At 38.0% G+C, this 144,179-nt stretch overlaps 2 protein-coding genes across 2 annotated transcripts in view; one reads left to right on the top strand and one right to left on the bottom strand.

Annotated features, from left to right (window-relative positions):
• Nucleotides 1–27,523, bottom strand: part of LOC136841647 (uncharacterized) — a 61,940-nt gene extending 34,417 nt beyond the window's left edge. Inside the window, exons 1-4 of the mRNA XM_067108778.1 lie at nt 27,375–27,523; nt 24,201–24,401; nt 9,553–9,762; nt 6,560–6,666 (exon numbers count right to left, since the gene is read on the bottom strand). Coding sequence (XP_066964879.1) covers nt 6,560–6,666; nt 9,553–9,762; nt 24,201–24,401; nt 27,375–27,522 — 666 coding nt within the window. The 5' untranslated portion in view covers nt 27,523. The remainder of the gene's footprint in view (nt 1–6,559; nt 6,667–9,552; nt 9,763–24,200; nt 24,402–27,374) is intronic.
• A 23,884-nt stretch (nt 27,524–51,407) lies between these two features.
• Nucleotides 51,408–111,490, top strand: LOC136838906 (BOS complex subunit NCLN). Its single transcript, XM_067104598.1, has 9 exons — nt 51,408–51,740; nt 63,302–63,492; nt 63,929–64,073; nt 72,542–72,636; nt 76,097–76,180; nt 82,523–82,675; nt 101,628–101,792; nt 102,122–102,265; nt 111,173–111,490. Exons 1-9 carry the CDS (start codon nt 51,572–51,574, stop codon nt 111,473–111,475), a joined length of 1,449 nt encoding a protein of 482 aa, XP_066960699.1. The 5' UTR covers nt 51,408–51,571; the 3' UTR covers nt 111,476–111,490.
• The last annotated feature ends 32,689 nt before the right edge of the window (nt 111,491–144,179 follow it).

Below are 144,179 nucleotides of genomic sequence, written 5' to 3'. Positions count from 1 at the left end.
TATGCGATTAACAACAACGCCTCTTCCCATTGAGTTAATTATGAGTACAGTTACCAGCACCATCTCTATTGTATAGAATAAATATTTGTGTACAGTGGCTTGTGAAGTTACTAATAGTTTCTCCCTGCAATTCTTTCCTAACAAAGAACCCAGAGTAATTATTACTACTTCCATTAATATCAAGAAGACTGCAGGTTCACGGCAGCAAAACAGAATGCACTTTCAACAATAAACCTATTCACGTTTTGTCAATAAAGTCCAGTGATATTCAGTCATAGGAGCACACAAAGCCCAATCAATAGAGCAAACTGTACATAAAAAAGGAGAGGAAGGGAAAGGAAACGGCTCTCATGAATTACATATCGGCATCGACCCTTCCATATGGACACGAGCTCCAAAACATTTTGTTCAACAGAACTGTACGTGACAAATGTGGTGCTTAAAAGAAGTGAGGTTTTTACTGCTTTTTTTTTTTTTTTTTTTTTTTTTTTTGGGCATTAACAAAGGTTTGGGGCTTCTTACCCCGAGAAGTCAGTGTGCAGATTAGCTTTTTATAATGAACTGGAATTCGTGAGCAGAATGACTCGATCAACACAGCACGTGGACGACGTTCAGAACGCTTTTGGTCATTCACCATCGAGATTTATTATTGCTTTCGTTGGCTTCGCGACCAAAATATAGCAAGTTCTAGTATTCGTTGAACGGCTTACATTAGTAATGTGAACAGAAAATATGATAAGTGTACGTCTCTTTGAAAGAATTTTTATGTTTAAAACTTTATAGGAATGAATAAAAATCCTAGTGATAATGCATATGTAAATACAGGGTACACATAAATATTGGTCTTGCAATAAGTGGATATGTCTTTCAAAAAACGCATGGGACTAGAGGTAGATGTGTGTGTGTGTATGTATGTATGTATAATTATATATATACGTAAGTATACATACATACACACACACACACACACACACACACACACACACATATATATATATATATATATATATATATATATATATATATATATATATATATATATATATATATATATATATATGAGATATATAACGGACGATTTATAAGTATCTACGTAAAATATATTTGCATTCATATATATATATATATATATATATATATATATATATATATATATATATACATGTGTGTGTGGACGTGTGTGTGTGGACGTGTGTGTGTGTGTGCGTGTGTGTGCTATAGTGCGACTCGCCAGTTGTCTAAAATGACTGAATAAGGCGAAGAGTTCCAAAGGAATAAGTGATGGGGGAATAATTATTCTTTTGTATGAGTCTTATTAATAGAAGTGGCTGCTAGAATTATGTTTGCATAGCATTACTTAGTAAAACTGGGAAGGTGTATGGTGTGAATTTTGATTGGGAAAGTAATGCAGATAACAAAATGATTAACAAGGAAACAGTAACGCCACTATAGATGAAGTGTGAAGATGAAGCATTTATTACAAAAAAAAAAGTTCTGTGAGAAATTTAAGAGAAAAGTTAGAGGCTGCTTAGGGTGCACATGGACCCAGAAAAAGCTCATGATAAAGTAATAAATTGGAGAGTACTAACGGGTTATGGTGTAGAGAGCCATTTGTTGGGAGAAGTGACGTGTTTGAAGATGAGAGAGTGACTGGTTTTCTACAAAAGTCGGTCTGAGTAAAGGATGTGTTATGTCGCCACTACTGTTTATTATTTTTTTGGATAGAGTGATAAGGGAAACCAGGGGAAAGCTACGAGATGCAAATGCAAGGTTGTGGAGTAAGAAAATGGTTCTCGAATGGTGGATCAACTTTCTGGTGTTTGCAGATGGCGCTTTATTCATTGGAGATACTCAGGAAAAACTGCAGATCTTAATGAGTGTGCTGAGCTGGAAGGGATTTGTTAGAGGAAGAGAATGACAATAGCTGAGTAAAAGCAAAGTTATGAGGGTAAATGGAGTTCGGAAAAATGACGCAATGATTTTCAATATCAGTGATGGAAAATTGAACCAGATTCATTTATATTGGGAGGCGACAGAAGAGGAGAGTTTCAGAACAGGTGAAGTGAGGAAAACAGTAGATATGTGACAAGACCTGGATGAAAACAGTGTCGATGGGAGGTCAAATTTAGAAAGTATAAATGGATTGTTGATCCAGTTCACCTTTATGAAAGTGAAGAGTAGCTGTTGAATGCAAAAAAAAAAGGGGGGGGGGAAGTTTATAGCTGTTGAAATGAATATTTCACATAGTATATGTAGGGTAAAAGGGATTGAAAGAATGATAAAGGTTAGTGCCAGTGAAAAGATAGATCAGTATGGTTCATGGTGATGTGGCCATGTGAAGAAAATAGATTACGATAGGCTATTGAAGAGAGCGCGTTATTACAAAGTATTGGGAGGAAGGTATAATATATATATATATATATATATATATATATATATATATATATATATATATAGATATATATATATATATATATATATATATATATATATATATATATATATATATATATATATATATATTGCTCTTGTAACGACTTTTTGATATAACTTCGCTATTTCATCACTAAATCAAGAATGATAATTGCCAAACCTCTTCACACGCCTGAAAACAATCCCGGTGAGAAGTGACTCTTCGCAAGGGGAAACATAACGATTTTTAGCTTAATTTTCCTAAAAACGGCTACATCAGTCATGAGAATTGCAGTCATTTTCTGTTCAGTCCATTATTCATTCTTCTTTTTTCAGCGGATAATTTTAGCGCAGTCATATGGCGTCGTGAAAGCACACTTCGAAAATGTCGTCCTTGGGAAATTGTAATAGCCCTCCGCAACCACCAAAGTTCCTAGTGATTTAATCTAGCCAAGGATTCGCTTCATTTCGTTCATTTGGAATATGAAAAGTCATAAGCCTCGCTATAGTGATTATAGCATCTTTATACATGTGTGTGTGTATATATATATATATATATATATATATATATATATATATATATATAAAATACATACATACATACACACACATACATATATATATATACACAGTATATACAGTAGATATATATATATATATATATATATATATATATATATATATATATATATATATATATATATATATATATATATATCTTCTTCTTCTTCTTCTTCTTCTTCTTCTTCTTCTTCTTTTAACGTGCTTTTTTTCCCATTTTTGTATGGGGTAAGCACGATGCCTTCTTTTGAAGGACTTTTGATTTGGCTTTGGGGTAGACCTGTAGTCTCGATCGGCTGCCCTGCCTGACACCGCTTAGACCCCGGTAGCGTATGTTTCATGTATCATACCCGACCCAACGCCCTTTCTTCCCAGCAGCGAGAAGTTGTTGCGCGGGTAGGGCGAGAGTTCGAAACGTGTGAGATGTTTGTTATGTTTTTAGAAGGTGTTGTAATGGCTTTGTTTTGTGTGTGTATTTAGTCTGTAACACCCATTTGCTTTTTAAGCAAACCTATCCGTTGATTACATATATAATCCCGGGATGTCTACACGGATAGCAAAGTGTCTGCCTCTCTGATCAGTCGGCTGCGGATTTGAACCCACGCCACAGACCTCTACGAAGTCCGAAGCTGCTGCTGTAACCGACTGAGCCATCGAGGCTCCTATATGTGTGTGTGTGTATATATATATATATATATATATATATATATATATATATATATATATATATATATATGTATGTATGTCTGTATGTATATATAATATATATACTGCGTTTGTGTATGTGCAGGTGAACTAGGGGGAGAAAATTAAACACGGGATTAAAACCTGACCGGTTTCATCTTTTGTTTAAGATATCCCCCAGAAGACTGATTAACAGGGGTACAATTTTACATTTTATATGCTAGGGTGACGGTTAAAAATACATTAGCCCCTGACAGTTGAAGGAACAGATTTCGCCGAATTTCGATTTGATTCAACGGGAAATATTACTCCCAAGATTTTGATATGGGCTATGGGATAGGCCTATGTATCTTCAGTTTGAAGCAATTTGCGCATGGAAATGTTTTAAAAGCAGGACGTTAACATGAATATTATTCCACGCAACGTAATATGATTTAAGTATGTTGACGTCACACTTATTACTTTCTTTGGTAGATTTAAAATCGGGACATCGAAAAAATTCACTAAGGAAATGGGAAATGGCTGTGGCCTACCTTTTTTGAATTTTGTTATTTATGGTTGTAATTCCGTGCATACAGAAAACCTACCAATATTTCTGCTTCTGTACATCCTTATCCCGGCGAAGCAATAATGTATAGAAATCAGTTTTCACATCCATGATTTTAAGACCATTACTTGTATGTAGCCCCGAATATATTTATGAATAAATAGATGTAATTAGTAATACGGACAAAGAACTTAAAATATCCTGAAATTGCAAAAGACAACGCAGTCAGAGCGGCTAAAAAGACTTTTTAATGACAAGAACAAAAACACATAGCGTAAAAAAATCTGCTTTTATGAACAAATAGTAATAATTTTCAAGATAACTCTTATCTGCTTAAGGACATGATTTAGTGTACCATTAAGAATAATAATGCAAAGACGAAAATACTTATAAATGACTCTCTCGACAATACCAAAGCATATGTAAATCAAACCCTTTGGCAGCTTTTATATTGGCCAAACAAAAAATAAAATCATCGCTGGAAAGGGGAATAGAAGAGCACAAAAGAAGTTCAAGACATGCCCGGGATGTCAGGTTAATTCTCGTTCGTGTTAGTGAAGCCACTCACGCAATAACTGGACAAGCGTTTAATAACTGGTTTGCTCTGGTAGGCTGGGAAAAAAACTGAAAACATTTTTGTAAACGACAGCTTTTCTGCAAGAAACTGGTATAAACTTTAGCCTGCATAAACCTGATCCGTGAATCTGCAAAATATTCAACCGATTTTAGGGAATGCAATTTGAGTGGGCTTGACAGCAAAGGTGTGAGGTCACCACCAGCGGGTAAAAACAAGAATCATTACTGTAGCGCAGACCTTGGTCACAAAAGAGGCCGCTGGGCCCCCACCCCCCTTCTCTTGTCAGGTGCTGATATTTTTCTGCAACTGCCTGAGTCCACCAAAAATATAATGTAAATTTCTGCCCCCGTGTAACAGTGCTTGGAAGCTGTGGTACATTAACTCTTAAGTAACTCCTATGTTTAATTGTCATAGCGAACATAATATGAGGTTTTGCAGCAAAATAAATATAATGTACAATAAATAGATATGAAAATAAACATAATCAATATAACTGTACAGCAATCCGTTTTTAATGTTCGAAACTGAAGTCTTGTTATCAGGATATAAGTGAAAATTAAAATATGTTTCACTGAATCTTCTGCTTCTGAAATTAAACTTAGCGTTCTTATAGTCAGTTCAGTAAATAGCCCTGAAAATATGAAACGGATAATTTCTAAAACTCTTTTATATCTGACAATTATATTTGTGTATACGGCTAATGACCAGAGTATCTGTAAAAATATGTGGATATACTGTGTCTTATTGTTAAAAAATACGTTTAAGTCCAACAACAAAACAACGTTGATAAATTTTCGCTTTACAATTAAAAAAACAGGAGACATTAATATTGGTGGAGGAAGAGCAAGACTAAAAATAAAAAAAAGACACGAAATCGCTGAGCTCTTAAATTCTGCCAAAAAAAGATTGAACAGTAAAGACCAATTTCTCGGTAGGAATGAAAAGTCAAGTTGCCATAAAAAATGGCCAGCATGCACGCTACCTCCCTCACAATTTTATCTCTCTCACACAATCCATTCGTCAGTGTTGTGACGCCAGTAAATTCGAAGAATTGTGAACTCTCTCTCTCTCTCTGTCTCTCTCTCTCTCTCTCTCTCTCTCTGTCTCTCTCTCTCTCTCTCTCTCTCTCTCTCTCTCTCTCTCTCTCTCTCGTTGATATATTGACAATCAATTTTTACCTCTCCCTCTTTTCCGTCGGCTGTGACGCCACAAATATTTTGACTCTCTCTCTCTCTCTCTCTCGTTGATATTATGACAAGTAAATATTTACATCTCTTACATGGTTGTGACGCCATCAGTAAATTCACTCACTCTCTCTCCTCTCTCTCTCTCTCTTTCTCTCTCTCTCTCTCTCTCTCTCTCTCTCTCTCTCTCTCTCTCTCTCTCTCTCTCTCTCTCTCTCGTTAGTATTATGACAAGTAAATATTTACATCTCTTACGTGGTTGTGACGCCATCAGTAAATTCACTCACTCTCTCTCTCTCTCTCTCTCTCTCTCTCTTTCTCTCTCTCTCTCTCTCTCTCTCTCTCTCTCTCTCTCTCTCTCTCTCGCGTTGGTATTATGACAAGTAAATATTTACATCTCTTACGTGGTTGTGACGCCATCAGTAAATTCACTCTCTGTCTGTCTGTCTTGTGAACACGAATTTCGTGTTCAGTGAAGCATTCAACCCAAGGCTGTAACTCATACCTTCGAAATTATTCCTGACACGTGCACCAATACAGTTAAGAAAGTCTATTTTATTCTCTCTATAGCAACGAACAGCCAGGACAACTCACGTCCACCGAAACGCCGCCCATCTTTCCCGAAGGCGTGATCCTGTAGACGTCCGAAAAGTTGAAACCCATCCTGGCAATGTCTGAGCAGTCCCTGGGCGGGTCACATGCTGCGAGAAATTCGCACATTAATTAATAATCATCACTGCTGTTATCCAAGATATACAATCATTCACATGATTATTATTATATTATTATTATTATTATTATTATTATTATTATTATTATTATTATTATTATTTCGAGCTAGCAAAAATTATTATTATCATAATTATGAAGTGTGAAAAAATTATGAGATTTTTCATAACGTAAAGATTATAATTTCCTTCTACGGTTATACATTTGCAAAATGTGCAGAAATTCATATCATTATTATTGTTGCTAATAAAAATGTACAGACATTACTGTTATTATTACAATATAATCATCATTATTCAAATGGGCAAATAAACCATCTAACCGAAAAAAAGAGAAGCAGGGATATATCGGCTAACAAGAATATATATATATATATATATATATATATATATATATATATATATATATATATATATATATATATATATATATATATATATATATAGGCATAATCTCTCTTGACTGAAACCATATAAATCACACAAACTCAAACCGTTGAAAGATGAGAAAATGGCTTTTTCAAAAGCAATAATGAATCAGACAAAGCCGAGCAACTGAAAGCAGAGAAAAGGTTTCACTAAAAGAAATATAAATCAGACCAATAATCGAAAGGTGAGGAAAAGATGTACTGTACTGGGGTAGGCATAATATAAAGCATAATAATCAGAGCTTATTCCATAAATGACTCTGTTGGTTTTATTTTTTTCTCCATTTGTTCTTTAAAATTGGTAATTGCTTTCATAAATGATCATCGTGTGGCATTCAGAAAATGCTTCATGTTTCACTCAGTGTGCTTTTCCTGAATTACTAGATTCAGCCTCGCGCAGTGAAAAAATATATAAAAAACATTATGCATAAATATAATAGACAGAGAGAGAGATAAATTCATATATATATATATATATATATATATATATATATATATATATATGTAAATACATATATATATATATATATATATATATATATATATTTATATATATATGTATATATATATATATATATATATATATATATATATATATATACATATATATATATATATATGATCTATCATAAACTGTGATAACATTTGATATAAATCAAAGATGTATAACATAATATTAAAGTATAGCAAGTAAGCTACTATTTTGAATGATACAAAAGAACCTGATGTGAAGATAATAGCCGTAGAAAGATGGATTTGATTTTATCAGTAAAGAAAACTAAACTCCTTCAACAGGAATCAGAAAACGTTTGTATATATTTATTTCGTTGTCAAAACCACTCTGCCTTCATGATTTCAAATAAAAACATTAAACATCCAAAATGACACGAATACTTATCTAATGTCGGATGTGGAATAAAATAAAAATCAGATGAAAAATCGAAAATGACATAAAAAATTATTTAATCCCGATGCGGAATAAAATAAAATAAATATATATAAAAATCCAAAATGACACAAATACTTATCTAATACCGATGTGGAATAAAATAAAAAGACAGATTAAAAATCCAAAACGCCACATAAACTTATCAAATGCCTATGTGGAATAAAATTTTTAAAAATATATAAAAATCCAAAATGACACAAGTACTTATCTAATGTCGGATGTGGAATAAAATAAAAAAAAAAACAGATAAAAAATACAAAATTACATAAATATTTATCTAATATCGATGTGGAATGAAATAAAAAAAAATATTAAAAATCCAAAATGACACAAATAGTTATCTATTTTCGATGTGGAATAAAAATAAAAAAAAATATATAAAAAATCCAAAATGACACAAGTGGATGTGGATTAAAATAAAAAAAGGTACAAAATCCAAAATTACACCAAGTATTATCTAATATCTAAGTGGAATATAATAAAAAAGGTAAAAAATTTCAAATAAAACAAATTATCTAATGTTGATACCAAATAAAAGCAATAAGGTAAAAAATCGACAATAAAACAAATAATCATCCAATTTTGATGTGGATTAAAACAAAATATTAAAAATCTAAAGTGAAACAAAAAAAAATATCGAATGTCGATGTGGAATAAATTAAGTACGGGAAAAAATTAAAAATGACACAAATAATTGTTTAATGTCGATGTGGAATAAAATAAAAAATGCAAAAAACCAAACTGACACAAATAATTATCTACTGTTGATGTGGTAAAATAAAAAAAATAAAAAATACAAAATGACACAAATAATGTTGATGTGGAATAAAATAAAAAGGTAGAAACCCAAAATGACACAAATAATTATCTATAGAAACCCAAAATGACACAAATAATTATCTAATGTTGAGGTGGAATAAAATGAAAAGGTAAAAAATCCAAAATGACACAAATAATGTCGAGTGCAATAAAATAAAAAAAAGGTAAAATATCGAATATGGTATCTGATGTTAATGTAGAGTAAAAATCCAAAATGACACAAATAATTATCTGATGGTGACGTGGAATAAAGTCACAAAAAGGTCAAAGAAACCCAAATCGAGAAAAGGACCAAGGGAATGGCAATGTCAGTGTGAAATGAAACAAAGGTAAAAAACCCAAACAGACAAGGAATCACCCAGTGTCGATGTGAAATGAAATAAAAAAGCTAAAAATGACCCTAACCCCAAAGAACCCATGCAGTGGCTACGTGAAGGAAAATGAACAAGCAAGAAATTCGGAAAACAAAAGGAGTTACGTGATGGATAAGCTGCTTTTTCAGGATCTGAATTTTATCTTACAACGGCTCTAGACGAAAAAAACAAGGCAAAACTAAAAAATGAAACAGAGCATGTAATTGTCTAACGCCGATGGAAGATACAGTCCGATTTAGAATGACTGCTCACCATACCATCATAAACGTAAAAGAAGAGGAGACATTACCATCGTCGCACTGATCCTGGATGTCTGTCCACGAGCCACCGATGCACTGGGTGAAACGGCCGGGCGCGCCAGAGAGCCAAGCATAATTGGGGTTACAGACGTAATATTTGACGTAAAGAGGCTTGTCACTGTAGGTCAGTCTCCGGGCGTTTGGTGGGTCAGCGAACGCGGTGTAGTTACATTCATCGTCGGCGGCAGCAGGAGTCTGGGCTGAGATGAAACAGGCATTTGAGAGAGTTTTTGAGGTTTCCTACGCATCTTTAGGCACATTTTATTATTTATAAAAGTTTTGTAACGGTTTTTGTGGGTAACTTTCATTTTTCATTGCCTATGTGGATGAAATATTGATGCCAGTGCAAAACAACACATATATAAGCAGCAGAAATTTAAAGAGTTACAGAGCTCTAATATATTATATATATATATATATATATATATATATATATATATATATATATATATATATATATATATATATATATATATATATGTGTGTGTGTGTGTGTGTGTGTGTGTGTGTGTATATATATATATATATATATATATATATATATATATATATAATATGCATATGATTTTGGATACATAAAATCACCTCCTAAACTGATGACTCCATACTTCCTCCAAGCATACACACGAATAACATCCGTTTAAGAGAAACAATAATTGATACCCAAATACACAGCCCACGAACACAGAAGCAAAAGAACACCTGCGCAATGAAGCGTTTCGGCTCAATTTTTCAAATGAAAGGTAAAAAAATGTTCCTCGAGTTCGCAGAAGTGTTTCTTCCGTGTAAAGACTTGGGATGGAATGGAATATGGAATTTAGGCCAAAGGCTGAGCTCACGGACCTATGAGGTCATTCAGTGCTGAAACGGAAATTGAGTAGAAAGGTTTGAAAGGTGTAACAGGAGGGAAACTTCGCAGTTGCACATGAAACAATTGTTAGGAGAGGGTGGAAAGTAAGATGGAAGAAAGAGAATAGGAATGAGTACAGTGAGGGGATTGGAAGGGGTTGCAGCTAGGGGTCGAAGGGACGCGGCAAAGAACCTTAAATAATGCCTACAGTGCACCGTGTGAGGAGCACTAACGGCGCTACCACCCTACGAGGGTGTTCAGACTTGGTTCAACTGACTGAACAAGCGACAGAAGTAGAGAGTGCTTCATCCTCTACATGACTATTAATAAATATATATATATATATATATATATATATATATGTGTGTGTGTGTGTGTGTGTGTGTGTGTGTGTGTGTGTGTGTGTGTGTGTGTGTGTGAGGAATAATGCGTAAATATAATTTACTACGTCTTTACCTTCCTTTATATTAAAATACTTTTTCAAATAAGAAATTTTCTAAGAGGTATTCAGTATTTGGTAAGAATATTATGAAATATAATGGAGAATCTAAGAACTTTAATAAACAGTAGCTTCAGTTGAGGACACAAACCTAATTCAGATGACAATTTATAACAATTTCAATTTCAAAAAAGGAAATCAGGTGTTGGCAGCCAGAAAAGGTATCATAATTATTATTGAAATACTTGTTCTTTGAACTGCAAAAAGTAAAAAAAAAAAAAAAAAGAGCAAGAAATCATAAACACATATTCAAATAAAAATGCGAAGCATAGTTGAGAATACGCGCGTTTTTATGCTTCTTTTATCATAATTATTCATTGATTGTTCTCCTTACCTTTTTATCTCTCTCCTGCCACAAGCTCACGCATTCTATGTATGTATGTATGTATGTATGTATGTATGTATGTATGTATGTATGTATGTATGTATGTCTATAAATTATATGTATACATATATACATATATAATATACACATATAAATAAATATATACATACATATATACACTATACATATGTATGTATGTACATACATTATATATATATATATATATATATATATATATATATATATATATATATATATATATATATATATACCATATATATCGTGAAATATTTTCTGTTAAAACAGAAATTCGATCAAATATAAAAAGAGCCCATACAAAATATATATATATATATATATATATATATATATATATATATATATATATATATATATTAATAGAATAGCAAGATTCGCTAGCAAATTGCTTCCTTTTTTTCTTTTTTGTTGTTTTCATTTACTGTCGGGCGATCCTGATATTTTCACGGTCAGAATATAAGATTAAAACGGATTGTAGGCCACTCCTTTAAGTACTAGGTAATTCCTTTCCGAGGCAAAAAGTGATCTGTCTGGTTGTCCTTTTCAGGCAAAAAAAAAAACCCTGCGGGCATCTGCCCCATAGGAGGAGATAAAAGCGGAAACCAGACCGAGGTGCGGCCTCACACGAGCACTGGAAGAGAGGGAGTGAAGTCCCCAAACACCGCCATGCCCTGGCCCATCGATGCCCTTAGCTACTAACCACGTGGCCTTTCAAAGTATACTTCTCCTCTGCGCATCGGCCCCAAACACGTGCTCCCTTGGATGCTGGCCGGACTAATGATCAACTCCATTTGCTTGGAGTTTCGAGAAGTCCCCATCGCCTTGCCCTTTTACTGAAGCCCTTGCATCTCACCATGTGGAAGAAACCTCGCCCTCGGAAATCGCAAGTCATCCACGGACTGCTTTCTGCGCTGGAACCAAATCTGCCTTACAGTAAAGTGCTCTGGAAGACCTCCATTCAGTCACGCTTTTGGCTCGTAACATTTACTTAATATGAGTGCCAGTAATCACCGAATCTCTTGTCCAATGTCCAAAGCTCCCAGAGTGTCAAAGAGTGCTAAGCTGTAAATTCATCGAAGCCCTTGGCACCCTAGTGCAGCTTCAAATTCATTATCTTTGTCTATTTTCATTACTGGCGTATAATGTGCATATCTCTCATTTCAGAGGGACTATTTCTCGTGGAAGCTTTGACTGTGTCTGGAATCCCCAGTTTCATCCATCCTGTAGGAATCCCCTTCAGGATCACAACTAATGCATTCCTTCTCTGCATACAATGTCATTATGTAAATACACTCAACTAAGTTTGTCCACGTGTTTAGCGTACATTCCCTTCAGTAGAAGAGCCTTATACCATATGAAATTCCCCTTTTGTTTCCTTTTTTTGTTTTCCTGGACCCACAAGTCAATGCTGGGCTAAAGTCACACTGAAATTGTTGCTACCTGTCTCAGAGAATATTTCAAACTAAATCGCCAGGAAAAACATAAAAATATATAATATGTATGTATATTATACTGTACATGGGAAACTCACCATCCACTTCCATTCATGCCTGATTCTCTTTTTAAAAAGTGAACTGTTGGTGAGGGAGAACTAAATTCAGAATCAGTGTTGGAAACTAAATTTTCCAAGGAGTTATGCCCCTGTACATCGAATTACATTACCTCCAGATAAACAAGTGAAAAAACGAACTACATGAAGCGTCTATACACAATGTATATGAACTTTTTCTTTAGCTTTCCATGGCAAGTGTATGAAGGTATGATTCATGTGTTTTCTTAAAGATAATAATTGTTACTGATCAGGACAGCGAGAGCAGTAAAAACGACTCACACATAAGAACAAAACAAAAAGGAAAAAGAAAAAATCATGTGAGGATTCCGAGAAGTCCAGTTGTCACATTCGCTCTCACAAGCTGAACGCAACCACACATCGGCTTCAATATCACCTTTTTTTTCGGGGGGCGGGGATGAGGGGAATGGAATGGAACGGAATACAGAGTTTAGACACTAGCCAAGCGCTGGGATCTATAAGGTCATTCAGCGCTGGAAGGAAAATTGAGAGTAGGTAGGTTTGAATGGTGTAACAGGAGGAAAACCTCAAAGCAGTTGCACCATGAAACAATTGTTAAAAGAGGGTGGAAAGTAAGAAGGAAGGAAGATAATAGGAATGGAGGTACCGTAAAAGGAATGAAAGGGGTCGCAGCAAGGGACCGAAGGGACACTGCAAAGAGCCTTTAGTAATGCCTAAAGTGCAGCCCGTGAGGTGCACAGACGGCACTACAGCCTACGGAGAGGCAGAACCCGTACGTCCGCAACAGTCCTCCAACTCTAATTCTTACACAACCAAGCCCATTGGTTTGCTCAGCGGGAAAGCCCCAGTTGACATAACGGCGATAAAAACATGCCTGAGTAACTGTGAATTTACACACATATACAAATGATAGGCCACAGCGCCAACGAACAATGAAAAAAATGGACATCTAGAGCAGCGGCTAATGGAAAATATTGATTGATGATAAAGGTCGTCCGGCCTTTTTAGACGTAAAAAAAGTAACACTGTTAATAATATATTCTTCCATCTGAGTCTCGGTCACAAATAAAAGTAAAAAAATTAATACATGAATCTGTTACGTAGAAAATATATATACATTTATAGTGTCAAAATTATATCTAATAGCGACAAATAATGGCGAGTCAGAAACAATTAACACGCGATACAAGAAGTTCTAAATGAAAAGCGTCAAAAAAACTTGAAAAAGAAGAAGAAGAAGAAGAAGAAGAAGAAGAAGAAGAAGAAGAAGAAGAAGAAGAAGAAGAATTCGCTATGTCCAGTCGAAAATGAGACAATCACAAAAGACCATCATTTAAGGAAGGCAAAACCGATTTGGCAAGAACTTTAGAACAAAGAAATTAACTATAAAGAATTAGTATTTCCACCAAAATCAATTTCACCCCAAAAGGTCTGTGATTTGTTTAGAATTTCGTAATTTTGGCAATTTTTGGAACGTTCTGTGTTTGGTTTTCGCAAGTCTGAATATGAAACACTCGATGGGCCAGAGTTCAATTCCCGCGGGCCGCTGATGAAGAGTTAGAGGAATTTATTTCTGGTGATAGAAATTCATTTCTCGCTATAATGTGGTTCGGATTCCACAATAACTGTAGGTCCCGTTGCTTTAAGTAACCAATGTGGTTCTTAGCCACGTAAAATAAGTCTAATCCTTCGGGCCAATTCCCTAGGGAGAGCTGTTAATCAGCTCAGTGGTCTGGTAAAACTAAGGTATGCTTAACTTTTCGCTATAATGTGGTTCGGATTCCACAATAAGCTGTAGGTCCCGTTGCTAAGTAACCAACTGGTTCTTAGCCACGTCAAATAAGTCTAATCCTTTGGGCCAGCCCTAGGAGAGCTATTAATCAGCTCAGTGATCTGGTAAAACTAAGGTATACTTATTATATACACGGCAGTACCTCGTTGGGGAAGTCGGTAGAGTTGTGGGCTAGCACTCGCTAGGCCCGAGTTCGAGTCTCCGGCCGGCTAATGAAGAATTAGAGGAATTTATTTCTGGTGATAGAAATTCATTTCCCGCTAGGTCCAGTTGCTAGGTAACGAATAGGTTCTTAGCCACGTGAAATAAAGGTGCATACACACTGCGCTGATGTTTCGTGTTAACACGCCATATGACGTGTTAACACGTGTTAGCAAAAAATCTGGAACAGGCGTTCTGATAATGAAGTTCACACTGGTCTGATATGTCGCGTAACACGTCAGCTGACGTGTTACGCGACATAACATGCATCAACACGCATCAGATCAAATTCAAAACTCCCAGATATTCGTCAGAAGGAAATCTGCGTCAGATAGGTGTAGGCGCATATTATTGTATAGTGTTTTGATATTATTTAATAGTGTTTCAGTTATTCTATAGTGTTTCGATATTATTTTATAGTGTTTTGATATTATTCTATGTTTTGAAATTATTCTATAGTGTTTCTATATTATTCTATGTTTTGAAATTATTCTATAGTGTTTCTATATTGTCATCCTAAAGTACATAACAAAACGATCTTCCTGTGACAGTAACTGGGGAAATAGGTGATGAACCTCGCCAAAACTATCCCTTTCGGCGTTTATCACATTTGTTCGAGTTTTTTTCCAGAAGTAGCAAGCGCTATAGCTGCTTTTACTAACTGCTCCCTCTTTGTTCATCGAGTTCATTTAACATATTTTCATTCATTTCCAATTTTTACAACACAAAATTGGAGGATAAGAAAGAAAACGTGCTCACTCACAAAATCAAATCTTACTGACGTAACATGCATCAGAACTAAATAAAAGCATAGTTGTGTTATATGATGCAATCTGTTGCTGTGTGTTGACACGTCACATGGCGTGTTAACACGAAACATCAGCGCAGTGTGTATGCACCTTAATTAGTCTAATCCTTCGGGCCAGCCCTAGCCCTAGGAGAGCTGTTAATCAGCTCAGTGGTCTGGTAAAACTAAGGTATACTTTTTTATATATATACACGGCAATTTTCTTGATTATACGATCGGAGCTATTCAGAGTTTTAAAAAAGTCAGCCTGCCATCAAAACAAATATAAAGACAATGCTATAAAAACTGATACGTAATATAAAAAGAGCAGCCCATTTTACAAAGGAGAAGACATTAACAACGAAATAAATTGCTGACAATCACCCACCTGTCAGGATCTTAAGATTTACTGCGACAATTTTCTATTTTAGCTCAATCAATAGCTTCGCCTTTGCACATTAGTGTGACGCACATAATAAAAAAAATAAAAAAAAAAAAAGGTATCACATGAGTACGAAGGATGGGAGTAGTGCTGTTACTGGCAGAAAACGGAATACTAGATTCTTCTTTTTCGGCGCTAATCTTTAGAATAGGAATTCGACATAAGCTCGGGGCACACACACGCGTCATTTAATTCTAAAATAAATGACACTTTTCGTGTCGCTTTCATGGATTCTAATCCAGCATAAGAAATAAAAACAAAAATAAATAAAATAAAATGTGAATACGGAACACTAAAAATGTTATCACGAAGAAAGATACCCAACAAACAAACAGGTGACATTTCCGAAATCATGTGGTCTACTGGAAGGAACATATCCGCCAGATAATCATCGAGAGAGAGAGAGAGAGAGAGAGAGAGAGAGAGAGAGAGAGAGAGAGAGAGAGAGCGTCATCTACAGAACAGTAACGAGGCTTCAACAGTAAAGCTGACTGGTAATTATTCACGCTAGAAGAACGCGTCTAAAGGACTAGCGAATCGCCAAGACCTCACCAATGCACGTAGAAGTGGGCTGCTCACAATATTAAATAGCCTTTATGATAACGGTAATGATATTCGGGACAAAAGTGGAACTTTATATATTACAACCTTATCTTTTACATTACTCTGATAAAAATGCTGCATAAAACGCAGAACGAACCAAATTACCTCGTTGCTTGGATCGATTTAGATATAGGAAACAGCAAAAAGGATAAAGTGGTATACCAGTTTATATCTTCAAACTGAATTACTTTAATATCCAGCAAGATACATAACAACTTATAAATAAATAAATATAAATATATATATATATATACAAAATGCGCCGAAGTTTCTTCGGCGCATTCGAGTTTTCTGTATAGTGTATAGAGCTGTATGAAACTCTCAGCCACGGCCCATGGAATTCAGCCGCCACCCATGAAACTTTCATACACGGCCCGGTGATGGCCTGTGTTGTTGGGTGCCAGACGCGCGATCATGGCTAACTTTAACCTTAAAATAAAAACTACTGAGGCTAGAGGGCTGCAATTTGGCATGTTTGGTGACTGGAGGGTGGATGATCAACATTCCAATTTGCAGCCCTCTAGCCTCAGTAGTTTTTAAGATCTGAGGGCGGGCAGAAAAAGTGCGAACGGACAGACAAATAGCCATCTCGATAGTTTTCTTTTACAGAAAACCAAAAACATAGACAGGAAAGCTTTGGAAACCTGTGGAATCAGCCAATTAATGTTGAAGCAACTGCACCGTATATCATTTCGAGAATCCACAAATGTCAATTGCTATATCATGTACATCTAATAATGCTCCATCGACCAAGAAGAAATATCGTGAGGGCAGAGTACAAACGACATTTGACCCTTCTGCTCAAGGGCTGTAGAGATAAAAGGGTAGCGATCCGCGCATACATGAATATTTTCTGAGCAAAAAAAAAAAAAAAAAAAAAAAATAAGTCATGAAGCTCGATTGTGACACTGCCAATTGACAGGTGGAGTTTCTGAGTCCTGTATGGCACGATACATCGTCCCTCGATTATTCATAATTCTTTAGTGGGGTCATACATACTCAGGTGCTTCCAGTGCCACGACTATTATTGTAATTGTTTAAATAAATGGAAACTTACTTTTGACACGGCGGTAAATTTTAAGACAACTGCATTTATAAATTTAAGCTAATTCTGGTATTTCTCTCATATAATGTCATATTTAACAGAGGACATTCTTTCCCCTAGTATTCTATGACCTCTGAGAGAAGCAAATAATGACTGGCTGTTATAACTATGAATTCCGACTTTTCGTTGCCTAAAAACGGTAGAGGATGATTAATTGCAAGTCTCTGTGCCATAAAAGTACCGGGACTAATTTTCAAAGGAGTGAGTACAGATAAATCTAAACTGAAGCGACGCATGACAAGGTTCCAGAATCGAGTTCCGTTTGCACAAAGGCTGAGACAGACCCACATTGATTATGCTCATTATGAGACCCAGAAACGGTAGAATTCCTTAACTTGCAAATTAAAACCCCAAAGCCACAAGAGATAGAACAGCGAAAGGGGGAGTGTATAATAACTTTCAGAACGTCTGATATAAAAATTGAAGATCTGTCGAGAGAGAGGAGCACAAAAAACGAGCAATCGATTCCTTCACATATGAAAATGACCTATAATATTCAAGGAGTTTATGCTTTCTATTTGACGACCGTCAATAAATCCAATTCATGATCGTGTTCATGGCCAGGATCACGACTGCTCAAAATACTGGATGAGAAGACGACAGCAGGACAACAAGCACGACAGGAATAAAGGTCATCAGAATGTACTAGCAAACGTTTAACAATCTTCACATGTCTTCACTTGAGATGTTTTGTGCCTTTCAGATTATTCCCGTTACAGAAACGCAAAATAATATTCTTCCATAATTTTTTTTATGAATTAAATTCTCTTATCCTGTAACCTGATCAACTGCATCTCTACTGTATAAAGAATACTCAGTCTGCCAATACTACCAATTGATAACAACTTGTATCCTATGACCATCTTGGCCGTCATTTACTCTTTTTATGCCCTAATACAAACATTCACTATTTTCTCTATCTTTGTTACTCTGTCTACTGGTCCCCAAGATTTGAAAAATCTCAATTTTTTCTAAAGAAGATCACAAAAAGAACCTTGGAGGAATGCCTTGTCAGTAAATGCACTGCCGACACTATTCAAACATTTCTAGTACACGCATCCACAGCCTTTAAACGTGCCTCAGTGTCTGTATTGTTTGTTTGCCCAGCTACTAGAATTATGTTTACTCTGATAGTGACTATAACATAGTGGAGATGATTATGTCTGATATGCAAGGAAAGGTTTTTTCTTTTAGTCATTGGTGGTTTCATTCTCCAAGTCGATGGAAGTGACATCTATACAACGCTTATAAGAAAGGAAGGTCTCATTGCGTTCCTTTTATGACCTCCCATGAGAAAATGTACAAAAATTATACCCAAAGGTGACCCCACGGTCACACCATCTGTTGGCTCCCGGAGAAAACCTTCAGGAGCTTCGTGAGCGCAGCATATCAATCATTCTTTCAATAGTTCTCCAGAGATATCGATGGCCTATTTGTTATGTTTTTATCTCATTGTGAGTCAGACTAATTTTTTCATTCATGTTAAAAGTGATTTCACCTTTCTTTTTCTCCCCTGTACCATCCTTTGTCTCTTGAACGCCCTTGCTATCCCTTCTCGTCTTAACCTCTGCATTATACCTTTCCTTTTGCCTTCCCCTATACTGTCTCTTGTTATTTTGCCACCCGCACCAAAACGAGGTCCTCTCACCTTGTACTTCTATTATTTCCTTCATCTTCTATCCATTGCATACAGTTACTCCTTATTTTACATCAAAATATACATATATATATATATAAGTAAATATATATATATATATATATATATATATATATATATATATATATATATATATATATATGTGTGTGTGTGTGTGTGTGTGTGTGTGTGTGTGTGTGTGTGTGTGTGTGTGTGTGTTCCCAAGCATCCCAGCCACCAAATGCTTAATTTAAAGCTGGAAAATAAAACAGTGCATTTTGGCACTACCTGGCAAGGAAGGGCGAAAGGAATATTGCCCCTCCCTTAATCCTTTATCACACTCTGTATAGCCCTTTAACTTTCTCTTCTCGAACAGTGACATTGCGGAACCTTTGTTTACAGACATGAGGGTGTGAGGAAATTAAGTCTGGCAGGAGGCAGAATAGAGCCGGCGATGCAGATTAAGAGAAAGGACATCTAGCATGAACACCTGGACCTCGAGTCATAAATGATGCACGCGCATAGGGAAACGTCACCAACCCCATCTGCCTGTGGATGACCTCCTAACCCCTGACCAAAGTCATATAAGGTCCTCACCGAAGGAACAGGAGTGAGAGAATAGCTGGACACGAGCAAGACACATCTCCCCCTTCCATTCCCGTCACCTTCAGAGAGCCATGCCCTACCACGTGGTCCTATCTTGTTGCGACCCCTAGTATTCTTACCAGTAAACCCCTTAGCCCTCCTCTGCCGCCATTACCCTCGCTGAAGCCACCTTTCTACAAGGCAAAGTGATCTGTTGCAAAGGTTCTTCCAGTCAGTCACACTTTTAATTCCCATACTAAACTTCCTATTTCCATTTCTAAGTGCCAGTATTTCCATATCAACCTTGCCTTGTTAGGGCAGTGTTACGTAAATGCCTATGTTTAAATAATTACATAAAATCGAGTGTTCAAGGCTTCTTTGGCACCCTCTGTGCTCGCTTTGTCCTATGCATATTTTATTTCTGTGATCGCTTTGTCCTATGCATATTTTACTGTGCCCCTACTGGCTTTTAATTCGTAAATCTCACCGTTTACAGAGCGTTTGTTAGCCGTGGAAATCTCTCTTGACTGTGCCTTGTATCGGCATCGTCACACCGACGGATATACCTTCAAGTTTTCCCAATTATAATTAACCTCTCAGGCCTTGCCTGCCTGATTAGTCCATTTCATCTTCTGATACTTCATTTCATGCAATACACGTAATCATAAACTTACCCTAACGTGTTTACTTACAACTCCCTTGTAAGTAGAGTCCTCAGCTCAGATAAATTCCCCCTTTTCCTTTTTTTTATGATTTCGTGAATCAACAGCAGTCAGATTTTATACAAAAATTGAGGTAAGTAACGCAATCATTCATTTAGTCTATAACTGGCTCATGATAAGCATTTCCCCAGGTTAAATCGTAAATATATAATATATATATATATATATATATATATATATATATATATATATATATATATATATATATACACACATACACACCTACATACAATAACTTTCAGATAGCTGTTTTCTTTTATAAAGGACGAGTTCCAACGAAATCATCACTCGCTACACAAACAAGTAAGAAATCCGCCCAAGTTTCTTTGGCACAATCGAGTTTTCCGTACAGCCGCTACAGCGTATAATCAAGACCACCGAAAACAGATCTACCTTTCGGTGGTATGGATATAATGCTGTATGAGCCGCGGCCCATCAAACTTTAACCACGGCCCGGTGGTGGCCTATCCTATGTCGTTGCCAGAATCGCGATTATGGCTAACTTGAACCTTAAATAAAATTTTAAAAAACCACTGAGGCTAGAGGGCTGGAATTTGGTATGTTTGATGATTGGTGGGGGAATGATCAGCATACCTATTTGCAGCCCTTTAGCCTCAGTAGTTTTTAAGATCTGAGGGCGGACAGAAAAAGTGCGGACAGGAAAAAGTGAGGACAGAATGAAGTGCGGACGGACAAACAAAACCGGCACAATAGTTCTCTTTTACCGAAAGCTTACCCGCACATAAAATTTGATTGAGAAAATTTGAATTTGCATTAGTAGTAATACGCGTACATACGCATGCACTTATAATATATATATGACATCGAATGCGTTGTCTTTATTTTCTTTGCCCAGATGCAGACGGGGAAATATGTCGGAGCCTCTCAGAGGTTGCTAACAGTCCGCATTGACTGCCACAGAGGCATCGGCTATCGCACTGGGATCTAGTTATCTAGTCCAGAATTTTCAAATATTCGAGAGCATGCGAAAAAATGCAAAATACATGTTGGTTATAATCATTTTGAAATTCTGTAGAGGGCTCGTACTCCTCCGCAGTTGGCAATCCTCGAGTCTCTGTATAATACAGGTAGTCCCGAAGTTTAACAATCAAACTGCCTCCAACGGTCCAACCCGTTTTCTTAGCGTGAGTTTACTCTGGACTTGAACGTTTCTCCGCGACTCTCGTCCTCTTTCCTAACTTAGTAGGATGATAATACCTTTCCCCTGGCATTTTAAAGTGAATATTTCATAATTTTTTTGTAGAATACCATTTTTAGTCAGTCTTGAAAAATGTTTTAATGCATGTGTATATTTTTACAGCATTGATAATGAGGCTAGGACCTTGAAACGTTAGTAATAAAGCCATGAAAATATAAGAGATGTCTTCATATAAGTTCCTTGCTACATTATATCACATTTTAGTTGCACTACCACCCAACTTTCTATATATATAATATATATATATATATATATATATATATATATATATATATATATATATATATATATGTATATATGTATATATATATATATATAAAACATATATGTAAATAAAATTTAACCTATAATATATATATATATATATATATATATATATATATATATATATATATCTATGAAATATTTATTAGAACAAATTCATAATAAAGGAGTCATAAAGCATCAAAGGAGAGAGTTAATGCCATATATTTCCGGAACAACTGTCTCCCCCTCTAGGCGAACCTGACACCAGGAGATGGTGCTCTTCGCAATACTGTACATAGCTTTAGCTTTCTACCTTTTGGCATTTTTATGGGCTCCTTTTATTATATGTATATACATTATATATAAATATAGTATGTATATTGTGACTTTCAAATAGCTGTTTTCTTTTACAGAGAACGAATTCCGAGGAACTCGAAATATCACTAGCTGCACAAAAGAGTACGCTCATATATGTTACACGAAAATCTGTGCAAATTTGAACATATAGTTCAGTAAATAATTATCAACGTATGCAACCGATGTAGTAACACGTGTAAATGCACATACGCACACATACATATATATACACGAATATGTCACATACACCGTGACATTTTTTTTATTCACAAATGTTAAGCCACATCTTCTTCTTCTTCTTTTTCTTTTAACGTGCTTTTATTCCCATTTTTGTATGGGGTAAGCACGATGCCTTCTTTTGAAGGACTTTTTGATTTGGCTTTGGGGTAGACCTGTGGTCTCGATCGGCTGCCACATATACCGCCTAATATCCAGTTCACTATACCTCCGAAATAACTTACATGCAAGGGACTTATAATTGATAAATGCTTCGTCTGCAGTGGAATTTGAACCACTGCCTGGGTTATGAACAACGGTGCACAGTGACTTTTGACCATTGTACAACGTTGTTCCTTAACTAGGCAACGGTTCGAATCTCACTGGTGACAATACACTTAGCAATTATAATTCCGTTTGGTCAAAGATATTCCCTAAGTATAGTGACTTGGATATTTAGGTATTTTCAGCTTAATATTTGCGATTTACATATATATGTATCTCATTTATATATACAGTATATATATAATATATACTGTATATATAATATATATACTGTATATATATAATATATATAGTGTATATATATCATTAGGTGTAGGGAGAAGGATCAGCCCTTTATTCCTTTTCAAAGTACTTTAATACTGCTGCGACGTTTCAAGACGTAAAAGTCCCTTTTCAATCTATATAAAAAGAAGACAAAAGTTAAAGTAATAAACTCGGACTAAAAATTAAGTTAAAAAATATATACAAATAATATAAATGACAAGTATAAAGGATAGGGAGGAGTGATTACCGTAAGGTGCTGAAGGCACAGACCGAGTGACATTTCGGGCCGGGTTCAGCTTCGACTTAAACTCACGAGAGATACACAGGTGTTGGGGAAGACTGGATGTTTAACTGTGGAACTAGTTGTTTAATGAAGAGTGATTCTAAGATGGCTAAACATTGTTCGTTAGGAGTTTGGCCTATAATTTTAAAATCTTTGTAATTTATGTCAGGTCTACATGTTCCACAGTTAAACACCCAGTCTTCCTCAACACCTCTGTATCTCTCCTGAGTTTCAGTAGAAGCTGAACCCGGCCCGAATTGTCACTCGGTCTGTGCCTTCAGCACCTTATGGTAATCACTCCTCCATATCCTTTGTACTGTCTTGTCATTTATATTATTTGTATATATTTTTTTAACTTAATCTGTATTCCGAGTTTGTTATTTTAACTTTCGTCTTCTTTTTTTATAGATTGAAAATGGGACTTCTACGTCTGGAAACGTCTCAGCAGTAATAAAGTACTTTGAAAAGGGATAAAGGGCTGATCCTTCTCCCTAGACCTAATGATGTCTACCGGGTGATAGAACCCCTTTCAATCCTCACTATAATATATATATATATATATATATATATATATATATATATATATATATATATATAAACAAGGCTGCAGGCAACTTAACCTCAAAAGAGCTACAAGATGATACAACTTACCAGCGCACACTTGGGTGTCATTGATGTATCCTACCCCCTCGATGCAATTGGACTCGTGAATGCGCTGATTTCCAGGGAACCTATTGGTAGGATCCACACACCACCAAATCTCCTTACTGTTTTCCAGAAGTAGTCTCGAGTACGTAGTGTTTTCGCTGCTGCGGTCTCTGCAGGCACATTCCGCTTGCCAGGGACAGGCTCCTGTTTGGCCATTTTGCCCGGTGAACAAGGAGGGGAAACATGTTATCGAGTTATTTAGCCAGGAGACGTTTAATTTACATTTATTCTAGGCAACAAAGATAGGGGAAATCAATTCATTGTAATAATAATTACGTTTTTTTATATAAACAATAAAGAATAAATGTTTATTTAATAAATGTCTACCGTGAGAAGTGTTCTGCGTTACATTACTTTTTTCTGGCAACTATGAAAAATATAAATAAACAATAAAGTAGTTATAATAAAACAAATTATTTACTTATGGACTGGTTCCTTTTCACACTATTGTAGGTGAACAATGGAAAAAAAAGAAAATTTTTTATCTAATTATTTTTACTCAATATCGGCGTTATTCATAATATTTCCTGGTGACTAATAAAATTAATTATGGACTTTCATCAAAAACAAAGACAAAATTAATCTTAATCCATTTATTGCCTGTTATACCAATGCAAGTACCAATTTGAACTGACAGCCTTCATAATCTCAGTCTTCCTTTTTAGCAAATTGTATCTGTATCCTTTATCTGTATATGGCTATATATATATCTGTATATGGCTATATCTCTCTATATGGCTATATATATCTCTATATGGCTATATATATCTGTATATGGCTATATATATCTGTATATGGCTACATAGTCTCACGCTTAACAAATGACGCATTCTATTATTATTTACGTTTGAGCATAACTGTTCGATATTTAATCTACGTGTAGTTTTTGCTTTTGTGTTGTATTACATCTACTTGTTATATTTGTATACGAACAAGAAATCGTTTCGAATCAAATTATGGAAAGCATTTATGCTTATCAAGTAATAGATGAAAAGACAGACGGATATGAAAGGAAAACTGAATTGAAATCATACTTTCTATGCAGGTCTTCATACACCAAGCACGTTAAACAGACATATTTATAGAGGGACAGAGGGATCGATGGACTGATCTGTTTTCAGGCTACTAGATGAAATAACAATTAATTTTCGTTACATTACCGTATGCTTTTCTATGCATCTATGTATTTACAAAGGTGGATATATATATATATATATATATATATATATATATATATATATATATATATATATATATATATATGTGTATATACATACATACATACATCCATATATATATATATATATATACACACGTGTGTATATGTGTGTATATATATATTATATATTTTAGAGGGAGAGAGAATTTAGGTGAGCTGTTGAATGCAAACATCATAATTACAGATCGCTTCGCAAATAGATAAATGGGTAAGAACCGAAAAAAAAATATAGATTTAGGTTTCATTTTGTCTGTCTATTTCACCATATACCAATCACTTTACGTACCTAGATAAATAAATAATTAGTACGTAATAAATGATATTGGATAGACAAATGCTTTACCTAAACACGGACAAAAAATATTTATATCTAGATTTTTCTCTGTCAATATACTTATACATATTATAACGTTTTTACAGATTAGTAGATAGATCATTGAACATATAATAATGAACTGAGAAGTAATTAAAACTCATAGATATACTGTCGATACCAACGATAGTAATATCCATATTTCAATACAACATTAGCTTTCACAAAATGGAATAAAATCACAACCTACTGATTACAGAAACTCATATAAAATTTCTCGACATACGCGGATGCTGAAAGCACTGAAATATTCGCGAGGAAAAACCAAGTGTTCTGAAATTCGTGGTGGGTCCCAGCACTTATCACAAAGTACAGTATTTAGCCGATTTTCTTGTTTACGAAACTGAATTGAATATAGAATTTAGGTCAAAGGCCAAGCAGTGGGGCCTATGAGGTCAATCAGCGCTGAAACGAAAATTGACAGTAAAAGGTTTGAAAGGTGTGACAGGAGGAAAACATCGCAGTTGCAAATGAATCAATTGTTAGGAGAGGGTGAAAAGTAAGATGGAAGGAAGAGAATATGAAAGGAGGTACAGTAAAAGGAACGAAAGGGGCCGAAGGCACGCTGCAAAGAACCTCAAGTAATGCCTATAATGCGCCCCCGCTACGGGGGTGTTTACGAAAGGAATGTGGTTTATATGTACGGGAGGTGTATTAAATATACTTCGCAATTCCATAGGTATTTATCCGTATACTGAGCAATTTAACCTACTTGTCTTTCTTACAATTTCAGGATTGCAAAAATCCTAATGAATAATATATCTGTTATTTTTAATATTGCTGGGTTATGGCATTCGTCTTCAGGGTATCCTCCCCTGGCATATTATTAAACAGTGAAAAAATATCTAACGCACGTTTTATGCAAGTTATTTTTTTCTCCGGATGTTTGATGCTTTCACCCAACATTAAAAACGACAAAAACTGCTTCAGAAAAGAGGTAAGGGGACGAAAAACTCTATTTCTGTCTTTTACTGGCATTCTTGCCCTTTACAAGTTATTCCTTAATTTGTGTTTGTCACGGTATCGATGGCCATTGTTACTGCGCCTCAAGATAATTCTTCCTTTTAAAATGGTACCTAAAAATCATCGACTGGGGTCACTTGTTTAGACTGGCGATTATTCTTAGACAGATTCCCCGAAGGACCGTTTCACCGACACAGACAGACTGGGTTTTGGGCAGGAAACATTTTCAGAAGGTATTACGTGATGAGATGTAATTGACTTCATGTATGATATTATTCCAGATTAGCAGCTCAGAATTACATTCGCCTCTCCTTCGAATAATAATAATAATAAAAAAAACGGATACGGAGGCGCAAAGGTGAGATTTGAAAAACCAAGGGACTTTATTGATAAACTGACGTTCATTTTCTGGAGACGGTCTTCTCACTTTCGCTTTAGAGTGATTCCGCTGCACTATATTCATTTCTTAGGCAACCGCTTATTACGAGAGACAAATAATCTTTCTATCGCCACGCGTGTCAGTTCCAAAATATTTCCAGCTGCTTAGCTCGACTGAACTTACCTATTAGCAGGAGAAGCGCAAGTGACGTCGGGAACAACGCCATGATCTGACGGAGATATGCAGTGCGGTCCCACTGCAGACCTGACTCCAACTCTCTGCGTACGCGGTGGTGGTAATGGCCTGGTTCGACCGTTCGACCCTTCTTCATTAAGTGCTGGTTAAGCTCCGCCCTCATGCGCCCCGAAGATTGCGTTACTGTCAGGGTCCCACTCTACCGAAGGCGCTCTGAGAATCCCAGTCACATACGGAACAATAAAGACATTCTGAGATTCTTTTTCGAATCCATGTCTTTTCATTTTTCTTAGCATTATAAACATCATTTAACCACGTTTCAGCAACCTCTACTGAACTAAGAGACTTTTTACAGTTCAACCCCCTAATTAGCAGTGTTTTATAATCGACACACTGGAAATTTATAAATCCACATTCTTAGACATTAACATTACATCCAAGATCAGCGTTATTGTCGTGTCGTTCATTCATATTAAAGGAGTGCTGATAGCAACCAAACAATTAGTGATATAACCTTGAAACTAAAATCACCCAAAAACAGAAAATGAAATCAAATCCAAGTAAAGCATATGAACACAACTTGTGCTCTGTCGACAATTCGCTGATTGCACAAGGTTAAAACTATCGTTGACATGGTTACGGAAAATGCACTTGGAAAATCAGGAAGAGCTGTTTCTCAAATATGCTGATCGCGTGAGGATACACCACTAGACGAGTACTGGAATAAAATGTAAATTCTGTAGTTAAATCTTAGTTATCCAAACATTTTTTACGTTACTTCAGCTAGTGGTGTCACGTAAATGCAAGAAAATAAGAAAATATATCTGTATATATATAAATATATACAAACATTAAGCTACAAATGTCGGTTAATTTCCAATTCATTCTACCTCGCAAATAATACCGAAGGGAAATTATAACTGATAAGTGGTTCGCTTACCAATTATAGTTCCCCATCGGTATTATTTGCGATAGAGCCAATCAGATATTAAACGACATTTGTAGCTTAATGTTTATATATATATATATATATATATATATATATATATATATATATATATATATATATATATATATATATATAATATATATATATATATAATATATATATATATATATTCTTTTCTCATTTTCTTCTTGCATTTGCGTGTCACCACTGGCTGAAGTAACTGATAAAATTTTCGGATAACTAAGATTTAATTACAGTATTTAGATTCTATTCTTCCAGTACTCGTGTAGTGACGTTATGGACGTTTAATGGCAACACTGGCAGTTATGCCAGTTTACAACAGGGGAGTAAATGTAACTGTTGGAACTGCAAAACCTGCGTACTGTAAGGCCTCATCTTTAAAGGCCAATAATTATTCTCTTACAAGGTCAACGCAACGAAGGTCCCAGTGCAATATCTTGTGGAACATCACATTACAGGCGAAGGGTTACTAAAACAGCGTCAACAGGAGTGTTCACCAAACAAAACAGTTATTTAGAAAACTGTAAAGACCAAGAGCTTTGTTTAAAACACCCAAGCTAAAGCTTGAAGAGATTTTCATGTTAGTTTAGTCAAAGATAATTTTAACAAGTAAAAATTGAGCCGAAGTTTCTTCGGCACAATCTAGTTTTCTGTACAGCCGCTACAGGGTATAATCCAGGCCACCGAAAACAGAGATATCTTTCGGTGGTTTCAGTGCTGCGGCCCACGAAACTTTAACCGCAACCAGGTGGTGGCCTGTCCTATATCGTTGCCAGAAGCACGATTATAGCTAACTTTAACCTTGAATAAAATAAAAACTACTGAGACTAGAGGGCTGCAATTTGGTATGTTTGATGATTGGAGGGTAGGTGATTTACATATCAATTTGCAGCCCTCTAGCCTCAGTAGTTTTTAAGATCTAAGGGTGAACAGAAAAAATGCGGACAGAATAAAGTGCGGACGGACAGACAAAGCCAGCACAATAGTTTTCTTTTACAGAAAACTAAAAATCAATCTGGATACGTTTAGACCCATATCCATTTTCAGAATGTCTCAGACAAACATGTTATTTCTAAAAGATTATCTCAAATATCTGTTTGCTATACATCTACTTAAAATCTGTCGAAAAAATCTGTTTTTTAGATAATTAGACAGTGCCATTTCATCGAATAAGATGAATAAAATGACACAGAAACCATCCGTACATGATATGAAAATTTTGCTTATCGAGTGTTTGAACAGTTTCTTCAGACAAAGATAGATATCACTGGAAGGTCGAGATAAGCCTGCATTCCTGAAATCTACAGTCATATTACCCTAAAGTAAAAGCGACACAACTTAAGTTTCACTAATCCCGAAATTTAGAGAGACGAGGAAACTACCCTCAGTCTATTGAAGAAAAACGGTTGGGACCTTTCTACCGTATATCTTTGGGCTGCCTAGAAATTTCCAGTATCATTAGACTGTCAAATAAATTGGCTGGGAAATTGCTCTGGATGACCAGGAATATGAATAAATCCCGCATACTAACTAGACTATTTTGCAGATTGTGGAATGAGGGAACAAGGCCTGATTATTAGGAACTGGAAATCATATCTTATATACAGAAGAAAAATGATCTGACTGATTGTGGTACAGCCACAAAATCACTGAACTTTCGTCGGTTGTAATGAAAAATTGAAAATATTCAGTGTGCTTATTCTCATAGGCTGGAAAAGAAATTGGTAAAAAACTTAAGGGCTGGATAAGGTGGTTATCCTAAAGGCAAGAGTTGCACAAAGGCAGGTATTTGTGTTAAGACATATTCTGCAGAAAGTGTGGAGTGTGATCCCTTTCTGATGGCTTTGTTGATTGAGAGAACACATTTGACACCAATATTGTGGAAGGCCTTGTTTCGCTATGCATTCCTATCAAATATGTAAAACTACTTAAAATATCCAAAAACAAAATAGATGCAAAGTTCATGTTGAGGGGGGGGGGGTGTCTTGTCGAGTGAATTTCCAGTAAATAGTAGGGTGCTACAAGGGAATCTTATTTTACCCCTGATGGTTGCCCCTCTCATAGATTTTATAATGAACAATATCAGTCAGAGACTGAAGATAAAGTTCAGATTGGAGTAACGACAGAAACTCGACAGACTTATAATATGCGAGAAACCACAAGATTTTTAAATGCAAAAGGCTAAAAAAATGTATATTAGACAATGGACAGGCTAAATAAGAATTATAAATCAAATAGACCGAAAATGAATAAGAAAGTGAGAGCATATGTAAGTCTAATTCGAGGACATGAATCTCCGTATGACAACAAAAACTACAAAAGATTTTGCTGATTTATGAATGAAGATTTAAAAAGAATGTTTGGGGTCACGTGGCAGGACAGAGTTAGAAATGATACCACGAGTGCCGTAAATTACGAAGATTCCAAACTAAGGAATATGGAGGCAGCTTGGACATGTCCTATGAACAATCCCTGGAAGAAGAGTACGTGATAATGTCGGCTGGGGTCCTCTGGCTCTGGGCACCAGAAGAGTGAGAAGACCCAGGCCTACTTGGAAGAGACAGAGATTTGTACGAAGGGGGGCCAAAAATGAGGGGAGATGTGTGGAAAATAAAAAGACAAAATACCTGAGTGGCGGAATTTCTGCAAGGCTGATATGATGACTTATTAACGAAGAAATTAATGAAACAGAAAGATGAAGCACCTCCGGTTATTCCTGAAACTTCTCTTTCGCACAAAGGAACACAGACACACTGTGAAGCAGATGGGGAAAGATTACTGAAGAAGTCGCTGTCGGGTGAGATGACGGTATCAAAGCCATTAAAAAAAAAATTAAACTAGTGCCTAAGACTAATAATGGAATATATTTTGTACTAATTCTTCACACTTAAGCAACATCTCTGTCATATACGATAAGAAGCAATCTTAAAGGTGAAATCTTATATTTTCCGCTTCCATCTTAGATGAGCGTGAATTTTTTAAGCATGGAATATATAAGCCTTATAAAAGCGTTTTTGCATAGTATGATTCACAAGAAATTCAACTCCATATTCTTTTTTCACATATAAATCGTCATGATGGATTTCACGTTTATGTCTGTCAAATATTATCATCATTTAATCCTTGAATTATTGTTTTTTAGTTTTCTGTGAAAAAAAGCTATTGTGCCGGCTTTGTCTCTCCGTCCGCACTTTTTTCTGTCCGCACTTTTTCTGTCCGCCCTCAAATCTTGAAAACTACTGAGGCTAGAGGGCTGCAAATTGGTATGATGATCATCCACCCTCAAATCATCAAACTGTAAATTGCAGTCCTCTAGCCTCCGTAGTTTTGATTTTATTTAAGGTTAAAGTTACCCATTATCGTGCTCCTGGCAACTATGTAGGATGGGCCATCACATGGCCGTGGTTAAAGTTCCATGGGCCGCGGCCTCATACAGCATTATACCGAAACCACCAAAAAATACATCTATTTTCGGTGGCCTTGATTATACTCTGTAGCGGGTGTACGTTTCTTCGGAGCATTTTTACTTGTTATTTGTTGTGAAGACCTTTAATTTTAGCATAGTCTTACCTCTTACGAACAATGTCCGTAACGCTGTCTCGTTTTCTTTTCCAATAGTCATACATTGACAAAGAATGGAACTATGAAGAACTAACAAGACTTTTCAAGTAATATATTGACAAAGTAAATAACCTATTATTTTATCATTAAAGAGCCTATTTGTATTAATCATCACTATGAGGGCATTATAAATACTTTTGATTTTGATAATGGGAATAAAAAAAATGACACAATAGAGCAAAAAAAGAAAATTAGTCATAAGAAATTTATGAAATTGTGAAGTAGCCTATGTTACAGTATTTATCTCCATTAATTTATTTGTTTTTCTTTTTTATTTCATTTAATTTTTGGACATTAATCTTGATAAGAAAAAACAATTCATTTTTTGGGCTAACAACATATTGAAACAGCCAAGTGTTCAGAGGTTAGAAGAGCAAAGAAAGATAAAATCGGCACAATGACACCACTGGAGACTATTAATTTCCAGGTTGTTCCCAGAAGCATTCGCACGTGTACCTATCCACCAGCTTTCAAGGACAACAGGTAACATTCTTTAAACGACAAGGTCACAAATAAAATCCTGAATGACTGAGAAAAGAAACTGAAGACGTGCCACAACTGTTCATTTTTTAATTGTTAATTCCAACATTTTAGCATATGAAGAAAATTGTAAGGAAAATGGATAGAACCATGGGGGTTCAGTCTGTAAAGGAAAGTCTTCAAAATGTGAAACAAGGGAGCAAAGGACCTAAATGCTATTCTCATGCAACAGAAATTAAGGCAGCTAGCTAGCAATAAGCAATCCGATAAAAAACGCTAAATTAGTTTGGCAAAGTTTCTAAAAGACTAAACGAAAAGTACTCCCCAACTCTAGTTAGATCCATTCTGTTGCAATTTGCTTAAAATCATTTCATTCTATAATGGTAATGTTGATGTAATAAATGGTTGACGTTGATCTGCTACATGTTGAGCAAATTTCTTCTTTGTGCAAGATTGAAGAAACAATATTTAGTTCTTACACTTTAGAGACACTACTGGGTATTTCCAGTTCATCATTTCACTATTTACTACCTTTTAGGCTCACGGTTCGCTTTTTAATGGTGTATTCGCGTCCTTTCTCTACTCTCTGGCACACAAATGAAGATACAATTCATGTCGCGATCGTGATATCCTGAAAAGAACTTTCCATAAATATATGTTCCCTTTCCTTCAATGCCTATTGAATCCCTTGTTGACGCCCAAGTTTATGAGTTCGGTTTCAATGAGAAGCACAATTTCCAAAAGAAATTCCTCAGTAATTCTGTTACCGCTCTGTTCCTCTGAAATGTTTTACAGTTTGGTGCCACCATGTTAACTATTTGTCATTTGTTATAGTAACAACTACGTCTCCCATAAATGTCATTACTACTATTTATTATCTAAAAGGTAGTAAAGAGTAAAAAGATGAACTGAAATTACCCAGTGGCGTCTCTATAGTGTAAGAACTAAATATGTGGGTTCATGTACCGCCTGAATGCGACAAGCAATTTTAATTGTGGGATATATTGGCATATAGCATGGAATCGTATGTTTCATCAATCTTGTACAAAGAAGAAATTTTCTCAGTATGTAGTAGACCAATAATAATTTTTATCACAACGCTCAGATATATAATTTAGTCTGGACAATGAGAATACGGCTGCCACGCGATTATGTTTCGCAGTCAAATGGTTATTTTCGATTTTTATCCACGAATTTTGCATACTTTTTGTTCTCTTCAGAATTTGAAACACAGCGATAATACATTCAAGAGTATTTATGGGATACTCAAAGATTCTTGTCGAGTTACCAGATGTGTTAAGTCATTTGGCCAAGGAAACATTTGAAGATGCGGTTAGTCTAATTGGAATGTTTCCATTAATTTTCAGAGGTGACCTTGATTATGTAAATTTCGTCGATAAAAAAAAAAAGATAAGTCCTTAGTGCTAAACCTGTGAAGCATGTTCCACACAGGCTAAATAGCGTCAAAACCTCACCCCACCACGAAAAAAAAAAAAACATAAAAGGTTAGCAGACAGAAAAAGTAGAAAAGTATAAGTCGGATTAAGGTTTAACAAAACCCAGTGACAGAACGCTGAGCTCACCAGAAGTATTAGTTCCAAAGGGAACGATGAATGGCGTCTAAGCTGACTATTGTAAAGTTATTGATCTAGCTTTCCTGATGAATTACATTTACCGCGGACTGAAGATTCAATTGACGAGGCGCTCTTAGCCTCGAAGCTTGAAAGATTTCTGCGTTCATAAATTCAGTTTTTATTCGAATGCCTTGCCTTGCCTTTTGGCACAAGAGTACATTCTGATGGTCCATGTGGATTGTAACAAACAGCTAGCTAGAAAGTTGTTTGATTTATTTGGAAGAAATGGAAATATTCCCTGAGACTTGGGATGAAAACATATAAGAACTTTACTGGAAATTCTACAGGATGCAGGCTTGGTGGTTAATTCAGTTTATCAAGCGCACACTAGCATCGAAGGGTACCTGGGAAGTTATTCATGCTTTTTCAATGGGAGTGATAGTGGAGCAGCTATGCAACGATTTCTACAATGAAGAAACTTATAGTAATACCCTAAAATGCTAAAAAAAAAAAAAAACTGCCTCACATTATTCTTACTTAGAGGATTTGGAATCTGAAGAGAGCTAAATTAGATCCCTTAGGTAAAGCCCTATCTTATCCAACTGTACCTTAAATACTTTACCTCATCTATGTCAAATACGCTTTTAAATAAAGTCCGTTTTGACAGTACCCTATACTGGAATTTCTTCATTTTAATCAACCTTTAAAGCTAATGAGCAATGCTAGTGAATATGGGTGGTGTCATTACTCTTTGAAAAGGACGAGAGAAGTTAAAGACATAATATAGCATATTTTTTCCACAGACATTAAATGACTGCCAGCTGAAGTACTGTACATTACAAAAGAGAGAAACCTTTGCTTTGATATTCACTCTTTAAAACTTTGAGGTTTGTCTCACATAAAGTAGTTACACTTTGACAGCGTAAAGTAGCCATAATTTACATCCAATGATTCCATAACAAGAACAGACATCTTTCAAATTTGAGTTTGATCCATCAGAACGACAATATGGAGATTGTGCATGTCAGAGGGAAGAATGACAGGACTGCTGACACCCTACCCAGGAATTGTCGACAATCTTTACCAGTTTTCTTTCCTTTTAATGTCTGCTATTTGTGCAAGAACTTCAGTAGCACCTAGCTACGGTACTGTTTTGTCCTAAGAGATCGTCACAGAAGGTTTGAGAGATAATAAACTTGGTTATGCATCCATTGTAATTTCATTTTTTTTCTTATATTTTTCCAACATTTTGTTGATATTTCTTTTCACTCTTACTGTTTGCTATTTTTTCATTAGGGTCCCACTCCACCAAAGGCGCTCTGCGAGACCCGCACTCTCAATTCATCATACATAATAAAGAAGATACATTCCGGGATTTTTTTCATTTTATGCGGCTTAGTCCATCTGCACTATTATAGCACTCAGGAAAAAGAAAAGCCTTTAATATTTTCCTTGAACGACTTGATGTTTTCAGTCCTGCTAGTATCGAGTGGGAGCTTACTGCATAATCTTGGAGTGGCAAATTTAAAGGCTCTAACACTTACATTCGAATTATGCTTGACTCGAATAAGTCGAGTCCATCTGTAGCTGTTCTTGCGTTGACTCCATCAGTTGGCTGTATTATACGCAGCAAGTTATTCAAATATTTTGGACACCCAGTCTTGATAGCTTGGTGAGTAATTACTCACATTCTAAACAGTACTCTAGCTTTAATAAAGAGCCAATGCAGCTCAAACAATGCAGGCGTAATTCTGTCACAAGGAAGCGACATCCTTTATGAATCTTGCCGCTCTATTTAGTATCATTTTCTAACATAGGCAATATTTCTAAGATGAAGGCCAGTAATCCTGACAACATTATTTGTTTGAACACTATTATTATTATTATTATTATTATTATTATTATTATTATTATTATTATTATTATTATTATTATTATTATTATTCAGAAGAACCCTATTCATGTGGAACAAGCCCACAAGGGCCATTGACTTGAAATTCAAGATACCAAAGAATATGGTGTTCATTCGAAAGAAGTAAAAGAAAGTAATGGGAAATTCAGAAAGAGGAGATCAATTATTAGAAAAAACAGATAAATTACCAAATAGATAAATAAATTAAAATGTAAGTAAAATATTAAAATACAAGTTGAGTTGTATTAGGGTAGTAATGCATTGCTTCTATGCTTGAACTTCTGAAGTCCAATTGCACGACATCCTCTGAAAGGCAGCTCCACAGTCCAACGGTGTGAGGAATAAAGGACCTCTGGAACTGAGAAGTTCGACAGCGAAGCACGTTTACTGCATATTGGTGCTGCTTTTCAGCAAACCTGGCTGCTCTCAGCAGGAAAAAAGGATCGGGGATCAATTGTGAATGTGAAAGATCTCTGTTAAAATACAACTTATGAAAAAGTGACAAACAAGAGACCATCCATCCATGGTCCAAATCATAACTGCTACTATTAGGAAACAGAAACCTACCACCACGAACCACTCTATTTAAAACAGATAAATCTCTGGCAGAAGCAGACACCCACAGCGGAGAACAGCATTCTAGTAAAAAGGAGTACAAATGATCTAAAACAGGTTGCAATGATTTTATCAGCTATAAATATATGAGGCCTTACGAACAATGCCTAACTTTGCTGCAGCATTTGCTGAAATTTTCATTAGATATCTCTCGAAAGTAAGATGCGAGTCAAAAGTTACACCTAGAATAGTTAAAGCTTCAGACTCATTTAGCAAAGTCTCTTCCACCTGAAGGGGAAGATGGGGTGAAAAATCTGTACGAGATCTGCTAATCAACAGTGTTTTCGTTTTACTGGAGTTCAGCCTCGTACCCCACCGACAGAAGAAGCCGGTGAACCTTTGAATAGTCCAACTATAAATGAGGAAGTTCTGTAAATAAGTTGATTTAAATGGTGATCCAGAATTGGTCTGTGATATGTCTTTGAAGGAGATCTGCTGAATTTGCGCTCAGTTTTTTGTAAAGTTTGACAATTAGTATTTTATCCTTATTGGCTTAGCAAAACTAGCTTTCAACATGCCATGTACCACAGCATGCAATTTGCATTGAAAACAAGTTGATCTATTGTAATGGAATGGTTCTAATTCTACAGCTGACTATGCCGTGTGTTATTTTTTATCACTTTGCTTATATGAATGCCCCTTACTTTTTGTTCAGTGACAGGTCAAGCATAATGTCTGAAGCTGTACCTATTTTACATCAATGAATGTATTAAAGTAAACAGTTGGTACAACCATAAAAATGAATGGCTTTCGTAAAGATTGAATCAAAACTTAATAATCGTTTTGCTGGGAATATCATTTTCAATTTTCCTGGAAAATAATGTAACTTTGTATTCAGAAATTCTACAAAGCACACACACACACACATATATATATATATATATATATATATATATATATATATATATATATATATATATATATATATATATATATATATATATATATATATATATATATATATACAGTAAGTTCGTTTATAACGTACAGGCTTGTAACAATTCAGGCTTATAACGAATGAAAGTGAAATCCCCTGTCTCAATTCAAATAAATGAACTTAAATTGTGGGTATGTAACAAATTATTTATTACAAAATCAGGTATATAACGAACTATATTGTACGTCCCGGTGACAGTTTTATTAGTAAAAAATAGCTGTTGTAACGAAGTGATAATTTTAATGTTAAACTTTTCTTTAGAAATGTATCACTTCCTCCTTAGTATAGAAGTCCGTAACTGACCCTTTATGGTGAAAACTGGTTTGTTAACAGCTTAGTGCTTGCTTTTTTATGTAATGCGTAATAAGAATGTTTTAAATTAATACGTTGTGTTATTTCTCATTTAAAGGTTTTAAATAAAGAAAAAACTACAAACATAACTTTAATTTTGTTTTAAACATTAAAATATGCATATTCAGTTCATAAATTAACAATGCATTAGTAATCTTGATACACTTAGGAGGATCGATGCTTTATCGTCTGGATTTCATTCTGTATCAAAACAAGGGAGGTCGTCCAATCATTTCAAGGATCTCTGTTTATAACGAATGATGCCTACAACGAACTGCAGATGACATTCCCCTGGAATTCGCTATAAACATACTTCACTGTATATATATATATATATATATATATATATATATATATATATATATATATATATATATGTGTGTGTGTGTGTGTGTGTGTGTGTGTGTGTGTGTGTGTGTGTGTGTATGTATATGTGAGTGTGCTTGTGTGTTTCCCCGACGATGAGTGACTAACCACCTCGCAAAAAAGCTTGGTACGGATCTCCTGAGTGCTATTTTCCTATGGTTTTTTATTATACTAAATCATGTGCATCCCCTGTGATTTTTCTGAGCATAATGGGAACCATTCACAACTGGACAAACTAGAACGTCACTTGAACGACGAATCAAACAGCATCAATACTCTGAGAACAGACTAAATATAGAATGCATTATTTGTACGTGTGAGAGATTCAAATTGTCCTGTCAGCTAGTGTGAAGCAAGGTCCAAAGTTCCGTGCAACGACTCAGTTGAAAGGAATGTTATGGAATCACGTCTTAACAAGTCAAACACTAGTAGCGTATTAATCTTAAAGCTGCCTGGACATGCACATGGGACACTTTTAGTGGAAAGTGTCCAGCCATTAAGTGGCCGGCCACTGAAATAAAAAATGGAACATACATTTGTATGGGAGAGTGCTGACGAGCCACTAAAAGTGGATAACACTAAAAGAGTGGATACAAAGTGGTTACCAGGCCTATTTCTTGGCCACACTACTGTACAAGCTGATTTCATCAGCTGGAAACTAAGTGGCTGACCACTTACTGGCCAGCCACTTTTTTTACTAAAAGTGTCTCGTGTGTGGGCAGCTTATGTCTTGGTCTGTTTGAGCTTTATGCTTTTATAATTTATAAATAAAAAGGTTGTAGATAAAAACAAGCAGAGAATAAAATTCAGGTTTATACACATTTGGAAAATTGTATAGCCATCCTTTCCATAGTTCTTAGTGTTCATTATGTTTCAGTTTGTGACCAGATTATCCCAGATTATCCAGGATGATCTCTCTTTAATACCCTTCGACAAATTACCATCTCGTGATTTTGTTCTACTTTATGTTTATATTTCAACATTCTTCCAAAATGAGTCTCGTTTGTGCCCTTATGATGAGTGAAAAAACATCTCATGAAAATGCTTGGCACAGATCTACTGACTTGTTATCTTCCTGTGGATTTCGAAATTAGAGCCCCCCCTCCACAGAACAAATGGAAAGTTATGAAGTTTTCTGCTATAGCCTATCTCCAAGTACATTATTTTAAGACAAAAATCAATTTAAAATCATTATAAAAAGATAAAATAAATGAAGTATGTATGAAAAATACTGATAAAAGCATTTAAGGTTCTATTAAGCTATTTTACATTTTATATTTCTTGTATTTTCAGACTGAGTGACAGAGTTAGATACAGCCATGACTAACGACTCGGAGGAAATGAGATGGATTGACCGAATCCGGGGTATAACCTTCAGAGAGGCCAGGGATGCTGGCGCATCCTTCATTTCACGTTCTGGATAGCTAAATACATTAAAAGAGATGAATCCTTTGTTAAAAGAAAATGGAACAAAAATCCATATGACTGTCATCGTGAAAAGAGAGAGAGTTTGGAAAGCCTAAAGTCCTTTCTCAGGAGTCAAAAGACATCATAGCTGAAGCAGTGGGTAGACCAAGAAAGTCTTTACGTAAACTGGCACTTGAACTAGAAACAAAAAGGGGAAAGAAGGGAAGTTATAGTGCCTTATATCGTGAGTTGAAAAAATCTGGTATCAAGCCAATTCATGTTATCAGCAAGCCCAACATCACTCAGCAACAGAAAGAAGGCCGTGCATGGTTTTCTGGTTCATTTCTTAAAGACTGGGATGAAGCTGACTTTCTCCATGTTGCCGCATCAAATGAATGCTTCATTTACACAGTTAGGAAGCCAAATCATAAAAATGACATCATTTGAGCTGCAAAGTTGGATGATGTTAGCGATGACGTGCGCTATTGCCAAGTTGTGAAATTTCCTGAATGTTTGGGAATTTTTCTGTTTCACAGCCAAACGGTTAATGTGGATCATCAAAGAACAAGGACAGTCATGTAATGGCAAATACTTCAGAGAAACTGTGCTTACTATTGGAGTATTCCCTTTCCTCAAAGATCCTGAAAATGTGTTATCTGTTGAAGAAGTCTCATTTTTGCATGATAAGGCACCATGTTTCAAGGCTCTTCAGACACAGGAGCTGCTTCGAAACAGTGGTATCGATTTCTTCTCGTCAAGTGAATTTCCAGGTAGTTCCCCTGACCTTAATGTGTGTGAAAACATTGGTAGTATCTTAAAGGATCGTGTTGAAGTGTGCACAGTGAACTATGATGGTATACCAAGCCTCGACGACCTGCGAAGAGAGGTGACTGAAGAGCTCAGGGAAATGGAGCTCAGGGAAATGGAGTATGAGTCTCAGCTTTTTTGCGATTTGCTGAAATCATACCCCTCAAGAATGCAGGCTGTGGTACAGGCAGATGGAAGCCACACAAAATATTAAATACTCAGAGAAACCTAAATGAATACCTGTTCTGAACTACTTTTGTTTTTTCCATATCAATTTTAGTTTATGCCGTAGAGGGGGCCCTAATTTCTAACACCCTGTATATATATATATATATATATATATATATATATATATATATATATATATATATATATATATATATATATATATATATATATATTATAATTTATATATTATAAAAGTGAATGTTTGTATATTTGTTTGGGCTATAAAACTCTGAACAAAACAGACAGACCCAAACAAAATTTTGCACATGGCTCTATGTCACCCCAGAAAGGTTTATAACTCAAAATCAGACCCCCTACCCTGTGACAGACATATAACAGACAAAACAAATGAAATTTTGGTTTTTACGTCACCTTTTCCTGCAGTGCTTTAAGGGTTAATTCTCATTTTTCACCTGACGCTCCACCTTTTCTTCCAGGCACTGTCAGACGTATGATTAACCTACATCAATAAATCCAAATCCCCTCTAACATCAATTTTTTTTATTAGAATTTACGTGAATTTTTATCATAATTTTTGAGAATTACTAATAAGATTGTTTATTACCTCAATAAAATCAACACTGAAAACCTACAGGGCATAAAACTAGAGGAACCCGACAAAGTTCCAGCTTACCTCCCACTGCTATATGAATGGAATCGTTGCCACATCACTTCACTACCAGTGTAAACCTAACCATTATTATTTTCAAATATAAATCGTATTATTCATAAATGTATTGTTACATATTATTCTATAATGGCTTGGTCACACATTTGTGATTCTAGGACGCGCAATGCATAACTGCTGAAATTTTGCTAATTATGACGTCATTATGCTGTAATAACTGCGACCAAACCGCCAACAATCGCCATGAATCATTACCGCGTCGCCAAGTTTGGCGACGTGCACCAAGTCATGGTGGATATTTTAACCATGTAAAACATAAGCGGTCCCTCAGCGACAGCTGTCATTTGTTATCATGTCATTGCGGACTACCAACACTGACGCAATGGCGTTGCCATTTGTCGTAGTTAGATTGCGCAAATCGTAGCTCTCAATTACGTACTGAGCCATGAATCACCATAGTTACATGGCAGTACACTCAGTGCGCTGCGTGGATTGCGATGTGGCAATGCTGCTTAGCAGACGTCGCCAAGCATAAAAGGCAGCAGCCAAACGCAAGGGGTCAGTAGTCTTTCATGAGCAACCTCACGGTGACCTCTGTTGCTCTCCTAGCCGTGCCCTTTGTTGGATTTCATCATTAACTTCGTCAGGATGCCATGCACCCCTGTAGTCATGAGCCTCCAAGCCAAGCAGATAATGCAGGAGACGATGAAGATTGTGACCTGCAAGGATGCCCCTCATCAGGATGAGAAGTCTTCTCCTTCCTCTTCTGCAGCAGCCATCCAGCGCCAGGGCTCTTGTCCTCTGCTTCTGCTTCTTTTGACTGTGATCCCAGTCAGCAGGCCCTTCATCAAACCATCGAAGAAAGCTCCTCATCTGCGTCAACGTCAGTGGCCCCAACCGATCATAATAAGAACCGAACCCCGTACTGACCATCAAACTCTGGGAGGAGGCCGAGGTCATGTCCAAGAATGACTGGTACGTACTCGAAGGCGACGACGAGGAAAACATGTCTACGACAGATGCAGAGAAGGGCGACGAGGGGTCAGGATTGCAGAAGTGGGAAAAAAAAAAGAGTCCAAGTGTCCTCCTGACAGACGAGCAAGAAAGGATGTTGTGGGATTAGTTGCAGGAGCACCCCTTTTTGTATGACAGGGGACTCACTGACTTCACGGAAGTGGCCGGAAAAGATGATGCCTCCTAGTTCTACAAATTAGTGTATTTCTGTTTCGTGAGTTTTTTTTTTTTTTTTTTTTGTTAATGTGTTCTTTTGGTAAATTTTTAGAGTAATAAAGATATATTTTTTAGAGTAATATTTTTTAAATGGTCACATTTAGTTATTAATCTGGTGTTATTTTTTCTTTGTTTTTGAACATTTAGAGAATATAAATTGCATATGTATATTTTTTTGTATAATAAATTGTGTACAGCGTTTATATTGTGTACTGATTCATTTTTCCTAAAAGCACTAATAACTTAAATGTTATTTTCTGTAACAGTACTGGAATATACAATTACCAACATGCAAAGGTTATTAAACTGGATACGAAAGGAGATATGAAATATTTTCAGAACTTCAAATAAAGGAAAAATTACATTGAAAACTAGTAAAAAGTAAAATATATATGATAATCATTATTATCATTATTAATTACCTTGTACGCCAAAATTAATGAAATTCCCAAGACAAAACCTGTATAGAATAGGCATACACATATATTTTGGGATTTTGCTGTACCGCAACAAAGCTTGCAGCCTTTCAATGTGTGACAGGCTGTTTGCCTTGGGTGGCAGGCAGAAAAGATGAAAAGGCATTTTCTTTTTCTTTTTTTTTTATTATATCATAGATTCCTGCCAAGGAACAGAGCCTGCAAGGGAGTCAACGCAGTCAAGCAGGTGGTCACACTGAGCCTTCGCAGTCAAGGTTGATGTGTGCTGCTGTCGGGAAGTCAGGCTAGATAAAGTTGGGTCAGACCTCCAGCTGCCAGGTAGGACCTGATGTGTCAATGAGTCCTCTTGATCTCCCTCACTCCCGGCGTGATGAGATCTCGTCATTAATTAAGTTGTGCAACACACAAGCAGCTAACACCATGGACTCGATACGATCATGACAAAGATGCGTGGGCGAGTGAAACAATCTGAACCTGCAGGAGACAAATGTTAAATACTGATTTGATTATTAGATTGTATACAAAGGGTATTTCATATTACATACGTATCTCAACAAGCAGAGTTAAAATTTCACATTTTTATAGTATCAGATAAAGAGAGTAATAACTGAATATTTACCCGCTTTCTACGATCCCAAAGGCGTTCTCCACTGTACGTCTTGCCCTGCTCAGTTGATAGGTGTAGATGCGTTCAGGTTGTGTCAAGCATTATGCAGGGTATGGTTTCATCATATACTTCTTAAGAACAAAGGCGTCATCCCCAATGAAGAAATAGTCGGCTGGGGGTTTATCTTCAGTTTCGTTTGCCAAGCTTTCACGGGAAGGCAGGTTGGCTTCATGTTTATCCAGCATTATGCCTAGCTGTCTTGGCAAAGAGACACCACTATCAGACTCGGACCCTATGGCACCTACATCCACGTACCGAAACTTGTACTCGGTGTCAACAACTCCTAGTAGAATGACAGAGTAGAACTACTTATAATTAAAATACTGAGTTCCTCCAAAGGCTGGGTTCTGGATGCGAATGTGTTTTCCGTCTATTGCTCCAAGGGTGTGTGGGAAATTCCATCATTGCTCAAACCCATTCCTCTGGGGTGGTGGGTACCTGCATGACCTCATCTCCACAGGCAGCCATAATGGCCCTACAAGTCTCAGGCACAACACTGCTGATATTGTTGGGAGCTACACTGAATTGGAAGGACAGGCTCTTGTAGGATTCTCTAGTTGCAAGGTAACGTAGGGTAATTGCAACACGCAGGCCTGGATCAATGGGTTTCCTCCAGAATGTGAGGGTCTTCTTTATATGGGGTTTGACACGTTCCACAATTTCATCGAAAAGGTCCTCTGTAAAATTCCTGTATAGTCCTGGATTTTCAGTTGCCAATTCTTTCATCAAGTTGTCACGGCATCCTTTCTCCTTTCTGCATTGTAAGTAGGGCCAGACCCAGCAACGTCTTGGTTTTCGATGCTTCTTCTTAAACTTGCTTTGTCGTTCCTCCATGCACCTTAGGATTCTTAACTACACCAGAGCATTGTGATAATCCAAAATGCCTTTTACTAATTCAGGGACATGTTGGTTCTCAGGTATAAGGTCTAGCACATCCATGTTCTCCATGTCCTTTCAAAAGAAATCACACGATGGGAGTGATAATGTGACTGGAAAGAGAATGATCGCTGACGAGTTCACCTGGAATTTATATGGTGGAATCCATGTACACGACACAGTTACGATGCCGTAATGCATGTCTCTTTGTGACGTAACTACAACGCAATTAAATCGCAATAATTTGACATGAGTTTACACACTACACCATCCTGTCGCAACTGCCAAACGTGGGCGTGGCCTAATCATCGGCGTAATGCGCATATGATTATGGATGTACGTAGGTTCATCTGGAACTGTGCAATGTTGTCGCTATGGTTAATGGTGTATTACGCCAAGGTGTCGTAATCAGCTGACAATTTTTTTTTTCTGGTGGCCCCAGAACACAAATGATGGTGATGATCACCAAAACCAACCATTACGACATGTGGGTCCTTGAATCGCAAATTTGTGACCGAGCCTTAAATGTATTGTTACAAAGTCTTAAATTTAATATACAATATTTTGTAAATGATTTGGCACAAGAAAATGCTGCAGCAAGTTTTCTAAATCAGAATTCTCCGAGACATCCTCTCGCTGTTCCTGTTCAGTTGACATTCCAGTTGTCCCTAATGTTCTTGAGACAACTGCATTTCTTCATTATCCATTTCCGTAACAAGATCTTCATCCAGTTCCAGAATTTGTATTCCAGGACGACTGCGCTTCCTGTAAGCGAACCAACCCAGACGTGCACTAACAACAAGGCCGGCGACAGCCATTCCTGCCACCAATGGTGAAGGCCAGTTCACTTCATTAACGCAATCATCATACAAATTTTTTATATCAAAATCGTTAGGTTCCCCAGCAACAAGTGACGTCCCAAGGGCGTCGAACATTGAGGAAAAAATGTTGTTCAAAACCTTCACCACAAAAGCACAAACCAATAGAACTAGCACGTTCATGTTTAGGTTGTGACTATATACTAGCATCTTGCTCGTAGCTTAGTTTCAAAATTTGCCACGAAAAAAATTCTGGAATTCCCAGGAATCTGAAGACTCGTACAGGGCTTCTGGAGGAGCAAAGTCTACATGACTCGGCTTCAAGTAGATGGGCTTGGGAGCTGCTTTTCCAGAATTGTGTTCAGAAGATTCTTCAAAGAGTATATCAGTCTCGTGGGAAACAGTTGGAATCTTGCCGGCTCCGGATTTCTTCTCCTTTGAAGGGGAATTCTCGAAGCAGTGTCTTGGAGACATCTTCCTTTCAACAGGAGTCCTCGAAGTAGTGTCTTGAAGACATTTTCCCATAAATCTTGAAGATATCTGATTGTGATATGTAATTTCCTGAGGTGAATTTTTCTCTCAAATAATGAAAAACAGATTTAACTGAATTGCACTGAATAAATAGTCACATATTAGGGACAAATATTAATTATTTACCATGAATGATCACCAAAGAAGGGAATAAATTATTAATTATTTTTTTAACACACGACAGTGAGAAAATTCGATCCACGTGATAATTCCCTTTTGTGCATCCTCTCAAAAGACTTGATATATAAATAATATTTACTGTTCTGTTACGTATCCATGCACCTATCTACGTTTGTGTGTATATGTGTATATATATATATATATATATATATATATATATATATATATATATATATATATATATATATATATATATATATATATATACAAAAGTATATATATATATATATATATACTGTATATATATATATATATATATATATATATATATATATACATATGTACATACATACATAGATTATATATATATGTATATTACTAAAAGGACCTCATTCAAACTGGATGGTATCTAACGGATACCATCCAGTTTGAATGAGGTCCTTTTAGTTATTCTACTAATGCACAGAACAATTGTGTATGTGATAAAGTTAATATCTATATATATATATATATATACATACATATGTATGTGCATACAGTAAACCCCCTGTATTCGTGTTCTCATGATTCAGGACTCACGCGTGCATTTTCTCTGTGGAACATATCTAGCCATTATTCACGGAAAATTCGTCCATTCGCATTATTTTCACTGAAATATTCGCTAATTACTGTATTTTTATATAATTTCATTAATAAATGCACTTTTGTGATAAAACTATTAAAACACCCAGGTATATGCATTTTTGGGGCTTTTCTGTTTTAAACTGTCAAAATGGGCAGTTCTAGAAAGTGTTTTTAGAGGGTTTTAAGTATTAGGATTTTAGCTATTTGCGGGGTGTGTGGATGCATCGCCGAGAATATGGGGGTTCACTGTACATTTTATATATATATACAGTATATATATACACACACACATATATATATATATATATATATATATATATATATATATATATATATATATATATATATAATAATCTGTATGTATGTATTTATATATACATATATAAAAAATAAATAAATAATATATATATATATATATATATATATATATATATATATATATATATATATATATATATATATATAAGTGAATGTTTGTATGTTAGTCCTCTATACAAATCGAACCACTTAACAGACCCAGACAAAATTTGGCTCATGGCCCCTATGTGACCGCAGGAAGGTTATAACTCAAAACCAAATCCCTACCCCTGTGGCAGGCATCAAACACGCAAAATCGAATGACATTTTCGATTTTACCAGTTCCGTCAAGTTTCCTTCAGGTGCTTTATGGATTACTGGTCACTTTTCACCTGGACGCTCCAGTTTTTCTTCCGGGCGCTGTCAGATGTATGATTAACCAGTAACAAGAAATCCCCTGTAACATTAATTTTTTTTATCAGAATTTACATGAATTTTAATCATATAGTTGTTAATTACCTCGATAAAATCAACATTGAAAATCTATATCGATAATTTCTATAAGTAGAGATATGATTTTGATAATTTCTATAAGTGGAACCAAGATGGATGAAAAGCCTTCCCCATCCGAACATGCGTAGTATCTAGTGACTAAGCCCAAGGTGTATGCTATTTCTTTTTTCTATTCATTCAAATGCGCTTTTCCTCATTAATTCGTTTGTTCCTTCTTCGTTTTTACCTTCTGAATTCGTTATAACAACTGCTTCGTAACGTTATGGTGACATATTTCATTATAAAGACGGCTTAAATGAAGTTTGGAATTAATTATTGGGCAGTGTGGCAACAAAATTTCACTGCATGCTTGATATTCACTACCGTCTTTGGTGGGGATGGGGTAGGTAGGGGATCGGGAGGGTAGGGGAGCCGTGTCATGTGGATTTCCTCACTGTGGATTTGCATAATAATAATAATAATAATAATAATAATAATAATAATAATAATAATAAAAATGATATCATCATCATCAGTAATTTTAACTTAATACAGCTATAAGAAAGCTGTACAGTTACTTGCATGACATGACTAATAATAATAATAATATTATTATTATTATTATAACAGTGATACATTTGTTTTTCAGTAAGTCATAAAGTGAAGAGCTATAGCACTAATGTTGGCAGTCCGTGAAAAGGGAAGTTATTGATGATCTGAGTCCTTCAGAGTTTGCCTGGGTTGGTCAGCTAATATATATATATATATATATATATATATATATATATATATATATATATATATATATATATATATATATATATATATATTTACAAGCAGATAGAGCAACAACCATTTCATGAACTGTTGAAATTTCAGGCAGATAGAAATGCACTTAGAGACATTGATCCCCAGGAGCTAGTACTAAACACAGCGAAAGACATTTGACCCCAGGGCTAGTACTGAACACGGCGAAAACAAATGTAGGTGTGTCACTGTTTCGCCGTGTTTAGTACTAGCTCTGGGGGATCAAATGTCCCTAAGTGCATTTGGCTATCTGACTGAAATTTCAGGCAGTTCACCAAGTGCCTGGTTTCGCTATCTGCCTGTAACATATATATATATATATATATATATATATATATATATATATATATATATATATATATATATATATATATACATATACATATGTATGTGTGTGTGTGTGTGGGAAATAAGCACATAGGAACATGTTTCACACAAATAAATTTCTGACTCACATCTGGACTGAACCCCTCGGTCTTCCAAGTGAGTCAATGGCATTAGCAGATGAACTGCTAACGCCCTGGACTCTCATGAAAAGACCAGGTTCGGTCCTGATGTGAGTCAGAAATTTATTTATATATAAAAATTCTATATATATATATATATATATATATATATATATATATATATATGTGTGTGTGTGTGTGTGTGTGTGTGTGTGTGTGTGTATGTATGTATGTATGTATGTATGTGTAATATTTATATACTTATATATATATATATATATATATATATATATATATATATATATATATATATATATATATACTTCAACAACTTAGTAACTATAAATGAAAAATAACTTGATGTCTATAACGATAAAAAGGACAATTATACCCAACGCAAGTGAAACAAATCTATTATTACACAAATAAGGAGAAATTCAAACACAAAGACCAACTGGTAGTTACAAAACTCGCGAGTTAAACTTAATATTGATTAATTCACAATACAAGAGCTTCTCTTGGGTCAACCTAATGAGGTTGAGAGCAAAAAGGTTTTATTAATGGTGTAACAGGAGGAAAACCTTGCAGTTGCACTATGAAACAACTGTTAGGAGAGGGTTGAGGAAAGTAAGATGGAAGAAAGAGAATAGGAATAGAGGTACAGTAAAAGGAATGAAAGGGGTTCCAGCTATTTGGCTAGGCACTATAAAGGTGCTCAATTTAACAATGAGTTGGAAGCAGTGGAAGTGAGTCAATTTTAATAAAAGGAAACTCGGACAAAACTATCAGTTTAAGGATTTAAAAATGCTTCCTTTTTTCCTGAAAAATCCACGAGACAAAATCGAGTTTTTCTAGTCTAAAATTATCAGAAACCTTATACACAAGATGTAGATATGCCCTGAAGTAGCGTAGTGCCATCAGTGTACCTCACGCAGTGCACTGTAGGCATTAGTTAGTTAAACCAGCCTAACACTAAATTTGAACGTTTAGGGGGCCCCTTTAAGGAAGCTGATCGAGACTGTTAAGGTTGGGCGTACCAAAGCAAATACACTCACATTTTTATTATTATTATTATTGAGATGAACCCTATTCACGTGGAACCAGCCCACCAAAGGGACCATTGACTTGAAATTCAAGCTAGCAAAGAATATGGTGCTCATGAGAAATGCAGAAAGAAGAGCTCTCACTTACTGGAAAGAAAAAATAAGTTGATAAGCTATAGTAAATAGGGGTTTGAAGACGGCGTGGCTGTGACGTAAGTGACATCAGCTGGCTAGGCTCTGTCAAGGTCCTTTAAATATACTCTGATTACCACCAAAAATCTCCACAGACTACATCGTTTCTCTTTTTGCAGTCTCTCTCTCCAATCGTCCTCCATACCTCTGGCAATAGATCACATATGCTATGTGTTCCCAATCATAAGGCTACCGCATCACCACTCTTATATATAGCCTTGCGAATCTCAGAATTGGAATGTAAAGTTTAGGCCAGTGTCCACGTGCTGGGACCTTTGAGGTCGTTCAGCGCTGAAAATAATGTTGAAATAATTGTTAGGAGAGGGTGGAGAGCACGATGGATGAGAGATTTTGAATGGAGGCAGCCTGTAGTAAAAGGAATGAAAGAGTTGCAGCTATGGGCCGAAGGGACGCTGCAAAGAACCTGAAGTAATGCCTACAGTGCACCGCGTGAGGTACGTTGACGGCGCTAATCCCCTACGGGATTGCGAATCACAGGTTCACATTTCAGAATGAAGCTGGTAGTCTTGCGGCGGGTCTACTGGATAGCAACTTCATCTTTGCCCTCACATCTGAAGTGGTTTCTGTCAACTAGCGCTTCAACCACAGCATCTTCCTCATCACAGACGTTACAGATCATTATTTCTGGTTTCAGTTTCCCAATCATCATTGCGTCAGCCATGGTCTAAGACGACGGCGTCAGCACCCTCTACACTTATATATCCTGGTCACTGTCTCATCTCTACTGGTTCAACTGGTTGCATCTGCAAAACCGATAACCACACTTCCATTTGAGGTAGACCTCATATTAATAATTGGAATATCCTTAATGGCATTAGCAACCTCAGCTTTCCTCTCAATAATTTTCCCTGAAACTCATTTTCCTTGACCATACCTGCATAAGTTTTCTTCTCTGTAGTAAGAGCTACCATCTTCATTTCAGCTATTACAATTTCTATCTCCTTCATGATATTCTTGGCATGCACTTGTTATTTTTAACATCATTCATCCATAAGAATGTTCTAACCAGCAAACCATTTTCCACATGCTGTGCGATAATGATGGCTTCATACGTCATTATCTGATGATCCTTTCTCCAAGGTCTGAAATATGTATTCTCTGAACCTTGCTCTCATTCGACGGGTGTCTTATCTCCATTACTTTCGCAATCGCTATCTTCGTGTACCACTACCACTTTGTACTGATGCCCGTTCAAATTTTGTTTATGCGAGTATTTATGAGTCAGTCTCCATAAGTTACGTTCTTTTATAAAAAATCTTTGTTATATTTAACTTTGATTAATTTTTTGTGCGATGGCGCTCTCGTATACTTACGGAATATACAAAACTACTAATTTTGTTTTTGGTATGAATTTGTTAGATGGTTTTAACGTAATTTAGTACAGACAGAATGATGACAGTTAACTGGTTTTTAGGCAGTTACTTGAAGTAAATATTACTGTACGTGAATTAATAACTGGAGTAAATGCATTGATGGAAACGCCGGTTTCGTGGTGGAAAGAACGACAATTTTACAGCGAGCGCATGATAACGAATCCGAACCATCCGGTTTGGAAAAATTTCGTCTGCAGGAGACGCCAGAGAAGAGACGACGAGAGAGCTGGTGACAGTGCCACAGTGCCAAAGGGTTTCCGCAGGGCGCAGAATTCGTCCGTTTTTCATAGTGTTGACAGTACCAAACGTAGTGAGATGTGGTGTGACAGTGATATAGTGGAAGTGCTGAGGAACAGCGTGCCGTATTATCTGGTGGTGGCACTGCCCCTTCTGATCCTCATTTCGCCTGTGCCCGTGGTAGATGCCGCCGCCGAGTTTACAGTTTACCGGCTACAGCAATATGACCTACATGGCTCTGCTCATGGTGAGGGACGGACGGGGGTCGCATAAGTGAAGAGATTAATGATTAAATGCTTGAAATAAATAGTTTTAAGTTGATTTGCCCGTAGGGACGCCGGGTAAGCCAGCGGTCTTATCTCCATTACTTACGAGGAGGCACTAGGCTAGCCTAGGCTACTGCAAGTCATGGTATCCTGCCCACCTTAGCTTAGTTGAAGGTGGCATAAGTGTGACTGAGTGTAGCGAACTCCAATAAATACTACATTGGGTATTTATTTTTGGGGGGCAACTAGGCTACACTTTGGCCTGGTGGGAACAGCTACCATAATATAAATATAGGCTAACCTAAGCATCCTTATATAGCTTAGACTTAGATGAATAGTGACTGAAAACTCGGTAATTCTAAGGATGAGGTCTGCAGGGAGATATTGTTTATTAATGAAAGGTTTTGATTGAAAAATATAAAAAATGGTGTATATGATGCACTACAGGCGAGATAAATTGAAAAATTTACACATTGTGAGAAATCTGGTATTATTTTATAAGTTGCCAATACACCATATGAAATTAAAACCTACATTTTTTAAGAACTCTTCATTCTCGTCATTTGGAACCCCATAAACAGTATGCACAAATGATAAATAACTTAATGTATTTTATTTAACTCTCTAGGGAATATGTGGAATGACCAACTCACTTATCAACATTTGATCCCCCAGGGGCTAGTACTAAACACAGCGAAACAGTGATTCATCTACAATGTTTCACCATGTTTAGTACTAGCCCCTGGGGGGTCAAATGTATTTCGCCATGTTTAGGACTAGCCTGTGGAGGATCAAATGCGAATGGTTTTTCTGCTATATTTTCACGCATTTTGAATGAATTTGATGTCGATTTTCATTGGAAATACATAGTTCTGTGGTTAGGGTATCAATACCCCAACTCCACAACTATTGATTTCCGAGTAAAATTGTCATCAAAATCATTCCAAACTTGTGAAAATATATCAGAAAAACCATTCTATTTTCCAGTGGAGAATATTGGCAACTTATAAAATTTTACCAGAAATTTAACATCCTTTGTATTTTTTTTCTTTTTTGCAGAAAAGCTCTACAGGATGCCAAGTTTGGTACCAGCCCCTCAGGGATCAATGTAAAAACATATATAAACAAGGGACAGTAAATTTCTCAAGTTATCACACCAGTACTGCATCATTACACTCTCTTCTACAGGCTATTGTTCAATTAAAAAATTTTATTATTAACAATACTGTATATGTGTGTGGAGCTCTTCCTTGGAATTACCAAAAACCCCCTTGAACATTTGTCTACTAACAATACATTCAAAAGTTTTTGAAATATTTTTCTGGTATCCTAGCTTTGGGTATTTTTTATGCAGTTCCAAAGAATTTGATTTTTTATCTGAAATACTCAGTTAACTTAATACAACCCCTACCCTGTGTCCATTGAGTTGGGTCTATTGAGTTGGGCAGCCCTCTTGTTGGAAATGGGTTTTGACAATTTCTAACAGGGGGGAAGTACCAAGAGTAAAAAAGATGGGTAAAGTGTAACCTATATTTCCTAAACTTACGTGAGATTCTATGTCCTACCAGACAAGAGCCCCCTATCCCCACTTAAATTTACCTTCTTTAAAGGTTTGATGTCACACTGGGGTTCCTCTTTTTCATTGGACATGGGCTGTAATGAGTTATCTGAGCATCTAATGACAGAAATGAACACTGTACCTGCCAGAATGGCCCCAGCATTAAAACACCAAAAAAACAATAGTTTCTATGGAAATAGTAACTATTTCCTTTTATGAAGGAGTATTCCTCAATGCAAGTGGTAATAAGGAATGTAACTGGCTAATTCAGGCCCTTGTTCTTCGGTCACCATCTAGTGTGGACATTTCTGCGTACAGTGCCGTCACTGAACTTCATCTTGCCAAAAGAAAACATTATTAGGAACAGTCCCAAGGTGAGACTTTCTGACTGTCTTGATGTCAGCATGCTCATAGTGTTTTGAGCCAGGTGAACCGTCTTGATTCCCTCTTGTCTAACACATCGAGTAAGTCACTTCCCTTGCCATTTGACACCTCAAAGGACATTTTTGCATCGGAGAATGCAGAGACTACTACTCATCAGGTTCACATGTACCACTGTTCCCCAGCCAACCCTCCAGGGTCTCCAAAAGCTCAGGTCCTGTCAGCAGAGGTGAAGTGGATGCTGGAGAATAATGTGCTGGAATTCAAAGGTGACCACTCCGGGCTTTTATGATGAATCTTCCTTGTAGAAAATAGGTTTGGTAGCCAGGGACCAGTCATCGTTCTCTCTCCTATAAATGACTTTGTCCTACTGACTCAGTTTAAGATGGAAACAGAACATTGTGTTGGATTCCATTAGAGGGTGACTTCATAGTTGTTCCGACACAATATACAAACCCTCGGTCCTTTACATTAGGAATTACTTTCAGGCGTAGGCTGGAAACAGCATTTAAGCTCTTGAGCAAGGTGATTAGGCAGCAACTACCACCAGGTAGGCGGGGATACCCGCCTGCCCAGATGTAAACATTCCAGTTTGCTTTCGGCCGTCATGCGTTGCTGACGTGTTTTCGTTCTCTCTGCCTGACTGTCGTTAAGCTCTTATTATCCCGGTGGGATCTTTCTGTTTTTTTGTTTATATATACACGTGTGTTTGATATTTATTAATATAAACCCACGATTTGTGATAACCTTGCATAAGCCATCGCTTCCCTGCCTGTGTCTTGGGTTTGATGGCCAAGGGGCGTGAACTGGGAGTAAGCGTAACCAAGTGGTAATGCTTCTCTCCAGCAGCCCTTTACGTGAAATACTGAAGGCGCCCCTCCGCATTTCGGAGATATAGTTTGGGGACGCAATATCTTCACTCCCCTACATCCATCGGGACGTAAGAGTTAGTTTCCTTCTTGGGCTTCTGCCCTCCGTGTATAAGGGGCATCACTAATTTCTCCCTACTTATGCTGAGTGTTGGTTGCTCGCCGCCTGCGCTTAGGGAATTGCGGGCGTCGTCGATAAGTTCCACTTCCATGGCGCCCTTGGTGGCCTCCCCTCCGTCCTTTTTTCTCTTCCCGTAGGTTCTTCCTTCTCCCCTTTAGTAGATCTCTCTCCTTCGCCCTCTTCGCTCGCTTGTCGGGCGAAGACCAGGGGCGGAGAGCAATCGGGCGACCTCGTCTAGAGTACCTCCTCCCGCTGCGTAGGGCAGTTCCCTTTGTAGCGGGAGGAGAGTCCCTCTACTAATCATCTTTGCTTTTCTTTCAGGTTGACAGTGAGCATCGCAGACACAGCAGTAGTTGGCTGGATATATCAAGAATATCTCGCATGAAGCAGTCCCAACATTCATTCAGTGTTGCTTGGGATCGTCCCACAATACCTGATTAGATGACATATTTCCACGCCGGGATCGCTCTGACTCTGTTCCCGCCCGATGTAGATCGATCACTGTCATTGCTGGTTTTCATGTATGCTGTTGCAATGCCTCCTGCGTATCTGTGGTCCATCTGCTCCTGCTGTTCTGTGTTATGCTCTTGTCAACTCGGCGACAGTCTCTGGGCTGCTCTTCCTGGTCTCCTGCCGCAGCCTCCTGATCGCTCCTGTCGCTGCTGGTGACTTTCAAATGACATTCTGTCGTTGCAGTAGCTCCTGCCTTCCGAACTGCTAACGTGGCTCCTGCATCGGATGTCCTGGTCGTGTCTGCTTCTTCTCCTAGTGATCGTGCCGGGGCGCTTCCGTTGTGTTCCTGCCAGCTGCCCTGGAGATTACGATGTCTGCCATCCTGTAGAAGATGTTGGCGTGAAAGGGAAGGGAAGTCGCTTGTGGAAGTGACGCTCCGGCCGCTGCAATAGCTCCTGCCCTCCGAACCTGTGCCGTAGCTCCTGCATCGGCTGTCCTGATCATTCCTGCCACTTCTGGCGGTCATGCCCGGGGCCGCTTCCGTGCGTCCCTGCCAGCTGCCCCAGAGGTTACGATGTCCGCCATCCTGTAGAAGATGTCGGCGTGAAAATGTAGGAAGTCGTCCTGTTGAGGTGATGTTCCTGGCCGTTGCAGTAGCTCCTGCCTTCCGAACCGCTGCCGTAGCTCCTGCATCAGCTGTCCTGATCATGCCTGCTGCTTCGTGGTGGAGGTGGTGTCTGGCTGCGTCTGTTGTGTTCCTGCTGGGCTACCCTGGAGGATTCACGATGTTTCGTGTCCACTATCCTGTAGAAGATGTCGGAATGGGAGATGAAGGAAGCCGCCCTATGGAAGTAGCAGCCGTCTTCTTCATCTTATCTTCGATTTCATCTTCTGCTGCGCTTCCCTTCCTCTCCCGAGGTGCAAGGGGGTCCTGAGAATCGGACAGACCTCCGTCGGCCGGCGGAGAGGAATGCTGCTCTTCCCCCTTGATGCCCTTGGGCGTCCGGGACCAGGGACTGCCTCCTTCCAAGGAGGCAGTGGGTCTCGTTGGCTCTTCCCGACCTTGGGTTCTGCTAGACCGATTCGCATAGCCCTGGGTTTGTGTTTTGGAAGCGGCATGGACTGCAGACCTCAGTTTGCGATCCCGTTCCCGAGTCTTAGAGGTTCCGCCTCTGATGGGGGCTGCTTTGGGCGCTCATTCGCGAGCCGCTCCGAGTGCTTGAGATTCTATGGAATATCGAATATCCCAATCTGGTCTGGAGAGATTTTCCTCGGCCAAGTTCGGGAGCAGTGCGAGAGAAAGGGCTGAGGCACCCAGGTGTCTCGGCTCCTCTTCCTGCCAGCACTGCAAGCGCTCCCCGAGTGTTTGCCAGTGCTCGGTCAGGTTCCCAGCCTGGTGTCTCGATCCTGTAAGTTCGAACATCAGAAGAAGCAAGGAAGATATTCACTTTGGGAGTCCTGCGGGACTTCTAAGGGACTGACTATCTTCCGGGAGACAAGTTTCTTTCTCGTTGGCTCTTCCGCCCTCGGCGAAGAACTGGTCGCATTCTCCTGTGGGATCTCGGCCAAGCAGAGCGTGGTCCTCGAGAGGCCACGCCCTCATTGCCAAACTTGGAAGTCTGCGTCTAAGACTGGATCTGTGCTTGGCTCTTTCGATCTGTTAGGAAACAAAGCAGCCGCTCCCAATTTTCGGAAGTCTCGTGGGTAGCTCGAATTCTATGAATCACGAGCGCTCTCCTTACGAGAGAGACACAGGACGAGAGAAAGTGCCGAGACACCCAGGTGTCTGGTTGCCGGGACACCCAGGTGTCGGGTGCTGAGATGCCAGTTGTCTCGATACTGCCCGCCAGCTGCTTCAGTTGCTCGGGCGGGCTTCATTCTTGTCTCGAACTTTAGGGTTCGAGCATATAAGATAGCAGACACAGAATTCCCCTTTGAACCTTCTTCTCGAGGGGCCTTGGCCTCAAAGGAGTTTAGAGTTCGGGAAACTAGCCATTGTTCACAGCAGACGAGTCCGGCCTGCCCAGTTACGATTGTGTTCGCGCAATTGGCTTGGCTCGGCCCCCGGTCACACTTACGAGACTGGCTCGGCTCAACTCTGCTTGCCAGACTGGCTCGGCTCGGCTCAGCTCGCCCTGCCTGCCTCCCAGTCCACCGCATACCAACCAGCTGGATCGCGTTCGCATGATCGGCTCGGCTCGGCCCTACTCGGTTTTTTTCCGATTCGGGTTCTTGGCTATGTTCGAGTGAACTTTTGCTCTTCCCAGGAAAGCGCTTTGCCACAGCACAAGTGCTCTTCTTTCCCCATGTGGCAGTAATCTCCTTCGGTTGATTATCGCTCACGGTCCGCCTCTCCTGCTTATCTTACTGGCAGGACAGGTAGGGATACTCTTTTTTCCTCTCGGTTGTTCCGAGAGGCGCGAGATGGACAGAGAGAGCTCCGACGAAATTTTCTTTCGGAGTTTGGCTGCCTGGCGTGCTTTGGGTATCGGTCCCCCAATTCTCTCATATTACTGTATAACCAGGTAGCCGAGGAGGGTTTCATGGGATCTGTCAAGGTCTCCCTCCAAGGGGAGAGGTACAGGAGTTTCACGCGTCGAAAACAGCGGGGGTCTTCCTTTTCAAGTTACGATCGCCCCCGTGTTCTCAGAGAACTTCGTGCCGACGAATCGGCGGGAGGATCCCCGGGACAGGACCGCGGCTCCCCCAATGAATAACCTTCATCACTCGCAACCCTTGCAGTTTCCGAGGGGCTGAGAGTGTCAGGGACCTCTGCGGTTCTGGCTTCCGAGAGCGTTCTCGACCTGATGAATTCTTTTCTTCGAAGGAGTTAATTCAGGTCGAGACACCAAGCTTCCACCCCTGCCTAGACAGAATATGAATTCTTCTTGCCTCGGAGGGTCTTGCCGACTGCAGTTTTTTGGGCAATTCTGGTGCTAAGAAGAAGGACTTTGTCCCAATTCGGATCTCCGGTTTCGTAAGTCCCGAGATGGCTCGACCCTTGGGAACGAACCCTTACTTGGTTCTGCCTTTCTCTTTCAGAGATTTGCCAGATACCCCGGTAATCAAGGTTCCCACCAGGGCACTGACTTGTCCTTTGGACAATGGCCAAGAACTTTGGGTCTTAGTCATCTCAGCTCGACCTTGAGTTCAAGCCAGCCCCCCTCAACTCCTTAGCTAAGAAGTTCTAGGCTTCAGAAGAAGATTGCAACTGCTGATGCCTGGACGAAATGATACTTATCGAGTCTCTGGAACTGGCAGCGACATTGCCGAGACCTGGGAATGGATTCCTTCAGGAGAAGTATCTATTTCCCTTAGGTTTCGGCAATTCTTTCCATCGAACTTCCATCCCGCCACCTCTCCCGTGCTCGATTGAAAGGTGCCAGCCGGCTAGAGCTAATTGTTGCCGGTACCCTGTCAACTTGCAGAAGCTTCCCCATGGTGGAGAATGGAAGTCTGCTTCCCTTTCCTCCGTTCTTTCCTCTTCGATGTATGAGGAAAGAGTTAGGCTAATGCTTGATTGAAGGAACCTTCGAATATGCTTGCATATTCCCCTCACATCTTGTGTCTACTTACGGATTCACAGATTGAGGAATAGGCGCACACTGGTAAGACCTTGTCTTGAATTTGTGTGACTGAGACGATTAGTACCTTCTCATCACCATCCTGGGCTCAGGGCAGCCTTTTGGCCGTCCGAGAATTCAGGATGGGTTTTGCGGCACTCACTGGTTTCGTCGAACAACAAAACCACAGTAGTGGCATTTGTCGACAAACAAGAGGCAATCGTTTTTTCCTCCTGTTTCATCTCGACATTTGCAGGTACTCGAGTGTTGTTCTATTGCACACTCGACAGATGAATTAACCAGATGCATTCGTGGTGGGGATGTACTGATAGGCAAGCCTGGCCTCGGGTTTGAGTGATCGGGACGGAACATGCTGCTCACTCTTTCTTCACGAAGATTCATGCAGAGACTGCTCGACTGAGAAATCCCTACCGTCCTTCTGTTGCCTCCCTGCACACAAATCGGTAGTTTTTTTCTCGCTCCTTCATACCAGACCAGGGGCCGCTCTGTTGAGGCATGCTGTCTTTTTGGTGAAAACTCGATATCAACGTTTTTTTCCCTCCGTATTTGTCCGTTTCACTAGGGGTTCACAAACATTGCTCACCCCGAGTTACAGACATATACTTGAAGACTTCGCCTTCATCTGACCTGATTGCCGAGGCATTGAGAAGAATTCCGCTTGACCCAACCTCCTGTAGCAGCTACACAAGAAGCGGTTCTTGAGACAGTACATCCCTGTGTGTTCAGGACTGGGAGACTTTCCAGCTTTCCTTTCAAGCACAGGCTTTCTTGCCGAGCGGCAACGGATGTAGCTGGATATCCCTTGAAGTCCTCTGCAACACTGTCCCTGGGACTGGATCCGTCTTAGCTGGTGGTGGTGTCGTTGTCGGAACTTCTTCTCGGGTCAGAAAGTAAACGTCAAGTCTGGACTTCCCCGTCTTCTCCGCGAGGGTTGCTTCTCTCCCTTTCATTTGTGAAGACGTAGGCCCTTGCGACCTAGTCTTCTATCTGGTAGCCTTCCGTCTCCTCAGTTGAGAGTTAGCTACGGACGAAGCTTCTTCAGTCGTGCTCTCCCAGGGAACTGTTTCCTGGGTGGCACATCACTCGTTTGGGAGTTCCTGTCCGTGCTCCTGCCGTGCCTACGAGCCATCGGATAGAGATATGCCCTCTTAGGACCATCTCTCATCTTACCCTGGCCTTGGCGTAGAAGATGGAAGAACAGGGATGGGGATCATACCTCGACTACTTCTCGGATGTCATAGGTGGACTCCGAATCCATTGGCATCGACTGTCGGGTTCGAGTCCTTCTTGTTCCCCTCCTCCTTGGACTTGGTATCGAGGATCCAGATCATTCGTCACTTTGTCCTATTGGGAGCTGTGGTACTTACCGAAAGGCTCGACATTCCTAACCTGTATGTCGTCAACGTTTTCGCTGGTACTGTCTCTCCCAAGGAAGAAGTGTCTAAGGACACATCTTCCTCCTGACTTCGTGAAGCGATCAAAGCAGGTACTTGGCAGCTGACAACGTCAATACCGGTACCTTTCACCCGAGAGCTCACAAAGTCGATGGCTTGGTCCATCCCTTGCATTCCGGAAGTTTCTGTCGGTCTGGAAGCAAGATGTGGTCTCTTAGACCACACTCTTGTTTTCTTCCTTCGGTCTTGCCCACAGGCCCTTGGAACCCTTTTTCCTTGGCTCTGTGGTGGCTGCTCAACAAGTTGTGTTGTCTTACCCGGCTCCTTCAAGAGGACGAGTAGCATCTCGCCTAAGGCGTTGGTTCTGGAAGTGAGAAGGATTCCGAAAGTGACTGGCCTCTCTTCCTCCTCTTTCCCCGTCCTCCAACTTCTCCTCCTTAGGGATGAGAATAGGACCAATAGCTGCTTGAACTGGCACTGATGCGGTAAGACCACACATCGAGCACCCGTTCTATTTTTCTTATAGAATCATAGGAGCAATTCCGCTCCTTCCTCTAGCAAGGGGAGGAAGGAGAGACTGGCAATAAGGGAACCTTATCTCGGCTTTTCCTTACTGCCTCCGACTCTAGATCCTTCCAGCATATTTCGTAGGAGTTACGCTTCCTCACTCATGCGAAAAGGTCCAGTATCTGACATTTGATCTTGCAGTTCCTACACTCCGATCATATGTCAGAGGCACGGTACTCCTCCTCGCTCTTTCGACCAGGAGGAGTAACCCAGGTGTGTAGAACTCCAGTCAGTTCAGGAGACTCACTCAGATTCCTCCCTCCAACCAGTGAGTCTTCCTAATGTAAAGGACCGAGGGTTTGTATATTGTGTTGGAACAAATAACAATTTTTAAAGTAAATTGTATTTTTCCTAACTATACAAACCCGAGGTCCTTTACACTTTATGCCCACCTCATGCCACCCCTCAATCTGAATCTGGACTGAAAGGCAAACTGGAATGTTTACATGTGGGCAGGCGGGTATCCCCGCCTACCTGGCGGTAGTTACTGCCTAACCACCTTGCTCAAGAGTTTAACGGCCGTTTCCAGCCTACGCCTGAAAGTAATTCCTAATGTAAAGGACCTTGGGTTTGTATAGTTAGGAAAAATACAATTTACTTTAAAAATTGTTATTTTAAGAACTGCGATTTCTGAATCACACTCCAAGATCCAGGAGGATGTTTTTCCTTTATACATGAAATTAGAGCAGTAGCGACGTCCTTGGTCTTCAAGCAAAATCTGTTGCTGTCTTCTCTCCTGCAATCCATGTATTGGAGGTGCAAATCAGTTTTTACAATGTTCTACCTGTGTGATGTGGAAACAACTTACGAAAATTGCAGTACTCTAGGCCTGTTTTTCGCAGCTGGCGTGTTGTTGGGTGAAGAGGTATAGGGGGAATTTCTTATTTTTCCTCTATCCACTCTCCTTGAATGAGGATTGGTGTTTTCTTGGGAAGCCTGATTGCTACTGTGTCGTGAGTACCATCAGTTGGTTTGATTTTTAACAAGTTTGTGGTGTAGGTTTTAAAATTCTGGTCATATTTTGTACTGCACCCAGGACAAGGGCACACACACATTTTGATGTGTCTCGTTTGTATTGTTAGCATTGGCAACCTGCGATTAACTCCTATGTTGCAAAGTACCCACTGAAGTAGAGGCGACTCTTGGCTCTACCGCCACGCCATTACAGGTCGAGAGGAGCTGCGACCAGTGGCAGTATCTACCTGCCATAGCTCCCTCACCTGGTAGGGTTACCACAATGCTAGCTAAATTTCCTATTTCAAATTCATCTCCATCCCTGAGTGTTTTTGAGTAGCTTTGTCCATGTAGCCCACCTCCTGTCAGTGTGGGATTCAGCTATGTAATTACTTGGTAAGTTACTTATATAAAAATATTTTTATAATAAAAAAAAGTGTTATATATACTTACCAAATAATTACATGATCAGAGCCCTACCTCCTCCCCTCTCATGGACATAGAGCATAAATGAACTGAGCTCTTTAGCTGTGTTGTACCTATCCTTCCCCAAAAGTGGGCAGGGCAGTATAACTACACCTTTAACAAACGAGCGCTACCGCGAATGTTAAATTGTAGAAACAATAGCTATGTAATTATTTGGTAAGTATATATAAAACTTTATTTTATTATAAAAATGTCATTTTAAAGGCACAGCCACTGCTGGAGGAAGGCTAATAGAAAGTCACTGATGAGTGCACAGGGCCCTTGAAGCCTCTACACCACATATGCCTGGCAGTACAGGCAGGTGCAGAAGTTGTCCTTCCATGCTCACATACATGACCAAGAAGCTGGCATTTCTACTTGGAAAGAATGACTTAGCTATGTTCTTCAGAAAATATCTGCTGCCTAAGGTGTTTCTCCATTTAAAAAACTAAGGTTTGTATCCTGGACCTACTCCCTCATTTGCTTTTAGTTAGTAAACTACTGTACCATGTTAGCAAGCTTCAGTGGCCAGACCAGCTTGTGTCAAAGGTATATCAATATCAAATATTGTAAAATACTTCAGGTTTGTATATCTAGGAAAAATGCAAAATATCCTCCATTTACTATATTGCAGTCATTCATAGTTACTAATGTAATGTCCTTAAGCTTCTGCTATATAAGATTTGAGCTAATCTGTAGTTGTAGAAACACCTTATAACTGCAATAGTTATTGAAGTGGGCTTCATTACTTCAATCAAGACTAATTTCAGGTGGACAGTGGGGCTTTAAAAAACTTGTGTAAATACACCTGAGACTTACAATGCAGTGATTTGAGAAGTACAGTACTTTATACAGGCAGTCCCCGGTTACTGGCGGGGTTCCGTTTCTGAGGGTGTGATGATAACTGAAAATTGCCGATAACCGAAAATCGGCGTTTTTTGGTTATCGGCGCCTCTGTTAGGCATGTATCAGCGCCAGTACCCAATTATCGGCGCCAATAAGTGGAAATCAGTGATTTTTGGCGCAGAAAATTGCCGATTTTCATCACTAGACAAGCCCCATAAAACCGGGTCGCTGTTAACTGAGCCTGCCGTTAACCAGGGACTGCCTGTAATTAATTATTATACTATTATTCATTTTTCATCTATATACACTATCATGTCATCTTTAGTCTAATGGTAGCGCTTGACGAACAGGTAGTCGAAGCAGTTTGGTGAATGTAGAGGCTCGAACCTTAGATGCACCGTCGCTGGCGCGGCGTTGTGTTTTAGCGCGCTTGACTGATCTTACACCTTCACTATATCAGCAGTTGATCAGCCAGGGTGCTGCAGCACTTCTGGTTCTCCTGCCTTCCAACCTGCTTGGCCTCTCAGAGGATCAGCAGAAGGTATGTTTTAGAGAAAAGAGAGCACTGTGTATCAGGCTTTTGTTGTAACTGTACAGTTGTAGAACTTGTATAAGAAGTGTTATTTAGAGGGAGCAGTATGCTGAATATATTGTCCTTTATAGTGTAATTTTTTTTACTCTTGCATATCTTTATCTTATGGAAAAGTTAAATGGTAGATACTCCAAATGAGAAATGTTGCTATTTATGTATTTTACGGTATACTACACTACAGTGATTTCATTACCCTTTACCAAACCAATCATAAAAATCACTGATGTTACATTAAATAGTCTCTATACACTTCATTGTTATAGAAGAGAAATCTCCTTTCAGGTTATATGACAGGACCTTTGTGGGACAGTTAGAATAATTAAGTTTTCTGGAAGTTGGTAGTCCGTGTAATAACATTTTTTTCTCTTTCTTGGAATCATATTAGTTGGTTCATGATGTTGAGGAGGCAATGCTGGATAGCGATACTCAGATTGCTGTATACTTAGCATTCGAAACAAAAGAGCTCACAGAGATCTATGAAGCTGTTAGAACTTCAACAAATACAGATTCAGCGTCATCTGCTGCAGCAGGTTAGTACTGTGTTAGAGATTTCACTGTAAGATGAAGTAAGCTTTAAAAATGCTAAGTTTAGGTTGACATTACCCTGGCAAGTCAGCTTAATGGACAGTTTGAGTGCTGGCCTCTCAGTAAGTAACAAAAGTCAAGACAATCCCCAGAACTAACTTGCACAGCTTATAGTTTACTGCAAATTTGGTTTCAGAAATTTATCTGCAAAGTGAATTGCTTCTAAAATACAGTACATCAGTGCTATAGCCTAGCAAGAATGTAGTTCTATCTACTTATGCCTGCTATGAAAATACGAATCTCATACAATACAAAAAAGACCGTAAACATTTTTGCTTCTTTTTTGAAAAGAGAGAGAGAGAGAATGCAATGTATATTTTTTCCTTGTGATTCATTTGTGTATGTATACTCAAACTCAGACCAAAAAATGTATATAGTATATACAGTATTAAGTATACCACTTTATTAAATTAAATAAAATAAAAATACCAGAGGGAAAAAGTGTGTGAACAGTAAGTGTGCTATGTTTCATAACAATGCATACCTGTGTGTATGGACATGCACACATTCACTGACCAAAAAATATATATCAAGTAATAAGTATAGCATTGCATTAAATAATTATAGAGAGAGAGAGAGAGAGAGAGTACTTGGTGTTTCATAGTGTGATGTATGTGTACGTACAGACGTGCATACGTACACAGATTAAACAAATTAAGTATATACAACAATGCGTTAAATACTTACCAATACTGTAATACTGTATACCAAACTGTATTCTATGTAGCCTTACCATGGGATTAAAAAAAACCCATGCTTACAGGCTTAGATAGGAAAGCAATTGAGGCGTGCACTGGAATAACCAGGTTTGGGCACACCCCCTCAATTTTCGTTTTTTCATCCCAGAGTTGGTTTCACAACATAAACTTTGGTGTGGAATGGCGCGAAACCTTGTTTGCACACTGTAAACGCATCCTTAAGCCATTTATAAATAATTTTTTGTAATATTGATATTATTTTTTGCTTGTATACTTTTATTACTTATTGTTGCAAGACTGGACTGCTGCTGCATACTTGTACCAAAAGACAATTTTTAACTTACGTGTGACTAGTAGTGCTGAATTATCTCCAACTTGGAATTATTATTAGTGATACGTACTAGCTACTAGTAGGAGCTACTTGTAACAAAAAACAATACTAACAAACACTTACTGTTGGTATTAAGGAAAATTGTTGCACTTACCTGATACTCATTCATTATGACTTTGTTTTGTTGTTTGACGACTTGGACTCATTTTTTTACTATTAATGCCTACTAGTAGGAACAAGTAGCAAGTAGTGTCATACACAAACACCCAAACTGACATGTATTATTATACTATGTTGTTTTTGTACCTGTAAAATTGTTTTAATTGAATTTTTTTGGAATAATAATCTTCTTGCCGATTTCTTACTACTTGCTACTAGTAGCAAGTAGTAGGAAATTCTTATCACATTAACTCTCTGGGAAGGGAAATGCGTCTAAAACTTAAAACATTACATTTTTTGAGTTTGGGGCTCCTTTTATGCAAATTCACAAAAGTAAATTAATATTTGAATTTGCTACTTGTTGGTGTCACTTAAGACACTTCTAGTTGCTAATGAACATTCCAAAAATTGTATCTGGGCTACTTAAACCAATTTACTATTACCAACCAACAAATTCTCAATCGGAAATTTACCTGTCGAGTATATAAGTGGTGAAAAACCATGTTCAAAATGTTTCAAATGCTTAAAAATGCCATAGCACATTCAGTTATTGCTACTTTCTAGCTTCTAGTAGCAAAAGTTGTAAAGTCTAATTTTTTTTACTACCCAAGCATTCAAGTACAGTAAATTTGCAACAATTTTCATATAAACATTTTTTCTGAGAAACAAATAATAATGTTGCTATGGCATTTCTAAGTTTTAAAACTTTGAACACGATTTTCTCGCCTTTTTAAAATGTGGCCAAACCTGGTTATTCCAGTGGATGCCTCAATTGCTTTGGTGTCCAGTAAATTTAGTGCACTGTACTTACTAGAATGTTCCATGAAGGACGAGTCTCCTATGAGAATACAAACCACTCATTTTATATTGGAATTTTTAATTTGTTCCTGTGAGAATACAAACTAAGCATTTTATATAGGAGTGTTTCCTACATAAGCTGGAAATGCTCTTTGAAGCTTGGTAACAAGATGATTAATTGGTGACAAGTGGGTGAGTGGAGTGGCACTGCCCACACACATTAGTAGCCCTTCACTTTTTCTTCTTTTTTTGCCTGGTTTTGGAGCTTGAGATTTTTGTTTTTGGTGGCTGTTCAGTGTGTCAGAAGTATCTTGATATAAACATGCTTCTATAAAGCTTTCACGACTGTTGTTTTACTTACTGTTTGTAGATTATAAGTCTTTACAGTAAGACTTATACTGTAGTTTGAATGCCTGTGATAGCTACGAGAAGTCTTAAATTTCCTTTTGCTGGAGATTTGTATGTGAACTTTTCCAGAGGTGGTGTTGGTTTTCCATCCCTGCCCTTCATGCTCTCTGCTTCTTTCTTGGTCTTTGGACTGCTGAAGAATAGGGGGTTGTGCTTTGGGACTCTTCACCTCAGAATTATCCTTCAGGATTTCCCATGGTGTTCCCTTTTGTATGTGGGACATTTACCGCCATTCTCTTGTATGAGACTGAATATCAGGAGAAACTGTCAGGTGGTCTCAAGGTTTGGCAAGACTTCTAAGGTGCAGCAGGGCAGTTCTATCCAAGTAGGCTTGTTTCTACAGTGGCCACCCCTGAGCTTGTGGCTTGTACATGCTGGTGCATTGCATAAGCTCTTGCTCCACACTTCCACTCCTATCATCATTGCTACTTATGTTCACATCATCCATTCTTCTTGGATGGTTGTGAGAGGTTAGAGTAAGATCTTGATGGAAGGCCTGAGCATGCATTTGCACATCTCATTTTTTTCTGTCATGCCCTCTTCTTGCTCTGAATTGCAAGTGTGTTTGTGCTTAGGAATCCTCTCATCCTACTAAAGGTGTGATGCCCTTGCTTCTCTCTCAGGTATAAGTCAGTGATTGTATGGGTCCCTGCACTCCTCTTATGACACTGAGTTGGTGATTATCAATATGTGTAAACGATCTCCTACTTAAAGTTTAGTGTGTCCTTGCAACAATTGTTGATTCTGTTCCACAGATGCTGCTGGCTGTTTTAGCTGCTGTCTTATGAGTCTTCATCATTTGAGCATTGTTGCATGAGAGACAGCATGTAGAGTTGAAAACAATTTCTGCCTCTCACCTCCCATCTGTGTTCATACTCTTCTCTTTTGTTTTCTGTCATCCCCTCCTGTCCCCGTCCACAGACAAGTATGAGGTTGATCCTCTGGCATTTCTCCAGAGTATACCTTCTCATGTAGGAGGACCAAAAATCTTGCGCTCATCTTGGGAACTGAACTTGGAGTGATTGGTCGAGTCACAATTACTTGCGCATGTCCATGTAAAAGGCTTTCTTCAGGAAGGTCATGCCTGTAACTTACTTTGTCCACAAATTAATTTACAGTTTCACATGGGTTGAGTGAGACAAAATGGGAGTAGTGTCTTAAAGTTCTCCCCTGTCTTTTTCATCATCTCCTGTCCTGGTCTGCAGACCAGGATAGAAGAGGATGTTCAGGAATCTTTCCTTTTAAGAGATCCTCCAGGATTTCGCTAGTTTTTTCCTTCTCCTAAAGGAGGAGGAACATCTTGCTCCCATCAGGGATTGAACTCCAGGAGAAATGGTCAGTCTAATCATAATTCCTCTTGCAGGTCCATTAACAAGACTGCCATCAGGAAGATCATGCTTGTCAGGGGTTTGCCCATGAAGTCTGTTATTGTTGTAGGCCTGTGTATGGTTTTGATCAGTTGTCAGTACTTTTGTTGTGATACTTTGGTATCATAGAAGAATGGGGTCCAGCTCTTAGACCACACATTCAGATTCTTTGTAATCATATGTTCATGATAGGTTTTCCTCAGGATGGTCATCATTCTTACAGTTACTCAGTTGCTTGCCCCTGTTAAAACACTGTCCAGGATCTTGCATTACTTGTCCTCTTTTGTTAAGTACTGTATGCTCCTGCTCTGCACTTGCTTTTGTATTGTCAGTTCAAGTGTTCACACACCTATGCTTGTACTCTACGTGTGTTTGTGCATGGGTCATGGGTCAGGGACCTCCTCCTTCCCCAGAATTTGGGGTCACAACCTGATCCTTCATGTTGCCTTCCAAACCTTAATTTGGAAATGGAAGGGAATTAAGGGGTGGGGAAAAGCAAAAGATGGCAGAAGCACTGAGAATGGAGCAAGGTGTAAAGCCACTTTTCATTAGACTTTCATCCCTCCTTCTGATGAGGAATCTTAGCCTCAGAATACTTCTGTCTTCTCTGTCCTATACTGATTTAACTGCTTATAATCATTTTTGAAAGGGTCTTCACTGGATGTTGACCTGTAGGAGGATTTTCAGTGTGGAGACCATGAAATGAATTGTTTTATGTTTCTTAACTCCTTTCCCAAAACTCTAACTTTTACTTCAGTATAGCATTGTCATTACCTCTTACCATCCTGACAACTCATTCTTGGTCCGTACTACCCATGAGAAGGTAGTGGTTATACATTTATCTAACCCTTGTTGTACAATAGCCTCCCCAGCCTCCCTTCTGACTCCCTGTCCTGTGAATGGAATAATGTCCTTTGTGAAGCAAAGACCTGGATTCTGTTCGTTTTAGCACACAGGGTTCAGAGTAATGTTTAGGGTCCTGACTAAGAATTCCTTCCTCCCCACATAAGGGAGCCTCTGTAGGCCATGAACATTTTCTCCTTACCCCTACACTGGTTGCTTGATTGTTGTGTAGTTTTTCCAAGCTCCTTTCAAGTAAGTTTGCATCCCACCTAAGGGGCATTGTTGGGCTTAGGTTGACACAGATGTTTTGGATACTGGGCCCTTACCCCTCCTTTGCACCCTTTTCAGCTGTGGGCAGTTGGACTCATGTTTGTGCTAGTTTGGAGGATACCAGAGAACTATGCAGTGGACCCCCCCTACAATTTGTGGTTCTGGATTTGTGGCTTCACCTATTTACGGATTCCTCTGTGGACATATATACACATTATTCGTGGAAAATTTGCCTATCTGCGGTATTTTTCACAGAGAAATGTTCACAAATTACTGTATTTTCATATTTCCGTGACTAAATGCACTTTTTGTGATAAAACTATTAAAATATTCAGGTATAAGCATTTTTAGAGGGTTTTTTGGTGTTTTGAACTATCAAAATCGGAAGTTATAAGCATTTTTAGAGGGGTGTCAAGTATTCGCGTGCGGTAGTGGTACGCATCCCCACGAATACCGTTTGTCGACTGTACAACCAAGTACCTGTGTGAAGACTTAAGTAAGACAGTGTGTTGAGATATCGGCATGATTATGATTACCAGTAAAAAAATCATAATCCATGGCTCCGATTACGTAATCATAACCAAATCATAATAAAGAATGAGATAACTCGTATAATTATAATCAAATCATAATGAAAAATTACTGTGCAGTGATAATCATCATATTTTTCTTGTCAATGTGATTATTGTGATTATTTCTTTGTAATTTCCATGAAGCACCTCGCTTTCAAGTCCAAGTATATTTTGAAACCTTGGCACCATCTCATGTTTTTACTTCTTTGTGTCTCATGATATATTATCACTCAAATGCACACAAAGCCTATACATGTTTCAGCAGACTTGAAATGCAGTGCTGGTAAATATGATTACCGCTAGGCTGGTGTGGGAGTGCACAGCCACAGGGCATTTAAACAAGTTGTCTGTGTATCTGTTGTGGAAACTGCCTATCATTGAGAGAGAGAGAGAGAGAGAGAGAGAGAGAGAGAGAGAGAGAGAGAGAGAGAGAGAGAGTGTGTGTGTGTGTGTGTGTGTGTGTGTGTGTGTGTGTGTGTGTGTGTGTGTGTGTGTGTGTGTGTGTGTGTGTTACTTGTAGTCACCCAAGACCCAACACGTTTGTACATGTACATGCTGCTGGCTATGTAAAGCAGACAGCAGCATGTTTGTACATGCACATGCTGCTGGCTAATTTAAGGCAGACAGATGGTAGTAGAGACTCAGTCATCACTCCACTCCACTCTCCTCATTAAGTACATCTTTAGATCATCATGGGGAAACCAGTACTGGACCATTTTCATGGCAGCTCCAAACCAGATCCTACTACCCAGGTGAAGCTGAAATGCAAGCACTGTGACAAAGTTGTTAGTGGTAACATTCGATGGACTTCAAATTTCCATACTCACATGAAGGTAGGGTATCAAATAATTGTATCACATATCACCTTCATAAACGAACAGGGTTCTGAGTTTTAGAGAAATTTCTTCATAGTGAAAAATCTGAGGCTATATAAAGAATATTGATCCAGCCAAGCCAAGCTTGATCAGTTAGATTGTCTAGTAAAGCTAACCAGATATGAACTTAATCTCATCAAGAAAATAACAGACATCTTGACACCATTTGAACAAGCAACTCTAGAGTGCCGGGGAGAGAATGTTGTCATGTCAAGCAAAGTAATTCCATGCAAAGTAATTCGTGGACTGAAAGCTGAGCTTGAACAACTTTCACAGTCACAGACATACAAGTCAAAGATGATTACTAATCTCAAAAGCTCAATCGAGAAAAGGTTAAAGATCTGTGAAGACATGGAGATATTTCAGCTGGCTTCACTCCTAGATCCATGCTTTAAGATGGACTGGTGCTCACCAGAAGTCAGGGTCATGAAATCCCTACTGAAGTCTAAAGTTGATGAAATTATGCTTACTGCCACTGAAGAGAAGGGTTCCTTCCAGGAAAATAAGGAGGGCCTGTCCTCTACAAAGAAGTGCAAGCTGTTCAGATTCATGACATCATCAGCATCCAGTGAGCTGCCATTAACGAGGTCTACCCTGTGTAGATCAACATCAGCCTCATCACAAGTAGAATCATACCTGAGTAAGCCAACAACAGAGGATGACAGTGATCCCCTTCTCTTCTGGCAACAGAACCATTCAGTGTTACCCCACGTAACGATACTGGCTCTCTGATATCTGTGTATCCCAGCGTCATCAGTTCCAGTTGAGAGATTTTTCTCTATTGCTGGGAAAGTCTCTCGTCCTGAACAATGCAGAATTACTGATGTTCGCTTTGAGGAGTTGATGTTTATCAAGTGTAGCCAACACTTAGTAAGTTAGACATTAGATGAGAAGATATGTAGCCTATAAGAAATCAGTTGTATAACAAGTTCTATATTTTGCAATGAGAAATTCTTTGCTTTCATTATTGCTGTGATCATTGAAATAAATTCATAGAAGTGATGTATTATGTACTGTATAGCAAAAACAAATAAAACCTCTTACACACAAGGTATGTTTTTGATACCATTAGTTAGTAAGTTATCAAATAGTTATATTACTGTGCTCAAATATGGAATAGTGCACTTAATAGATTTAGTTTGCGACCTACTAAGGCATTGTACTTGACCATTGCTAATTATTATTTTTTTTTATAAATAATCACAGCAAAATGTGATCATGATCATAATCTAATCATGCACAGAAAAAAAAAATCTAATCATAATGAAAAATACCAAACTAAAGTAATCATAACAAAATCATAATAAAAAATGAAAAACAAGTACAGTTATCATAATCTAATCACAAAAAAAAATTCAGACCATAATCAAAATTAAATCATAATCCTTTTTTATAATCATGTTCTAATTCATGATGTTGCAGTCTAGAAGCCTTAATTTCCTGCTTTTAAATGAGAAAAACAGGACTACACAACCTTTCCTAGAGCATGGTTTGACGTAGTTAAATAAACTCCAGTACAGTTGGAGTGATGCCAGTCAAATGTGTGAGACAATCTTCCCACCCGAGTTGAAAGCCTCCTATATAAAAGGAGATTATTTGCATTCCTGTAGGAATAAATATAAAATTTTCAGGTTGATTTTTATTTTTCTGAATGATAGAAATCAGAGCCTTCTATCATAATCCAACCTCAACCATCCCTTTACTTCATGTTACCAAAGGAAAAAGTGATGGGTTACTTACAGGTGATTGGGTGGCGCTCACCACCACCTACCACCAATTAACCACCTTGTTACTGGGCTTCAGTTACCATTTCCAGCTTGCATTGGGAACACTCCTACGTAGAAAGCTCTAGTTTGTACACTGAGAAGAAATATAGATCAACTTTGAGATTTGATACATTAAATTGATTAACTTAGAGATTTGACACATTAAATGTTAAGTAATTCAGAAGCTTTTTCTTACAGAACAAGGGTTTTCCTCTCTTGAACACAAGTCTACATTATTGTCTGAAAGATATACTAACTGTATTTATACTGTATTTGTAAAGCTCTTATGAAATAATAACTGCTTTGTCAAATTTGTACTTTCCCAGCAATGATGAGCTCACTGTCCTCTGACGGCTACCAAATTGTAGTAGGAGGAAGTCAGTCAAAGCTGATCACTGATATGTCCATTGCAAATGTGCAGGTCTGTATAATATGTGTCTAAGCTATATTTAAGTTCAGGGACAGATTTACTTAAGGAAATGGGTTTAGTCTTAAACTGTGGGTTCCAAGTGACAGTTTAGTTTAGGCTTTTCTGACTTGACATACAAATGGTTATGTAAATTATGGTAGTTATCAGTTCTCAGTAGCAACTGTTTCTGTGAACACTGTTTACTTTACATTCAGCTGCCAAAAATGGGGAGTTTATGTTATTTCTGAAGAATAAAAGTACAATGAAAAACTTTTGTAATGAACTGCCGAATAAAAATAAAAATTTTGTAATTAACTGCTGAATAAAAGTAAAACTTTTGTAATTAACTGCCGAATAAAAGTACAATGAAAAACTTTTGTAATTAACTGCCAATTTCAGGGGTAAATGGTTGCATGTTTTTAGACTTTATCTTAATATGGAAGGAGTAATGAGACTAGCAACTCAGTGCTATTATTCAAATCTGATTTGAGTGGCAAAAATGGCATTTAGCTTCAAAGTGAACTCAAGACTTACTGTTTAGATTTTTCAGAGAAATTAAGTTGCACAGACTTAAAAAAAGCTTGCAACTTATTAGGCACTTTCTGAATGTACTTGTTCAGTTAGAGTAAGATGACTTCAGAGAATCAGTTGTATTGATAGTGACTGGTTTTTTCATTTGAGGACACAAGATGAGGTTTTAAGAAATAGCTTGATACAGCAATGTTCATACATCATATGTCTACGTGTTAGTGTTAGTGAAAACACCAGGAATTGAAATTATGGAATCATAATAGTATTTATGCAGTACTGTTCTCCATTCTTGAACTTGGCTCTTCTCACATCAACTGAACATGCTGAGAGTCATTCTAAAAGTGATATGTACAGTACTATCAACTTGGTTATCATGACCACATCCTGTAGCATCAGCCCTATTTTGTGCAGCAGCACTGAGCTCTAGTTGGGATTTTTAATGAATTGAAAGGTCTATACATTAAAGGCCATCATTTTTTTTAATCATAATTTAGTGAAGTAGGAGTATCAAGAAATTTAAAAGACAATTTGGTACTGTATAGGAATACAATGATAATTCATTAATAGTCATTTACACAGTTTTTGTATCATAATGGTGTCTGATTGTAATAATATTGTTTTTTTCATTGTGTACATTGAAGTATTTTTCAGAATTAATCTCTACTTCATTTGTTTTATGTTTTTTCTTTTAGCTTTGTGTTGTATTTGGTTCCACTTGGCTGGTTCATGTTTAATTTCTTACTACTGTATTCTCCTTCAAGTTTCTCATATTCTATACCAACTCCCAAAATCTTTGCTTCATCTGTTCCTTTCCTTTTGTTTGTCAATCAAAAGTTTGGCTGTGCAAGTGATCACTTTCCAAAACTTTAGTCAAGTTTATTTAGGGTAATAACTTTCAGATATTGAATGTGAGCAGAATTGAAAAATAGAAAAATTGTAATTTTTAATATATTCTAAATATTTTTATTATTTTCTCCATAGTATTGCTTATGATCTGTTAATGGGAAAGTGGTTGGACAGTAACAATTCCACCTTATTTAATAAAGGGAATGAGAGTTTACCTCTTATTTACTGTTTATATTGTGGTCCTGCTAAAGTCAGTTATAGTACAATAATAGTGATAATTTCTGAGTACACAACCAGAGAGGATTTTAATTTGCATCTGTATTGAAAGTTGAGGTAGTCAGTGATTGATGATTGCTTTTCACTTTGATATAAAGGTACTGACCACTTGCTGGATTTTAATCATAAATAGGGTGACCTCGCTTGTTATTGTAACTTGTTTATGAATACTGTAAATACTGTGTACCATTTTTTTTTATTAGTACAGCATTGTGATTTGATGGTACGATTAAACTACTGTAAAATAACGATGATCATACATAATAATATGCGTAGTGTTGAAGGTGATAGCTGCATCAGCGGCATTCAGTTTGCATAGAGTTTTCTCTATTTTTCTAATAATTGATTTTTCTAGGTTACTGCATTCTGACAGATACACACCAATATTGGTCATACTTGGAGAGGAAAGCAGGTTGCAAAATTAGGTATTCCTCCTGCCTACCAGCATTAGGTGACCTATTGCTTCTGTAGCTGACAGCTGATGCCAGGCACAGCAAGAAACGACTGTTCCGAACATGAAACTCACAATGATGTCTGAGATTCTGCGAGCCGCCTGGCGCCCAATCAGAATATTCGTCAGGAAATACCAGAGAATGATGTCACACACCAGCCCCACTGCTCAGCAAGGCTGCAGCTTGGAGAAACCATCAGCGGTAAAATTTTTGGCTTGCGAGAAAATCTCGCTAACCAATAAGCAGCGCAAATGTTTCTCCTCATCCAATCAGCGGGCAACTGAATTTGACCCCCCGATGACCTTCTTGTATATACAGGCAGTCCCTGGTTATCGGCGGGATTCCGTTTCTGAGGGTGTGATGATAACTGAAAATTGCCACTAACTGAAAATCAGCGATTTTTGGCACTTTTTCAGCGACTTTCGGGGGTTATCGGTGCCAAAAAGCACCGATTTTTGGTTATCGGCACCTCTGTTAGGTATGTATCGGCGCTGATAAGCGGAAATCAGTGATTTTTGTCGCTAGACAAACCCCATAAAACCGGATCGCCGTTAACCGAGCCCGGTGTTAACCGGGGACTGCCTGTAAAGGACAAGACTCACATCAGAAGTCAGTCTACTCCCGTCTTTTGGGCGTGACCATGCTCAGTGGAGCCTGAGCAAAACGTGGCCTTGATCAACATCGAAGAAGACTTTATCCTGAAGGACAACTCAAAAGAAAATTTTTCCTGAAAGACAACTCTACGGATGATGAACTCCCTGTTTCAGTTCCTGTTACTGTTTTACTATGCATACCAGAAATAAACTACCTACTTTTGCAACCTGCTTTCCTCTCCAAGTATCACCAATATCGGCATGTTACTGGCAGAATGCAGTAACCTAGAAAAAGCAATTATTAGAAAAATAAAGAAAACTCTGTACAAACGAATGCCGCTGATGCAGCTATCACCTTCAAAACCATGTGTATAAAAGAGGGTCTACTGCCTATTTATGATAATAATAATAATAATAATAATAATAATAATAAAGTATGAATTGTTTTCAGTCATTCAACTTTTTAAGGCAATATAAGTTGTTGCCATTATAATGAAATTGTTTGTTGTCCAGTTCCCATTATGTAACCTCAGTTTATTGCTGGTTCTCCTTTTATATTGTATGTATAACTACTGGTAGTGTTTAGTGACCATCTGTCAATATATTATCCAGTAATAGTTGTCTTCCTTTAAAATTACTTTGAGAATTAAAGATTTTCCTTTGAGTGCTAATTAGACTGATTACTCCTTTTTTTTTCAAAAGACCTTTCATATCCTAATACGTAGTAATTTATGTCTCCATTTCATTCTTTAATAGCTTTACTTTTCATTATAGGGTAAACTAAGTGGATATGGCATTGAAGAACAACTGCCAACTATAGCAGTTGTAGCCCATTATGATGCATTTGGAGCCGCACCAGTAAGTTAAAGTTTTATCTCTTCAGCCTGATTGAAAATATAGTGTACTGTAATGCAGTTTTAGTGTCATTAGTAGCTCAGTTTGTTCCTTAGACTGAGATGCAATTCTTGAAATTAAGTCTTGCTAGATTTTATGTAATACAGTACATGATTTTAGATTTTTAGATACTTTTTTTTTTATCTGGTAACACATGGTTTTACAGTCCAACCTCTTAAATCCAGGAACCTTGGGGCCAGGCCACTGCTGGACCACAGAAAATTCTGGAATATAGAGTACACCCCAAAAAAATGAAGCCCCTTAGAGTACACCCCTAAAAAATGAAGCCCCTATATAAACATAGTCTTGCAAGCTAATTCCACCTACAAATAGCCTAGTTGCTGACTTATCCTACTACTGTACTTGACCGAGTTCTGACACCACTTTTTATCATTTTGTTAGTCATATATTTTCACGTTATCATTTTATAACTTTATACTGTGTAATTTTCTTTAAAACTGTGTACTTTGGTAAACACATTTAGCCTACATTCCTGAGTTAGCCTAACAGTATCTCAACTGCTTAACTTTTCTCAGAATCTGCAGAATATTATAAGTGACTTTCATCTCCTAAATTTACTATCTTCATAATTATGGGTATTAGTTTCTTCACCATTTATTTTGATTGTGGAGGGTAATGAAATGACAAAAATAAAGAATGAATTTCGGCTATCACTCAGTGCATTTGACACTTCGCCATCAAAAAGTAAACAAAGCACACCGCCATCTATTGAGGAAAATGAACACTAAACATTCACTAACGGGACAGGAAAGATAGAAGCATTTTCTAGCATAGATAAAGATTTATGCTTGCACTTCTTACCTCTAGTATCATCTGATCTCATGGGTGGCTTATCAAATGGGTAAATATACAGCTGCATATATAAAAGAAATTATCAAAACCGTATCATCTACAAGTAAGGAATTCGTGCGTTGCCAAATTTCTCATTATTTTCATTAAAAGTTTTGACTTGGTATAGCCTTCTCAAGTGGAATCTTTAAAAAAATATATTTATTCATTTAAAGTTAATATCGAAAAAATAGTTTACTTTTCACACCTTTTCATTAATAACAATTATTTTCATAAAAACAAAAGAGATATGGCATAATCTTTGCTGTCGGGAAGTTGTAAATAGTATGTTGCACTGCCCTTGTGGCTGCTCAGCGAACTAATGGTGGATGATTCAAAATCGAGCCACAGAATGCCGGTTTTAAGAGGTTCGACGGTATTGGTATTTAAAGGGTTTCCTCTTTCAAAACAATTTTCACATCATCATCATCACCAATATTTTTATGTCAGCTTTTTATTCACTGTGTTAAAAGGGTAGGATTTCTCTCTACCCCTCTCTGTCTTGTGCATTTGTGTTTGAATTCAAATTTAGTGGGTGTTTAATTCATAGTCTGAGTCTTCAGCTATGTCCTTCATTCATAATTTCTACTGGGCCTTCTTGGAAGTCTTTGTACTGCCACTTTTCAGACTGAGTGTTCCTTATCCCTTGTCATCTCAGTTTTTGTAATCTCAGCCTGTTTTTTCAGCTGCTGGATACCACTTATCTCTGTAACTTCCTAATTCATGCTATGATCTTCACCCTGATCTCTGGCCATGAATCTTAATATTCTATTGTCACATCTTTTCAAAATTTCTCGTCTCTGCTGTGTATATTAGTACCGGTACTTGCATGCATCGTAAGGTTTGGCTTTTATTTTCCAGTTGTCCAGCAATCTCCACTTTATCCAGTAGTTGCTAGTTGTTTTATTTTTTCTACTTTCTCTATAAATGCTTTAACAGTCTAGTGTGTCCCCAGAGTAATAGAACTGTATTCACTTCTATCAAGACTTGCCCTTCCACCATAATATGCTGTTCTACTTCCCTCTCATCCCCATTTGCTCTTTTACATTTCAAGGATTGAAAATCTCTCCCCGCCACCACCACCATCTTGTCCATAGCATCCACAGTACTACTACTTAGATGTCGTTTTTCTATTGCTTCCTTTCCAGCCACCATAAACTTGGGTGCGCTTACGGTGACTCCCAGTTCCAGTCCTCTCCATCTTTATTCTTTATTCTTCTAAACATTTCTGCAATATATAAGGGATTTTGACAAAGGAAAAATCTATTTCTGGGGGAAGACTCAGTCACCCAGTGAAATTGGTTCAATTAGCACATTTCTAGGTATAAGATTGCTATATATACCAGAGAAAAAGCTGTGTAGAATGCTGAGTTACTACCTCAGTTGATCATCTTAAACAGATAATCGATATACATCAGTGAGCTAATACGCTTCCACAGGCCTTCGTCCAATAGACTTCTCAATTCTCAAAGTCCCAAATTGGATGAGCCATTACACACTTGTAACACAGAATACTCACCCGACCGCTAAGTAGCCGTCATCACGCAGACTGAGCACGTCATCTCAAATTTAGCACTCCACTAAAACTGAGTATTTTCTCCGGTGGGAAAACTAGGGTGGGTCACTGGTGACATTAGGTCTTCCCCAGAAAATAGATTTTCCTTTAATCAAAATCCCCTTTCTGGCCGACCTATGTCAGCCAGTGAACAGTGACAGAGAATTAGCTATAGAAAGCAGTGGCCCTACCAAAGAATACACAATCGAACTAAAATAAAACATTTAAAGAAAACTTCACTGTGTTTTAATACTGATATTCAAACATTATCCACAAAAACCAGAATTCAGAGGCACACAGGTAAAAATTCAGAAATTCACAGTAAAAATTTTGAGGTACTCAGATAAAAATTTTGAATACTATGATATTAATCCAACTAGGATAACAAGGCTAACAAAAATAAATGACAATGAGGCATTTGTGAAATAAATAGGCTAGGCGGGGGCAGAACTGACCCAAGGGCAGACGTGGGGCAAGCAGGTGAAACAGGGGGTCAGGACTAAATTCATATAAACTAAACTTGAGTTGACCAGGGGAACCACATTACCCACCGCAACTGTGGAAAATTTATGGGCTCTAAAGACTTAAGATAGTGGCGTTTAAATACTTTTGGTGATTTCCCAACCGTATACTTATGATCATCAAATTCATATAATGAAAAAAGTTGGTAAAGTGGCCACCGCATTTCCAACATCAGGGACCCTAGTACTGATTCCGATTTGCTTAATAAAATAAAGAATTGTTGTCTGATGGCTTTGAGTGAAATATTGCCTCTTCCCTTTAACAAAAGGGGACCAAGTTCTATTAGAGGTCCATCTAGTAAGCCATAAAGCATTGACTGGGCACAGAGATAAATCTTGTGGAAGAGGGACAATCTTCCAAGGAGACCACCTATTCTATGGTCTTCGTTCTTTGGTAAAAACTGGATCTGGGATAACAGAACTTCACGTGGCGGAGTGGAAATCAACATGATTAGATTCTCTAGAAAGAGCAGACAGTTCAGAAATTCTAACCCCAGGCTAGACTTACTAAACAGAGTTTTCCTTAACAGACCAAAGTACATGAACATGAAAGATTATCAGTGTCTGATGCCTACCTAAGAACATCATTTAGAAGTACCAGGAGACCGTGTGGACAGGTTGCTGGTCCAAAGCCGCGCATGCTTTTGGGATAGACGAAAAATACGAGTCTGAAAGATTAATATTAAAACAATGTAAAAATATTCTTTTTAAAGCAGATTAGTTGTAGTAACAGTACTAAAGCCAGACCCTTTCTCGAATAATGACCTAAAGAAAGAGATTGCTAGGTTGTGGTCATCTCATGAACATTTGATTCTCTCAGAAACAGGCTAATTTCTTAATCAAAGGCAAGTCATACTGCCTGAGGTAGATTCTCTTTTATCAGATTCAATGAATAATATATTAAGAGGGTCAATTTGGCGTCTTTAAGCGCTGAGATTTCAAGAAACTAAAAACTGAGGGCACTGAGAATTTTGAGCAGCTGACACAATCCGAGTTTGTACTATTTGTGTCAACTGTGGGTTGTGAATAGGTCTGGGAGTGAGCTTCAACTCTGAAGTAAAGGAAACCAACTGCTTTTTGGCCAGTTGGGTGCCACCCATGTTTTACTCGGCCTCTGAATGATCTTCAGCTTTGCAAAACTTTCATCAGCAAATTTACCGGGGAAACAGAAAGATCCTTTGCCACCTGTTCCAATCGATTGTCATTGCATCTGTGGAATAAGCCAGAGGGTCCAGATTGGAGCTACGTAACAGGGAAGTTTGTGGTTGCGCTCTCCTGTGGCAAAAACAGGTCTACCTGAGACCCGGTACCTGAAGACAAATCCCACGCCAACGACTCTTGTCTAGAGACCACTCCGACTCCAGTGGGGGTTGTCCTGGAAAGTGAGTCTGCAATGACGCATTCGGACACACCTGCCAGGTGGGTGGCTGACAGATACCAACAATGTTTTCCTTGTTAGGAGAAAATCACACCATCACTTGATTCCAGTGTGACCTGATTCTGAGCTCCTGTTCAGGCAATGTGCTATAACTGCATTGTCTAGTACCAACCTGTGTGAATCTGTCTGGCCGGCGAAGTTTCTTTAACGTTAGGAACACCGCCACGGTTTCTAGGATGTTTATATGGAACTGAAGTGAACACTGTCGACCATCACGTTCCTTGGATCTTTTCCGTGTTGGGGTATCCCCCCCAACCGCTCAGGAGAGCATCTGTAATGTACCCACGAGACATCGGAGTAAAATTGGGAGAGGCACTGATGTTGACCAATCCTCTGACTGTGGGCCATGGGCTAAGTCTTTTCCTCAAGATCTGGGGATCAGAGAAAGTTTGTCTCTGCTCCGCCTGTTGGCTCGTTCGCCAAACCCTGTTTATATCTTTCAGTTTGGTTTTCAGCAGCAAGTCTGTTGAAGCAAACTGAAGAGAGCCGAGAATCCTTTCCTGGGTGCGGCACAGAGGCATGCTTGTTTCTGAGGAACTGTCTAGTAGCTTGGCTGTTCCTTTCTCTGGCTGGTGCAAGACAGTTTGGCGATGCTGAGGTCCCAATGAATCCCTAGCCACTGGAATTGAGCTGCTGGGACTAAGCGTGATTTCTTCCTGTTTATTTAGAGCCAGGTATTCCAAGAAATTGATGACTATATGGGTTGCTCTTGACACTCTTCGGCATTGGGTGCCCAAATAATCCCAACGTCCAGATACGCAGCCAACATGATCCCTTGGGACATGGCTCTTGACGACTGTCTCTGCCAGTTTGGTAAAAATTCTGGAGTGCGATGTTCAGCCCGAATGGCATGACCCTGAAGGAGTAAGCTTGTTTCCTAGTCTGAATCCCAGGTAAGGAGAAAGTTTCGAATAGGATGTGATAATATGCGCCTGTAAGATCTATAGAAGATGATGAGCCCCACGAGGAATGTAGGGTCCGCACCTGTGAGATTGTAAGCATGAATTTGCTCCATTGAATGAATGAATTGAGACAGGACAGGTCCAGAATTACTCTCCGGCTTGTCTGAGTCCTTCTTCGAACACTGAACAGACTGGCCTGAAATTTCAAGTGTCTGACTTTCCTTGTGCATTCTTTCTGCAGGAGTTCTTCCTGCAAAGTCCTGTAAGTCCTGGGATGGGTGTTGAAGGAACACGACTGGTGGGAGGCCCCTTTACCAGCTCCAACCCAGTCTTCCCGAGAGACTGTGCTGGGCTGCCTACAGACTGAGCCATGATCCCTGAAGAGATACAATCTTACTCCCTACCTGGGAGTATATATTGATTGAGGAAGGTCTGCTACAGCCTTATATATATTATATATATATATATATATATATATATATATATATATATATATATATATATATATATATATATATATATATATATAATCTAATGATAAGCATGATACACATACTAACAGAGAGTGCCGATGGCAAAAATCAGCAATTTTGGTAGCTCACCAGTAAGTGCGAAAATCGGTTTACCGGTTATCGACACGCCATCACTTCGCTAATGGCCGGGGACTGCCTGTATATGATATATATATATGTATGTATGTATGTATATATATAAATATGTTTATATATATTTTTATATATTTATATACATACATTTATACATACATACACACAGCATCCATGACTATAGTAAACAGCTACTGGAAGGTTATCACAAGAATTTGCGATATATTTTGGTGTATGAATAGACACCAATATTAATCCCAAATTTGTATGATAAACTTGCCCCCATCTACAGTATACAGTAGATATAATAAATTTACAAAAAATTATTTTGTTATTAATATTATTACTGTGTAGTTTTGAAGACCTCTATTACAGTAGTATATCCTGTGTGGAAGCTGTCTTATTTTAGGTTTTAATGCAAAGCTATTAATTGCAGGAACTGTCATGGGGTGGAGACAGCAATGGTTCAGGTGTTGTCATTTTGCTAGAACTTGCTCGCATTCTTTCTCGCCTTTACTCGTCTCCACGGACTCATCCACGTTTGAATGTAGCCTTTCTGTTGTCTGGCGGGGGTTACATTAACTATCAGGTAAGAGTGATCACAACATATCTGTAATGTTTTGTGGCAGTTTTTAATAAAGTCCATTTCTGTTAGTTCCCTTTGCTCTCTTACCACATAGCTGTCTAATTAATTAACTATAGCTTGTACCAATTTTCAGAACTGTAAAATCCTTTGCTCCAGCCCAGCCTATTAAATTAGAATTTGACATCTGGTTCAACTACAATATGTACAGTGCTGCCCCGCTTTTTCATGCTTCACTTTTCCATCCATTTTGTCGCGGATTTTTGTGGAACATATCTTTCAATTTTCTGCGGGAACTTTCACCAATATGTGAATTTTTTCTATATACTGTATCTCTAAAATTATCACTAATTCCTGTATTTTTTCATATTGTGTTCTCTCTCTCTCTCTCAGGGTAATGTAAAATGTATTTTAAATATTACTGTAAAGGGTTTTTGGATAATAAAATTTGTAATTATAGCATGGAAAATATGAAAAAATGAATGACAAAGTAGCATCATGTTTATCTATAAAACTATGTACAAAACAATTAATTTATTTGTTTTGTACAGTATACTTTTATAGATAAATGTGATATTACTTTGTCATTCATTTTTCATATTTTCCGTGCTATAATTACAACTTTTCGCATTTCAATAAAAAGCAGACTGGAAAATAAAATGAAAATGATTAGCGAATATTTTAGATATATTGTACAGTATGCTATCCAAAAACAACAGTAATATCACTGTAAAGAATTTTTGTCATAAAAATCTGTATTTAGTTATGAACACGATATGAAAAAATACAGTAATTAGTGAATAAACAGTGATGCTCTACAAAAAAAAAGTGAATTAGTGATAATTTTCATTGTTTTTATCAATGTAAAAGGAAACTGGAATGACTTCAATACCACGAGAGAAAACGGCTATACTTATGTATACAGGGGTAACTTGATTAGTCATCAAACATTCTGTAACACAGATTTATTTAATTTATATTAAAAATTTTACAGATTTTTTGCTGTGTTTACATTAATAATAATATTTTAAAATTAGTAAATCGTTGTTATAAGCGTTTTGGGGGGGGGTCTATCTCTACAGTAACAGTTGTAAAAGGGTACTAATATAAGATGACCAAGGGTGTTTTGGGATGATGGTTTGGGGTGTATTTTTGTTTGAACTGATAAATTGTTTTAGTACGATAATTTAAGGTATATATTGTTTGAACTATTAAATTAGGCAGTGAACTTTTAAAATAGGCAGTTATAAGTATTTTAGTTGAAGGGGTACAGGGTATTTGTCAGTTATAAGCAGTTATAACCGTTTTTAGAAGGGATTTTGCATTTCCGTGGTGGGTTCCGAAACTTATCCCCGTGAAAAAGGGGGGGAGCACTGTATAAGCCATACCTTGACTTAAACTTGGCTGAGTAAAGTCTGATCACAGGTGCAGCTGATGTAGTATAAGAGTTTTATAAAAATTTTAAACTATGTTGGCATGGTTATTGACAGTTATCAGCAGACATTTAGTGATTCATCATGCATTAAGCATGGAGGCTCAAAATCCTAAACAATGTGATAGTGCCATGTCATGGTACACAGCATGCACATATACTGTAGTACATTGCATTTATGTAATTGAAATACAGTATGTTTACAGCCTTTCTGTGTGCAGCTTATTGTCTATAAAACGCACTGTATAATTATTGTACCATAACTACAATACTGAATAGATTTTTTTTCAGTATTGATAGCTACCATATGAAAGAAATAGAGAAGTAGCTGAGTGATGATATAAGACGAAATTATATGTCACACTATACTTCCCAAACATGCTTTAGACTAGAACAGGAAAACCAGTAGTTAAAAAGGATTTTGACAAAGGAAAAATCTATTTCTGGAGAGGGGCCCGTGTCACCCGGTGAAATAGTCCATTCAGCACTTATTTCTAGGTAATTCCGTTGCTAGATACCAGAGAAAGCTAAATGAAATGCTGGAGTTACTACCCCCAGAGCGAGCTCCACTAGATGGAGTCGTGTATGGAAAAGGGTGAACTACAAAAACACGGAACCTTATCCTATAGAGATTCCCAATGTCAAAAGTCCCAACGAGAGAGGTGCCGATACAAGCCCATGCACTACTACGGGACTGTATACAAGGCAACACTAGCCGCATTCCATGTTAGCAACCCACCTCACTAGAATGAAGTTTATCAAGGAGGGAGAGAATGAAAACAGGGGTGGGTCACCGGGTGATAGGCCCTCTCCAGAAATAGATTTTTCCTTTGTCAAAATCCTTTTTCTGGATCGGGGTCCCGTGTCACCCGTGAAATAGTAACAGAGAAATAAACATCATTCTTATGCTATTAAAGACTTAAATAGAAACGTTGAAAAACTAGGAGAATTCTACCCTGAACATAAGTAAGGTCCTCTAAGTTCATGTAATGAAAATAATGTAAAGTGGTCACCGTCTAAGATCATGAGCTTAGAATAGCACCTGAATAGGCTTGTATTAAGAAAATACTTCCTGCCTAATAGCAGACCCAATGACAGTGCCCCCTTTTTTAAAGGAGAGACCTGACAAAATTCAAGGGGTCCTGTCTAAAAAGCCTGCAAGGAGAAACTGGACACAGAAACAGACCTTGTAAAAGGGGAGTACTTTCCAAGGTGACCACCAAATGAGGACCTCCAATTGTAGATAGAAAGTTGGGGTGAGGAATTCACAACACTAACCTGATGAGGGGAAACTAAACTGATTGGTTCCGCCAGACAAACCAAACTGATTGGTTCCATGCCAGACAGGGGCAGACAGTACAGGAAAACTAACACTAGAAGCTAAGCTGATTAAAAATTTCTGGGACTTCCTTAACAAGGAAAGATAAGAACAAGATGATTGTTGAGCCACAGTTTGACTAACTCCGATACATTACTCAAAGACCAGGAAACCGAATGTGGACGGAGTACTGTTCTTAGACGAACACAGACCTTAGGGATGAAAGTTAAGGGCCTGTAAGTCTGGTTCCAACAAAACACTTTCTCGAGGCCCATGCGATCGATCAGTACTGTAGCTTCGAAAACTATGTGAAGAGTGCTAGTTACTTAACTGCAGAACCATACTGCAGTAGAGTAGATCCTAACTGATTTCAGGAAAACAGTAATAACAGGACCAATATCAGTTTCCTCCTAAAGTGTAAGATTCACAAAAGACCACAAAAGCCAGGACATCAGAGTTTGAGGGGCTGATGCAGGCTGAGTTTATACCAGACGGGACAGCTTGATAGTTTGTGGCTGAATTGGGTTGCAAACAGACCTACTTCCAGGCCCAGGAAAAGGTCACAAGACTACCTGAATGATGCTCCGCCTAAGGACTATTCCGACACCAGGGGAGGCCTGGATAGGAGAAAAAGCAGTGACCTTTTGGACCCCTACGAGAAGGGTGGTAGACAGAGGCACCTGCGTCTGTTGGTTATGGAGAAGGATGAACCATAACTGAACGGGCAATTCGAGTCCAAAACCACTTGTTTACGCGATCGCACCATTGCTGTATTGTTCAGAAACCAGCCTAAAGGAAACCTCTTGGGGAAGAAGTTTCCAGACAGGAAGACTGTCACCGCCCAAAGCGTTGATATGGAACTGCCGGAACGTGACCGACTAAGTACCATGTACTCCATTGGGCCAAAAATATCCACCTCACCCGCCCAGAGAGGTGACGGTGTGGGAATACTGAGGCCGGAGGGGAAGCTGGAGAGGAACTGACTTCGGTAAGCACTTGACAGTTGTGCAAGGTCGGGGCCACTATTCAAGCAGGAGGAATCAAGGAGACACGCGTCCTGACTCCACCATACCCGGTCATAAACTCCAGCTTTGACTTCAGAAGGAGAACCGCCACTGAAGCAAACTGGAGAAAACCCAGACAGACCTTTCTTGGGCACGGGGAGAGGTATGCTTGAGATGATGAAATGATAAGATGCCCTTGCTAACTCTTTCCACTTCCACTGATTCATAACTCACGGAGGCTACCTCCTGAATCAGGTGGGGATTCCTTCCTGGTTGCTTGAAGCCCAAAGACTCTAGAAACCCGATTATAATGACCGGCGCCTCAGGCAATTCCCAACGCTGGGTGCCCAAATGAGCCAGGCAACTAGATATGCAGCTAGCATAGCCTCCTAATACCGGAGCTGTTGAACTACGGTATTGTTCAAACTGGCAAAAGACTCTGGAGCCGCATTGAGGAGGGCATGAACCTGAAGGTGCCTGCTCCCGAGTCTGAATCCCAAGAAGGATAGGACCTTTCTGCAACCAAGATGTGAAAGGGAAGCCGGAAAGGTCTATAGAGGTGGTTACGGCTCCACGGGCGCAGTAGGATCCGAACCCACAAGACTGTAAGCAACGAGACTTGCCGCATGAATAAGGAAAACAAACGGGACACGCCGGAAAAATTTTCCAGTGGAAGGGAACTTCCTTGGCAGACTGAAAAAGCCTGACAGGCCATTCGCAAAGACCCCCCAGAACTCTGGCCGGAGGCTGATTGAACCTGATTGGGGAACAATAGTCCAGCTCCCACCGGGTACTTTGAAAACAAAACCAAGGGAGAGAGAGAGCAAAGGATAAAAAGGAGAAAGGGACTCTCAACCACAAAATAACATATATATAGTCGGTAAAAGAAGTGTGAACAGGAGTGGGGAGAGCACTCCAGGTCACCATTGGTAACAACCCAAAGAAGGATTGAACTAGGATATACGCAGGAGTAAACTCCTCGCTATTCCAGCTTAACTTATTAGGAACATTAGCCTAAAGTGAAAAGCTCGAAAACAGGAGAGGGTGGGCGTGGCAATATATCCAAGTCAAAACCAAACAAAGGGAAGCACCAGACATAAAACACACATGTACAGAACGAGATCACCGACATGAAACTCATACGTACAGATCGAGATCGTCCCTCCTAAACGAATTTTTCCCGAAAAGGGAAAAAGTGTTACAATAACCCTAGCTAACCTAACTGAGGCGATGTAAAGGAAGGAAGCCTAGGAGAGAGGGTAAAGGCTAACCAATAACTCAAAAAAAAAAAAAAAAAATCATAATAAAACAAAATTGTCTATAAGTTACATGTAGGAGGATAGGCAGGCCCAACACAACATGGACGTGAAGGGACATGACCGACCTCCAGTTAAATGAAAGTATCCCAAATTAACAAAATTCAAAAGCATCCCAAGCACAAGGTCAAAAATTAAATGTAACAATGAAAATCATGTTCCCATACACTTAGAGAAGTGAGTCTAAACAAGGCAAAATAAAGCCAAAAAGAAGCTGAATAGGCCGAGGGGAACCACGTAGCCTAAACAGCAAGACAACACTGACCAGGAAGGGAACACAAAATTCACAAAATAAAACAAAATTATGAAAACAAAGTAAAGCTGTAACAGTACCAATGAAAATAAGATCCCCAAAGGCTAAGAGAAGTGAGTGACAAAAACAAAGCATAATGAGGCCATGATAATAAAGGCGAATGGGCTCGGGAAGTCAGTAGCCTAAATCGCTCAACAACATTTCTCGTAATGAAGCGATAAAAAGCGAATGGGCCCTTAGGGGGTAGCTCAGAGCCTAAACGCTAAACATCCTCCGTGAATGAAGCCATGATAAAAGGCGAATGGGCCGAGTGGGTAGCTCGTAGCCTAAACGCTAAACATCACTTCCATAATAAAAATCACTCGTAATGAAGCCATGATAAAGCGAATGGGCCCGAGGGGGTAGCCCTGGCCTAAACGCTAAACAGCACTTCTCGTAGTAAATGGGTACAGAACAAACAAAAATTAATCAAACCCACTAAAGTTAGGGATCATTAATGGTAAAACATCCCAAATAAAAAAGGGATACAAATAAAAACATAACAAATATGCCGATCCAAGACCAAGAGAGGTCAAGAGACGGCGTGAGAGGAGATCGAGGCAGGCGTTATAAATTCCTTTAATTATTAAACTAAAGGAAAATAAGAAGCCTCAATCGCCTAAAAACAACAAAACACTGGTACTCAAGCAATTGAAGAAGAACCTTGCGAGGATGCCATAAAAAATCCAAAATAGAGCACAAAAATAAGGATCACAGCGAAATTACGTGTGAGCGCAAAAACGTGCTAAAATGGAATGCGGCTGGTGTTGCCTTGTATACAGTCCGCGGAGTAGTGCATGGCCCCATCGCACCTCTCTCGTTGGGACTTTTGACATTGGGAATCTCTATAGGATAAAGTTCAAGTGTTTTTGTAGTTCACCCTTTTCCATACACGACTCCATCTAGTGGAGCTACGCTCTGGGGGTAGTAACTCAGCATTTATTTAGCTTTCTCTGGTATCTAGCAACGGAATTACCTAGAAATAAGTGCTGAATGGACTATTTCACCGGGTGACACGGGACCCCGATCCAGAAATGCAAGTACTCTGTCCTGTAGCATGAGTGAATTTACTTTTTATCCTTTGTATTTATATAGTGTACGTACTTTATTTTGTATCATCTTTCTACATCAATATAAACTCTTATCTTTCATATGGATACTGAATACCCCTATGGCAAAAGCTAGTCCAGCCATTCTCAGCCTTCTCTGAAGAGGACAACCCTGACTCATTTTTGTTGGGGAACAAAACCTTCAGCTCTACACAGTCAGAACTGGCAGCCCTCCCATGCCTCACTACACTGTTTAAGTCACTTCTCTTAAATTTCTGAAACCTTCCATGACTGGCTGTGATCACTTGAGTGCCATTTGTATGAGCACTCATTCCTGGGGTGGTTTTTAAGAGATCTGCATGCAGTTGTCATGCCTTTTCAAAAAAGATGGCCTCAGAAACACTTGTCATGCCTTTTCAAAAAAATGACCTCAGAAACACTATCACTGGCTAACATTTTTATTTATCCAAATTAGCAACAGTTTCTTAACCTCTTCAGTTGTCTGAGACCTTTGTTTTGTAACATTTCACTCCCTTAGTAACATCAGGTACTTTGATAGCCTCTTTATGTTTTGCCACTGAAGAAATTGTAGTTTTGGGCATATGAAACTCCTTAGCCTAATCAGTGATACAGACACCACTTTCATATCTTGCTATAATTTTCTTTGAAACTATCACTTTTCTATCTACGGTGATCCTTCAGTTATCTGGATTAACAGAGCAAGGGCCTGTTGGATAATGGCAAAATGTGGATAAGGGCAAATAAAAAAATCCAGGGATATTCAAGGGCAACTCTGTACCCTTCCTCACCTAACCTTGTCTATACCTTATAACTGTAAACTCTCAATATGCTTGCTGACAATAACCATCACACTTTAAACTGAAAACTTTATGCAAAAGGCAATTATCTACCTTTTCCCCATATTTGTAACAAAATATACCGCATAAATAAACTAAAAAAAATGTAACCCTATCTTTTTCTCTCTCTCATAAATGACAGTTCAGTAGGTAGAGAGCCTACCTGTGATTACTTACAGCTTACCATGGTTTTATGACCATTAATGAATTTTTATACAGCAACTTTATCAGTTGTTACCTTATTGTATTACCATACACAAGATACAAAATGTGTATGTGTGAACTATTGACCTAGGTTAAGTGTTACTGTATACATATGCACAGTATCCATTTGCATAAGTCGAATAGACTATTACAGCTGTATTTAAGATAAAGGTAATGGTGATGAAACTGATATTTTAGATACTGAATCCATTTACACCATACTATTATCCTGTTCTATCATCATCATGATAATGTGTAAAAAAACCAATTCTCTGCCATTTGCAGTGACTAATGTTGACGTTCTCAGAATCAGCTAATTGAGCCTACTAGCAAAAGAATTAGAAGAATAATTTTTCAGTTGCTAAAAGAATCTAATGTATTACAGGAATTATTATTTTTATTTCTGTACATAATTGTAAAACTGGTTTACAAAGGTAAGCTGACATATTATATGTTGAAGCAAAATCCCTCAAAATTGCCAAACAGCTGTTTCCTGATTTGTTTATTTATGCCATACTTGATGTTGTTCATGTCAGTTCTTTGGTATATGGTTGTTAATTATAAGAGATGGTTATGAATTTTACTTAAGCCATTATAAGAGATGGCTATGAATTGTTACATAAGCCATAAGTTTGGTAATTTTGTTTGAAAGCCTAGCCTAGTACAATCTTCTGAAAATGACATTTGTTCGGTAAGTAAAGACTATCATGGAGATTGTTTGTGCAAAGCACCATGTCTTTACATCTTTAGTACATATGGCATTTCTCAATGATGACTATCCAAAGCAAAGTCATTTTAAGAACACTACTAAAAGGTAGTTGATCATTTTGTGTTTTATTGGAATCAGTGATTTTTCATTTCACCCCATAATATCATGGAAGCTGTACTGGAATGCCTGTGTTTGTGCGTATGTGTGTGTTTACATCTACAATGTGGCACTTCATCAGTGTTGTTCTTACAGGCAGTCCTTGGTTATTGGTGGGGGTTCCGTTCTGGGGGTGTGATGATAACAGAAAGTCGCCACTAACTGAAAATCTGCGATTTCCGGCATTTTTTTGGCGATTTTTAGGCTTATCGGCGCTGAAAAGTGCCGATTTTCGGTTATCGGTGCCTCTGTTAGGTATGCATTGGCGCCAGTACCCAATTATCGGCACTGATAAGTGGAAGTCTGCGATTTTCAGCATCGAAAATTGCTGATTTTCGTCGCTAGACAAGCCCCATAAAACCGGATCGCCATTAACCGAGCCTGCCGTTAACCGGAGACTGCCTGTACTGTCTACATAGCATGTGCATTCGTGTGTGTGTGTTTCTTAGCGTGGTATCATTTTTGACATTTTTCTTTCTTGCTTTGTTTGAATTACTGTATATGTTGTATTTCATTATAAGTTTAATTGATCCTTAAGTATACATAATTATCACATATTGTAACAGTACCCAAGAGAATACTTTATCACTGTTGACATTTCATCTCAGTTGTTATTCTCTCTCTCTCTCTCTCTCTCTCTCTCTCTCTCTCTCTCTCTCCTCTCTCTCTCTCTCTCTCTCTCTCTCTGTGCACATGATTGCATTTATCTTTGGGGTTGTAAAAATAAAAAATGAGAAAATACAGTAAAAATATAAATGAGAATAGCATAAAATATAAATAAAAAATCATAAGCATAACAACATGAAGCAAGCTTTTGCATATCAGACATCTACCTAGCCCACTTCACTCATCCAACTATGCATCCCAACCCGCTCCCAGCCAAGGAAACTGCTCCCCAGCTCCAATCACTTTACTAAACAACCCCTTCTCTGAGTGAGTTCCTCTACATAGCCTTACTGCTCCTCCTTTCCCATGACACTCAGCCATCTGACCCACCCACCCCACCTTGGAAGCTTCTTGAAGCCTCCCCCACCCCCAAAACCCTTTCTCAGTCTGTTTGAGTGTTAGCAGTGTTACCAACATTCTCCTGAGGCTGCACAGCATTGCTAACCATTGAAGAATGCTTTCTTAAAAAATTTTGAAATTTGACTATATATCTTTGGGGCCTTGGTCCCTGTCCGGGTGTGTCATATAATGTCGAGTTTCGGATACCAGCGATCCAGATAATTGAAGGATTAACATGCCATTTTGGTTTGCTGCTGTTTTTAACCATCTTAGGCCCCCTGGCTTATTTGCACTAGAACCACCAAAAATAGCACAAAGAAACACAAGACAGTTTAGCAGAGTTGCGTATTGAATGGCAGCTACAGGTAAACTGAACACTTTCCCTTTGTTCCAGCTAGGAACCTTACAAATATGGTGCACTTAATCCCATACATGTTTTAGCTGGCCCTCATTTGTTTGTCCACAGGCCAAGCAAAATGAACAAACACAGAGTGTTTTTTTGCTTGGACAAAAAGGTCTGTAAACATTTTTGTGTCAATTAAGAGCTGATTATCAAGGTACCTTCTATATATCCCACATCACAATTTGAGTAAAGATCAAGTAGCTAACCCCAGAACTGTTTAAGAACTAGGGGTCATGTTTTAAGTGTTTCTGGGATTGAATAAGTAACAAAATTCTTGAATATAAAAGTGAATAGGGATTTGAATTTGTTTAATGGAAACGCTGATAAGTAAGTCCCTGAGTTTTACAAGTTTTAAACATAAATTAACATAACCACCTTTTGATTAATAGAGGTATGGAGAACCATATAGTCATAGGGTACCCCCTAGAATGACTGAAGTAGCATAGAGCAACACTTAATTATCAATGAGATACTGTACAGGCAAATAACACCTGAAGCACCCATAACATTATCTATGTTTTGAAGGATGCGACAATGAGAAAATTATTGACTGAGTGATTGATTGCTTTATGAAATTTAGGCTATCAGGCCAAGCACAAGGCATTTAAATTATTTTCAATTATGTACAAGCAGATGGTACTGAAATTCTAGATCTTGAAGGAAGCCATACTGAAGAAAATTATTCACCAATTTATTGATTAGGAAATTTTTATTGGCGACGGATCCAGAAAGTAAAGAGGAAGTAAAAGTATCTATGGTAGAACTGGTACTAAACGCTACAGTTGCAGTAAGAAGTAATAGTCAGAGAGGCTGGACAGCAAGACTGTCATGAGGATGCAGGAATGGAGGTAAAGTAAAAGGCTGGAAAGTGGGTGTAGCTATGGGCTGAAGGGATGCTGCAGATACCCTTTATGAATGCCTACAGTGCACCACAGGAGTGCATTAACAGCACTTACCTCCCAACAGGGGAGAAAGTGACTGAGCTTTGAAGGTGAAAATGATAATGAATTTCAGCTTTTCAGTACAGTAGTCATAATCGACGACTACTTATCCCACTCCAACCACTAGATCTATAGAATAAGAATCCAATCATGTGTAAGTCATATATCTAAGGTAAAATCTTGCAAACAATGTTTGCCAGTATAGCAGTGGAATAGGTAGCCTTTGATCAGGTTAGTTAAAAAACCTGAAAATTCTTTATCATTTTTACCACGAAAGCACAGTCATTTTCTCATCATGGCTTCCTTCAAGACAGAGATAATGTTATGGGCTGCTTCAGTTATTCTGGAAAGTTCCCTATGGGATTCTCTCTCTCTGATTAATGAAAAGGTGGTTACAATAACTTATGTAAAAATTGCAGACCTCAGATATTTACTCTTACTTATCAAGAGTTCTGACATACAAATGCAACTCCCTGTTCACTTTTTTACAAATACAACTCCCTGTTCACTTTCATAGTCAGAGAATTTATTTAGTCAATCCCAGAAGCCTTTAAAACAGATCCCTAGTTCTTAAACAATTCTGAGGTTTTCAGTAGCTCAGTCTTTCATACTCAAATTGCAATGTGGGATAATATAAGTAGTGTCATGGGTTTGTTGTGAAACTTTATTAATTTTTTTAAAACAACAACAATAATAAAATATATAGCCCCTGCTAAAATATTTATTGCAATACACTCCCTGAACACCTGAATTCGCCCTGAATCCCACTAGCCTGAACAACTCTCAATTACCCATCCCACTAGTGGGAATTTTAACAGCCAGTGTTACCAACGCTGCAGTAAAATCTTGTCACTTGAGCTACCATAACAAACGGTTGGCAAGGCTGACACAGGTGTGTGCCGACACGCCCCATTTTCGTCAATTGCTTTTTGTTCTCACTGCTGGAAGGTTGTTTCCTTTTGCAGTGCGAGGTTTTAATCCTATTGCCCGACTTATCTTTGTATTTTGTACTTCTGGTGAAGACCTGGATTGTATTTACCGGTTTTTCTCCTGGATTTTCTGGATATCTTCGATGTGAAATGTCTTTTGGAATTGGACTCGATGGTTCCCGGTCTCGATTGGTCATCATGGACTCTTTCACCTTCTACTACTGCGCCTTTGGCGTCGACCTCGACTGCCCCTACGACTGTGGATGCCGGTGCTCATTGCTTCTTCTTCCTGCAAGAGACGGATGAGTACCTTGAGACACGATAGGTATTCTGTCAGGTATATTAGGAAGGTTAAGTGTGATGTTCAGACTCATTGCGATGAATGTTCCGACTGGAAGGCACAAGAGATGGAGGATTACATTCGTCATCGCAAGTCTTTGGCTAGTAAGGGTGGCAAATGTCGGTCAGATTCTCATTGCCTCAAGTGTCTCAGGCTTCTGCTACAGAACAGTTGATAGATTTAGTGAGTTCAGAGGTAGTCAAACAGATAGAGGATAGAGTTGCAAGTAGTATGGAAAATTTAACAGCTAGTCTTCTTCAACATTTCTCAGCTAGGGATAGTAGTAGTGTTAGGATGTCTAATCCTTCTTCCTTTTCAACTCCCCTGCCTGTTCCAGAACCAGCCCTAATGGATGCTGAGGGTAATAGAAGAACCACAAGCCTCCGAGTGGGTAGGGTCTGCTGGCCCCGGCGGAAGGGAGCGGGCAGTGAAAGAGATTCCCCCCAACCCCTTGTAGTATTGATAAATTTAATGTTGATAATGTTAGTCAGGATCAAGATCTTCGTGTGATAAAGGAGGATAGGTTTGGGTTAGGTAGTGAGAAGGTATTAAGGGTGCAGAGTCGTTCTCCTGGACGGGTTCCAGTTTTGGGTTCAAGTGGTTTTTGTGCTCTGGCAAGAGTTTCGCCTTCATCGCTTCTTTTCGGTCTGGCTCAGTCTCAAGTCAGTGTTTCAGTTCCGGTGGTGCAGAATCCTTCTGCTCTAGCTCCTAACTCACTTCCAACTGTTTTTGAATCTTCTACTGTAGTTTCCCCCTTCTTTGTTTTTTCTACTCCTCCATCTAGTAAGGCGGATTCTGGTGTGTCCTTTCGGCTTCTAAAAGTAGTTTGCGGGACCTGCAATTGGATGTGGCGGAATATAAGGCGGATTTGCTGGATCTTTCAGATGGGTACAGACCTATGGTGGGAGGTTATTTTTTGAATGGTTTCTCTAACATTAGAGAGGATGTGAGACAGAAGTGTCCAGAATTCATGTCGGATATGTTTCAGGATTATCAAGGGGGGCGGATTCGGTGTACCTTCTGTCCTTTTGTTCTAAGTTTTCTTCTGGGTTATATGTCACTTCATCTCCTGCTCCCACACTCTCTGTTGCTCCTTTTTCAGTCTTCTCTTCGGTCTCTTTTTCTTCTGCTCCGGTCTTTCCTGCAGCTTCCGCATCTTCTGTTTTCCCTCCTTCGACTCTTGGCTTTTCCCCTTCTCAGGTAACCTTTTTTATGTGTCTGCTATTCCTCTGTCTTCCGCCTTTCCTTCCTCAGTACAGTCGGGTTATCTGTCGCTTCATCTCCTGCTCCCACATTCCCTGTTACTCCCTTTTTTTCAGTCTCCTCTTCAGCCTCTTCTTCTGCTGCTCCGGTCTTTCCTGCTGCTTCCGCATTTTCCGTTTTCCCTCCTCCGACTTTGGCTTTCCTCCTCTTAGGTAAATTTTTTTTTTATATGCATCTGCTGTTCCTCTGCCTCCTGCCTTTCCTTCCTCAGTACAGTCTTCTCCTGTAGGAGGAGCTTCTGAACAGGTGGCAACGCACCGGCAGGGTGCCCAGCCTGGCGTTTCATGTTCCATCCCTTCGGGTATGCGCAACCCCTTGCATCCGCTTCAAGTGGCTGTTCCGGTAGTATCAGGTATTTCACAAGTTTTACCTGTCACTTCCAGTTCGGATTTGCGCTCCGTGGTTTTGGCAGGGCTTGCAGTACCTTCTCTGAGTGATCTGCAGCTTTCATCATCTGCATTTTCCGTGGCGGTACCTCTGAGAGTAGCTTCTACCTCTTTCATTCTCCCTCCTTCTTCTTCATCTTCTTCTGTCTCTCCACAAGCGGTTTTGTTTGCGCATCCTCCCCCAGGGTTTAGCAGTGTGGGTTTGGCTACTCTCACTCATCTTCCCCTTGGTAATACGTAATGGGGAATCGGCTCCGGGTTTTTCTCGGTTCAGGCTTCTCTTCTTCCCAGCGGGTTCAACTATGCGGAGTCAGCTCCAGGTACCCAATTAGGTGTGGGTGCTCAGCATTCTGGTTAGGGTGGTCTGCTTGCGGACTCTTCATCGTTGTCCGTTAGTTAGTTATAAATTCGTTCAGTTCCTCCTCCTTCGTCAATCTTAGACCGTTCGGACATTGCGGAACAGGATTCTTATCCAGAGGTGCAGGAGGTTCTGGCGGACTTAGAATGTCCTCTTGCCAGCAGTAACGATTACAGACGCATGCTTGATTAGGTTACTTCTTTGTACCCTCAAGCAAGAGCTCTGGACCTCCCGATTTCGTCAATTCAGTCTTTTATTTTTTTTTTAGGTTTTTTATGCCACTAAGCCAGCTCCTGCCCCTTTTTCATGTTGGCTGGTTTGGTTCGATCGGGTTAGACAGGCTTTGGACGAGGCGGACAGTCATTTAGTGTCTAGTGGCTTCTAATAGACAGGACTCTTCTCTCTCCACGTAAGACGATTTACGCAGTTCGAGGTAACCTTTTGGCAGGCGTCAGGTTGCCATTCAACAAATCGGTTGAGGCAATCCTGTCTAAGTCTTCGGCATCGTCGCGGCTCGTAGGGGCTTCTCTTAGGGAAGCAAGTGCTTGGAGGATGTGTTGCGCAATGAGACTGAGGCTCTTGCGCACTCTCTCGGGATGCTGTCAGGTTTACTGCAATGGGGTTCTAAAAGGTGACGGCAATGTCCCTTCGGATCCATGGCTGTTTGCAGCCTAATAAATTTATCTCGAGGGGTCTGGCTCTCCAGGCGAATGCTTTAGCCTCGTCTACGATGTTTGGAGCAGAAAAGTTGAAATTTCTATCTTGGTCATCTTCCCCCCAAAGTATCTGGACGTTCATAAGAGGGCACCTTAGCCTTAGCTAATTCTTTGTTCAAGGATGATGATGTAGTCAGTATGACGAACGTGGTTGCATCTAACTCATGGCTCCGGTGTCGGCAATTATGCATTGTTGAGGGTACAGAGTGTTGAGGTATCTAAGACGATTGGTTGATCCTTGCCTCCTCTCTAGAGGAGCTAGTAGGCGAGAATTCTTATGGAATTTTTTTAACCTATTCAGGTAGGAGGATTCTCTCTCTTCCTTTGAGGTTTTCCCAATATGGAAGGATCCAGTTGGTCCTTCAGCAGGGTAGAAGGGTGCCTGCTCAGCAGGAATGGCGACGGTACCAGCTTGGAGAAGCCTCTTGGGGAATGTCTCTCTCTTTTAATTCCAGGATCGTCTCTGGATGCTTTCTTCAGGTATGTCTCAGGAATCGCTGGAACTTCAACTTAGAACGCAGTTATAGTCGGGAGGCGATTCTTGCCTTTTGGATCGTCTGTAGTGGTCAGAAGAAGTGCATCTGACACAGGGAAGGTATATCAACTCCCCCTTTCCGACGTTAATCTGTACACAGATGCCTCCAGATCAGTTGAGGAACATCCTTGGAAAGCAGGCATCGGGCCTCTGGCCTGGGAATGAGGGGAGTCAATAAATCTTCGGGAAATCAATGAGAGGGAGGGCAACAGAGTAGTGGCTATGTTTAGGAGGAATTGCCATGGCTCAACAGGGAACAAGCTCAACAGAGACTCAATACTATAGCACAAGGAGAGTCTGAGTGGGTGCGAAAAAGAATGAAAAGTGTCTTCTTCCCTAAATTTCTCAATGTGCTGGCTGATTAAACGCTAAGTTGCTCCCATCAGGTATTGTGGGGAAGTGGACTTTGGCTCTGGGTAATATATGTCAGATTCTCCAGAAGTGGCCCAGCAACTAATGAGTTACTTTCGCGACATGATTAAACCTTCGTCTTCCGGTTTATTTCCCACCAATGGTGGTCCCCATGTTGATAGGCACTGATGTGACGGTACAAATTGGAATCACATGCAGGTGTATGTCTTTCCTCCATCCGGTCTCATTCATCAGGTAATAAGGTAATTGCGGGAGAGTGTCAAGACTTCTATGACTCTAATAGCTCCCTGCTCACCCTAACACGCTTGGTTTCCGCAACTCCTAGAGCTTCTTACGGAAGTTTCGATGTCCCTATCCACGCGAAAGTTCTTCTCAGACGACTGCATTCTCACCATTATCATCCAAACCCTCGCGTGCTGTACCTAGTTGCAGGGCGACTGTAGAGAGAGCCGCTAGACAGTCCAGACTCCCTAAAGCTGTGGCTAGACAGCTTTATTTTAGCTTGAGAAAGTCTTACGAGGCTCAGCTGGACAAGGTATAGAAGTTAGTGTCGTAAGGAAGGTAATTCCATCTCTAGACCTTCCATAGCCAAAATAGCTGATTTTCTTTTATTCCTTAGGAAAGTCAAGGGTCTTTCGTATTCAGCTATTGCTGACTACCGCTCAACGATTAGCGATACAATTAGTTTCCACCTTCCTGAAATCTCTAGTAGTAAGATAATCAGTGATTTATCACGTTCTTTTAAGACTGAACGTCCTGTCTTGCTGACTCAGGCCCCTCCATGGGACCTGTCGGAAGTACTTCAATATTTTTCTTGCGTTCCCCTGCCTTTGAACCCATTGAAGCTATAACATTAAGACACTGACTAAGAAGTTGCTTTTTCTTACAGCTTTAGCTTCAGCTAGAGGGTTGGGCGAGCATCAGGTAGTTTCTAGGTTGGGTTCCTATGCGAGAAATGATACGTATTTGTCTGTCTTCCGGAATTTGTGGCGAAGACAGAGTCGGAGGTTAAAACTCTGCCTTGTTCGTTTAAAGTTCTTTATCTGTAAGTGTTCGTTACTGGCGATCCAGCAGAGATCTCTTTATGTCTGTTGTGAGCATTAAAGTCTATTTATCAAAGGTTGAGAAACTCCGTCCGCTTCCGCGTATACTTCCTGTCTCTCCGCGGAATCCTTCCTGTCGGCTGTCAAAGAATGCGACCAGTTACTTTTGGAGGGAGGTGATTCCCCAGGCTTCTCAGGGTTCTTCTTTGTCGTCTTCAGCTCTGTATTTCCCCAACCGCACAGTATTTGGAGTATGTCTACTTCATCTTCCTTTCTAAGGAATTGTTCAGTGCCTTCTATTTTGGAGGCAGCTACTTGGAAGTCCGTCTCAGTGTTTACTTCCTTTACTTATGAGATGTTCGATTCACACCGTTGCGTGTAGCGGCGAAGTCTACTATCTAGGGTGCGTTCATTTAGCTGAGGTGGTATTCGCTTCGTGCGGAGGTTCAGAGGGTTATTCTCTTAGTTCACGTGTAGCAGTGAAGTCTATTATCTAGGGTGCGTTCATTTAGCTGAGGTGGTATTCATTTAGTGAGGAGATTCTTAGGTTAACCAGATAGAGGAATTCCTTTTAGTCTTTAGAATTCTTAGGCAACAGTGATAGCATAATCACATGAACTTAGGTTTAGTATGTTTTAAGTATCTTAGTCTTAGATAGTTTCCCTACAAGAGTCCAAGGCGGTGCTCTAGTAGGCTAGGCTCTTTCATTGGCACTGAGATACTTCTTCGCTTGTTGGTTGTCAGGCCTTATCTGCAACCTACATGGCGGAAGGTCAGCGGCTCGGCACAATGCTTCATTTCCCTCCATGCATGAGAGGCTCTGAATAGCCACATGGGAGGTTCATTGTACTCCTCTATACATGAGAGGTTCTGAAGAACCACATGAGAGGTCAACGGACCGAGACAGTACGGACCTGACGGGGGATCAAAGTACTCTCCAGCATGTCTCGGCACCAAAAGCATCGATTGATAACGTGAGTGTATAACTAAATAGATATCCTATGCAGAGCAGATTGGTGAACTGCCTTCTCTGCGGCTGTAAAAAGGGGGTTGTACCGCAAACTTAGATGGTTCTCCCGGAGGGACAGTGGCTCTGCACTCTGCCTCATTCTCCTCCATACATGAGAGGTTCTGAAGAGCCACATGGGAGGTCGATGGACCGAGAGTACTGATCTGACTGTTGATCAAAGTACTCTCCAACATGTCTCTTCACCAAAAGCATTGATTGATATGGTGAGTGTATGACTAAATGGATATCTTAAGCAGAACAGATTAGTGAGCTACCATCTCTGCGGTTGTCAAAGGGGCATGCAATAGAATTGACCCCTCCTCCTCTAAATGTCGCTAATTGGGTGAATTCAGTTGTTCAGGGAGTGTATTGCAATATGAAATTTTCATAATAAAACTAATACCTGTATTATAATACTTACCTGAACACCTGAATGATTCCCACCCTCCTTTACCCACATCAATTTTGACCTTGAATAAAGCAGTTGACGAAAATGGGGCATGTCAGCGTTGCCAACCGTTTGTTATGGTAGCTCAAGTGACAAGCTTTTACCTGCAGCGTTGGTAACGCTGGCTGTTAAAATTCCCACTACAGTTAACCCCCCGTATTCGCGGAGGATCGTCCCCCGTCCCAGTGAATAGCTAAAATCCATGAATACTTTAAACCCCTCTAAAAACACTTAGAACTGCCCATTTTGATAGCTTAAACCAAGGAAAACCTTGTAAAAATGCTTATACCTGAGTATTTTAATAGTTTTATCACAAAAAGTGCATTTATTCATGAAAATTATATGAAAATACAGTAATTAGTGAATATTTCTCAGCGAAAAATACCGCGAATGGGCGAATTTTATGTGAAAAATGGCTAGGTATGTTCCACAGAGAAACCCGCGAATGCGTGAGTCCGCGAACCATGAGAACGCGAATACGGGGGGTTTACTGTAGTGGAATGGGTAATTGAGAGTTGTTCGGGCTAGTGGGATTAAGGGCAAATTCAGGTGTTCAGGTAGGTTAAGTGTTACAATATTAGTTTTATTATGAAAACTTCATTTAATGGCAAAGGCATTTGTAATTTAAACACACAATACTTACACTCAATTATAGTGAAGTTGGTATCAAACTTAATACATTTTCAGTATTAAGGTACTGATTTGATACATAAGAAATTGTACTAAAGCAAGTGAACAGTTGAGAAAGATGCTTATTGTTTCTTTAAAAAAAAAAAAAGGTAATTTGAACTTAAAAATTATTATTCAGGAAAACTGTGGTAAAGGATATGGTAATTTATATGAATTCTTATATAGATATAATTTTTATTTTAGGGTTCCAAGAGGTTTTTGGAAGACCATCTTGATGCTTCAGATTCTCCACTGTTATCAGAGACCCACTTTACTCTGTGTTTAGATACCCTGGGCAATGGCAGTACTCTTAGGCTACATGTCTCCAAGAGGCCAAGAGAAACCTCTCCTGGACACAACTTCTATCAGGTTGGTGTTTAACTTTATATGATAAGCTTTTGTCATTCTTTCAAGCATATGATTTATGCATTTTGTGTTATTTTGTACTGGCCATCATTTGTAATAGGACTTTGGTTACATGTACAATACTGGTAATTCAAGGGTATTAGAGTTTTGCTACAGTGCTTTTATTAAAGCTACAACATGATATGTGAAATATAAGGGTACTTTATTCTTTTCATGCTTATAAAGAAATCTTTCTGATTTCTAATTGAGTACTGTATATATTGCTTAGGAATTTCTTGAACACAATATACAGTACATTTTATCATAGTCATTCTGAAAATTTCTTATTCAAGGCTTTGGAGGAAGCTGGAAAAGCTTCTGGTGTTGAAGTTGAAATGGTGCATCGCAAGATTAACCTTCAAGAGGATACACAAGCTTGGGAGCATGAAAAGTACAGCATGCGTAGACTTCCAGCCTTCACACTGTCTAGACTTACGGTGAGATTAAAATAGATCTTACAGCATTGTTTGAGTGTTGTCAATTGGAAAAAAGTTGACTTGCAAATACAAACCTTAGTTATGTTTTTTGCTAGTTAGTAATTCTTTAAGAATGCTCTGTATAGAATAACATTCTTTGGTTCAACTAGCTGCATCCACATACTACTAACATTGGTCTTCACATTTGTATCACTCTTCACAGCTAGTATTCCTTAAGAACTGCAGTTATCCAATTTTTTTAAAATTTTTTACTGAGACTTGATCACAATCCTCATTATTTATAGAAATTTGATGTATAATTCAATACAGTAGTTGGTTTTGGAAACCTTTCTCATGTTGCATTTTCATTGCACTTTGTTTACATGTATGGTCATTACCACATCCCTTTGATGGATAGTCATTGATTTTACAAGTGCCTGGTCAAGGAAAAGCCAGTTAGCCAAAGCTTTTGAAAAATGTTTTACTTAGACTTGACCACATTCTTTAGTGTATTTCAAAAATTCATTAAAAATTCATACATTATTAATTATAACTTTTTTATAAACTTTTCAAATTTGCATTTTTATCACATTTTGTTTGAATCTAAGTTCATTACCAAATCTCATCAGTGGACAGTTATTGAGTTTACAAGAGACTTGTCAAGGAGAAAGCCAGGGTTCACTGACTTCTTGACCCATGAATTATACACTTTGCTCCCCTCCTGTCTGACTGTCAAACTTCATCATTACTCGCTACCTGTGAAGACAGGCAATATATTGATAGACTGATATCAACACTGAAATCACATCCATTGTGTCTTGAGCTAAGAGAGTGAGGTAAAAGTGCATAACTAATCACTTATAAAACTCTAGAACCTGCCATGCCAGAGTAATGTAACCTATTATTGTAATTTTGTAATTTGTTTTGGATGAAGAGAATTGACTGAAATGTGCATGATACAAAGCCATTATTCAACCAAATCACTAGGGTGGTGTTTATTTTGAGTGCCACATGTACCCTCCAAACACTTGATTGTAAAAAGAGGATTTCACTTCCCCTCCTGTAATGTTCAATCATCCAAGTCTTCAAAATGAATAACCTCTGGCACTGTACTTTGAAATGAAATATACAAATAAACTCTGACTTAAATAATGTATTTAAGATACAAGAAAGCAAAGCAAAATTACAATGAAAATATTGTTTATGCACATTACCTTCAATACAAAACTTGAAGAGTCTCAAATTGGGAAAAGGAAATATTTGATAGGTATTGGAGATCTAAATTAAATTGTAAAAGTAGTGCCTCTCCGGTGAACTAGAGAATATAACCCCATTTGTGCATGTATCCAACACACTGGATTGTATGATACACATTAAAAGTTACCAGATAGTGAGTCAAGTCTATGAAAAGTGATAATGCACTCTTAACAGCGGTTTATATCCATAGTAAAGTTGTGTGGGATGAAATTAGTAGTCAGAGTCGTATATTGAAAAATTTTCCTTAACATTACTTGCTCCTAGCAATAGCCACATAACCATTCATAATACCTATAATCAACCAAACTGTAAGTACGTGTACATCTGCTTTAAAAACGCAATACAGTGATCTCTCTCATATTTGCAGTAATAGAGCCAAGGCCCTGCCAGACAGGGTCAAAATCCAAATAAGGTCAAATGCTTGCCCAATCTTGTCAATACCACATAAGTGTAAACTCTAAAATATTCTCATAAACAACAATTATCACGTTTTACAGTGAAAACTAAATGCAAAAGGCAATTAGCTAACTTATTTCCAAATATTTGTAACAAAATATACTGCATATATACTCTAAAAAAAAACCTTTTTTTTTTTTTTGTAAACTGCGCATAATATGGTAGGTGTATTGTACATAAAGTATCCTACCGAATAACATGGTTATCAGTTTCTTTCCCTTATTTTACCCAAACATATGAAAAGTACTATATAACACTTAAAAATCATTGTACACAAAAAACAAACTTTTTTCCTTTTCTTTTCTATGCTACATACAATACAGCAGATGTACTGTATGTACAGTACACTACTGAATAACAAGGGTATTATTTCTTTTACCTGTTTTGTCTAAACACTTGAAAGAGTACTATACAATACTTAAAAGCATTGTACACAAACAAAAAAGCAAACTTTTTTTTTTTGTTATCTGTCAGTTTTTAAGTCTCATTATTCACATGAATAGGGGACAGGTAATTATGTTCTAATATATTATGTAGTTTTATAAATTTAATCATTATTATTTTATTATTTTCATTAAATGGGTCAGTGAAGAAGGTGTAGGCGTTATACATTTAAGAAATATAAAATAGTGTGCTGTTAATTTTATTGGGATTTTGTAAAGCAAGTCCTCTCATGTTTGGAATGGGGCATTGGTTGTTGTGACGTCTTAAGATCTACAGTAGACAGTAGTTGGAAAAAGAAACGGTGATGGGAGTTAGTCAGGAGTCTGCGGTGGTAATGGAAGGTTGTTAGTACTCTTGATTAAGGTTTGTCAGTTGGGTTCGTAAGTAAATAAATGAGCAGGTAAATAAATGAAATAATTGTTAAATATTAGGTAGGCTAGGTGTTTATTCAACATATGAAAAGTACTGCATAACACTTGAAAAAACATTGTACACAAAAACAAACTCTTTTCTTTTTCTTTTCTATGCCACAGACAATACGGTAGATGTACTGTATGTACAGTACACTACTGAATAACCCTGGTATCACTTTCTTTTTCCTATTTTGTCTAAACACATGGAAGAGGACTGTGCAACACTTAAAAACAAAAACAAAAAAAACTTTTTATCATATACAACACACAATATGGTAAGTGTAATATATGTATGTACACTACCTTATAACATGGGTATCAAATTCTTTTTCCTATATTGCCTAAATACAAGATAAAATATATGGCTGAAAAATAAAACATTGCTTTTTCTCTGTGACTTAATTGTGTCACTGCTTGAAGTGCTTTTGATGGCTAGATGTAAAAACTTGTAGGAGGTTTACAAGTCCTCCACCACTCCTCATTCTCCTCTATGACTGTGTTGTTGAGACAGGCATCTTCTGCCTTCTACGCTTCCTGTAACTCAGTGGAGACATTAAGCAGCAAACTGGCCAGAAGAAGCATATATTGTAGGTGCCTAGAGGGTCATGGTCATCAAAGTGTAGCAGTGACACATCAGATTCTTGGTTCTAGGAACCCCATATGTCAGTGAAGTTGTAGGTGTGAGTATCTGTTTTTCCAGGCTAAATGACAAAGTCACCAAAGAAGTGGCTGGTGATGGGCATAGGTACATAAGGGTTTGGGATCTTAAGAAGCTGTAAGGGTACTCTGACAATACAAACACCAATGCTGGTTTGCACTGATATTCTGCCATACTTCTCAAATTTCTGCAACCAAGTCCAAGGCCCTAGTGTAGTTATTAGGGTCAATGTTGGAATCCCCCAAGATTTTGATAAACATATTGAAGAACATGTTCATGTACTTGTACCAGGTGCTCATTATGAAACAGCCTAGTCATCATCGCCTTCTTTGGGAGCATCTTTGTCACTACCAGCAACTACAGCAGCTATCTCACTGTCGGAAAAAAGTTGGAAGCCAGGGTCAACACCTTTGTCATCCAACCACTCTTGTATGTCATTATCATCTTCCCCAGGAACTTCCTCCATTATAGCCATTTTGTTACAACAATAACACCTTAGTCCATTGGTTGAATGATCATTGTCATGTTAGAAGGCAAATACATGACCCTAATAAAACCTTTGTCACCAATCAACTGGTTCGTGGTAGGATGTGCAGATGCCCTGTCCATGGAAGCAAAGCCTTCACTCAATGTCTAGCAATGGCAAGGCCCTGTGTCTGATGACAAACAACTTCCTTACAAAAGTGATTATGGAACCAGTCTTTTACAGTCTTGGAGGTGAACCAAGCCTTTGCAGAATCATACCAAACCACTGGTAGCCCATCCATTAACCCATATAGGACATGTGTTTGCTTATCAAGTCCAGCTACCGCTGGTTTGCAACAATAGTTACCAGAAGCATTTGCATATATCAAAGAAGACATGCATTGCTTGGAATGTTTTCAACTGGGTAAATTTTTTCATTCTCTTCAGCCTAGTTGTTAGTGGGTAAGGAGTGACTGAATAGACCAGTTTCATCAGCATTGAATATCTGCCCTAAAACAAGGCCTTCGTTTTTCATCATCTTGCAACTTCTGACAAAATTCCGCTATTCCTTCTTTGGAAGCATCCAAAGCTTCGCCATGAGTCTTCCTACTAGAAAACATATACCAAATCTTGAATCAAAACAGCCAGCCTTCAGGCACCATAAATTCCGCAACACCACACAGGCCTGTGAACTTCATAGCTGCACCCTTCAATTCAGCACCTTGAATGTGCACACCAGCTGCCCTTTGCTAGTGAAACCACATCAAGGTTTACTGATCAGTGTCCTCATGACAGGGTTTTGCTATCACCTTGTGGAGCTGACTCCTGGATGTCTTCTTCCTGAAATCCATCACATACTTCTTCAGCTTGTCCACAGCATTCTTGATATCATGGAAAGTTAACCGGCCAATACCATACTCCTCCATGATGTGTGCCATAGACCAGTTTGCCTCAGTTTTCACAATGATTTCAAGCTTCTTTTGAAAGTCATCACCTTCCTCACCCTCTTATGGAGGTGTGGCCATACTGATAATACACAGTACCACACACGAAAGTCACAGCACACCTGCAATGCTGTAGGCACTTCAACGAGAGCCACTTGGTGCCCCAAAAACATCCCGTATGGTGAACACTCATGAACCAATAAAAAAAAGCAAGTGATCACATGAGATTGGACAAAGAAGGAAAGTGCTCTTCGTTACCAAGTGCACTGATATTTTCCAGATACAGTATAGCCAGTTACAGAAAGATATGTTTATGGTGCATATGTTTATCAGCTAATAAAAAATTAAAAATCCTAGTGACATGCATAATGACGTATGCGTCTCCTCCAATAGCGGGAAAGCTTACAAAAAACACAAGTGCTTGTCCACCCATGGGTCTTCTAACCATATGCTATTAAAGTGACAATGTATTTTTAACAACCTTGAAAGCTCTCGTGGGGTCAAACCTGCCTACCCCTCTCCACCCATCCCACACAGCCTTCCCATCCCCTTCCCACTAGGGAAACTACTTCCCTTCCACCCACCCACCCCAATAACCCTTGCTCTGTGTGCTTATGCCTGTGAGCAGTGTTACTAACACTTCTTTATGCACATGCAGCATTGCCAACCTCACCCCTCCCATCCCACTCCCCCAACCCTAAAACACTCTTCCTGGCCCTTCCCCCCCAAAAAAAAACCCTTGCTTAGCCTGTTTATGCTTGTAAGCAATGTTACCAACCCTTCTTTACGCCTGTCTTTCACATTCACAATTGATCCCTGATCCCCTTTTCCTGTCGAGATAGACCAGATTTGCTGAACAGCAGCGCCAGTATGCAGTAAACGTACCTCACTGTCGAACTTCTCAGTTCCAGAGATCCTTTATTCCTCACACTGTTGGACTGTGAAACATCCTCCCAGAGGATGTCGTGCAATTGGAACTTTGAAAGTTCAAGCGAACATGCAGTGCATTACTACTCTAATACTATTCAACTTCTAATTTTAATATTTTACTTACATTTTTATTCATTTATGAATTTTTTAATTTATCTGTTTTTCTAGAACTGATCTCTTTCTGTGTTTCCCATTAACTTCTATTACTTCTTTTGAAAGAACACCATATTCTCTGGAAGCTTGAATGGCCCTTGTAGGCTTGTTCTATTTGAATAGGGTTCATCTTCTGAATGATGGTAATAATAATAATAATAATAATAATAATAATAATAATAATAATAATAATTGATAATTAATAATACTTTGTACAGAAAGACAAGAACAAAATATAGCAAGTAACTACAGGCCTATCACCTGCCTACCAATAATGTGGAAGTTACTGTCAAAAGTATCATCAGTGAAAATAACTATACAAAAATACCTGGAGGATACAAAAATTAATCCCCCACCAACAGAAAGTCTACAGAAGGAAGTGTATTGGCACAAAAGACCAGCTCCTGATAGACAAAATGATAATGAGGAATAGTCAGGGAAGGAAAACCAACCTATCCATGACATGGATGGACTACAAGAAGGCCTTCAACCTGATACCGCACACGTGGCTAATAGAATGCCTGAAAATATACGGGGGAGAGGAAAACATTATCAGCTTTCTAAAAAATACAATGCACAACTGGAATACAGTACTTGCAAGCTCTGGGATAAGACTAGCAGAGGTTAACGTCAGGAGAGGGATCTTTCAAGGCGACTCACTGTCCCCACTACTCTTCTTAGTAGCCATGATTCCCATGACAAAAGTACTGCAGGAGATGGATGCTGGGTACCAACTCAAGAAAGAAGGCAACAGAATTAACCATCTGATGTCCATGGAAAACATCAAACTGTGTGGTAAGAGCATCAAGGAAACAGACATCCTAATCCAGACTATAAGGATTGTATTTGGGGATATCAGGATGGAGTTTGGAATAGGAAAATGTGCCTTTGTCAACATACAAACAGGCAAAGTGACAAGGATTGAAGGGATAAAGCTATCAGACGGGGATAGCATCAGACACATAGATGTGACAAGACAAGAGGATATAAAACACCAAGAGATGAAGGACACGATCAGGAAAGAATATATGCAGAGAATAAAAATACTCAATTCAAAATTCAATAGAAACAAATAAAAATAAACACATGGGCAGTACCAGTAGTCAGATACAGTGCAGGAATAACAAAGTGGGCGAAGACTGAACTCTGCAGCATAGACCAGAAAACTAGGAAACACATGACAATACACAAGCACTACACCCAAAAATAATACAGGCAGACTATACATAACACAAAAGGAAGGAGGGGAGAAATCTACTAAGCATAGAGGACTGCGTCAACATAAGTGAAAACAGGGCAACATCTGAAAACCAGTGAAGATGAGTGGCTAAGGGGTGCATGGGAAGAAGGACTGGTAAAAATAGATGAAGACCCAGAAATATGCAGACAGGAGAATGAAAAATAGAACAGGAATGGCACAGCAAACCAATGCATGGAAAGTACATGAGACAAACTAAAGAACTGGCCAGCAATGAGAAACAAAAAAATGGCTACAGGGAGAACTCAAGAAAAATAACAGAAGGAATGCTAACAGTGGCACAAGCTCAGGCCTAAGAAAAATGATATGTCCAATGAACAATGGATGGATATAAATAAGTCTCGCCCATATGCAAGAAGTGCAATATGAAAGATGAGACCATAAACCATGTAGCAAGTGAGTGTCGGCACTTGCACAGAACCAGTACAAAAAAATAAATATTCAGTAGCAAAAAATCCACTGGAGCCTATGCAAAAACACCAGCTAGCTGGCAGTAAAAAATAAGTAAAAGTAACGAACACCAACCTGAGGGAGTGATAGAAAATGATCAGGCAAAAATCCTCTGGGACTATGGTGTCAGAACAGATAAAAATAATAAATAAAATAAATAAAGACTTAAAAATAATTGAATAAAATCAAAAATAGTATAAACTCATTGATGTCCCAATCCATAGGACACAAGAGTAGATGAAAAGAAAGAAAAAAATTTATAAGTATCAAGACCTGAAAATAGAAATAAGAATACAGTAATATGGGATATGCCAGTGGAAACTGTACCCATAATCATAGGAACACTACGCATGATCCCAAGATCCCTGAAATGGAACCTGGAAAAGCTAATTTAGATGCCGAAGTGCTCCAGGACTCATGCAGAAGAGTGTGTTATTAGAAACTGTACATGAGAAAAGTGATGGACTCCTGAGGAGGCAGGATGCAGCCCGGAACCCCACACTATAAATACCACCCAGTCAAATAGGATGATTGAGATAGAAAAAATAAATAAATAAATAAATAAAAATAACAACAATAATAATAATAATAATAATAATAATAATAATAATAATAATAATAATAATGCAGTAGTACCAACCATTGGAACAGTTTTTTAGGTTTTTGTGAATGTATACTATACTGTATACTATATTACACACATATCTTGGGTGCTGGGGTATTTGCATGTGGATAACGTTGCAGTTATGGTGAATGCAGATACTAGAGGGACTGTTGTATAAATTTATCAACACAACCATTTCCATTAATGCATGTAACCCTTTGTGGGGGTCTTCAGACTGCAAAACTGCTAGCAAATTTGGTACTGAAAGACTAACTAATTGATAACAGTGTCATTACCTTGTGTCATTTAATTATAGATGACACTGAAAAAAGTTTTTTCTAATAACCACAGCACTACGTATATCATCAGTTGACATCTCTCTCTATACTCCCTACCTATAGTAAACCAATTTGAGTGGTGTGTTTCAGAATATATTTACAGACCCAAAGAAATCGTTTTATTTTATACTATAAAAAACAGCCAAGGAAAAATCCACTTCCTATAACACACAAATTTCATGACTATTTCCCTTATTTTTTTCCCATTCTGTTAAGATACTGTAGCCAGTTGACTGCAAAATGTACTTTTAATTTTTTTATATTAGTTACATATGTAACTTGATTATTAAAAAAAAAAAAAATTTTTTTAATATGGCTTCAGATTATCATGAGTTTTATTGAAAAAGATGTTTCAGTTTCTTCCCAAATCCACTAGTAAGCAGACTCTCAAACAATTTATCTGTAGTACAGGACTATAGACCAGTTGTGTTAACAATGATCCTGAACATAGATTCTCACCTTATGTTGTTCCAGCATATGTACTCTAAATGTTAATTTAACTATTTTCCAAATAAATGCATAAAACTTTTAATTGACAAAATCCTTCCTGTTTTATAGGGTCCTAAGACTGGTGAGAGAGGAAGCATCTTAGATACAACAGAGTCCATTGACATTGACTCACTGACTCGTAACACAGCAGTGGTTGTCAATGCCCTCCTCCGTCACATCTACAACACTTCCATAGATGGTATTCTAGATGATGGATTGGTAAGTTTTCCAGTTCCATTACTAATGAGGTATGAAGAATCTCCCAGAATAGATTTAGTGAGTGCTTTGAGTTGTATCCTTCCATTTCATTTCTTTCACTTCACTATTACACCAAGAAAAGAAATTGAACTGTCTAGTGAAGGTCACACCTGACTTGTAGAGTAAACCCCATGTTTCGCGGTCTCACGATTCACGGACTCACCTATTCACGGATTTCTCTGTGAAATATATATACGCTTTATTCACTGAATATTTGACCATTTGCGGTATTTTTCACTGAGAAATATTCACTAATTACTGTATTTTCATATTTTCATGACTAAATGCACTTTTTGTGATAAAACTTAAAATACTCAGGTACCCAGGTAGTGCTCAAGTTACGATAATTTGCCTTATGATAATTTTATTTTTTAATGGGGTAAGCAATTCAATACTGATATGACAATATTTATAAAATATTTTTTAAATTTCGTGTGGGCGCAGGCAGCAGCGTACAATCACGCAACGAGAGAAACCAAATTATGATAGACCAACTTCTTTTCTTCCATCTCTTTATCCCATCTTCTAGTTAAAAAAAAATAAAAGAGAATGATAAAAGTATTGTTAGTAATGTTATACTCTTGCGTAAATGCGTACAGCCATAAACAACCGAACGAGAAACTGTTGTTTTGCTTATAACCGAATTGGATAACAACAGCCGTTCTGCTTGTATTTCAACCATCGTACGGTAGTGAATAATTACAGCAGTTATAGTACAAATGATGTTAAGTAGAATAGGACTGATATATTTTTACATTTTACCCTTATTTGGTATGAATAAAAGATCCGCAAGGAAATATACTGCTAAATTTAAGCTGCATGTTGTAGCTCAAGCTGAGAAAATAATGTTCAAGCTGCTAATGACTATAAATTATCGTGCATCAGCAACATGATGAAACTCGACCATAATTGAAATTGGAGAGAAAGTATTTTAATAAAAACTATTGGGAATGAAAGACACATATTACTGCTATTTTTACGCCGATAAACGATAAATCATAAAGCTTATATCATGATGAAATCAAGTGAAAATAGTGAACGGAATCTTTATTTTTCTTTTACACAAACAAACATGCCCCCAAATGGCCAATGTCATCCATTAACGAAAAAAAGAGCTAAATTAATTTCACAATGAGATGTATTTAAGTTATGTTTCGACTTAAAAAACACTTCATATCACAAAAAATAAACTTGCCCCATATAAATAAAGTATGTACTGTAGAGATTCATTTACGCTAACTAGAAGCAAGCAAAGTGCTCTGCAGTGAGTTAAATTCTGCGAAATAAACTTACCACGTAATTGATTTCCAAACCAAAACATTGATTGCTATGATTGCAATTTATAATACAAAAGCAATATAAGAATATGTACAGTATTATTGGATACAGTGAATTAAAGCATAACATTGTAAAAGATCCATGGAAAAGATGCATATTCGTTATGTTGATGTTTTGTATAATACGGTATGTGAATATAGAGTACAGTATAATGTAGGCTAGGCTACCGTATATGTATACGACATACCATAGTGTAGGCTAAGTGAATTCTTGTTTGTTATTCAATTTCTTTTTGTATCGAATTATAAGTCACTTTGCATGAACCTCCAGAATTAGCTGATATTAATAATTACTAGACCATGTATGTATATAGAAGCATACTTTATAGTGTGGGCTAGGCTACCATATATGTATACAGTACATGGTACTGAATACCTTAGTGTAGGCTAGGCTATTCTCAAGATACGTTTTTCCAACAAACGACAGGTTTTTTGGAACCTAACCCCCATCATAAGTAGGATAATACCTGTATAAGCATTTTTAGTTTTTTTTGTGTGTTTGAACTATCAAAATAGGCAGTTCTAAGTGTTTTTAGAAGGGTTCTAAGGATTCGCTGATTTTAGCTATTTGCTGAGGGGTGTGGTACGCATCCCTTGCGAATATGGGGGGTTTACTATATCTCTAATGTATTCATTATCATCATGAAGGTTTTACATCAGCTTTTCCCTTCTTGGAGTTTGACATGAAATGAGTTCTCTCTACTCTCTTCCATTCTGCATTTTTTCTGCCATAACTCTCGTATTAGATGAAGACAAGCTTGCTACTTGTATTTAGTGAGAACATAGAAATGTATAATTTATAATTAATTGAAGTTCTTATATATGAAAGGAAGAATGAGTCTTATCTTCTAAGGACCTATGTTTCTTTGAAGAACTGTTCACATGCTACATGTAGGGTAAGATGCTCATAATTAACCAAACAAAAACTTCTTTCAGTTTTCTTCTGAAGATGGAAAGAGAAACCCACAAGATTCCTGTGTATAACTAATTTAATTGTAAATATTTATATATTTATTGAATCTCAGTACTTTCAGGTCTAACTGTGACCCTTTTTCCAAGAGATGTGAAGGTGGTGGAGGCTGGTTCAAGGCCCAGCAATCTTTTGGAGACTTCTCCTGTGCTGTCATTTATATGATGGCTGTCTTGGTTTCCATTCTCTTGAGAGTTGTTAATCCCCTCCTGTCGGTCTGATATCCTGATCTGATGGTCAGTGGGATTCACCCTTGTGGTAAGTGAGTGGTCATCACTGGTCTGTTGGGCAGGAGACCTAACCTCCAGGTCAGAAGGGTCGATTTTAGCTTCTTTTAAATTAAATCTTGCCTTATGGGATCTTCTGAGGTAAATCCTTTGTTTCCTTCTATCACTTTAATCTCTGATGAGTGGCCCTTCCACTACCCTCCTATGACTGATGTTATTGCTTTTGTATATAAGCCTAGTGTTTTTAAAATCCATGTTATGGTCCTTTTCCCAACAATGTCTAGCTATAGCACTCTCCTGTGAGTTGAGCTGTACTGCCTTTTGTGTTCTTGGATTCTAGTCCTTATTCCCCTACCTGTTTCACCCACATATTTGTCTCCACAATTCTTGCAATTAATTATGTATACCCCCCGTACATTATATCATCTGCATTACTGTCTTCTCCTAACAATTTATTTTTACATACTTTGTATTTTACGATGTTGCCAAAGGTATACCAAAATTTATATTTAATTTCTTTCATTTTTTATGTAATTTGTTTCATTTTAGGCATATAAGGGAGGCAACTATTTTCTTGTTTTCTGTATTTCATGTACTCTCTGCATTTTCCTGTAAAAAATCCTCTAAGCTTTGTTGGAGTGCCCCTTTAAACCATTCTGGGTATGCTAATGTATCAGAGCTTTTATCAATATAATTTATTTCTTTATCTATCTTACAAGGGTCAACGTTCTCATTTGCCTAAATAAATAAACCTGTTAGAAACACGTATTTTTATATCATGACTATGAAAGAAAGAAATAATAAATACAAAGTTTGTGTTAATGTGGGCTTTCTGTATGTGCTGAATTCATATCCTATTTCTTTCCTTTCTAGCAGGCTGTCTAAAGGGCAGTTTATTGCAGGACTTTTCTCTAGAGTGAATTGGATGTTGTTACGACAACCATCTCGTTCATCTAGAAAAGTTTCTATTTCCTTTCATCACCCTGCAGAGCCGATGGCAAAAAATATCATCACATATCTCTGACCACCCTTTCAGTTTTAAGTTAGGGACATTAACCAGAGGAACTAGATTGGTCTCAAAAACTATTCCATATCTGATATTAGCAGCCTGACTCTGATAATACGGATACCTGCCGCTGCTACCCCAACTATTTCTGTTTGTATACTTGTCCATCAAGTCGGTCTAATCAAGAACCTGGCATAATTTTGATGGCTCTAGGAAGACTGACTTGTTTATGCTTGGATTGACAAATGCCCTGACTGGTTTAATCAGACAAATTCAAAACTTTAAACAAAGGGGACAAAAGTGCATAAACCCACTAAAGGAACAACTAACCATGTTGTTCCCTTATATTCTTGTTAGTTTTCTCTATGAAATTACTTGAATGTTTAATATGTGTTCTTGGAAAATTCTACCTAAGTATTCCCCTACCTGTTTTAACCACACATATTTGTGTTACAATTGTTGCAATTAAAACAATGTATACTCCCCTACAGCATCTGCATTACTATCTTCTCCTTCCATTTATTTTTACATAGTTTGTTTTGAGTGTTTAGTCAAAGGTATCCTTCCCAGCCAAAGTTATGAAAAATAAGATTCTGGTTTATAAGCTGAATGTTTTGGACTGTGGGAGGATTCTCTAAAAAAGTGTAGATAGTTTCATGGAAAAGCCTGGTGGACATTTTATCCCAGTTTCTGGACTATTCATCGGTGACCACTCACTTACCACAGGTGAATCCACTGCCGTAGCATCAGGAGGGATTAACAACTCTCAAAGAGAATGAAAACAGGACAGCCATCATATAAATGACAGCACAGGAAAAAAGTTTAATCAAGATTGCTGGGCCTTGTCACCAGCCTGACCAACTTTGACATCTCTTGAAATATGGTCCTTCACATCTCTTGAAATAAGTTTGACAGTTAGGACCTAAAATCCGTTTGGATTCAAATAATAGCTGTAAATAATTACAAGTAAAACAAGTTATCACTAGGGAATGTGTGGGTTGCTCTTTCACTAGGACTAGGATTAAAGTATCTGTGCAGGGACCTTTGTGACTATACAATATTGAGATTCCCATCAAGATTAATGACCTTGTGTTGAACAACACAATTTTTAGCCCCCGTTTCTCAGAGGGTTGATATAGCCATGTACAAAAAAAAAAAATTTGAAGATATCTAGATCATGAAACGGTTTGTACCGCTCCCAAGCAAAGGGAAACCTTACATGTATTTGTTCTTACAAATAAACCGGCCTTTACAAAGGGAAATTCTCCTGTGGTATCAGGAATGTTCAGTTATGAAAAAATCTGGCCACTAATGATCAGAGTATGGCAGAAGTAAAATAATAGCATCTCAATGGGGCCAACAAGCTGGTGGATCTCATCTAAAAGCCCCAAGAATCCCACGAAGCGAAATTAGTAATCTCTTAACACTTTTTTAAATGGTTGCGGACACACTGCTGCAATAATTCTCATCAAAGCTGGTTTTTTCACTTCCTGCCATTTCATTTGCATTGGTTCTATTTCTGTGTTTGAGTGGTGTATTTGGTGCTTTTTTTTTCTGTACATATATGTATGTTACATCATCATGCATACCCATGATGTACTTGGGCATAGTTCTAAGAAGCAGAGGAAGTACCTGGTATTTTCCAGACCCTTGCTTCCACATTCAGTAGATTTCTTTTGAAAGTTGATCCTCAAAGACTTGTAGCAGGTGACAGACCTCACGTTTTGATGTAAGTAGCCCTTTCTGAATGCTGTGATTGGTCTCCTGAGTAATGGAGACATTTTCAAGTCAAACTAAGCATGAAAGGAAGGGCAATGTACAGTCACAAGGGTTTTGGCCCTTCAAAGCATCAGATGACAAACCATTCCTTCTTGTTTTTTCTCAGCTAGGACAAATTGTGTACAGAAATTCTTTGGGTAGGATATCTACTCCTCATTATCGTCCAATCTTGCAATATATTCTCTCCGTTTTGAGGACATAATCTAGTTCTATGCCAAGGATCTGGCTCTAAATTGAAATTGAAATGGTACCTGGAGATAGTGATAGATGTCAATTCTGAATCTGTTCTGGAAGACTTGTTTCAAAATGAAACTCCACGTGCAGTTTTGGCTGCCATTGGACAGAATGACTTCATGTTGACAACAGACTGAAGGATCCTGCTTCCAGAAAAAATTCACGATATCTCAAAGTACCTTCGTTTCATTCTGGAGAGAGTTTATCAGGAAAAGGTTCTATGAATTCAGCCTCTGGAAAACTACCTTGGGTTTCACAAAGGTTTTCACAGTCATGGTCTAAAAATGGGCTCATTCTAACAGGTTTATTTCTCAGGTACCAATGAGAACGTTGTGACACTATGCAAGTTCTCAGGTAATAAATTGATCAGGACAAAGCTTTTCATATTGTCTCATACCGGAATTGTGATAAATATGGAGAAGTCGAATCTTGCTCCCTGCCAAGGACCTTTACCTGGGTATGTTGATATAGAAAAAACAAGAAAATCGTTTCCTTCAGAGCCAGAATGAGAGGTTACAGGATGGTCATTAAATATAGATTTTTATGCAGCGGAAACAGCCTGCGTCAAAGTATGCAAAATCGTTCTGGAAGGAGTCATCTTTGGAGAATGCTCATCCCTCATGGCCGAGACTTCACCTCCGCTTTTTAAGTGCAATGAGTTTTGGTCCCGGTGAGGACAAATTCTTCTGTTAAACTTGGCAGGTGGCTGAGGACTGGAAACCTGACCACAGGGATGCCCTTCATGCTCCTCTTCAGGGTCCCTTCTCTTCTTGGGCTGACATTGTTGGAAGGGTGTGGGCTCATATGGATGGATCTTTTGACACAATGGATTTTTGGAATCTGGAAGAAAAATAGCTTCACATCAATTTCCAGGGTAGTGGAAGTGGCCTTTTTAGACCTTAAAGTGAGTTTCAAGATCCAGGTACACTCAGGTCCCGCAAAGCCGATCTTTGATGTCCAACATGACCCTTCTGACCTGGTAGTTGGGTCTCTTAAACAACAGACCTAGTGTACTCACATCTTCATGGATTAATACCAGTTACCATCAGTGGGATATCAAACCGACATGGTTTCTGTCAACTCTCAGAGAATGGTTCCAGGCAAAGCCATCATATGGCATGACAGCACAGTTGTCAAGTCAAAGTCTTGGGGACAGAGTGGTCATTGCATCTCTTGAAAAAGTGGCCACAGTTAGTACCTGGAGGGCACTGACAGTGGATCTGTTTGTTTACCCGTTTCAGTAGGAAGCTGGGTATTCTTCTCAGTAGATTAAAATAAATAAATAAATAAATAAACAAATAAATAAATTTAAAAATGGGACAACCTGGACATTCGCCTATTCACCTTCTACCTGAATTGTTAAGTAATCAAACAAATATATAAAAATCTTCCTGGAACTAATTTAATAATAAATAAATGAATAAAAATAAATGAGTGTTACCGGACCTTTAATCTGTAAAATAACCTAAAAAAATAAATAAATAAAATAAAATAAATTTGCCAATAAAATAAAAAGTAATTAAAAATCAGTTAGTCAAGTCCCTATCTCTTCATGAAAATAAATAATTAAAATATCTAAAAGAAAACGAAAAATTTCGAAAATACAAAATAAAAAAAATAAATGGATATCATAAGTGGAAATTGTCAACAACGTGTGCCATAAATAAAAAGTCTACTAATTGGTGTCAAAAAAGGGTTTCTCTAATAAAGAAGGAACTTCTGTTCAGCAATAAATATTTCTTATTTCCCTACATAGGAAAAAGTTCATGTGTCTGCCGTTAAGGACTAATAAAAAAATTTGGGACTGGTTCTTTGTCTAAATAGAGTAAATAAAAAAAAAAATAATAAAATTTAAATGCTCTTAAGAAGAATTTAAATAAATCTTGCTGCCCTAAATAAAATCAAACAAAATAACTGTCATTAAAAATAAATGGTTAAATTAAAATAAAAAGCACCCATATTAAAATATATTAAAATTCTTCAGATTAAATAAAATAAAACTGTGTTTTACTGGCCTTAATCCAAATAAAATAAATAATCATGAATAAATGCTGAAAAAATAAATCAAGGGGCTATAGTTAAATGTCTTTCGAAATTGTTTCTGAAAATAAATAAATAAAACTCTAAAATCCCATCAATTCCCATATGACAGTTTCAAGTCTTCTAAAAAATAAACATGCAGATTTTGTTGGGGCAATAATCTACTATCTTAAAGGTAAAAATTGCCTCAGACATTGGCTGAAAATTTGTTGAGAAAGTACTGGCGGAGCGAGCGAAGTATAAGAAAACCATCTCCTTCTAAATTAATAAGGAGGTTATCAAAATTGCATAAATTCTTCTTCTAATGTAAATGACAGCCCGTTATGACCTGGGCTTATGATAAAAAATCGGCCAAAATCATTTTTAAGAAATAATAATCTAATAGGTTCAAAAAATTTTGAGGAGCTGGTAAATAATACGTCAGACCACCTTTACCTAAAAATACCTGGACATCAATAAATAAATAAATAATAATTTTAATAAATAAAGTGTAATAAAAATGAAACAAGTTGATAAATAACCATTATTGCTAAAAATATAAAAACACTGTATCTAATTTGGATATTGGTGTAAATAAAAAATATGATAAATAAATGAAAATGGTTTTAAGTCCTTCTCTCTAAATAAATAAATAACAATCTTCAGCATAAATCTCTCTACAGTAGATACAGATAAAAATAAATTGATCTTTTTATAAATAAATTTAATAAATGAGTATATAATATTCAAGAAAGAAATAAATGCCATTCTGCCCTCTTTAAATGGAATTTTTAAATCAAATAGATCAAGAAATAGTTAACCCAAATAAATTTACAATAGTTTATGTAAATAAATAAATAAAAATAAGCAAATAAAAATTTTATAAAAATCATAAAAAGCCCAGATGTCTGGCTAAAAAAATAATCCTCTTAGGCAGGGCTTAAAAAATAAAAATAAATAACAATGGTCAAAATAGGCCCAGGTGAGCCAGACCTAAAGTGAAAATAAATTTCTTCCACCAATAAATTAAGTCTCCCAATTAAATCTAAGTCTGTATTCAAATTTTAATCAATTTTATATTTTCCTAACAATACAAACCTGTAAATAAAATATTAAATAAAATAAATAAATTTATTCAGTTTTCCCTAAATTATTAAATAAACGAATAAATAAATAAAGGTTCTTGATAAAGCAAGATGAAATAAAAAAAAATTCGTTGGCCCAATAAAATGATGAAATATATATAAATCCAATAATTTGATCCTATTCAAAATTTTTGCAAAACTGGTAATCCTGCTAAATAAATAAAAATAAATAAATTAATAAAATAAAATTTTTGTGTTGGGAAAATTAATTTGATTAAATGAATTTATGAATAAATGATTAAATAAACATTTGTTAATTTCTGATAAAGAAATAAATGAGATTAAAGATCTAAATAATTCTAAAATCTATGATTTTAAATAGATAAAAAGTAAAAGTTGATATTAACCTTTGATAATATACAAAAATGTTAAAAGTAAACAGTTCTGTACCATAAACTTTTAATATAATTTTTACAGATGTTTAGAATAAAATTTTCTCTTTTACTGAGTTTAAAAGTGATAGGCTGGGTCACATTTAAATGTTTTAACAACATTTAGTGTGAAAAAAAAAAAATCCTAGAATATTTCTTCAGGAAGTACCAGTTCTCTCATATGCTAACTGTTTGTATAGAGTTTTCTTTTATAGAACATAGAAAACAATAGAAACAGATTCATTGAGTAGGTCCCATATCTTGAGGTGAAAAAAAAAATACATATTTCTAAACAGAAAATTATACATCTCTTTAATACAAGAAGATGGATGAATAAATATCAAAAATAAATTTAATAAAGCAGTAAAGAGTAAAATAAACACTAAAAATATATAACAAAAAAACCAGATTATTCTTACAAAGAATTTTTGAAATTTAGAACTTCAGGCAATTGACTTGTTATTTTTTAAAATAAATGTATTTCTAAAAAAGATATTTAAATATTCTCTAAATATAAGGCTGTAACAAAAAGGAATAAAATTCATGGATAAATATGATTTCATAAATAACAGTCTCCACAAATCTTGGCTGGGAAGAACAACCCTCTAGTCAATACACTTCATCAGGTTCTTATGAGGTTCGTCTCCTGAAATATTTGATTAAATAATTTTGATTGCAGAATGTCATTATCATGATCATGTTTTTTTTTTTTACTAAAAAACTTTACTCCACTACATAAATTTAATAAACTTCTTTCTTAATTCCCATCTTAAGGTATAATAATTACAATTATTAAGCAACTATTATTATTATTATTATTATTAAATAAAAGAGGAACCTATTCATATAAAAAAGCCCAAAGGGCTATTGAAATAAATATTAAAATTCCAAAAAAATATGGTGCTCATTAGGAAGAGATAAAGAAAGTCACTTATTAAAAAACTAAAATAATTAATATAAATTAATGCTATATCAATATAAATAAAAATGAATTTAAGAACCCTTTGACAACATGAAGACCATCTTTAGCATTATTAGTTTAGAAGATAATGTATACAGCACACCAAATTTTGTTTCATCTGCATGTTCTGAGAAGTGTCATACACCATTGTAGTTAGTATGTCAAAGTTTACAAGAAGTGGTATTAAGAATTGTACATTGGCATCAAGTTCTTCGTTTTACCAACAGGTACACCAGTGAAGCCCGTGTGACTTACGTCAAAGCAGATAAAAGGGATCCTGAGTGGGCCTTCTATGATGTGACTCGTTCTGTTATGGCAGCATATGCTGTTAAATAAAATAAGTAATTTTCTTCTCTTAGCCATTTTTAAGCTACTTAAAAACAATTTACATGTTCCTCCAGGTAAGTCTTATTTCTTGAGAGAGATTTAAAGAGTTAGGAAGTAATGTTCATGTATTTAAGCCTCTACAGTACTGTATATAGAAAGCTCAGGAAGTTTTTCATAATACCCAGTAGTTAATTTCCATGAAAAAACATGCTATGACTGAATGCTAATCACTGTAATTTTCATAGCAAAATATCTGAAATCATTTCCTGCAATGATAAAAGAGGATGACAAATAATTTTTAATTGTTATGGGACATCACTGAAGTCCATTGTAATTATAAATGGCATGATTTGTGGAATAGTGAAACATCATAAAAATTAAGGTAGATAAAAACCACAGTAAGATTATGATAGTTATCATTTCAAACAAAACGTAGAAATGGTGTAATGCCATTTGAAAACTGAGTCCAACTAGTTTCCAGTTTCTTGAAGACCCATGTATGATCTAATTCCCATCATTAGAAAACTCAAAACAACATTAACAAAAACATTTAACCCGTTGTAGACAGGTAACATACATATAAATTTTAAAAAATAAAAAGTGGATTATTTTTACATACATATACTGTTATATGAGTCCCGCTTACGGTGGCATAATTTGCGGCGTTGTTTTCATGGTACATTATTTTTAACGCCGTTAACCATGATTTTTTAGTGCTGTAATTGGTTTTGTGGCGTTGATAAAATAGTTTATCGGCGCCAATTCAGTGGTTTATTGGCACTGTTGTTTGCAAATAATAATAATAATAATAATAATAATAATAAACCCCACCTGTGCGAGGACTAATATGTTAATAATTTAATAATACATTTGAAAAAATTTTGGGGAAAAATAAATAAGATCAATTAAAGTCATCAAACAAAAGGCCAATAAATGAAATCAAAAAGTAAAGTTCGAATTTGATTGCTATCAGTTTTTCGTAGGATCATTTTTCCAGATTTTGTTTATTGATTACGTATATTGTTGCAAAGTTCCCATGAAAAAACTTCCGTTAAATATGTTTCAATAATTATACTAAAATTTTTAATACTAATTTAATTCTTGTATATATCTGTATGATATTGTGTGAGCTGTAATAATAATTTTACAAAATAAAATGAAAAAAATATTAGTAAAAACACTTAAAACTTGGTAAAATTAGCATATTTTTATGACTGTCATTTGGAAAAGGGTTTTTTTTTTCACTTTCAACTTTATGATCAATGAATTTAGAAAATTTTAGAATTTTTTCTTATACCTTGTGCAAAAAAATTTCTTCCCTTTTAAAGGAAAAATCCTTAAATTAGCCTGGTTTAAAAATGTGAAAATGAATATAACTTATAAAACTGCTAAAATTAATGTGCATTTGATGGCAAGTGATGAGTGATGGATGCAAATTCACTTAAAAAAAATATTAGAATATTCAACATTTTCAGTTTTACAAAACTCTAATTTATTAGACAATCATCATTTCCAGCACTGCATGATGCAATTCTGTAAATTCTATTTCTTTTATTTTTATTTATTTTATAAAAAACCATCTCTCTCAGTCCCTTCTATCTACTTTTCATTGAACTGGTTTTTAGCCTTCAACTCTTCTGGTATCCACTGGGGCATTTAGTTCTTATCACATACTGTATTGTTTTCCTCAGATTTTGTTTTTAAAGGGGTTTAGTAATTTCAAGTTTTCTTAATTTTATTTCATCTATTTAATTTATCTAATTTGAAACATAATTTTGTTAATTTATCCATTTAACTTTATTCTGCCATTTTTTCTGTTACTTTAAGCTATTTTGTTTTATACCTACAGCTTTATTCTCATATCAGAAAATATGCAGTTTCTGAACCATATCTGTATTCATTTTCACATATTTTTATGATTTAATTTATTTATGTTATTAAAATTTTCTATTTTTATTTATCTTAGTTTTTTGTTTTATTCAGTATTTGATTTATTTTTATCATCTTCTATTTTTATTTTTATTTTCCCATATTAATCCTTCAGTAAATATCAATTGAAAGAATCAGTACTAGATACTGTTCTTAATTTTATTTCTCATTAATCCTTTTTTTATTTGTTTTCTTTCTGTGTGCGATTACTTCTGTTATACAATACACTCCCTGAACACCTGGGCAGCCTGGTCACCTACCAGCCCAGCTACATCCCCATAGCTTTTACCCACTAGAGTGGGTAATAAACTGTCAACGTTACCAACGCTTACAGGAAAATCTGAACAAGTTGTGTAACCTGAGTACCGTTGGCAGCACTGCTGCAGTTCCGGCGGCGAAGCGAGATACTGGTTACTTTTTGTGCACCATGCTGTGTGGGTGTCCCACATCAGGCAGGCATTACAGTCATTTAGCCTGACCCCCATTCAGAATTTGGACATCAAATCACGATTTGGACGTTTTTCAACGCATTTTCTCTGGATGGATACTTTAGATAAAGTTTGGAACCTCTCCCGATTTTGACTTTGGACTCCTTTACTGGATAAGTCAAACAAAGAAAGCGATCGCCATCTGCTATTTCCGATGCTTCACTTTGTTACATCTTCAACAGAGCCTTCTTCTGCTGGAGATGCTGGCGCTCATCGACCTACATGTTCTGCAAGCGTGGGATGAGTGCCCTCCAAAACGCCAATCGACATTCCTGTGTGTTTTTGGAAGACAATTGTGGTATCAGTCAGATAGGTGGCAGAGTCGCCAGTACGTTAGTTCAGATGGAAGAATTATTAAAGTTAGGACAAGTTACTGCTGGGTATGTCTTGTCTATTTTCTGGCTTGTGACTAAATTAATGAAATAGAGATAAGGATAGTATTAATGAAGTATTGTGAGTCACTAATGAGTTCTTTTCAGTCCCTACCTGTTCAGAACCAGCCCTAATGGGTGGGGGTCATGGAGAACATGAGCCTCGAAGGTAGGATCTGCCGGCCCCCTGCGCTGAGAGCAGTGTTGGCAGCAGATTTCCCCCTTCCACCTCTAAAAGTGTAAGTTCTAAGGTAGATTTAGAATTAGAATCACTCAGAAGGGTAGGAATTCTAATTAGGAAGTATTCAGGAAAAGTAGTTGAGCGTGGTCTTCTTTGGGTTTGGGTTTAGGTCTCTCATTTAGATCAATCGTTGGTTTTATTTCCTGCTTCGTGCTCTATGCAACAAAGGTTTCCAGACCATGGAGGTCGTTCCAGATTTGGTTTCTGATGTATCTGGTTCTGAATTTTTGTTTTTCCTTGAATACTCCTCCTTCAAGTTCCTTTTCCTTTGGGGTTTAAAATTTCTTTCGTCTTTGTGATGGTGGTAATTCTGGCGATCGAGTTTTTCCAATATTCATGATCATGTCTTAAAGAATTTCTGGTTTGATAATGTCTATCAAGATTATCAGGGGGAACAGAACCAGTCTAATTTCTTTGAAATCCTATGGCCTCTTCGGCCACTACGGAAATTTTTTTTCCCCTTCTAAGCCCTTCTTCCATTGCCCTTCTCAATCTTCTTTTGGGTCCCGCTCTTGAGGCTCTCAGGGTCTTTGTTGTGCATCCTGTTTTCTTGCTTTTAACTCAGCAGAGCAAGGCTTTGTTGCAACAACCCTTTTATTAGAGCTCAGCGGCCCCCTCTCTCTTTTTGGGGTTAAGGGAAGGGGGTTTTATTTTAAGGATCCGTCGTCTTTATCACCTTTGCAAATCCGGGTTTTTTCCCAAATCATCCGTCTAGTTGCTTCTCAGGTGTTTGCGGGCGTCAGCAACTCCCTATTTCATTCTTTACGGGTTCTTACTTGTAATGTATCCTCCGCGATTCTTGCGGATGGTATGACATTTGGCGACCGCCTGCGCCAGCTGTTCAGTGTATCAGCACCGATAGTTTCCTAACTGTAATGTATCCTCCGCGATTCTTGCGGATGCTCAGGCAGTCGGCGTATTCGCCTGCGCCAGTGTTGATGTATCAGCACCAATAGTTTCCGCCAGCCTTTCCATTCTACAGGATAGTTGGTAACTACCTTCTTCTTCACCTTTGGTTCTTCGGTATCTCACTAACTTTCCCTTCAATACTCCTTTGAGTTTGGTCGGTTGGGACCTTCTCCATCTGTCCAACGCTCGGCTGAGTGGGTGCTCGGTGGTTACTCAAGTGTGGCTTCTTCCTTCTTCCCTCCTTACGGCTTCTTCTTTCTCAACTTTCCGGCAGGTTTTCTCTCCCTCCGCTTCAGGCATCCATGTTGGTTCGCTGGGTTGATTCGGTCTTCAGTTCCAGATTCCCATTCTCATGCGGTTTTGATACATCTGATTTGAGTGGTTGGTGTTGCATCTCTTCTCTCTCAGGAGTGGGTGTGGTCCACCCAGGTGTTCGTCATCCCACGTTGGGTAGTGCGGGGTTTTTGCGCAACCTATACTTTGGTGCCTCCAGTATGTTTCCCGATTGATACGTCAGGTGACCGTCTCACGCACCCAGGTGTAGCAAGTTCCGGGTTTTCGAGTTCGGCGTTGCTAGGATTGGCCTGCCTCTTTCCTGTTCTGGCTCCGGCTCGGACCAGTCCAACAATCTCTCCGGCTTGGTCGGACCGGTCCGACAATTTCCGGCTAGGACCAGTCCGACAATCCGGTCCGACAAGGATTGTTCATTTGAAGTAGAGGATCTGGTGCGGATATTAGTTCTCTTCAGCCAATGAGAATGAGTATAAGCGGATGGTAGACTTCATCCTCATTATCCTCAATCCAAGGTTCCGGGAGCGTACACTACCGAAAGCAACGATGTTGAGTTGCTATATCGTGACAGAACCGGTAGTTGCTCAACAAGATGATTCTCCCCTCCGGTCGGTACTGCCTGACACCTCATCACTTCAGTGTCAATAAGGCTGGTATACCAGGTTAACATGTCGCCTGACTGTACAACGTTCTTTGTGGCAGAAGAGGAGGGGCTTCTTTTGAAGCTTCCACCTCACTATCCGGACATTCGGAGAGGAGTTCTGTGAGCATTTGCGCTCTGCAGTCTTTTAGGAGAGATATCTCTCATGGTCTCATTAAGTGTAGCCGTCGTCAGCGGTAGCGTCACAGCGAAGCCTGATTAGTGTGGCTGCTCTGGGTTCTGAGGATGTGGCCAGTGCCAACAAACTTATTTGCTTCTAACTCCCATGTCTCCAGTGTGGCAATTTATGCATCGTTGAAGGTACAAATGTAAGTAGAGGTTCTGTCTAGCAGAAGACAGCCAGTACCACTTGAAGCCTCCTCTCTCTCTCTCTAATTCCAGGGTCTTGTGTCTCACGTGCTTTCTCTTAGGGTATGTCGCCGAGAATGCAGGTATAATCTGGGACAATTGCAGCACATGGATGTCTGTGATTGTCTGGAAGGCGCATCTGAGCATGGAAGTCTATAGTCTCCCCTCTTCGATGTTCATCTGTACTCAGATGCACCTCCTTATCCAGGTTGAGAACAACTTGTGGAGAACCAGGCAGGGACTCTGGAGGATCAGAGCGAGGAGTCATAACCTTTGGGAACCTCAGGGCTGTAAAGGAAAGCCCTCTGGTGTTCTCAGTCTATTTTACAACACAGTACAGTAGTGGGTCATGCTTTGCAACATCGTAACTGCGTGTCATATCTGAGAACTGGGGAACAAGATCATTAGAACTTAGAGTGTAACATAGCTTTTCACGCCATTGGTCTTATTCATCAGGTAATCAGGAATGCGGTAGTGTCAGACATCTGACTCTAGCTCTTGCTGGCTCCTAGCCAGCAGTTCGGAATTCCTAATGCTCCATACGGAAGTTCGATGTTCTCCTCATGCAGAAGATCTTTAGACAACCATTTTCACCTTTATCACCCAAACTCTTGCGTGATGAACCTAGTTGCCCGAGCGACTGCCGGCGAACAGCTAGACCGAATTCAGACACTCCTGAAAGCTATGTCTAGACGGTGTTTCTTTCAGCTTGAGAAGTCAACCGTAAAGCTTTACGGGTCAACGGCATAGGAAGTCTGTGTCATAAGGAAGGTCATTCATCTTTGAGCCTGCCATAATGGCAAATAGCTGGTTTTTCTTTTATTCCTTCGGAAAGTCAAGATTCTTCCATTTTCATGTACTGGCTACTGCTCAGCACTTTGCAGTACATTTTCTATCTTTTGAAATTTCTAATAGTAAGATCTTCACTTTGACTTGGCCCATATTTCCCTCAGGCTCTCGTGAGATTTGTGGAAGTTCTAATGTTAAGATAATTGGTTGGGTGTTTTATTTCTTTCTTTTCGGCTTTAGCTGCAGATAAAAAAAATGGCGAGCTGCAGAAGTTTCCCTAGGCGGGAAATGATAAGTATTTCTCTTCTTCCCAGATAAGTAGCGAGGCTAAAATGCTTAGTTAGTTTAAGTTCTTTATCTGCAAGTGTTCGGTTCGGCATCAGCGAGGATGTCTTTATGTCGATCATAAATTTATCAAAGGTTGATAAACTCCGTCCCTTCTGTGTACACTTCTTGTCTCACGTGGAATCCCTTCCAATCCAGCTGTCAAGGATCACGATTAGTTACTTTCGGAGAAAGGGTTCCGATTCCTGGTTCATAGGAGGAAAGGTTCGATTCCTGGTTCATAAGCGCTCACTAAACACGGATTCAGGGCACACTTCCGATTCTCATGTGGTGCGAGGTTTATGCCCTTGAGCGCGAGTTTAACCTTAAGCGCCTGTTGGACGTAGCAAGCGTCGACTAAAATTATCTGTTGAATGCCGAGTGGGCGTAATAGCGTCGACTACAAAAATTTCAACCTTGGTCAACACTATTTCGGCCGAAATGGTCGAAAAAACGCAATTATAGCTAAAGCTCTTACATTCTAGTAATATTCAATCATATACCTTCATTTTGCAACAAATTGAAGTCTCTAGCACAATATTTTGATTTATAGTGATTTTTGAAAAAAACTTTTTCTTACGCCCATGTAACCTAAAGCCGAAAAATTTCAGAAATTCTTTAGTCATTTTGTAATTTTTGCACTGTTCTATATTAGCCGTTACATAAAGTTTTTATATATGAAAATGTGCAATTTCATGTACAATACATAACTCATAGTTGTAACTTTTATCAGTTTGAAATATTTTCATATAAATCACAAACTGCCAAAATTTCAACCTTGATCATAACTTATTTCGACCCGAAATGGTAAAAACACAATTATAGCTAAAACTCTTACATTCTAAGTAATATTCAATCATTTTACTTCATTTTACAACCAATTGGAAGTCTCTGGCAATATTTGATTTATGGTGAATTTTTGAAAAAAAAACTTTTTCCTTACGTCCAGCGCCCATGAGAATTCTTTAAATCGCGTTGTAGTAATGTTGCACTGTTTTATATTAGTCGTTACATAAGTTTTTATATGAAATGCGCCAATTTCACGTAAAATACAACAGAGAAAATAACTCATGGTTGTATTTTATCAGTTTTGAAATATTTTCACTATAAATCCGATAACTACCAAAATTTCAAGCTTAGTCCTTCAACATTCGACGGAAATGGTAAAACGCAATTATAAGCTAAAACTCTTACATTCTAGTAATATTCAATCTATGTACCTTCATTTTGCAGCAACAAACTGATCTCTAGCACAATATTTCGATTTATGGTGAACTTCTGAAAACAAATTTTTTTTCCTTCGTCTGGGTAACTCGAGCGAACATCAGAATTCTTTATGCGTGTTTTTAAGTAATGTTGCATACGTTTACATTAGTCGTTACATAAACTTTTATATGAAAATATGAAGCAATTTCATGTAGATTTCAACAGAAATACAACCATGGTTGGTTGTAGCTTTTATCAGTTTTGAAATATTTTCCATAAATCGATAACTGCCAAAATTTCAACCTTCAATCCTTTAACTCAGCGAAATGGTAAAACGCAATGTAAGCTAAAACTCTTACATTCTAGTAATATTCAATCGTTTATTCATTTTACAATAAATTGGAAGTCTCTAGCACAATATTTCGATTTATGGTGAATTTTTTTAAAAAAACATTTTCCTTACGTCTGGTAATAAACGAACATCTCAGAAATTCTTTAAGTCGTTGTGTAATATTTGCACGTTTTATATTGAGTCGATACATAAGTTTTATGTGAAAATGTGCGCGAAATTTCGTTTGCAACAAAAAATAACTCATGGTTGTAGCTTTTATCAGTTTGAAATATTTTCATATAAATCACGATAAATGAAAAAATTCGACTTCGGTCAACTTTCACTCGACCAAAATGGTCAAAACTGCAATTATGGCTAAACACTTACAGTCTAGTAATATTCAATCAATTACTTCATTTTTCAACAAGTAGAAGTCTCCTAGCACAATATTTGACGATTTATAGTGATTTTAGAAAAAAATTGTTAACGTCCAGCATTACAATTCATGCATCATTTTTGTGATAATATTTTCTGTGTTGCTTTGATCGTTTTAAAATTTATATATTTCAAAATCATCTGATTTAGTGTCAATAGAACTAAAAAATTAAGTCTTTAACCGTTTTGCTTTACTTGCGCGATTTGTATACAATTATATCGAGTTTTTTTCTGTCATATTCCAATATTTATGATAATGATATTTTTCATTTCTGATAGTTGCATACTAAACTTCAGGCAATGACAAAAAAATGACAAAATGAACTCATAATCTTAAAAACTAAGCATGCTGTGATTTTTGAAAAAACTTTTTTCCGGCAGTAGCTAACTCTTTGCCCTTGATATCTGGGAGACGTTTTTGTAAATAGCTTCAGCGTTAAAGGTTAATATGACGTGACATTATATTTAGTATTTAACAGGTTTTTCATTACCACACCATTCGGAGTATGTACACTTCATCTTCCTTTCTAAGGAATGGTTCAGAGCTTTCTATTCTGGGGTAGTTTATCATGAGTCCGTCTTTGTTTCCTTCCTTTACCCAGGACATTTCAGATTGCCCCACTGTATGGTGGCATGCAATTCTCCTATCTAGGGTGCATTCAGTTAGCTGGGTGGTATTCTCTTAGTCGAAGACTGGAAGGTTATTCATAGTCCACGTTTAACTTGTTGAAGTCTATTATCTAGGTGCGCTCATTTAGCTAAGGTAGTACTCACGTGAGTCTGTGATTATTAGGGTTAACTAGATAGAGAAATTCCTTCTAGGCTTTAGAATCTTAAGCAATGAGTGATAGTACAATGACATAAACTTAAGTTTGGTACATCTTAAGTATCTAGTCTTTGATAGTTTCCCCTCACGAGTCCAAAGAGGTGTTCTCGTAGAGCTAGCCTAGGTTGTTTAAGTCGGGCACTGGGATACCCCTGCGCTCGTCGGCCTTTGCCGCAACCTGCAGAGGGCGGAGGGTCATCAGGTTCAAGCACACTGCCTCTTCCCTCCTTAGTGGGTAGGCTCTGAATAGTCACTTGGGAGATGCATCGTTCTCCTTTTTGCATGAAAGTTATTCTCTTAGTCCGTGTTGTAGCTGCTAACCCTTCTATCTGGGTCATTCATTTAGCCAAGGGGCATACTCTCAGTGCGGAGGTTCTTAGCCCGACGCCACTTGGAAGTCTGTGTCGGTTTTCACGACTTTCTACCTAAAAGACGTTCAGTTTCTTGAAGAAGAATTTCTCGCTTGGTTCCTTTACGACGACCAACTTTCGATCTTATAATTCATGGTAATGTTAAAGTGGAGGAACTCTAGGTAATGAACATAGTCTGAGGAAATTTGGAATGTTGGATTCTCTGATAGTGGGGTTCATAGTGGAGAATATTAAGTTTTGGCGTTAGTACTGTGAAGATAGGCAGATCCAGTGGACAGGTTTGGTTTCTTCAACCTCTTCTCTTGACATCGGGCGGTAACGGACAAGAACTTCGAAGACCTGCACACTCAACTTCTCCTCCATACATGAGAGGCTACAATAGCCACATGGGAGGCTCTTCATACCCCTCCGTGCATGAGAAAGTGCTTTGATTAGCCACATGGGGAGGTTCATCATACCCCCCTCCCATACATGAGAGTGCTTTGATTAGCCACATGGGAGATTCGTCTTTCTCCACTAATCATGGGAGGCTGTGATTAGCCACATGGTAGGTTGGTTTGATTTTTGCTACTCTCTATCCATGAGGAGGTTTGAATACCACATGAGAGGTAGCTTGACTCAGACCCTCCATAAATGAGAGTGTTTTGATTAGCCACATGGTTCATCGTCCTCCCACTAATCATGGGAGGCTGTGATTAGCCACATGGCAGGTTAGTTTTTATTTTTGCTACTCTCTATCCATGAGGAGGCTTGAATACCACATGAGAGGTAGCTCGACTCAGACAGCACTGGACATGAGACTGACGTCAGGGTACTCTTTCTACAGACATTTCTCACCTGACGAGTGGGATAACCAGGTGAGGATACATTCATTTATACAGAGTAGGCGAATAATGAGATACCTGCTTTCCTGGTGGCAGAGTCGGGCTTAATTAGTGATCCCACCTCACTAAATTTTGTTAATCGGGCTAATTCAGGTGTTCAGGAGTGTATTGCTATGAAGTTTTCTGAGCATAAAGCCAATATTGGGAAGACTTACCTGAACACCTGAATATTCCCACCCTCCTCCCACTTCAATTTGAATAGTGGATAACGCAATTGGTATCTCGCCTCACTCGCCGGGACTTGCAACAGTGTTGCCAAGCAACGGTACTTCCAGGTTACTCATTTGACTAGATTTTCCTGTAGCCGTTGGTAACGCTGACAGCTTATTACATAGTGGGTAAAAACTATGGGGATGTTGTTCGGGCTGGTAGGTGACCAGGGCTAATTCAGGTGTTCAGGTAACTATTACAATATTAGTTTTATTATGAAAACTTCATTTTCTTAGATTTATTCTGAGTATCATCTGTAGATAATGATCCATTCTATTAAGCAAGCTATGTAAATCTTGTGGTGTTTTGCTGATTACAAGACCATTCTGCATATGCTAAATCTTAACCTTCTGTCCATCTCTTGACTACTTTTTTCATTATAAAATCTATGGGAAGGGCTAACAGCAGAGGTGAAATAACATTATATTGTAGTAGCACTCTACTAGTGTATTTACTGCAGATTCATTTGAAAAGACTCCATCAGCACTGGCTTTCATTTACATCAGTGATGAATAATTTCATTTAGCTTTGTGTACTCATTTAACAGATATATCACTGTGATTCACAAGACATTCCATAGTATTGGTTAGTGGGTGTTGTCAAATTCCTTTTTGTAATTAATGAAAGCCATCAGATGGGAATTTTCAAATTCAGTATATTGCGCTTAAATGTAAATTCTTATTTTGATTAAAAGATTTAAAGTCTTTGTGCCAGCTTTTTTTCTTACTTTTTTTTTAAAGCCAACTTTGATGATGTTTCAAAAATAACATTTTCATAATAAAATTAAGTTTCACATATACTTACCACCAAGTAATTACATAGCTATAGTTTCTAACTTGCACGGCAGCCTTTTATTTAAAAAATGGTGGTAGCACTTCAATTGTTTAATGTAGGTGACAAGCCCCGTCCACTAACGGGAGTACTGGAAACGGCTTAGCAGAAAACCTCATTCTGTTTGTACCCTTATGTCCATGAGAGGGGAGAAGGGTGGGCTCCGATTCTGTAATTACTTGGTAAGTATATATGAAACTGAATTTTATTATGAAAATGTCATTTTCATATAAGTAACTTACCAAGTAATTACATAGTGGAATCCCACATTGAATGGGGGTGGGATACATGGACATATTCTATTCCAAAACATTAAGGCATGGTAATGACTTTGAAATAGAAAATTTCCTAGTACTGAAGCAATGCTTGTTGTTTCCTTACCTGGTAAGAGGGCTACTGCAGATCAATGCAGTAAACCCCCCATATTTGCGTTCTCAGGATTCGCGGACACGCTGATTCGCGGGATTTTCTGTGGAACGTATCTATAAATTATTAGCAGAAAATTCGGCAATCCGAGGACTTTTTCTTTGGGAAATATTCACTAATTAGTGTGTTTTGATGTTATTTTCATGACTAAATGCATTTTTTTAAAGATAAAAAATGATTAACTAATTTTCAAATATTAAGATTAATAAGAATAATAATAATGATAATAATAATAATAATAATAATAATAATAATAATAATAATAATAATGATGCTGTAAGATTAAATAATATGTAACTCAAGAGAGAGAGAAACTGGTTTTCTCCCCTCCATTCAGGATGGACCCCAACCTCATTCAAGCGAAGATAGATGCTCAGAATTGATACTGTTGAAATATTAAAATTATATTAAAGTACTATTGAAATTATATTAAAATTATATATAAGTGTTTCAGGATGATCGTGTAACTATTTTTTGAGGGTACATTTTATAAAATAACGATTCACAATACGTACTGATTTTCAAATATTAATATTAAGTTTAATAAGATTAAATAATAACATTAAATATTAAATAATAACATTAAATAAAAATAATAATTCTCTCTCTCTAAATATTAAATAATAACATTAAATAAAAATAATAATTCTCTCTCTCTCTCTCTCTTTAGATGAGATCATTTTTCCGACATGTAATGGGATGTAAGTTTCTTTTGTATGATAAATAAATGATTTACCTAATAAATACTAATTTTCAAATATAAAGATAATAAGATTAAACAATAATAATAATAATAATAAAAAATGTAATAATATAATATATATTTATAATATTTTCCTCCCAGCCTGAGAAGAACCTTAAAAGGGTTCAAAGGTCTGGGTAAATAAATTATTTATAACTAACTATAATATTTTCCATGCATTTGTATAGTAAATTTTTTAATATTTTAAACAAACAAATAGTGATTCCCAGTCTTTTTTTCTCCTCGGCTTGAGAAAGGAGGGGGAAGGGTAAATGTCAATTTACTTGGCAGTTTGACATTTTGGTCAGAGGGGAAGGAGCGTTGCACTCAGAAGCTCAAAGATTTCAATCTTTTGATATTGTAAGCCATTATTCTCTCTCTCTCTCTCTCTCGCAGGAAAAGATACTGTGTGTGTGTGTGTGTGTGTGTGTGTTCATAGTGTTTTAAAAATGTGTAGTAAAGGTATTACATCTTTGGAAGACAAAAACAAACGTATAAATTTTGTTGTTGTCAGAGATTAAAGAGGTAAACTCTCCTCTCTCTCTCTCCCCCTCTCTTTCTTTCTTTTGCCCCAGCCAGCCTTGTTGAATATAAGTCAAAGTGGTAACTCTATTTCTCTCTGCTTTGGCTGGAAGGCTTAGAAGTATGTATGTATATATTTTTAAGGGTGCTAATTTTTAAGATGACTTTGAAATTATATTAATAATATAATTTCAAAGATTAATACAGTAATAGGATAATAATTTAAGGTACATTTGATGTTGGGTGATACTTCAAGTATACATTTGGCATTTGAACTTTCAAGATAGGCAGTTATAAGCCTTTTTAGAGGGGGGTAGCAAATATTCACGGGGTCTGGGCATCCCCTTGCGAATGGGCTGATACCAATGTAAAAAAAAAAAACAGGCAATGCTGTCACCTTCATTGAAAACACCATAACCCATCCATGGGGACTGGTGGGTATTCCAGGTACATTGTACCCACTGGCTCCTGAAAATTCGACACCTTACTTCAAGGTGAAGAGATAGAAGGAGAAAGAGAGAGATTCCTATGGTTCCTCCCCCCAATACCATGCCAGCCACTGATAATGACCCCAGTGTACTGCAATTTTCAAACACTGTTTCAACTTGTTTCAGATAGTGAGTTACGAAGATCGGTTCGCATTTCCAGTAGGCCAACTGCAGAATGTAAGGGAGGGACATATTGTGCCTGAAAGCTAATGAGATAGAGACTACCCTGATGTCATGAGCTTTCACTTTAAAAGTAGGCAAAATGTCCTCCTGAATCTGAGAGTGTGCTTCAGAAATTTAAGTCTTTCACGAAGAAGGACAGTGCATTCTTAGTCAGAGGGTGAGATGGGTTCTTGACAGAGCACCAGAGGTTACTGGATGGTCCTTTGATCTTCTCTGTCTTGCTCAGGTAATAACTAAAAGCCCTAGCAGGACAAAGGACTCTCTCTTCTTCCTCAGAGCCAAGGAATCCATTACATCCTTTATGGAGAAAGAACAGGGCCAGGGCTTGGATGGGTCCTCATTCTTGGTTAAAAATCCAAGGGTAAAGTAGCAAATTGCATCTCCTTGTGAAAAACCTACCCTTTTATCGATGGCTTGGATCTTGCTAATATGTTAGCAGTAGCCAAGGCCATGAGGAAGAGAGTCTTCTGGGTAAGGTTTCTCCGAGAAGAGGAACGTAGGGGTTCAAAAGAGGGACCTGTCAGCCACTTCAACACTACGTCCAGGTTCCAGGAGACCGGATCCTCCTTCCTGTGCTTGGACGTATCAAAGGACTTGATGAGGTTGTTAAGATCTGAGTTTGACGAAAGATCAAGGCCCTGGTGTTAAAATACTGAGCTAAGCACAGTTCGATACCCCTTAATAGTGGAGGATGAGAGATTCCTAGATCTCCTCGGATAAAGAAGGAAATCCGCAATTTGGGTCACAGATGTCTCAGAAGAAGAGATGCTGTGTCTGAGACACCACCTTTGGAAAGTCGCCCACTTAGCCAGGTAGACGCAGTTAGAAAATAGACGCCTGCATCTTGCAGTAGCCTCTGCAGCACGTCTTGAAAACCCTTTTGCTCTGAGAAGCTTCCGGACAGTCTGAAGCCTGTCAGGGCAAGAACGGACAACCCTTTGGTATCTTGTGAAGTGAGGTTGTCTGAGTAGACAGTTTTTGGGGAAGGAGTCTTGGAAAGGCCACCCACAACTGTGGCAGGTCTGGAACCATTCTTTCATGGGCTAGAAGGGAGCTGTGAGAGTCATTGTAATGTGGTGAGCCCAAGACTTGTTCAGCACTTCCCTGACCATATTGAAGGGTGAAAGGGCGTAGAGGTCCAAGTAGAACCAGTCTTCTAGCATGGCGCCTGTTGCCCATGCTAGAGGGTCCAAAGCCAGAGAACAAAAGAGAGGAAGGTGATGGTTCCTTGAGGTGGCAAACAGGTCCAATGTCAGCTTGCCCATAGTTTCACAGATTCCAACGGACCAAGGGGTTCAAGGTCCACTCAGTGGGAAGGACCAGCTTTTGACGTCTCAGTTTGTCCGCCAGAACATTTGGTTTGCCCTGAATAAATCAAGTGACTAGACTCCCTTGATTTTGATCTGCCCACAGTAGAAGGTCTCTCACTGTCTGGCAGAGTGAAAATGAGTGAGTGCCACCTTGCTTTCGTATGTACAGTCACTCAAAAATGTTTTGTAACATGTTCCAGAAGTTTTCGTTTACCTAACAGTAATTTGTTCTTTGATATTTACAAGGAAATGTAATTTTCTTATTTGACTTTAGTTATTAACTACATACAGTTAACAATATAAAAGAATGGTGGTGAAAAATTCATTACAAAAATGACAAACATTTTGAAAACTTCACTTCAGATGATTGGGCAAAAAAAGTCAAAGAAGAAACTATATTTTGAATCCAGATAAAAGCTTATTGACTAATAAAATAATATTGAATAATCATCAATGAAATTATATATAAATAAATAAAGAAAGAATTCAACCATTATTGTTGTCAAAAACAAAAAAGAAAAAAATCTTATAACGTTGTATGTTATCGTGTAACTCCACATTCAGGCAAGAAAGTTAAACTAAACTGTCTCGTCACTTGCACCGATAAGATGGACAACAAACTCAGCTGCACCACAATCATTAGCTTGCTTAAGGCTAATTTCTCTATTGTAGATATTGCTCGGCAGCTTAGCTTAAATAAAACAACCATGTATAGAGGGATACAACAACAGAGAGAACGAGGAAATACGATAAATTCAATGTAAAATGTGGAGGACAACCCCATTGTTGCATTACTGTTAAGGAACATCATTGGATGATCACTGAAGGTTGTAGGGGAGTTAAATGGAGCGCCCAACTCCTCCAACCGGCAATGCAAAAGAGAGAACATTACGCTTTCCCTTCAAGTTGCTGCTCAAACCATCTGTAACAGGCTATGTGAGACCAAGATTTTATTTCATCATACTCCTGCCAGAAACACTTCATATCAGCAAAACACAAAGAATAGAGGCTAGGGTTTGCGTTATAATATAATCCAGTGGTCAATGATTTCTGTAAGAGTCATCTTTTGCGATGAGGAGGAGACATTCTCCACTGAACTTCTTGCTAATTTAATTCTTTAGAAACTTAGATAATAAGAAATACAAAAATAGGCGTTAATATATTCAGTTAACTTCACAAGAGGCATCAAAATGATAGGCCTAAGTAGCAATGAAAGAAATGAGAAATTACACATGATAATGGCATTATAGTATATATATATATATATATATATATATATATATATATATATATATATATATATATATATATATATATGTGTGTGTGTGTGTGTAAAGTGTGTGTGTGTGTGTGTGATGTTATATTCTATGTATTACAAAAACAGACTGAAATCTGTTAGTCTAGTTCAGTATATTTTATATTAAGTTTCACTAGTTCACAATATACATAGGATTAGTCATTAAAAAATTTGATTAATAATAATGTGCAAGCAAATCTTTACAAAAGTCTTATTTGTTGAAGTTAATAAGACTAATAGTTCAACTTATAACAGTCGTAGGCCTATGTCTACAAAGTTCACACATATGAAGGAGATAAAACAACGATAGTGATGGAAGTTGGAGATGAATACTGTATATTAAAACACATAAGAACAGCGATGACCTCTGAAGCATTATAGTAACACCCTTTAATTAAGTAAAGTATGACAACAGTAGCAGTATCATAAAAATCCCTGTTTAAGGGAAACTGCAGGTAATTTCTCGGACCCACCACTAGTGTTCAGTTGTTTCATGCACTTACAGCTGAGTTGCCAAATAGTGCCAGATGTCGCTAGTGCCAGATGTCGCTATTATAAGCTGTTGTCCGAAAAGTTTTGAAGTATGTTGCAAAACATTTTTGAGTGATTGTACATTAGGGCTGTGGTATTGTCTGAATGGACTACAGTAAACCCCCGTATTTGCGGATTTCTCTATGGAACATATATACACATTATTCGCGGAAAATTCGCCCATTCGCGGTATTTTTCACAGATAAATATTCACTAATTACTGTATTTTCATATAATTTTCATGACTAGATGCACTTTTTGTGATAAAACTATTAAAATACTCAGATACCCAGGTAGTGCTCGAGTTACGATAATTCGCCTTACGATAATTTGATTTTGCGATGGGGTAAGCAATTAATATCAATACGACGATATTTATAAAATATTTTTAAATTTCGCGCGGGCGCAGGCACAGTGTACAACAGGCAGCGAGAGAGACCTAAGTACGATAGACCAACTTCTTTTCCTTCACCTCATTATTTTAATCAAAACTACTGGGCATGAAAGAACACATTACTGCTGTTTTGACGCCGATAAATGATACATACGTAAAGATCGTATTATAATGAAATCAAGTGAAAATAGCGAACGGAATCTTGCTTTTTTTTTACACAAAACAAACATGCCCCCAAACGGCCAACGCCATCTATTAACCAAAAAAAAAAGCTAAATTAATTTCACAACGAGACGTATTAAAGTTATATTTCGACTTAAAAACACTTCATATAACGAAAAATAACCATGCCCCATATTAAAAAAGTATCTAGAGATTTATTTACGCTAACTAGAGCAGCAAGAAAAGTGCTCTGAAATGAGTTAAATACGGCGTAACGGCGAAATAAACTTACCGCGTAATCGATTTCCAAACCAAAACATTGATCACTGTGATTGCAATTTATAAATACAAAAGCAATATAAGAATATATATATATATATATATATATATATATATATATATATATATATATATATATATATATATATATATATATACAGTATTATTGGATACAGTGAAGTAAAACATAAAATTTTCAGAGATCCATGGAAAAAATGTATATTCGTTATGTTGATGTTCGTGTAATACGATATTAATATGTGAATATACAGTAAAGTAAGTATAATGTAGGCTAGGCTACCGTATATGTATACGATTACCATAGCGTAGGCAAGGTTAATTCTTGTTTGTTATTCAACTTGTCTTTGTATTGAATTATCATGTCACTCTGCATGAGCCTCCAGAATTAGCTGATATTAATAATTACTATACCGTGTATGTATAAAGCGTACTTTATAGCGTAGGCTAGGCTACCATATATGAGGGCCTCACAACCAGAAGGTTGTAAACGCTGCCCCCACCGATTTGGAGTTAGGCGTACCAGTAGATGTGGCAACGTTTCCTCTGTCTATTCGTCGCATTTCTCTGCTATTCAGCCGTTTCAGTAAGGTCGAAATCCCTACTGGAACAGTAGGAATGATCGATTTTAGCTACATGAATGAACGCGATGTCGCGCGGAGGCCCAGGGTTGCCGCGAAGTCCGCACATCATCGAGAAACTAACTCTGCACCGGGTGGTGTGGAGTTACGAAGCAATGTTACAATCAGTTGAATCACTTCAACTAATGCAATTGCCTGATACAGATTTGCAGTTGTTTTGTATAAAAAAAACATTAAGCATGACTAAGTTTACAATAATGTAAGTCAGTCTTCACCCGAAGATTAATTCATAAATTAACCAAACTTTACTAACCTATATATATATAATTACGAAGGCAAATTGAAGATTGCTGGACCTAAAGAATGAATGTATTGTAGGACATCACGTTTGGGCTACGTCATCTGCTGTTGTCACAATCGGTTCCTAATTGATTATCGTATCTGATATTGGCGCGTAAACACTCGAGACTATTATAGTGAAAATGGCTCGTTTTTCAAATCAGTATTTTAAAAAATATTAAATATGTGTAATGTGGTTAATGAAACAGATTTATAATTTTAATTAGTTTTTATTAGTGAAAAAACGTTTCAAAAGCATAAATATATATGCGGACTTACAGCTCCGCATACGTGAGGAGTGCAGATCTCAGCTCTGCATTCAATGACTCCCCCTCGAATCTTCTCAGCACTTTTGGTCGTTTCTCCGCGCTTTGGCAACACTGCTGCGGCGGCGGGGCTCACAGCCTCATAGGAGCTCAGTTACAGCCAGAAGGTTGCATGTGCAGCAGCTGAAAGCGAGCCAATGAGAGCGCGCGTCACTGAACGGGTATTCAGTTCTAGGCCAATCGGCATTTTTCCGCATAAGGGGCTCGTAAGTGTCGGTCAATCACCGCGCAGTTTACATCTCCACTATTGTTTACATTCCCAGTCTACTGATTTTCGCGGCGGAATTGAATGTCCGTAGTGTTGTGATTTTTTTATTTATTATTATCCCTTATTTAGCGCCATTATGTCTTCCTCTGATAGTGAAAGTGATCACTGTGATGTCGTGCAACGGCCAAGAGGAAGAAAAAGGACAAGGAATGAAACGTCATGGAAAAAAAATAGTGTTAAGTTATTGCACGATACAGGCCAAGAATATGTTTCTCGGTATACAGACAAACTCGTGCCTGCACGTAATGTAGGCCAGCCGTGTCGTGATGGTTGCTTTAGCAGGCTTGGTAGGCCTGTAGTGGAGGCTTTATTCAATGGGTTTTATGGTATGGAAGATTATGATAAGCAAACTGCTTACATTCAGTCGTTGGTTACGACCAACCCAGTTAAAAGGCGTCGTGTTCCGATTGGAGAGGAGCCCCCACGTAAAGGGAAAACGTATGCTTATTGTGTCAAGTATGATAATGTTACGCATAAAGTGTGTAAGAAAGGTTTTCTTTCCATTTTTGCCATTACTGATAAGCGTGTGATTACCGCATTGAAAAAGAAAACAATGACAGGTACACCGATCAGTGATCAACGTGGAAAGCATACCCCTGCCAACAAAATCAGTGATCGTGTGCATGTTTTAATAAAGGAGCATGTTGACAGTGTGCCGAAGGTGTCGTCTCATTACACGAGAGCAAGATCAGCTGATAGGAAATATTTCAGTACCGAATTGAACATGACTATTTTGTACCAGCTGTATCGTGATTGGATGACTGAAAATTATCCAGATGATGAGAAGGTGAAAGAAAGCTTTTACCGTAAAGCTGTTAATGTAAAGCTTAATGTTGGTTTTGCGCCAGTGAAGACCGACACCTGCAACACCTGCGATCTCTTTACAAACCAGATCAAGACCTTGAAGATAAGTACTGCCAGTGAAGATGTCATCAGTGGTCTTGAAGACAGCTGGCTGAACGCAGGACCCTTGGAAATCAGGGCCAAAACTGTGCACGTTTCAGGGCGGGCCCGCTGACAATGATGGCACATTGGCGCTGTGTTTTGATTTACAGCAGACTCATCCTACCCCTAAATTGGCTCACGGTGCTGCTTACTGCCGTAAACTGGACCTTCAGCTTTTGTGTGACGAACATGCGTTCTAATGTCTCACAATGTTTGTCTGGGGATGAAGTCACAGGTAAAGAGAAGTAATGACATTGCAAGCTGTCTTCATATTTGATCTGCATCACGATGCAGATGAACGAGACTCCAACTGTTTCTCCTGTCAGATAACTGTTCAGGACAAAATAAGAAATGTGAATGTGTCCCTCTTGCTGCTAAAGCTGATTCATGACAAGAAATTCTTCAACATCCAACATCACCTTAGTGCCTGGGCACTCCTACATGCCATGTGATCGGCACTTCGGCAATATTGAGCAGAAGTTGCGCAAGTATGCCTATCGAGAGCGCGGGGCGATTATATTCGCCTCATCAAGATGCCATCCATGAAGGCTTTGAGTTATTGCCATGCAAAGGGAGGATTTCTCGACCCGATGTTCTGCGGTGCCACATCACCAAAAGAACCCCAGAGGCACAACCTTCAGCAACTCCAGGATCGTGAAATACGACTGCAGTTACAGGGGGGTACCAAGTCAGGACACCTACAGCAGTGACAAGGCATTCGAAAAGTGCGATTGCTGGTGCCAGCAGTGCTTCAGCCGTAATGTATTCGATCTTAGCAAAGTTCCATTAACCCCCAAGTACCATGGCCCTATTAAGATAAAGCCTGTGAAAGTTAAAGAGCTGAAGGAGCTCCTTCTGTATGTTAGTGCTGGTGCCCAGGGCACATTATGATGCCCTTGTTGCCGAACAGGAAGCCTTGCAGCAGAGGGGACCAGGGGCAGGGGAAGAAGATGAAGATGAGGGTGACCGGAGGACAATCTGCTAGATTATGACGATTAGTCCCCCACCTGTTTCAAGTTCTTTAGCAGATGTACAGTATTTTCATGAGTGAGTACAGATTTAAAATATTTTTTATTAGAGAAGTAGTGAGTACAGTATTATTTTTCATTATCAACTTTGGTGGTTGATTATTATTATAATATTGATGTTGTATTATTTTAATGGTTAAACATTATGATGATGGAAGGTTATCATCGTCAACATCATTATTACTAATATTACTGTATTATTATTTTCCATCACACTATATTGATTACTCATCAATATCATTATTATTATCATTATATTATTATTATTACATCCATTGTTGTTATACCACAAATATAATAACACTTTATTATCATTTTACACATTTAATTATGGTTTACGTGCTGGTTATGACCAGAATATACACAAATGTGAGGGGCTAGGCAGACATTTTGAATGCTAGCGCGCAAGCGCACCCTACAATTTTTTCAAACTTCAGAAAAATGTTCTAAAAAGAGTAGGGCTTTCATATGAAACTTAGTTTAAATCAATATCTTTCTTAGAAGCAGGTAATGGATGCTGGGCTTTGAGGGCAATTTACTCATTTTTAAAAGTGGCGTTTACAAACTTCTGGTTGTGAGGCCCTCATATTATACTACTGAATACTGTAATGTAGGCTAGTCTGCCTTGAGGTATGTTTTTTTCCAACAAATGATGGGGTTTTGGAACTAATCATTGAAAACAGGATAATACCTGTATAAGCATTTTTATTTCTTTATGTTTAAACTATCAAAATGCAGTTCTAAGTGTTTTTAAAAGGGTTTTGATGTATTATGCAGATTTTAGCTATTTGCCAAAATGTATCCCAAGACTCCAAGATGAGGGTTTAATGGACCACACCTTGTTGTGACAGGGTTGTGGCCCGAAATCCTAAGAATTGCAAACACAGCTCTGACGTTGAAGTGAAGGCTCTCTTCTTCTGGTGACCATGTCCCAGGCTTCCCTGTTCTGTCAAGAGGACTCTAACCTAGAACTAGGAGTAATAATAGAAGTCTAGGTCTGGGCTTAGAGGATGAAGGGCTTTCCTTCTGAAAGTCTTGTTCAGACTGCCACCAATGTTGGTCCGACTTGATCTTTGGGTTTTATTGGAAGGGAGAGTGTCAGCTGTGTTTCCCTGTCCCAGTTAGCCTTTAGGTAGAATTGCAAAACTCTCATCTGAA

The sequence above is a fragment of the Macrobrachium rosenbergii genome, chromosome 1 (assembly GCF_040412425.1).
Source record: "Macrobrachium rosenbergii isolate ZJJX-2024 chromosome 1, ASM4041242v1, whole genome shotgun sequence".
Classification (NCBI taxonomy): domain Eukaryota; kingdom Metazoa; phylum Arthropoda; class Malacostraca; order Decapoda; family Palaemonidae; genus Macrobrachium; species Macrobrachium rosenbergii.
Note: the sequence above shows the minus strand (reverse complement) of the source record. Positions and strands in the feature narration are given on the sequence as shown.

What these genes read in the sequence shown, in the direction of transcription:
- LOC136838906 (XM_067104598.1), top strand. Translation starts at nt 51,572, where the DNA reads ATGTGGTGTGACAGTGATATAGTGGAAGTGCTGAGGAACAGCGTGCCG. An exon ending in CTGGACACAACTTCTATCAG is followed by an intron (nt 101,793 to 102,121) that starts GTTGGTGTTTAA and finishes TTCTTATTCAAG; the next exon opens with GCTTTGGAGGAAGCTGGAAA. An exon ending in TCACACTGTCTAGACTTACG is followed by an intron (nt 102,266 to 111,172) that starts GTGAGATTAAAA and finishes CCTGTTTTATAG; the next exon opens with GGTCCTAAGACTGGTGAGAG.